This window comes from Halichoerus grypus, chromosome 5, assembly GCF_964656455.1.
Source record: "Halichoerus grypus chromosome 5, mHalGry1.hap1.1, whole genome shotgun sequence".
In the NCBI taxonomy this organism is placed as follows: Eukaryota; Metazoa; Chordata; class Mammalia; order Carnivora; family Phocidae; genus Halichoerus; species Halichoerus grypus.
In genome coordinates, this window is record NC_135716.1 from 887,888 (window position 1) to 1,009,783 (window position 121,896).

Genomic DNA, 121,896 nt, shown 5'->3' on the forward strand with positions numbered 1-121,896 from the left:
ATGAGCAGGGGCGCTGGGGACGGGGCCCCCGAGCTGCCTTCATCACTGGTGCCGCGGTGACGGAGTCCTGGCACGGGCTCAGCGGCGGAGGCTCCCCTGGCCAAGGCTGGCTGGCTGCGGCCACTTTGCAGTGACCCATCGGTGCCCAGCAGGGGCCACGAAGGAGGCCGGCACAGCTCCAGACCCCAGAGCGAGCGGCCCACCCCAGACGCCATCAAGCAGGGGCGGCCCCTCCCGCGGGGGCCTGGGTCCCAGACCCGGCAGCTTGTACGATCGCAGCAGGATTCCTGGGAGCCTGGGATCACCTTCGGGGCTGCGCGCCCCGAGTGCAGGCTCACACCCGCACATCTGCCCAAGCACGCACGCCCCCCGCGCGCAGTCCAGGCTTCTGCTCAAGCTCACTTGGGAGGGACTTGGGTGTGGGGGCTGCCACATCCCCCACAGTGCAAGCGGCTCCCAGCCTCGGGGTGAGTCTGAGGGACGGCCACCGGGATGGAGCCCTCCTCGAGCGGGAGAGCGCGCAGGGGCAGCTCCGCCCGTCAGCAGGAGGGGAGGAGCCTGGGGGACAGCCTGTCCTCCCCGGGGGGCAGCTGTCGTGCTGGGATGGTCCACCCACAGGATCGAGCGACTTCCCGGCCATGCCTCCAGCTAGGGACGGGTAACGTCTGTCCAGTACTGCACAGACTGTCCGGCAGTCTCTGACCCCCGCCCCGGCCATCGCTCAGCCCTCTGAGAGCTCCCCTTCCCCGTCCCCACGGGGGGGGGCTGGGGGACCCGCCACTGGACACACACGCCCTTGTCCTCCAGTGCAGCGGGGGAGGGGTGGCGCCGAGATCCTGCTGCCACCTCCAGCTGGGGCAGGGGGCTCAGGGCAGCGACATGAGCCAGTTGAAGCTGTGACCTCAATTTAGCGGCAGGGGATTTGACCTCTGCCTCTGCACCTGTGTCCTCTATCTTCTACCTTAATCAGCTTCCAGTTCAGGGGACGAGTGCGATTCACCATCACCCGGGGCCCCAGCACTCAGACGACCCAACTAGCCAGCTTGTCCTGGGTCCTGGGAGGCAGGTGATCACCCCCCGGTAGTGAGGGACCCCCACTTGCCCCGAGCCCTGCATCAACCCCAGGACCACTGTGCTCAGGAGGGCCCAGTGTCTGCAGTGCCCCATCTGGAAGCATCGGGGACTCTGTATGGAAGGATAATGGGGTGCCTATTGAATTGTAGGAACTGGAGAGCAAACCTAGGAAGAAGGGACCAGACATGGCCCTGAGAGGTGAGACGCAGGGATCACCAGGGACCCTCCACTGTAGCCCACAGCCACTACCAACCTGGTGCACTTGCTCACCTTGAACCATGTCCTCAAGATCCAGGATCCAAGAGGGTACCTGACAGCCCAAGCCCAAATTATGTGCTGAGGGTGAAGTCCAGGTAGGGAGACGGGAGCTGGTGGGCTCCCTCATCCGCAGGGGGGAAAGCTGTGGGAAGGGGCCTGTTCCTAGACATGCACCTGCCCGGTGGAACCTGGTTCAGGTCATTTTGCCCAGGTGCCTCCATGCCCGATTGAATTCACTGATTAGTTCAGCATTAATTGTGCACCCACTGTGTGCCTGGCACCGTGGCGAGTCCTGGGGATGCAGTGGTTTCTGATGGAGCTTTTGGAGCAAGGGAGACAGACTTTAACCGGGATGCTGCCAAAATGAGGGAGGTTTCCTCCCCAGAACTGCTGGGAGGGTGAGCCTCGGCAGCTGTGGGCACAGCTGGCCCCGAAGCCGTAACAGACCCTCCTCTCCCTCCACCGAAACTCCTGTCCTCTCATCCCTCGCTGGTCTGTCGCCGGGTCGTGGTGGCTGTACTTACCATGTACAGGCCCGGACCCCCAGCAGCGTCCCAGCGGACCCTCTGTGCTCCGAACACACCCCTCAGCCCCGGGCAACCCAGCCTCTTGGTGACGGTCCTGCCAGCCCCTCCTAGCAGACTGGTAACCCCTCTCTGCACCTGCTGGTCTATGGGCGTGTGGAGCCCAAAGGAAGCAGGGGCAGCTGATTTAGGTTCAGTGCAACCCCAACTGTGTCTCCCGGGGGAAGCAAACCCTCTCTGGAACCAGGACCCCTGGACCTGCAGCGCGGGATGGAAGCACAGACTCACTTCCCGCAAAGGCCGCCCGAGTGATGATGAGTGGGGCCACGCCCACTTGCACCCCTCCATGCCCAGACCCACATAGCCCACCTGTACGCAGAGTGCTTATACTCCCGTCCCTGAGAGCAGGTGCGGCTCCAGCCATCCTAAGGTTGGCAGCTGCTGGGTGTGGCCCGATGGAGGACAACCGTGGGGGCCATGTCTCCCGCCCCCGCTCTGTCGGGTCACCTCCTTTGCCGTAAAGTGGCTCCTTGGTTCGAGATTGTCTTATGCAAAATCCTACACAGGCAAATCTGTCTGAGCCCTGGGAATGCATTCCTTTCGGCACCCGTCAAGAAAGAGGACCACAAGCAGTGCGCGTTTTCTTGGGATGGTAACAATGCACATTATATCTTGCCACAGGGCAGGTTACACTCCTGCCCTGTGTCCCAGTATGGCCCACAGGACCCCCTGGTTTGGCGGTGCACAGCGCATCACCTGGGCCCTGCCATGAGGACGTCCTGGTCACGGCACGGGTGATACCGTGGATGCTCCGTTTAGACACCGCCCATCCAGAAGGTGGAGACTGACCGACAAGGGAGAGCAGGGAAGCTCCTGGGCACGAGGAGTAGCATGTGCAAAGGCCCTGAGAGTGCGGGGTGTGGGGCAGAGCTGTGCAGGCCCAGGAAGGCCTGGTGAGACTCTGGTCAGGCTCTCGGATGTGGAGGGCACCAGGCCATCTGCTCACTTGCTGTCAGATTTTCTCAGAAGTGGGTCAGGAACTCAGAGCGCCTTGCTCATGCCGCCCTCTGCTCTCCGAAGCCACACGACGTCTCAAACTTCGTAACCTGGGTCATCCAGCCGGTAGGGCCTCAGACCACAAGTGTGCCAAAGGAGCTGCTGCCCTTGTCGTTCCCATCTGCGCCCTCCCACACCCGGGCTCAGCCGCGGGCCCCCTTTCCCGGGGACGTCGTGTAAGGCCTGCCGGAGCCACGTGCGTCTGAGTCACCACGGTTGCCTACTTTTGACATCAGCGAGGTGTGGTCCCTCCTGCCCAGGGAGGTCCCTGGGACCGTCCCCTCCGCCTGCTGCCGCGCGGAGAAAAGACCCCTTCTGTGGACAGCCGCTCCAAACCGGACTCACTCAGCAGGGGGCTTGGGGGCTGCCGGCCCTCGAGCAGCTTCCAGAATCTCGAGCCAGCCTTGGGGCTCGCTGCCAGTACGATCCCCGCGGAGGGCTGCCCAGGGTCCGTCCACCGCGACCTGTCACTGCAGGGCTGTGGCCCGCCGGAACCTTCTCTGGCCGCCCACCCAGCCCCCCGCCTTGGTCCAGCCTCCATCCACTTGAAGGCAACGCTGGGGCGGGAGGCTCAGCCATCTGCCCTCTCCTCCGCCCTGAAGGCCACTGCCCACCCCCTCCAGCCATCCTAGCCAGCCCGCTGGTCAGCCCTCAGCCCCTTTACCTGGTGCATGTGCCCAGTCACTCTCCGAGCCGCTCCCTCCCCACCTTTGGGCCACATGATGCCATCCCCAGCCTCCACCTTGGGCAGGAAGCCAGGCCACCTGGAGCCATTTACAGGCCTGTGCCTGGGTCCTACAAAAGGGCCACAAACTGGGAGGCTTAAAGTGACTAGAACTCATGCTCTCCCGGTCTGGAGGCCGGAAGTCTGACCCCTGAACCAGGGGTGCTGCGGCGCTCCCCCTGAGCCCCTCTGCTGAATCCACCCCGCACCCCAGCTTTGGGCCCTGGGCTGCTGGACCTCGGTTCCTTGGCCTGTGGCCGCAGCGCTTCAACCCCCCCCATCACCACGCGGGGTCCTCCCCGCCTGTGTCTCCGCCTTCATGTGGCCCGGTCACGTGGCTCTGATGAGGAGACCAGTCCTACTGGATGAGGACCGCCCAATGACCTCATCTTAACTTGATTATATCACCTGCAAAAACCCTATTGCCAAGTAAGGTCAGATTCACAGGTGCTGGGTGAGGGTTTCCACATATCTTTTTTTGGAGACACAGTTCAACCCATACCTGCTGGGGACCCAGTGGCAGCCCACGTGATTGGTTTGGAATTTGTGGGAGCGGCAAATGGGTTGCTTTTCTCCTGTGGCGCTGAGGCACACGGGGGAGCTGCGTCTGCCACACCTAACCTAAGACGGTAACTAAGTAACAGAAACTGTAGTCAAGGAAAGGGGAGAAAATGAGCAGCAGGGCTCCATTGGATCCTCTGGACCAAGCTGTCCTGAAGGCTCACTTGCCAGGCTTCTCACGCATGTGAGCTGGGAGCCCCTTTTCTGCCTAACCTGCCTTCTGTGAAGGTCTCTGTCACTAGCAACCCAAGCAATCTCCACTGGTGAGAAACTGGCATAGGGAATGGGCTTTACACGTCGTGGCCCCCGAGGACGCGAGGACGTGGGGTGAGGGGCCCAGAGGCCACCCCCTGCTCAGGGAAGTTGGTGATAACACTTGGCCCAGCCGAGGCAGATGACTGAGCCTCCCGCCCCAGCGTTGCCTTCAAGTGGCTGGAGGCTGGACCAAGGCGGGGGGCTGGGTGGGCGGCCAGAGAAGGTTCCGGCGGGCCACAGCCCTGCAGTGACAGGTCGCGGTGGACGGACCCTGGGCAGCCCTCCGCGGGGATCGTACCGGCAGCGAGCCCCAAGGCTGGCTCGAGATTCTGGAAGCTGCTCGAGGGCCGGCAGCCCCCAAGCCCCCTGCTGAGGGAGTCCGGTTTGGAGCGGCTGTCCACGGAAGGGGCCTTTTCTCCGCGCGGCAGCAGGCGGAGGGGACGGTCCCAGGGAGGCATGGGGCTCCCGGGCAGACAGGAGTCCAGCTGCTTCGTGCAGCACACAGCAGGATGTAAGGAGGCTTCGGTGCGGCCTCCCGGCCCCGCCCCCACTGCGCCCGGGGACACAGCTTCAGGAACCTTGGGAGCAAGGTTGGTAGCTGCTGGGACGCCGCGTGGCCATGCTCTGGAAGGCCGTGACTTGTGCACTTCCAAGGTGCATGGAGGGCGAAAGGCATGTGGGTGTCAAGCAGCCAGGGAGGGATGGAGAACGTGCACGTTTGCCCGTCGCCAGCCCCTCTGCCTGGCCCGGGAAGGACACACGTCCCCTCAGTGCCAACAAAAGCCAACAAGACCGTCTCCAGATCTTCCAGATCTTCCAGGACAGAAGCCAGAGGTTTTCTTTTTTACCCCTCCGGCGCTGCGACCGTGAGCCTGGAGCTGCGACCGTGAGCCTGGAGCTGGGGCTGCATGGGGTGCCCCGCACCCTGTTGCTCAGCCTCTGTCAGTTCACTCTTGCTCTCTCTTCTCTTACGCCAGTTTGAGTTGAGTGTTCGGTGACTGATGAAGGCCTAGGGTCTGCCTGTCCCTCCGTGGGCCCAGAAGGGCCTCTGCCTGGACCTGCCACGTGGCTGTTGCTTCTCCAGCTCAGGGGGAAGGCCCACGGGGGACAGGGGTGCAGGTCCCTCAGATCCCAGGATCCCCCAGACTCTGCACTTTTCTATCACAAAGACACACGCACTGGTAAGTGCCAAACTGCGGCTCTCGCCATGCCTTCTCCCTAGTGTAGCTTTGCGTCTTGCAAAGAAAACCTCTTCTTATTTCAACACACCCCTCCTGCCAACCAAGGAGGTGGTAAATGAGTCTTTGCCTGAATCAGTTCTCCCAGGAGACACCCCCCACCCCATGCCAACCCCTTCCTCCAGGCACTCGGAGCACCCCCCACCAAGGGGCGGGGGTGGTGGCAAAGCCTCAGGCGTGTGAGCTGCCAGGCCTCCCAGGCCTCAGCCCAGCCCTGGTGGGAGCACAGGTCCCTCTTGACGGCTCCCTCCTGACCCCTCCTGGGCCATCTTAGCTTCCTCACCGCAGCAGACTCGCTCCACCCCGAACCTTGGAGCCCTCAGGCTCTAGGCCACGTCAGGCCCCATCCCTCCAAAGTTGGCTCCCACATTGGCTCCAGCCAGGCCACCCCTGGCTACCGCGGCCCCACTTGGCCTCACGGCCACGAGCCCCAGCATGTCCCTCAGTTAGATTCGCCCGACACAGGCCGAGGGGTCACGGCTATGGGGCTCCCAGCGGCCAGTCTGGGCTGCGTCTGCAGACCTCGTGCTGACTGCATTCCCTCCCGGAGGCCCGAGTCCAGCCAGTCGCGGTGCCTGCCGTGCCCCAGGGCCGCGGATGTCACGGTGCCCGGGCTGGAGCCGGCACAGGCAGGGCTGGACCCGTCCTTAGCCCAGGTGGGGAGGGGGACACTCGGGGAGGTGGGGCCTCAGCAAGGGGTGCCCAGGGAGCATCAGCTTGAAGGTGCAAGGGAAGGACACGCAGAAGGGAGGTCTTGGAGGAGGACGCAGCTGGTGCCAAAATGCAGGAGCAGCCCGGAGTCCTGGGAATTCTGGTGCCCAGAGCCGTGGCTTCAGCACACCAGTTTCTGCTGTGCAGGCAGAGGGGAGCATGGGGCAGCCTGGAGGTCCGGGCCCCTGCTCCTTTCCTCTCCCTCCTGTTGTGGGCCATGCCCGCTGCTGCTGTGACCAGACAGCCTCGCTCAGTGTGGGAGGAGGGCCACATGGCCAGCCCAAGCTGCCACCAGGGGGGCGAGGCCCACTCGGGGTCCCCCTGGGGGGCGGTTACTGTCCCTGCCCTGGGGGAGCCTGGCTCAGCCCAAGACCCTGGCCCCAGATCCCCCTGGGAAAGGCCAGGGCTGCCCCAAGTCCACTCTAAGGCCTTTCCAGGCCCCTGGCCTCCCCGTCCTCAGCCGCAGGCCTTTGGCCAGCTCTGTGGAGGCTCGAACAGAAGTCTGATCCAGCCCTATTTTGGATGGGGAGCCAACCACATGACCAGGTGTCAGGAGGCAGGGTACTCCCTCCTCCCCATGGGAGGCCCAAGGAAGAGCAGGGAAAAGGGGTCAGGGGCCCAGGGGCCAGATGGCACAGTTGGTCCGGAAACTCCTGGGCACGGAGAGGACACCCTGGCAGCTGGGTGGGCGCACGGGGACATCTATGTGCCAGGCTCCCTGTGGGGGCCCACACACTAGGGCCTCTCTGGGCCTGAGGGTGGAGGCTAAGAACAGAGATGGACGGGCAGGGTGGGCCAGGCTGCACTGTGGGACGGGCCATCCACCCATGGTGCGTCTGCAGCCTGCCCTGGCCTGTCTGCCTGCCCACCCCACCCAACATTTTCCGAAGGAAAGTTCCCAGGGCAACAGCAGCACAAACCCCACGATAAGGACGAGCCCGGGCAAGGGCGGGCCCGTGGTTCCAGGCTGCGAGGTGGGGGGGGAGGGGGCAAGCACTCTGCTGTCACGCAGTTGGGGGGGGCCCAGTCTATGCCTCCAGGCTCCCCCAGAGGCTGGGATTTCCCTCCTTTGCAGGCTGGATCTCTGGGCACCCCTCCCCAGGCACAGTGTGCTCCTGGGAGGGTCTGGGGCTCAGCATGGTGACGGACATAGAAGTTTCTAGGCTTGTCTGCTGCACATAGTGTCCACTCCGTGGTAGCAGCCAACAGCGGACGGAGGAATCAGTAGATGAATGCGTGAATGGGCCTACCTGACCGCCGACTGAAAAGCGTGTTAGAAAACCATGAGCTGGCAGGGGCCTGGGAGGGCCCCTCTGGGGGGATCACCCCTTGTGCAAGGGGCCTGGGAGAAGGGGCTTCTAGGCAGGAGGAGGGGCTGGTTCCTCCCAGACGGGACAGGAGAGGGAGTGGGCAGCGTGTGGGGTTCCTGGAAGCAAGAGCCACCAGCCGGGAGTGTCGTGCTGGGAAGCCTTAGGTGGGGGGTGGCCAGGCCCCAAGGTGGGGTGGCTAGAAGAGGGGGGAGAGGCCAGTGGGGGCCATGTGGAGGTGAGAGGAGGATGCAGCCCAGGGGGCTCACATCTGGCTCAGGAGGGGTCTTCGAGGCTGCAGAGGAGGGGACAGGAACACCCAGAGGTGGTTCTGCAGCCCCTGCTTTGTTGGTCCAGCCAGAGGGCTCCCCAATGTGTGTGCCTTGCCCCCACTTCCACTGACCCCCAGGTCACACACAAGGCAGGCTTGGTACCAATCACCGGTGGCCCCTCATCTGCCCCACAGCAGTGCAGGTGGGCTGGATGGGGTCTGGTGGGGGTGAGAGCCCTCTGCCCCTCCATGGCATAGGGAACCGAGGAAGGGGTGAGAAACTCCAGCCCTGCACCCCTTTCCCCACCTGCCCCACACGCTCATGGCTGAGGCCCTGAGACTGTTCTCCAGGAAACAGGGAGACTCGGCGCAGTGGGGAGAGCTGGGGCTGGATCTGGGGGTTGGCAGAGCTGTGCTGAGGGGGAAGGCCAGGGCAGCCCCACGTGGACAAACGTGGCCACAGCTCCAGGGGCTCCTGTGCAGACTGCTAAGGGCAGGAGCTGCATGCCTGAGTCTGCTCGGGCTGGGGCCACCGGCAGTGATCCCGAGACGGCAAGTCCACAGTGTGAGCCCAGAACCGGCCTCATGCACAGAGGTATGGGGGTGCTGGGCAGGCCATGCGGCTCCCCGATCCCGCTGCCAATGCCTCATGCCAGAGGCTGCCCCAGGCCCTGCCCACCTCAGGGAAACCGGCCTGGAAGCTGGGCTGCCTGGGGGAGGGGAAGAGCCACGCCTGGGCCTGCCCGAGGGCCCACGGGGCTGCTCCCACCAGGGATCTCCTGGGCCTGGGGGGACCCCTGTGCCCTGGAGGGGACAGAAGTGACCGAGGAGGGGGTGGGGTCCTGCTGACCAGCCGGGCAGCCAGTCCTGGGGGCCAAGGCAGCGTTGGGTGGGGTGAAGGTTGGGGCTCCACCCAGTGGGCTGGTGGGGTGGGGCAGGTGTGCAGGGAGCCAGGTGGGGGGGCGGGCAGGCTGCTGTACTCAAGGCTGGGCTCTCAGGGTGGTCCTCTCCCTCCCCAACTGTGTTCCAGGTAGAGGTGAAGCCTGGGGGGGGGTGTTGCATGGAGCAGGACTCTGAACTGAAGGTCACATGGGGGCCGGGTGAGCAGACTGGGTGGGACCCAGTGGAGCCGGTGAGGAGGGGCTGTAGCCTGAGGACAGCTGGGCCAAAGCCCTGCAGGTGCGTCAGAAGACTGGGGGTTGGGGAATAGCTCACCCCAGAGTCGTGGGGGAGGAGACAGGTGACCCCAGACAAGCTGGACAACCTGGGGGCTCTGCACTGGGGCCCTGCCTGCCCATGGAAGGGGTCCATCCAGGAGAGACCTGCCCTCTTGAGGAGGAAGGAAAGCCGGGGCAGGCAGGGTGACAAAATCCCAGACTTGGTTCCCATCTCTTGTGCAACCTCAAGTCCCCTCCCCCAGCAGGGTCAGGGCTGGAGGCACGAGCAGGCCCGGCTGCCATCAGCACTGGGCAAACTTGAAGCTGTGTTGGGGTGGGGACAGAGAGGCTCAAGGGGGCACCTTCCTCCTGCTCTAACAAGTAGAGCTCCCAATTAAGAGCTCAGTATCGCTATTTATGACTCCCACCCATGCAGTGCATGAAAACATATATTTGGAGCAGGATGTAAAGAAATTTAATTCTGAAGCCCAGGCTGGGCATCTGTCCTAGTTTAATGCCGCCTGGAGACACAGTCTGGGGGTCAACGGGTGCGTCCCACCTGGGCTGGGCCTCCCCCCTCCCCTTCCTCTCTCCTGCAACACAGGAGGCGCCCCGGCGGCCGCGGGGCGCTGAGGTCCCAGGTCCCCTTCCCACCCGCCCCAGCTCTGGTTCGCACACTCAGGCACTGTCTTGGTTTTGCACCGGCTGAGTGGCTGAAACAACACAAACAGCTTGACTGTGGTTCTGGAGGCTGGAAATCCAAGGTCGAGGTACTGGCAGGGTTGATTCCTTTTGAGGGGTACGAGGGAAAGGGTCTGTTCTCCCCTCGGCAGATGCTGTCTTCCCTCTGGGTGCGTCTGTCCAAATCCCTCCTTTTTATAAGGGTACCAGTCAGGACGTCAGGAGGCCTCGTCCGAACGAATTACATCTGCAACAACCTTCCAAGTAAGGTCACGTTCGGAGGGGCTCGGGGCTTAAGACTTCAACACGTGAACTTGGGGGAGGGACACAATTCAACTCCTAATCGGGAATAACGCCTGTTGGCTCACCCCAACTCTGAGCGTCCAGCGCAATGGCGCCTAATGGGCAGAGGCTGCCTTCCCTCCACGGGCCCTGCCCTGAGGCCCATGGCCGCCCTGGCCGAGCCAGGCCACGGCCCAGCCCTCCTGCTGCACAGCTAGGCCCGCCTGTGTCACGACCCCTTGCTGATGAGGGAGCAGCATCAGGTACAGGGTGGAGGGTTCCGGATATAGGGGTGCTGAGGGGGACAGAGGTAGCAGGGCCTCTGGGAGGCAGGCAGGTTATGAGGCCCCGCTAAGGACAGGGGCTCCCGTGGGGGCGGTGGGGAGAACTGCTCCTGTCTGTATCTTTGCCGTGGAGGGGCCCAGCCCTTCACGGAGGGGTTGCCTTTATGGGTACCAACGCCTGGGCCTGTTGCTAGAGCCACTGGGCAGCCTGGCTCAGCATCCAGTCCTTCAAGAGAGAGGCCAGCCTGCCCCGCTGCTCCCTGCTCACCTCTGCCACACCCCGCTCTAGGCTGTGCGTCCTGGAAGCCACAGTGATGCTCTCCAGAGGCCGCACTGTGGAGGGGCCGCTGTACCCCTAGGCTGAGTCAGGCCAAGCCCTGCAGGACCCACGCAGCTACGTCCTAGACCAGGCCAGGGTCAGCATGGTAGCACTGCTCTGGGGTGCCCTGGACCCCCTGCTTGGACCCTCTGGCCCACAGAGCTGGGCCGGGCACACCAGCCTCAGGAGAAATGACCGCAGGTAGAGCGGAGGGCAGGACTGGGCTTAGGGGGAAGCACCTCACTGGCCTCCTGACACCACTCCCCCTCCCGGAGGCCCCTCCCTGCTGCCCGGGTGGCAGGGGCGGGGGGGTAGGGGAGCTGCTGAAGGAGCTGCCCGTGGCCCTGGGGGCTGCTGGGCAGAAGCACTGGGCTGGAGTTCTGGGGTCAGCTTGGGGGCCTGGGGAGTAGGACAGTCACCCAGTCTTGCCCCCCAGGCTGTCCTGGGGAGAGCTGACCTAAAGGCTGCCACAGGAAACCGAGGACGGGGGGAGAAGCGCCGGTGGCACGAGGACCAGCTTGCCCGTGCCTGAGCCCATGAGAGAGACCCAAGCCTGCCAGCCTCATACCTCCTTCCCCCAGTGAAGGCCTGGCACACAGCTGGATTGCGTGGCCCGGCATGCTACCTGCATGGCTTGGCCGTGGGAACGAGTGGCCCTGAGGCACTTGCTGGGCCACAAGCTATGGCCAATATAGCACGCTTCCCAGTGGGACATCATGGACAGTGTCCTGGTGCCTGCTGAGCAGGGCTGGGCACGGATGCCATTGGCCCCGCACACCTCGCTGGGACCTGGGCCCATGCCAGAGCTCCTACTCTGTTGGGGTCAGGGCTCTCCAGTGGCCAGCAGCAGCCACACAGAATGGCAAGTGTGGGTCCCATGGATGGGGACCAGCGCCCAGGTGGGCAGAGGCCAGCCCCAGGTGCAGGGATCCTTGGTGAGCAGGTGTGAGTACAGAGCCCCCCAGACCCCCACTGTCACAGGTAGCTGGGAAGCCCTGAATGAGCCTGGTCAAGAATGAACCAGGCAAAGGTGAGGGCTCGGGGAGCAGGGAGACTGAGCCCTCCAGGCAGGGACTGGTGGATGGAGAGGCCTTGGGCTCTGCCCTGGGGGGACGAGGGGCACCAGTACTGCCCTGTCCATCTAAAGTCTCTGGGCAGCCTGGAGGGGGGCCAGCCAAAGATCCCTGAGAGGTTCCTGCCCGCAGCCGTGGCCCCCAGCAGGCTGGCTCTCAAGGTTGTGCCCCCAAGGCTCTGGGCCTCTAACCGCTTGCAGCAGCTGCAGCCCCAGAAGGCAGGTGCTCGGATGGGCTTCCAAGACGTGCGCTAGGTCCTCCTGGATGGACAGGGGACCTCCTCTGAGCCCATGTGCAGGCGCTGGACTGCTGGGGTGGGGCCTGGCCGTCCCTTCCAGACAGGACTGGGGGAGCCCCTGAGGACAGCCCCAGGGCAGCAAGCAAGCCCAGCCAACAGCCCAAGGGGTCTGGCTGGGACCAGACGGGAGCAGAGCAGCTCTGGGGGCACCGGGCCCTGCAGGCCTGCTCCCCAGCAATAAAGTCGAGTTTTGGGGAGGGAAACCGCGTGGGTGGGTCCGCATTTCCCTTACAAACTCCATTCAAACGCCCTCAGGGGCTCGGGATGCACCCCCTCCTGGCACCCCGCGCCGTGGCTCTGGGGGAGCCGTCCACAAGGGCCGGGGGTACGGCGGAGAGGACAGCCGCCCTCCACAATTCAGGGGCGTTCCTCAACAGGGGTGCTCGCAGGCGGCCAGCCTGCCAGAGCGGCGCGCCCGGGGCGTCGACAGGGCCCCGCGGGTCTCCGGGTACCTGCCCGCCGCACCCGCGGGCGCGCCCCCCGCCACCGCCCTCCGGTGGGGGCGGGGCCGGGGCGGGGAGGGGCCGGCGGCGCGTTTAAACCCTGGCGGCGGGGCGCACCGGCCAAGCAGCGAGCCAGGGACCAAGCAGCCGAGAGCCGGGCGCGCCGTGCAGGCAGGTGGGACACGCAGGCCAGGCCAGGCCCGGGAGCGAAACCGAAACTCCTCCGAGGGCACCGGGGCCTGGGACCGGGAAGGCTGGGGCGGGGGGCGCGCGTGGGGGCCGACGCACCAGTGGAGCGGCCTGAGCTCTGGGCTCGGGCTGGGCCGTTCTTCCAGCCGGGCCGCTGACCTCCCTACAGCCCTGGTGGGCGAGGGTCCAGGTTACTAGCACGGACGTGGGAGATGCCGCCCGCGGGGATCCTCCCCGACCCAGCGGTTTCCCGGCAGGGCTGGTGTGCCGCTCCGGGCGGGGTCCGGCAGGTCAGGTTCCTGGCCGGGGCGGGGCGTGGGGAGGGGGTGCGGACACTAGGGGCAGGAGTGAGTCGGGCGCCTACGGTGGTGGGCGGTGCGAGGTAATCAGGCTGACAAATTGAGGGCGAGTGCTGCTCCTGGCTGGGGCCCCGGCCAATTGGGGTGCTACCTGCTGTCGGGGATGGGTGGGCACAGGCAAGATCCTCCGGAGGCAGGGTCGGGAGGGGCTCTGCCTTCCCTGTACCCTCCTGTCATGCCGAGCTTCTGTGGCCACTGGTCTCTGCCCCACGGAGGTGGGTGGATCCTGCTGCAGTTGCCCACAGTCGGGCAAAGGCCAAGATTGCTGCCTCCCTCTGTGGCCGGAGGCAGCCTGGCCTCCTCCTTCTGTCCTGATGTGGCTCAGGTGGACCGCCAGCCAGCCCTCGCCCCACTCCCATCCCAGGCTGGAGAGGGGGCTGACCTTCAGGGGTATTGACAAATGGCGGCCCACACCCAAGGAATGCAGACTCACCCTCCTCGGGAATTGTCTTCCCCCCCTTGTTGCCTGGGGGCCACCTGAGATGGGGCCACTCCAGGGAAGCCACAGGAAGAGTCCTCCCCCCTCTCAGATTCCCTTTTCTTTCCCGGAAAATCTGCTCAGCCTCTCTCCCCCAGCCCCAAGGCCACTAGCCTCTTGGGTCACACACCATGCCCACATCTGCTGGTGGCCACCTCTCTGGGATACCCATCTTTTGGCTTCTGTGACATTGGGCTTGCCTGGGCCTCCCACCCTTGAAACCCCTCCCTTTCCCACTCCCCAGGCCCTGGACACCAGTCACATGCCCTGGTCTGTCTCTCCCCAGCTCCACACCCCCCTGTCCAGCCGCCTTCCCAAGGTCCCCAACGCAGACTCAAGTACCCACTCCCGGGATCCTCCTCATGCCCCACCTGGGCAGACTCCAGAGAGACTCAGACCAGGCTCAAGGTCACTGTCAGCCAAACGGGGGCACAAGGACTCCCTGGCCTTGGCCTTCACTTCCTGCTCTCCTGCTCCCTCAGACACCCAGCCCCCTCCCTCCCACCATGAATCCCTTTGTGCAGGAAACTGGAGCCTCCGGTTCGGCCGAGCGCGTACTGGCTCTAGTTTTCCCATCTAGTGCCTGCCTGGCACTGCCCCCCACCCCCCCAGCACAGCCTGTCTGGCTCCGGGCTGGCTGCCCATGTCCAGGCCAAGGGCCACCCATGGCCCTGCTCACTTGGCTGCTCCTGTCCCCGCCGTGGCCCAGAACACACTTCCGTCCCTCTGCTGGGTAGTGAGGTGCCTCTCTTCTCTCCCCACCCTTGTCCCCTGCCAAGGGAAGGCGCACTGTTCTCACTACCCCACAGCCCTGTTACCTGGAGCTCCTGCTGGGACTGGGGCAGGGCTGGGTGCGGGCCGCGCGGGGCTCCCCTGGGCTCATAGGCCCTCTGAAGGCCGTCCTGGAACGAGGCACACTTTACAAACGTGCCAGTCATCGGTGCCGCTGGGCAGCAAAGCTTGCGTCCAGGTCGGGTCCCAGAAGCAGAATCTGACAGCAGGAGTGTTAGGAGTGGGCTCAGGACGGCCCCTGCGGAAGGAAGCCGGGGTGGTGCGGGGGAGGACAGGAGCCAGCTGGCCTGTAATGCAGCCTCACCACCGGGAGGAGGTCAGGGTGGCCTCGCACCCACCACCGGCACTCAGGGCACCAATGGGCTTCTTGTCCTGGGGAAGCCGCAGGACAAGGGCCTCCTTTCTCTGCTCTGCCCCTCATTCCCCGGACCGTCCCCACTGCATGTGTGCTGGGCTCAGTGCCCCCCTCAGGTGACAACACTGTGCGTTGGCCACTAGAACCAGGTGTGGGCCTCTGGGGCCCAGCCGCCGCCCTCACCCCGGCACAGACCCCACGTCCTCCTCGTGGTCAGGTCACTCCTCTTCTGGCCTCTTGGTCCGGGACACAAGGAGCCATGGCCCTCAGTGCAGTGGGACTGTCCCTGACAGAAGCCGTCATCCTCTGGAACTGACCCCGGAGCCGCAGGGACGGGGAGTGGGGTCATTGGAGGGATGGTGGGGGGCCACGTCTGCTTCCATCGCTTGGCTCCTGGACCCATGTGGTCCATCTACGGGGGACAGGTGCGTCACATTTTAGGTAGTACACCCCCTCCCGGGGGATGGGGCCACCTGGGAGCTGGTGCTGCAGCTCGCCCCTCTCACGACGGCGCTGCCCCAGCCTGCCCTGCAGAGAGCAGAGCCTCTTCACTGGCCACTTTGAAGCCCCAGGTGCCCACATGGGCTTTAGATGCCCAGCTGGTCCCTCACAGCCGTTTGTGATCGTCTTCTGAAGCTTGGTTGCTTAGCAACACCCCCCAATTCCACTGTGTGCTCCGTTATGAGCCCCCTTCTCAAATGCCTGATGCTACGCTCGCTTAGGTGGGAAAGCTGGTGGGTCGAGGCCCTTCCTGGAGCCCAGCACCCGTGGCCAGCCAGGTGGCAGCTACCCTCCAAAGCCCCACTCAGTTTCTGCCTGGTCCTGGCACCGCCTGTCTGAGCTTCTGAGCAGCACATAGCTCCTGGGGTCCAGAGGCTCAGGCCCCACATCTGTGTATGGGAAGGGAAGGGGACAGGATTTCACCCACCCCAGGGGTTTGCAGAAGGGTCCCAAGCCAAGTCGAGGGACTGAGCCAGTGCAGCCCTAGGAAGGGCAAGGCAGTTCCTGAGGGGACAGAAGTGGGGGCCATCTGCCCGCAGCCCTCCTTAAGTCCCGGATGGGGTCTGGGCAGCACCTGGAAGCGTCCACCCTACCAGATCTGTGTGTCTGCTGGGCCATGCTGCCCCCCGCACTGCCCTGGCCACTGAGGCTTTCCCGTGGAGGTCTCAGCTGCCCACCCCCTCGATCACTTGCTGCCCCCACCCTGCTCCAGGACTGGAGGCGGTGGAGAGGGCAGGAACAGGGAAGGTGGTCTCAAGCGACACCACAGGTCCTTGCAAGCTGTGAGGCTGAGGGGTGCTTGGAGGCCATAGGCACCAACGTGAGGTGGGCGGGCATGATGAGGACCCCTGGTGGGGCCAGCAGGGGCAAGAGAAGGTGTGAGGGATTCAGGGCTCCGGCTGGACAGAGTGCTTGAAGCAGAACCTGAGCACGAGCAGTTGTGGGGGTGCCGCGGAGTCTGAGGCTCCTCAGGAGGCAGCCGGGCACGTGGTTCCAGGACCCCAGGGCAGGCTGGGCTTCTGATGCAGATTTGGGGGACTGAGGGCAGTGTGAGGGGCTCCCTGGTTTCATGGGTAAGTCACCAGCGAGAAGGCCGCGCAGCCGTGACCCAGAGGCGGGGTAGTCAGATCCAAAGTGCATTTGTTGAGTTTGGCAGCCAGAGTCCAAGGTCACCTTAGCCAGAGCCGTGGAGTGGGGATGCGCGTGCGCCTGAGCCTTGTCCCAAGGCCTGTGTGCGATGCGGGCCGAGAGCTGGTCGGGAGGCCAGGGCAGGCGTGGTCAGGCTCCCGAGCTGAGGGCCAGCACCAGCAGGGAATGAAGTGTGGTTCTGCGGAAACCGGGTGTGGGCCGGCTCACGGGGCGGAGGAGAGAGGGAGGGCATGGCTCCCTGAGCTGTCGCAACATTACCATAACCTGGGCGGCTTAGCACAACAAACTCCTCTCACAGTTCACGGGGCCAGAGTCCAGGGTCTGCTTCTGCGCGGGGAAGTGGTCCTGCACGGGTGCACCCCTCCGCCTCTGTCTTCCCGTAGAGACACCAGTCGTGTCAGGGATTAGGGCCCTCCCTGCTCTGTGACCGCAACTGAGTTACAGATGCAAAGACCCTATTTCCAGGGTCATAGGTCCTGGAGGTTAGGACTCAGACATCTCTTCTGGGGGGACATGATTGAACCCCACCGGAAGGGGATGGGTGTGGGTGAAGGAGGTTAGTGTGCAGGTATGATAGGGGATGGGAGGTGGGATACTTAGGCCCGCAGCTCAGAGGATTGGGGCACACAGCTGTCTGCTGAGAGGGGACAGCTATGGGGCGCTGGGACTCTGAGCCAGCTGACCAGAGCCCAGTGCCTGGCCTTCCCCACGGCTCCTGCAAGACCAGCTCACAAGCACTGAGTCTTTGCTCTCTTCGGCCTCCGAGGCCAGGTGTGGGCACAGAGAGGACATAACCGAGAGAGCAAAGGGGTTGGGGAGTGGGGGCAGGGAGGACACCGAGTCAGACCGAGGCAGGAGACTCTGGGGGGTTCCTGCCTGGAGCCCACTGGGGGTCTGGGAAGGAACAGAGGCCAGAGCAAAGGCTCCAGGGTGGGGTGGGGGGGTTGGAGGAGGTGACTGGAAGGGGGAAGGGCACTGGTGTCCCTGAACCCAAGGGGTGGCAGGACAAGGAAAGAGCTCTGGGGAGCAGAGGGGAGGCCTGTGAGGCTGGAAGGTGTAAATTAGAGGCGGAGGATGAAGGTGGGTGGGGCCACAGGACGGGTGGCGCGGAGCTGCCCCCACCTGGAGCGTGCAGGCCCCTCCAGGCCCGGCCCACACCAGGACCCTGAGGGTGTTGGGCTGGGACGGGGGCCAGAGGATGGCCCACAGGAGAAAACAGAGCCCACACATCCTGGAGGCTACCCTGTTGGCCTGAGGTCCCTCGTGGTCCCTCCTGGGACCCCACGGGGCAAGGCAATGGACCTCACTTGGATGCTGATCCCCGTCCCCCAGGCTGATTCCGGGCTTGGGGCTGACCCCTGACTGTTCCCCTCCTGCCTGCCTGGGCCATCCCAGGGCCCCTAACAGAGCCTTTCTCCCCCCGCAGGGAGCAAACACAGTGGGCCTTGGGGGAGTGAATTCTACACAACCGGCCAAGCATGATGAATGGCCACACCTCTCCTCCTCTTGATGTCCTGGCCACCAACGGCACTGAGCTGACCACCGTCCCCAAGACCGTGAAGGCCATGCTGGGAGCCAGCACCCCCTCCGGGCCCCAGTCCAAGAGTATCGCTGGGGTATATGTGGAAGCCTCCTGCCAGGCTCAGAGTCTCTACACGGCCATGAAGCAGGGCCTCCTGTCTGGTGAGCTTGGGCTGGCTCTGCTGGAGGCCCAGGCCGCCACCGGGGGCCTTGTGGACCCCACGCAGGGCCACTTCCTCTCTGTGTCTGAGGCCGTGCGGCAGGGCCTGGTAGGCCTGGAGCTAAAGGAGAGGCTCCTGGCTGCTGAGCGGGCCGTCACTGGGTACCCTGATCCCTACGGTGGCGGGAAGCTGGCACTCTTCCAGGCCATCAGGAAGGAGGTGCTGGAGAGAGCACTGGGGTACAGCTGGCTAGAGGCCCAGCTGGCCACTGGGGGCCTGGTGGATCCCGTTCAGGGTGTGCGAGTGGCCCCAGAGCTGGCCTGCCAGCAGGGCCTCCTGGACCAGGAGACGTGGCGTGGCCTGGCAGAGGGCGAGCCCAGCTCCGGTGCCCCTGGCTTCCTGGACCCCAACACAGGCGAGTGGCTGTCCTACCGCGGGCTGCTGGGCAGGTGCGTGAGAGCCCCCAGTACAGGGCTGGCTCTGCTGCCCCTCAAGACCACTTTCCAGACCCTGAGTGGGGCAGTGAGCTTGGCAGAGCTGCTGGAGGTGGGGGTCCTGGATGGGGAGACTGCCCAGGGCCTTCAGGAGGGCAAGCTGGTGGCGTCAGATGTGAGCACATGGGCCGCCGTGAAGCGCTACCTGCAGGGCACGGGCGGCGTGGCAGGGGTTGTCCTGCTGCCCGCGGGCCACAAGAAGAGCTTCTTCCAGGCCATCACCGAGCACCTGCTCCCGATGGGCACGGCCCTCCCGCTCCTGGAGGCTCAGGCCGCCACCTGCACGCTGGTGGATCCAGCCACCGGCCGGCGCCTAGGGGTGGATGAGGCCGTCAGGGCAGGCCTGCTCGGCCCGGAGCTGCACAGGCAGCTGCTGGTGGCCGAGCAGGCGGTGACGGGGTACGATGACCCCTTCAGCAGAGGGCGAGTCTCCCTCTTCCAGGCCATGAAGAAGGAGCTGGTGGACAGGCCTCTGGCGCTGCGACTCCTGGATGCCCAGCTGGCCACAGGTGGGCCAGTGTGTCCAGCCCGCAGGCTCCGGCTGCCCCTGGAGGCCGCCCTGCGCCTTGGATGCCTGGACGAAGAGACGTGGCAGTGTGTCTCCCGGGCCACTGGCTTCTCAGACCCCAGCACACAGGGGAGCCTTGGCTATGGGCAGCTGATGGCCCACTGTGTCACCGACCCAGAGACAGGGCTGGCCTTCCTTCCTCTCTCAGACGGGGCCCTCGGAGGGGAGCCACAAGGACCCCCATTCATTGACCACAGCACCCGGCAGGCCTTAAGTGAGGCCACGGCCACCATCTCCGTGGGCAAGTTCCAGGGCCGGCCCGTGTCACTCTGGGAGCTGCTCTTCTCCGAGCACATCTCCGCAGAGCAGAGGGCGGCACTGGCCCAGCGACACCAGGAGGGCGCCATCTCGTTGGAGGAGCTGGCGGCGGTGCTGAGGGCCACCCTGGAGCAGGCTGCAGCCACGGCCAGGACCACCTTTGCTGGGCTCAGGGGGCCCGTGACGCCAGATGAGCTGTTGAAAGCAGAGATCATTGACCAGGACGTGTACGAGCAGCTGAAGCGAGGACAGACCACAGCCCAGGAAGTGGGCAGGCTGGACTCGGTCCAGAGGTACCTGCAGGGCACCGGCTGCATCGCGGGCGTGCTGCTGACCAGCTCCCGGGAGCGGCTCAGTATCTACGAGGCTCGCGCGAAGGGGCTTCTCAGGCCCGGCACGGCACTCATCCTCCTGGAGGCACAGGTGGCCACGGGCTTCATCCTTAACCCAAAGGAAAACAGGACATACTCTGTAGAGGAGGCACTGAGGGCCGGCGTCATCGGGCCCGATGTGTTTGCAAAGCTGCTGTCGGCCGAGCGCGCCGTCACCGGCTACAAGGACCCCTACACCGGGGAGCAGATCTCCCTCTTCCAGGCCATGAAGAAGGACCTCGTCGTCCGCGACCACGGCATCCGCCTGCTGGAGGCCCAGATTGCCACGGGCGGCATCATCGACCCCGTGCACAGCCACCGCGTGCCCGTGGACGTGGCCTACCAGCGCGGCTACTTCGACGAGGAGATGAGCCGCGTCCTGGCGGACCCGAGCGACGACACCAAGGGCTTCTTCGACCCCAACACGCACGAGAACCTCACGTACCTGCAGCTGCTGGAGCGCTGTGTGGAGGACCCCGAGACGGGGCTGCGCCTGCTGGCCCTCGGCCGCTCACAGCCCGAGCTGGTGGATGGCGCCACCCGACGGGCCTTCCAGAGCCTGCTGCTGTCTGTGAGGTATGGGCGGTTCCGGGGACAGAGGGTTTCCGCGTGGGAGCTGGTCAACTCAGAGTGCTTCAGCGAGGAGCAGCGGAGGCAGGTCCTGCGGGACTACCGACAGCACAGGGTGTCGCTGGCACAGGTGGCCCAGCTGCTGGGGAGAGCAGTGGGGAGGTGGGTGGACATCACGCTGCCCATGCTCCGGGGCCGAGTCACAGCCTACCAGCTCTGGGAGGCCCAAATCATTGACCAAGAGCTGCTGGACCGGGTGCTGGAGGGGGCAGTGAGCCCCGAGGCCCTCCTGCGCGTGGACAGCGTCCAGCGGGCCCTGCGTGGCTCGGGTGCTGTGGGCGGCGTGCTGCTGCAGCCCTCCAGCCGGCGGCTCAGCCTCTACCAGGCCATGAAGCAGAAGCTGCTGGGGCCGGGCGCGGCGCTAGCCCTGCTGGAGGCTCAGGCGGCCACTGAGGCCATTGTTGACCCCCACGGTCTGGAGACCCTGTCCGTGGATGAGGCCGTGCGCAGGAGGCTGGTGGGCCCAGAGCTGTACGGCAGGCTGAGGCAGGCGGAGGACGCGGTCAGCGGCTTCAGAGACCCCTTCTCTGGGGAGCGGGTATCCCTGTTCCAGGCCATGAAGAAGGGCCTTGTCCCTGCAGAGCAGGCTGCCCGCCTCCTGGATGCCCAGGTAGCCACAGGAGGGGTCATTGACCCCACAGGCCACCATCGCCTCCCCATGCCCGTGGCCACCCAGCGTGGCTACCTCGACCAGGAGATGGCGATCGCCTTGTCCAGCTCCTCCAAGACCTTCCCCACGCTAGATGGCCGGGGACGCACCAGCTATGCCCAGCTCCTGGACCAGTGTGTGAGGGACGAGGCCTCTGGGCTCTACTTCCTGCCCCTGCCAGAAAATGCTGCCGCTGTCCCCACTGACGAGCAGGTCCAGGAGACCCTGCGGGCTGTGCCGGGGGCTGAGGACGGCACGTCCCTCTGGGAGCTCCTGAGCTCTTGCCGCTTCACTGACGAGCAGCGGAAGAGCCTCTTGGAGGACTTCAGGGCAGGGCAGACTACCACGCAGCAGCTTCAGGAAACGGTGCAGAAGCAGGTGCGTGAGGCAGAGCTCCTGGCACAGGCTCGTGTCACGGTGCCCGGCCCAAGGGGGGAGGTTCCTGCCGTCTGGCTGCTGGATGCTGGCATCATCACCCAGGAGACCCTGGCGGCGCTGGCTCAGGGCACACAGTCACCTGCCGAGGTTGCTGAGCAGCCCGCCGTGAAGGCCTGCCTGTGGGGTACGGGCTGCGTAGCCGGCGTGCTGTTGCAGCCATCGGGGGCCAAGGTCAGCATCAGCCAGGCCATGAGGGACGGCCTCTTGCCTGAGGGCCTGGGGCGAAGGCTGCTGGAGGCCCAAGTGGCGTCTGGCTCCCTCATTGACCCCCTGAGCAACCTGAGGCTATCTGTGGAAGGTGCCATCAAGGCCGGCCTGGTGGCTGGGGCCCTGCATGAGCAGCTCCGGCAAGCCGAGAGGGCCGTAACCTGGCACACTGACCCCTATTCAGGAGGCGCCCTCTCACTGTGGCAGGCCATGGAGAAGGGGCTGGTGCCCCAAAGGGAGGGCCTCCCCCTCCTACAGGTGCAATTGGCCACAGGGGGCGCAGTGGACCCTGTCCACGGGGTGCACCTGCCTGAGGCAGCAGCCTGTAGACTTGGCCTCCTGGACAAGCAGGTCAGCCAGGTGCTAACCTCAATGGCCGAGGACAGTAAGTTCTTCTTCGACCCCAGTGCACAGGACAAGGTGACGTACAACCAGCTCAAGGAGCGCTGTGTCCTGGACACTGACACCGGCCTGTGGCTGCTTCCACTTGCCCAGGACAGGGTGCTTAAGGTGGACGAGCACACGCTGGTGGCCCTGAGGGCCATGAAGGTGCCTGTCGGCACTGGGAGGTTCAAAGGTCTCAACGTGTCACTGTGGGACCTGCTCCACTCAGAGTACGTCGACATCCACAAACGGCGGGAGCTGGTGGCGCTCTGCCAGTCCGGGAGGGCCACCGCCCTGCGGCACGTGGCTGTGGCCATCACCGCCCTGGTTGAGACCTCAGAGAGACAGCCCTCGCAGGCCACCTTTAGAGGACTCCGGAAGCTAGTGTCGGCCAGTGACTTGTTTAGGTCCCGGCTGATTGACAAGGAGACGCTGGATGCGCTGAATCAGGGCAGAAGAACAGTGCAGGAGGTGATGGAGAGGAGCAGCATCAGGTGGCACCTGGAGGGAGGCAACTTCATTGCTGGGGTCCTCATCCAGGGCACAAAGGAGAAGATGAGCATCTACCAGGCCATGTGGAAGGGCGTCCTGCGGCCCGGCACGGCCCTGGTCCTGCTGGAGGCGCAGGCGGCCACCGGCTTCGTCATCGACCCCGTGCGCAACCAGAGGCTGTCCGTGGAGGAGGCGGTGGCCGTGGGCCTGGTGGGCGGCGAGATCCAGGAGAAGCTGCTGTCGGCCGAGCGCGCCGTCACCGGCTACAAGGACCCCTACACCGGGGAGCAGATCTCCCTCTTCCAGGCCATGAAGAAGGACCTCATCGTCCGTGACCACGGCATCCGCCTGCTGGAGGCCCAGATCGCCACGGGCGGCATCATCGACCCCGTGCACAGCCACCGCGTGCCCGTGGACGTGGCCTACCAGCGTGGCTACTTCGACGAGGAGATGAGCCGCGTCCTGGCGGACCCGAGCGACGACACCAAGGGCTTCTTCGACCCCAACACACACGAGAACCTCACGTACCTGCAGCTGCTGGAGCGCTGTGTGGAGGACCCCGAGACGGGGCTCTACCTGCTACAAATTGTGAAGAAAGGAGAAACCTACATTTATATTGATGAAGCCTCAAGGCAGCTTCTGCAGTCCCAAACTACGACCATGCACGTGGGGAGGTTCGCCAGTCAGAAGGTCTCCCTTTGGGACCTACTGTCGTCTCAGTACTTCACAGAAGAAAGGAAACGGGAGCTCATCCATGAGTACAGAGCCCGGAATGCGTCCCTAGAGCAGCTGTTGGGGGTCATCACTGCTATAGTGGAAGAAACAGAGGAGCGATACCAAGGCATGAAGGTGGCAGCCATCCGTGGAGAGGTGACAGCTGCAGAGTTGTTCAACTCTGGAGTCATTGATAAAAGGACCCTGGATGCCCTGTCCCGGGAGAGATCAGGGGGGCAGGATCTCAGCAGGTTGGCGCGCGTGAGACCCTATCTGGAGGGTACTGGCTGCATTGCGGGGGTGACTGTACCTTCCACCCAAGAGGTGATGAGCTTCTACGAGGCCAGCAGGAAAGGACTCATCCCCATGGGGTTTGCGGCTCAGCTGCTGGAGGCCCAGGCAGCCACGGGATTCATGCTGGATCCCTGCAGCCAGAAGAGGCTCTCCGTGCAGCATGCCGTGGCTGAGGGCCTGGTGGGTGAGGAACTGCAGGCAAGGCTTCTGGAAGCCGAGAAGGCCGCCCTAGGCTACACGGACCCAGCCACGGGAGACACGATCTCACTGTTCCAGGCCATGCAGAGGAGGTTCGTCGGAAGAGAGGAAGCGCTGAGACTGCTAGAGGTGCAGGTGGCCACGGGGGGCATCATCGACCCCCTGCACCACCACCGGCTCCCCCTGGACGTGGCCTACACACGGGGCTGTCTGCACCAGGACACATACCCACTCGTTGCAGATCAGAAGCACATGAACAAAAGGTATGTGGATCCAAACACTCAGGAGAGGGTCACATACCAACAGCTACAGGAGAGGAGCCACAAAGAAGCAGGGACAGATTGGGCTCTCTTCCTGGTAGTCAGGGACCACCAAACCTCTGCCTATGTTGACGAGGCAACAAGGAGGGCCTTAGAAGCCGAGCAGGTGCAGGTCCCGGTGGGAAGGTACAAGGACCAGAGGACATCAGTGTGGGAGCTGCTCAACTCTGAGTACGTGACCCAAGAGATAAAAGTCCAGTTGATCAGTGACTATAAAATACACGAGACCCAGGCATTGGAAAAGGTAGTAAACATTATTTTAGAACTAATAGATGAGAAAGAAAAAAGCAAGAAGCAACTATGGTTCCCAGGGATCCGAAAACAAATCACGGCTTCAGAACTCATCGATGCAAAAATCATCAGCAAGGAGGTGATGGGTGACCTGGCCCAGGGCACCAAGACCCTGCAGGAGGTGACGGAGATGGACTCGGTCAAGCGCTACCTGCAGGGCACGGGCTGCATCGCGGGCGTGCTGGTGCCCGCCAAGGACGAGCCCGGGCGGCAGGAGAAGATGAGCATCTACCAGGCCATGTGGAAGGGCGTCCTGCGGCCCGGCACGGCCCTGGTCCTGCTGGAGGCGCAGGCGGCCACCGGCTTCGTCATCGACCCCGTGCGCAACCAGAGGCTGTCCGTGGAGGAGGCGGTGGCCGCGGGCCTGGTGGGCGGCGAGATCCAGGAGAAGCTGCTGTCGGCCGAGCGCGCCGTCACCGGCTACAAGGACCCCTACACCGGGGAGCAGATCTCCCTCTTCCAGGCCATGAAGAAGGACCTCGTCGTCCGCGACCACGGCATCCGCCTGCTGGAGGCCCAGATCGCCACGGGCGGCATCATCGACCCCGTGCACAGCCACCGCGTGCCCGTGGACGTGGCCTACCAGCGCGGCTACTTCGACGAGGAGATGAGCCGCGTCCTGGCGGACCCGAGCGACGACACCAAGGGCTTCTTCGACCCCAACACGCACGAGAACCTCACGTACCTGCAGCTGCTGGAGCGCTGTGTGGAGGACCCCGAGACGGGCCTGCGCCTGCTGCAGGTGGCCGGCCGGGGCTCCGCCGCGCACCAGCTGAGCGAGGAGCTGCGCGGCGCCCTGAGGGACGCCCGCGTGTCGCCGGGCCGCGGCGTCCTCCAGGGCCAGAGCGTCTCCGTCTGGGAGCTCCTGTTCCACCGGGAGGTGCCCGAGGGCCTGCGGCAGGACCTGCTGCGCAGGTACCAGGCGGGCGTGCTGAAAGTGCAGGAGGTGGGCGCCGCCCTCACCCGGCTGCTGGCCCGTGCCGCCGCCGCCGAGAGCGGGGCCCCGCATCCGGCCCTGCCGGACCCCCGCGGGGCCCTGCGTGCCGCCACCATGGAGGTCAAGGTGGGCCGCCTGCGCGGGCCGGCGGTGCCCGTGTGGGACGTGCTGGCCTCCAGCTACGTGAGCGGCGCCACGCGGGAGCAGCTAGTGGCCGACTTTGGCTCGGGGACGCTGGGCTTGCCGGCGCTGACCCGCAGGCTGACCACCATCATCGAGGAGGCGGAGGCGGCCGGAGGGCCCGAGCGCGCTCAGGGGGACGCCGCCCGCGGCCCGCAAGAGGCCGGGCCAGCCGGGCGCGGTGGCGGGGACGGCGACGCGGGGCCGCCCCCGGGCCAGGCCGCCGCCGAGCCCGCCGCCAGTGGCCCCCAGGAGCAGGCCCTGCGTGCCGCCACCATGGACGTGCACGCCGGGCAGTTCCGGGGGCAGCGGCCCTCCGTGTGGGAGGTCCTCTTCTCCTCCTACCTGAGCCAGGCCCGCCGGGATGAGCTTCTGGCCCAGCACGCGGCCGGCGCCCTGGCCGTGCCCGCCCTGGTCACCATCCTCACCCAGGCCATCGAGGAGGCGGAGGAGCGGCTGAGCAAGGTGTCGTTCCGGGGCCTGAGGCGCCAGGTGTCCGCCTCCGAGCTGCACACGTCCGGGATCCTGGGCCCTGAGACCCTGCGGGACCTGGCCCAGGGCACCAAGACCCTGCAGGAGGTGACGGAGATGGACTCGGTCAAGCGCTACCTGCAGGGCACGGGCTGCATCGCGGGCGTGCTGGTGCCCGCCAAGGACGAGCCCGGGCGGCAGGAGAAGATGAGCATCTACCAGGCCATGTGGAAGGGCGTCCTGCGGCCCGGCACGGCCCTGGTCCTGCTGGAGGCGCAGGCGGCCACCGGCTTCGTCATCGACCCCGTGCGCAACCAGAGGCTGTCCGTGGAGGAGGCGGTGGCCGCGGGCCTGGTGGGCGGCGAGATCCAGGAGAAGCTGCTGTCGGCCGAGCGCGCCGTCACCGGCTACAAGGACCCCTACACCGGGGAGCAGATCTCCCTCTTCCAGGCCATGAAGAAGGACCTCGTCGTCCGCGACCACGGCATCCGCCTGCTGGAGGCCCAGATCGCCACGGGCGGCATCATCGACCCCGTGCACAGCCACCGCGTGCCCGTGGACGTGGCCTACCAGCGCGGCTACTTCGACGAGGAGATGAGCCGCGTCCTGGCGGACCCGAGCGACGACACCAAGGGCTTCTTCGACCCCAACACGCACGAGAACCTCACGTACCTGCAGCTGCTGGAGCGCTGTGTGGAGGACCCCGAGACGGGCCTGCGCCTGCTGCAGGTGGCCGGCCGGGGCTCCGCCGCGCACCAGCTGAGCGAGGAGCTGCGCGGCGCCCTGAGGGACGCCCGCGTGTCGCCGGGCCGCGGCGTCCTCCAGGGCCAGAGCGTCTCCGTCTGGGAGCTCCTGTTCCACCGGGAGGTGCCCGAGGGCCTGCGGCAGGACCTGCTGCGCAGGTACCAGGCGGGCGTGCTGAAAGTGCAGGAGGTGGGCGCCGCCCTCACCCGGCTGCTGGCCCGTGCCGCCGCCGCCGAGAGCGGGGCCCCGCATCCGGCCCTGCCGGACCCCCGCGGGGCCCTGCGTGCCGCCACCATGGAGGTCAAGGTGGGCCGCCTGCGCGGGCCGGCGGTGCCCGTGTGGGACGTGCTGGCCTCCAGCTACGTGAGCGGCGCCACGCGGGAGCAGCTAGTGGCCGACTTTGGCTCGGGGACGCTGGGCTTGCCGGCGCTGACCCGCAGGCTGACCACCATCATCGAGGAGGCGGAGGCGGCCGGAGGGCCCGAGCGCGCTCAGGGGGACGCCGCCCGCGGCCCGCAAGAGGCCGGGCCAGCCGGGCGCGGTGGCGGGGACGGCGACGCAGGGCCGCCCCCGGGCCAGGCCGCCGCCGAGCCCGCCGCCAGTGGCCCCCAGGAGCAGGCCCTGCGTGCCGCCACCATGGACGTGCACGCCGGGCAGTTCCGGGGGCAGCGGCCCTCCGTGTGGGAGGTCCTCTTCTCCTCCTACCTGAGCCAGGCCCGCCGGGATGAGCTTCTGGCCCAGCACGCGGCCGGCGCCCTGGCCGTGCCCGCCCTGGTCACCATCCTCACCCAGGCCATCGAGGAGGCGGAGGAGCGGCTGAGCAAGGTGTCGTTCCGGGGCCTGAGGCGCCAGGTGTCCGCCTCCGAGCTGCACACGTCCGGGATCCTGGGCCCCGAGACCCTGCGGGACCTGGCCCAGGGCACCAAGACCCTGCAGGAGGTGACGGAGATGGACTCGGTCAAGCGCTACCTGCAGGGCACGGGCTGCATCGCGGGCGTGCTGGTGCCCGCCAAGGACGAGCCCGGGCGGCAGGAGAAGATGAGCATCTACCAGGCCATGTGGAAGGGCGTCCTGCGGCCCGGCACGGCCCTGGTCCTGCTGGAGGCGCAGGCGGCCACCGGCTTCGTCATCGACCCCGTGCGCAACCAGAGGCTGTCCGTGGAGGAGGCGGTGGCCGCGGGCCTGGTGGGCGGCGAGATCCAGGAGAAGCTGCTGTCGGCCGAGCGCGCCGTCACCGGCTACAAGGACCCCTACACCGGGGAGCAGATCTCCCTCTTCCAGGCCATGAAGAAGGACCTCGTCGTCCGCGACCACGGCATCCGCCTGCTGGAGGCCCAGATCGCCACGGGCGGCATCATCGACCCCGTGCACAGCCACCGCGTGCCCGTGGACGTGGCCTACCAGCGCGGCTACTTCGACGAGGAGATGAGCCGCGTCCTGGCGGACCCGAGCGACGACACCAAGGGCTTCTTCGACCCCAACACGCACGAGAACCTCACGTACCTGCAGCTGCTGGAGCGCTGTGTGGAGGACCCCGAGACGGGCCTGCGCCTGCTGCAGGTGGCCGGCCGGGGCTCCGCCGCGCACCAGCTGAGCGAGGAGCTGCGCGGCGCCCTGAGGGACGCCCGCGTGTCGCCGGGCCGCGGCGTCCTCCAGGGCCAGAGCGTCTCCGTCTGGGAGCTCCTGTTCCACCGGGAGGTGCCCGAGGGCCTGCGGCAGGACCTGCTGCGCAGGTACCAGGCGGGCGTGCTGAAAGTGCAGGAGGTGGGCGCCGCCCTCACCCGGCTGCTGGCCCGTGCCGCCGCCGCCGAGAGCGGGGCCCCGCATCCGGCCCTGCCGGACCCCCGCGGGGCCCTGCGTGCCGCCACCATGGAGGTCAAGGTGGGCCGCCTGCGCGGGCCGGCGGTGCCCGTGTGGGACGTGCTGGCCTCCAGCTACGTGAGCGGCGCCACGCGGGAGCAGCTAGTGGCCGACTTTGGCTCGGGGACGCTGGGCTTGCCGGCGCTGACCCGCAGGCTGACCACCATCATCGAGGAGGCGGAGGCGGCCGGAGGGCCCGAGCGCGCTCAGGGGGACGCCGCCCGCGGCCCGCAAGAGGCCGGGCCAGCCGGGCGCGGTGGCGGGGACGGCGACGCGGGGCCGCCCCCGGGCCAGGCCGCCGCCGAGCCCGCCGCCAGTGGCCCCCAGGAGCAGGCCCTGCGTGCCGCCACCATGGACGTGCACGCCGGGCAGTTCCGGGGGCAGCGGCCCTCCGTGTGGGAGGTCCTCTTCTCCTCCTACCTGAGCCAGGCCCGCCGGGATGAGCTTCTGGCCCAGCACGCGGCCGGCGCCCTGGCCGTGCCCGCCCTGGTCACCATCCTCACCCAGGCCATCGAGGAGGCGGAGGAGCGGCTGAGCAAGGTGTCGTTCCGGGGCCTGAGGCGCCAGGTGTCCGCCTCCGAGCTGCACACGTCCGGGATCCTGGGCCCCGAGACCCTGCGGGACCTGGCCCAGGGCACCAAGACCCTGCAGGAGGTGACGGAGATGGACTCGGTCAAGCGCTACCTGCAGGGCACGGGCTGCATCGCGGGCGTGCTGGTGCCCGCCAAGGACGAGCCCGGGCGGCAGGAGAAGATGAGCATCTACCAGGCCATGTGGAAGGGCGTCCTGCGGCCCGGCACGGCCCTGGTCCTGCTGGAGGCGCAGGCGGCCACCGGCTTCGTCATCGACCCCGTGCGCAACCAGAGGCTGTCCGTGGAGGAGGCGGTGGCCGCGGGCCTGGTGGGCGGCGAGATCCAGGAGAAGCTGCTGTCGGCCGAGCGCGCCGTCACCGGCTACAAGGACCCCTACACCGGGGAGCAGATCTCCCTCTTCCAGGCCATGAAGAAGGACCTCGTCGTCCGCGACCACGGCATCCGCCTGCTGGAGGCCCAGATCGCCACGGGCGGCATCATCGACCCCGTGCACAGCCACCGTGTGCCCGTGGACGTGGCCTACCAGCGCGGCTACTTCGACGAGGAGATGAGCCGCGTCCTGGCGGACCCGAGCGACGACACCAAGGGCTTCTTCGACCCCAACACGCACGAGAACCTCACGTACCTGCAGCTGCTGGAGCGCTGTGTGGAGGACCCCGAGACGGGCCTGCGCCTGCTGCAGGTGGCCGGCCGGGGCTCCGCCGCGCACCAGCTGAGCGAGGAGCTGCGCGGCGCCCTGAGGGACGCCCGCGTGTCGCCGGGCCGCGGCGTCCTCCAGGGCCAGAGCGTCTCCGTCTGGGAGCTCCTGTTCCACCGGGAGGTGCCCGAGGGCCTGCGGCAGGACCTGCTGCGCAGGTACCAGGCGGGCGTGCTGAAAGTGCAGGAGGTGGGCGCCGCCCTCACCCGGCTGCTGGCCCGTGCCGCCGCCGCCGAGAGCGGGGCCCCGCATCCGGCCCTGCCGGACCCCCGCGGGGCCCTGCGTGCCGCCACCATGGAGGTCAAGGTGGGCCGCCTGCGCGGGCCGGCGGTGCCCGTGTGGGACGTGCTGGCCTCCAGCTACGTGAGCGGCGCCACGCGGGAGCAGCTAGTGGCCGACTTTGGCTCGGGGACGCTGGGCTTGCCGGCGCTGACCCGCAGGCTGACCACCATCATCGAGGAGGCGGAGGCGGCCGGAGGGCCCGAGCGCGCTCAGGGGGACGCCGCCCGCGGCCCGCAAGAGGCCGGGCCAGCCGGGCGCGGTGGCGGGGACGGCGACGCGGGGCCGCCCCCGGGCCAGGCCGCCGCCGAGCCCGCCGCCAGTGGCCCCCAGGAGCAGGCCCTGCGTGCCGCCACCATGGACGTGCACGCCGGGCAGTTCCGGGGGCAGCGGCCCTCCGTGTGGGAGGTCCTCTTCTCCTCCTACCTGAGCCAGGCCCGCCGGGATGAGCTTCTGGCCCAGCACGCGGCCGGCGCCCTGGCCGTGCCCGCCCTGGTCACCATCCTCACCCAGGCCATCGAGGAGGCGGAGGAGCGGCTGAGCAAGGTGTCGTTCCGGGGCCTGAGGCGCCAGGTGTCCGCCTCCGAGCTGCACACGTCCGGGATCCTGGGCCCCGAGACCCTGCGGGACCTGGCCCAGGGCACCAAGACCCTGCAGGAGGTGACGGAGATGGACTCGGTCAAGCGCTACCTGCAGGGCACGGGCTGCATCGCGGGCGTGCTGGTGCCCGCCAAGGACGAGCCCGGGCGGCAGGAGAAGATGAGCATCTACCAGGCCATGTGGAAGGGCGTCCTGCGGCCCGGCACGGCCCTGGTCCTGCTGGAGGCGCAGGCGGCCACCGGCTTCGTCATCGACCCCGTGCGCAACCAGAGGCTGTCCGTGGAGGAGGCGGTGGCCGCGGGCCTGGTGGGCGGCGAGATCCAGGAGAAGCTGCTGTCGGCCGAGCGCGCCGTCACCGGCTACAAGGACCCCTACACCGGGGAGCAGATCTCCCTCTTCCAGGCCATGAAGAAGGACCTCGTCGTCCGCGACCACGGCATCCGCCTGCTGGAGGCCCAGATCGCCACGGGCGGCATCATCGACCCCGTGCACAGCCACCGCGTGCCCGTGGACGTGGCCTACCAGCGCGGCTACTTCGACGAGGAGATGAGCCGCGTCCTGGCGGACCCGAGCGACGACACCAAGGGCTTCTTCGACCCCAACACGCACGAGAACCTCACGTACCTGCAGCTGCTGGAGCGCTGTGTGGAGGACCCCGAGACGGGCCTGCGCCTGCTGCAGGTGGCCGGCCGGGGCTCCGCCGCGCACCAGCTGAGCGAGGAGCTGCGCGGCGCCCTGAGGGACGCCCGCGTGTCGCCGGGCCGCGGCGTCCTCCAGGGCCAGAGCGTCTCCGTCTGGGAGCTCCTGTTCCACCGGGAGGTGCCCGAGGGCCTGCGGCAGGACCTGCTGCGCAGGTACCAGGCGGGCGTGCTGAAAGTGCAGGAGGTGGGCGCCGCCCTCACCCGGCTGCTGGCCCGTGCCGCCGCCGCCGAGAGCGGGGCCCCGCATCCGGCCCTGCCGGACCCCCGCGGGGCCCTGCGTGCCGCCACCATGGAGGTCAAGGTGGGCCGCCTGCGCGGGCCGGCGGTGCCCGTGTGGGACGTGCTGGCCTCCAGCTACGTGAGCGGCGCCACGCGGGAGCAGCTAGTGGCCGACTTTGGCTCGGGGACGCTGGGCTTGCCGGCGCTGACCCGCAGGCTGACCACCATCATCGAGGAGGCGGAGGCGGCCGGAGGGCCCGAGCGCGCTCAGGGGGACGCCGCCCGCGGCCCGCAAGAGGCCGGGCCAGCCGGGCGCGGTGGCGGGGACGGCGACGCGGGGCCGCCCCCGGGCCAGGCCGCCGCCGAGCCCGCCGCCAGTGGCCCCCAGGAGCAGGCCCTGCGTGCCGCCACCATGGACGTGCACGCCGGGCAGTTCCGGGGGCAGCGGCCCTCCGTGTGGGAGGTCCTCTTCTCCTCCTACCTGAGCCAGGCCCGCCGGGATGAGCTTCTGGCCCAGCACGCGGCCGGCGCCCTGGCCGTGCCCACCCTGGTCACCATCCTCACCCAGGCCATCGAGGAGGCGGAGGAGCGGCTGAGCAAGGTGTCGTTCCGGGGCCTGAGGCGCCAGGTGTCCGCCTCCGAGCTGCACACGTCCGGGATCCTGGGCCCCGAGACCCTGCGGGACCTGGCCCAGGGCACCAAGACCCTGCAGGAGGTGACGGAGATGGACTCGGTCAAGCGCTACCTGCAGGGCACGGGCTGCATCGCGGGCGTGCTGGTGCCCGCCAAGGACGAGCCCGGGCGGCAGGAGAAGATGAGCATCTACCAGGCCATGTGGAAGGGCGTCCTGCGGCCCGGCACGGCCCTGGTCCTGCTGGAGGCGCAGGCGGCCACCGGCTTCGTCATCGACCCCGTGCGCAACCAGAGGCTGTCCGTGGAGGAGGCGGTGGCCGCGGGCCTGGTGGGCGGCGAGATCCAGGAGAAGCTGCTGTCGGCCGAGCGCGCCGTCACCGGCTACAAGGACCCCTACACCGGGGAGCAGATCTCCCTCTTCCAGGCCATGAAGAAGGACCTCGTCGTCCGCGACCACGGCATCCGCCTGCTGGAGGCCCAGATCGCCACGGGCGGCATCATCGACCCCGTGCACAGCCACCGCGTGCCCGTGGACGTGGCCTACCAGCGCGGCTACTTCGACGAGGAGATGAGCCGCGTCCTGGCGGACCCGAGCGACGACACCAAGGGCTTCTTCGACCCCAACACGCACGAGAACCTCACGTACCTGCAGCTGCTGGAGCGCTGTGTGGAGGACCCCGAGACGGGCCTGCGCCTGCTGCAGGTGGCCGGCCGGGGCTCCGCCGCGCACCAGCTGAGCGAGGAGCTGCGCGGCGCCCTGAGGGACGCCCGCGTGTCGCCGGGCCGCGGCGTCCTCCAGGGCCAGAGCGTCTCCGTCTGGGAGCTCCTGTTCCACCGGGAGGTGCCCGAGGGCCTGCGGCAGGACCTGCTGCGCAGGTACCAGGCGGGCGTGCTGAAAGTGCAGGAGGTGGGCGCCGCCCTCACCCGGCTGCTGGCCCGTGCCGCCGCCGCCGAGAGCGGGGCCCCGCATCCGGCCCTGCCGGACCCCCGCGGGGCCCTGCGTGCCGCCACCATGGAGGTCAAGGTGGGCCGCCTGCGCGGGCCGGCGGTGCCCGTGTGGGACGTGCTGGCCTCCAGCTACGTGAGCGGCGCCACGCGGGAGCAGCTAGTGGCCGACTTTGGCTCGGGGACGCTGGGCTTGCCGGCGCTGACCCGCAGGCTGACCACCATCATCGAGGAGGCGGAGGCGGCCGGAGGGCCCGAGCGCGCTCAGGGGGACGCCGCCCGCGGCCCGCAAGAGGCCGGGCCAGCCGGGCGCGGTGGCGGGGACGGCGACGCGGGGCCGCCCCCGGGCCAGGCCGCCGCCGAGCCCGCCGCCAGTGGCCCCCAGGAGCAGGCCCTGCGTGCCGCCACCATGGACGTGCACGCCGGGCAGTTCCGGGGGCAGCGGCCCTCCGTGTGGGAGGTCCTCTTCTCCTCCTACCTGAGCCAGGCCCGCCGGGATGAGCTTCTGGCCCAGCACGCGGCCGGCGCCCTGGCCGTGCCCACCCTGGTCACCATCCTCACCCAGGCCATCGAGGAGGCGGAGGAGCGGCTGAGCAAGGTGTCGTTCCGGGGCCTGAGGCGCCAGGTGTCCGCCTCCGAGCTGCACACGTCCGGGATCCTGGGCCCCGAGACCCTGCGGGACCTGGCCCAGGGCACCAAGACCCTGCAGGAGGTGACGGAGATGGACTCGGTCAAGCGCTACCTGCAGGGCACGGGCTGCATCGCGGGCGTGCTGGTGCCCGCCAAGGACGAGCCCGGGCGGCAGGAGAAGATGAGCATCTACCAGGCCATGTGGAAGGGCGTCCTGCGGCCCGGCACGGCCCTGGTCCTGCTGGAGGCGCAGGCGGCCACCGGCTTCGTCATCGACCCCGTGCGCAACCAGAGGCTGTCCGTGGAGGAGGCGGTGGCCGCGGGCCTGGTGGGCGGCGAGATCCAGGAGAAGCTGCTGTCGGCCGAGCGCGCCGTCACCGGCTACAAGGACCCCTACACCGGGGAGCAGATCTCCCTCTTCCAGGCCATGAAGAAGGACCTCGTCGTCCGCGACCACGGCATCCGCCTGCTGGAGGCCCAGATCGCCACGGGCGGCATCATCGACCCCGTGCACAGCCACCGCGTGCCCGTGGACGTGGCCTACCAGCGCGGCTACTTCGACGAGGAGATGAGCCGCGTCCTGGCGGACCCGAGCGACGACACCAAGGGCTTCTTCGACCCCAACACGCACGAGAACCTCACGTACGTGGAGCTTCTCCAGAGAGCTACTGTCGACCCAGAGACGGGCCTCTTATTTCTTTCCGTTATTTGAGCAGAATGGCCTTTCTTGGTGTTGTTGCTTCGTTTTCTAAAAACATATTGCTGTATTTCAGCAATCTCAGAAAGTCCGATGATTTTAGTAATCTATACTACTTGTTATAAGTATACATATTTCTGGAGACAAACCAATAATTTCCATTTTCCTTCTAGTGTTTTCACTTTTCCCATGTTGTGCTAAAATGAGTGTATGCTCTCAAGATATTCATATGTACATCTCCAGCAAGTTTTACTTGTCAAATTTTAGTCTTTGTGTATCTCAGTGATGGATATTAGGTGACCTTTTCTGGTAAACTTTGTTGCAGTTAGCGCTAAGAAGCCTTTCCTTTGTTTTTTGTTTTTGTTTTGGCATATTCCACTGAATTGTATACATCTGATTGTTGTTTTCTTTTTTTATTGAATGTACTCTCATACATTTGAAAGATATGCTTCTGCTTGTGGACTAACTCATTTCCTATCAGTCAGTGGTCTGCGGCTCTTTGGGGTCCCTCTTGGTGTCCGTGCTTCCCACTCTGTGGTCAGTGAGGGTCTGAATCTGTCTTAGAGCAGTCTGTTACATATGTCCCCTCACAGGGGTGTGACTGGCATGTTTTGGAGCCATATCCTTCATAATTTACAGAGAAATATTCATGTTTATAAACAAAGGTTTCTTCTTTTCAGATTGAGTGTTCAGATGTTTTAAATGTAGAGATAAGAAAGTAAACAATAAAAAAAACATGTCACACATGTAGGGCAACAGGTCTTGGAGCATGACCCCTGGAAGATCCTAGAACTTCAGTCCTTAATTAAAGGGTGTCTTGTTGGGACATGGGGCCCGTCCTTCCTGGTCTCCCTGTTCACTACAGAGAGAGTTGTGAGCCGCTGAGGGACATTTCGGTGTGCCTCCTGCTGCTAGATGGCAGCCGGGACACAGGGAGCAGGCTGCTGCCAAGGCCCTGGCGAGCAACGTGGGTCATACAGGGATGACAGCAGTGGGGATGGTGAAGGGGTCAGATGCCATCTATGGCAACATCTGGGGAAAAGAGAGGTGTCCCTGTTGACTCTGATACAGTAGTGGGGCTGAAGACCACTGAACTGAGATGGAGTAGGAGTTCAGGGCTGGGCTTCGAGTTTGAGAGAAGGCACGTGTGTGTACCACTTTTCTCCCTAGAAAGAGACGATGAAGGATGGGGGAGGAAATGAGCAAGTGCGAGAGAGTGAGATCATGGGAAGGCAGTGGGGGTTGTGGGGTAAAGGGAGATTTTAAGCAAGAATTCTAGAGCGTGTCTCTCGTTGACATGGCCAGAGGGTGTGATGAGGGGCCTCCTGAAGAGAAAGGGGCTGCATGTGAGTAGGGTAGGGTTCCCTGCTTTGGCCTCCTCTGTGTCACCGGAAAGGGAAGAAATTGCCATTTCGGAGTGTGGGACAGTAAACGCGTGCAAAAGAATAGAAAGAACAGAGCTGCGAGCAGTGGGAGGTTTGTGATCATGAATTAAAGTCACTGGGTCAGCCTGCTATTATCACTTCAGTGACCGTCCCACGTGTTCCTTGGGGGAGGGGATGCTCCACCCCAGGCCTTCCCCCAGACCTTCGGGTCCAAGCCCCTGGAGACTGAACGGGGTCTGGGGCTGGGTTCGGGGTTTGCGTAGCATGAGTGTGGTGGGGAGGCGGTGCAGGAAGAACCTGCAGCTCCAAGAGCTGGGCAGGGACCTTTCCCGGAGCCCCTGACCCGGTCCCACGCAGGTCGCAGAGCGCCCAGGGAGGATCCGACGTACCCGGGTCCAGGCCGGCGCCGAAAGCCCTGAGGTCGGTTCGCTGGAGTCAGGCTGGTGGCGGGGACTGCTCTCCCTGCAGCCGACAGCGGAGGCGTCCCGCGGGAGCGGGGCGCCTGGCTCCCAGCAGGACCTCCGGGGGCGGGCGCTAGACGGGATAGGCGGGGCCCCGACCGGGGCGGACTCCGTGGGGCGGGGCCTCAGTCAGGGACAGGCAGGGCTTCAGGCAGGGAGAGAGACTCATAAGGGATGGGGCTCGCGAGTGGGGGTTCTGCCCGGGCGAGCCCTCGGGTGGGGCGTGGCCGTAGGCGGGGTGGGCGGGGCCCTCGTCGTCGGGCGGGACAGGGCGTGGCTTTGCCAGGGAGTGGGCGGGGCCCGGGCTGGGCGCGGCACGGGGTCTGCCCTCCGCCGGGATTCTCCATTAGGGCTTTGGCCCGAAGCGGCGGCTTCGGAGGGGCGGGCGGCTTCTACCCCCCGGCCGGCCGCGCGCCCTCGCCTCCCAATTCCAGGAGCAGGGTGGGGGCTCGAGGCGGCGGCCGGCGGCTCCGCTCCCGCCTGGACGTCTGGGCGCTGGGCCAGGGCAGGCGGCGGCGGCGGCGGCGTGGGGCCGCGGATACCACGGAGGGCGGCGGCCTGGGCCGGCTGAGCCATGGCGGCCCCGGAGCCGGCTCCGAGGCGGGGCCGGGAGCGGGAGCGGGAGGATGAGAGCGAGGACGAGAGCGACATCCTGGAGGAGAGCCCGTGCGGCCGCTGGCAGAAGCGGCGAGAGCAGGTGGGCACGGCCGGGCGGGGGGGGGGGAGGGGGGACGGAGAGGGTGGTCGCCGCCCACCTCTGGCGGAGGGGCGGAGGAGGCCACGCGGGGCCATGGGCAAGCCAGGAGGCCAAAAATCTCTCCGCGGCCTCGCGCAGGCAGCCCCCCTAATTGGCCGGCCCTTGGACCCCTTTGGCCTGGTCCCCACGCCCTGCTGAGGGACCCCCAGTTCCCTAGGGTCCAGTCTCCTCCCAGGATCACCTCCCCATGCCTCTGCGACCAGACCAGCTGCTAGCCCCATGAAGACCATCCTGAATCCCTTGAAACCTGCTCCAAAGCCCCTCAGCCCAGCCCTTGGATACCACTACTTGGCTAGTAGAGGCCCACCCTCCTCCAGGCCCCCAGAGGGGGTCAGGGCCAGCATCCCATGCTTGCTCTCCCCTCCAAGGATGTGGGTAGAGACCAAGCCCCCACTCTGTCTCCTGACACGTACCAGCACACTCATATCCCCCACCCCCACTGCCAGGTGAACCAGGGGAACATGCCAGGGGTCCAGAGCACCTTCCTGGCCATGGACACAGAGGAGGGGGTGGAGGTGGTGTGGAATGAGTTGCACTTCGGGGATAGGAAGGCCTTCGCGGCCCATGAGGTGAGGCCTCCCACCCCTTGAGCGACCGCGCCCCACCCCCCCCACCACCCCGTGACCGCACCCCCCTTCCCAGGAGAAGATCCAGACCATGTTTGAGCAGCTGGTGCTGGTAGACCACCCCAACATTGTCAAGCTGCACAAATACTGGCTGGATGCCTCAGAAGCCCGGGCGCGGGTGAGCCATGGGCACAGGTCCACCACAGGGTGGGACGTGGCCACAGCGGGGGTGGGGGTGGGGGTGGTGGCAGGGACCCACCTGCAGTTGGCGGAGCCCGTCCGCCCCGCAGGTCATCTTCATCACAGAGTACGTGTCATCGGGCAGCCTCAAGCAATTCCTCAAAAAGACCAAGAAAAACCACAAGGCCATGAACGCGCGGGTATGGGGAGTGGGCTGGGGCTGCATTGGGGATGTGGGTGAGGGGCAGCTCTGGGAACAGGACTGGGCTGGGGCCGGGTCAGGGATGCGAGGTGGGGGTGTAGGGTGGGCACCACAGGCCCAGCCGCCTCTCCACACCGGTCCGATGGAGTCTGTCCACCACCAGGCCTGGAAGCGCTGGTGCACGCAGATCCTGTCTGCACTCAGGTGAGGGCCTGGGCTTGCCCTTGCCACGCCCCTATGCCCTCAGTGCCCCCTGACCTGACTACACCTACTCTCCTTCCCTCCTTCAGCTTTCTACACGCCTGCAGTCCCCCCATCATCCACGGGAACCTGACCAGTGATACCATCTTCATACAGCACAACGGCCTCATCAAGATTGGCTCTGGTGCTGGCAGGCTTGGAGGGGGGTTGGCGGGGCGGGGGGGGGGGGCTGCCGGAAACCGTGGGCAGAGGACACCCAACGCCCCATCACATTGACGCCTACTCTTTCTCCCTGTGGTGGCCGGTGCAGTGTGGCACCGCATCTTCTCCAATGGTGCGTGGGGACTCAAGGGGGGTGGAGGGCGCGGACAGGTCCAGTCTGCTCATCCTCTGCACTCTCCACAGCGCTCCCAGACGATCTGCGAAGCCCGATCCGTGCCGAGCGTGAGGAGCTACGGAACCTGCACTTTTTCCCGCCAGAGTATGGTGGTGAGTCCTGAGTCCGGGAGCCTCTGCTGTTGCTGCCTCTTCCCTATCCAGCCTGACTTGCTGTCCCCCTTTTAGAGGTTGCTGATGGCACTGCTGTGGACATCTTCTCCTTTGGGATGTGTGCACTGGAGGTACTAGCCCAATGGCCTCATGGCCTTCCAGCTAGCTCACCCTGCATCTCTTCTCCATGCCTGACCTGGCCCTGCCTCCTAGATGGCTGTGCTGGAGATCCAAGCCAATGGGGACACCCGGGTCACAGAAGAGGCCATAACTCGTGCCAGGCACTCACTGAGCGACCCCAACATGCGGGTAAGCAGCTGGCCTTGCCCCTCCCAGCTGGCTCTCAGGAGTCCCAGGTAGGGCCAGTGTGGTGCAGGGACGGGCCCGGAGGTGCAGCGGCTCAGTGCCGTGGAGGGGTGTGCCAGCCGCACTGCCCCGAGGCCTACCCACAAGGAGGGCCTTACCCATGGTGCATGTTGGGTTTCAGGCCTGCAGGCCCTAAGTGACTTTCTAAGGAAGGAGAGGCCAGAGAGATACTCCATCTGTGAGCACTAGTGTTATGCTTGTTTTGGAGACGAGAAAGAGGTTTGGAGAGGCAGTGTTCCACTCCACGTCCCTGCCTTTAAGCTCCAGGAAGCCAGCTAGAGGCGGCGTGGCCCCAGCTTATGTCGGGGGCGTGGTGGGGAGGAGGCAAAGGGAGTGTGGGATGGAGGCTGTGTCCACAGTCTCTCTAGGCTATCTGGCTTGATCACGTGGCCTCTGGGGATCAGGGTCAGAAGTGATGGGGACTGGATGGGGCTGGTGAGAAGTGAAACCAGAATAGACGTGAGGGGCAGCAGAGGACATGTATGTGGGGTGGGGTATGGACCCATCAGGTCATCTCCGGAGCTGGGCCTGAGCTGAGGCAACCAAAAGAGGAGCAGTCTGTGGGTAGGCGGGTTTATGCTGGGCTACACGGACCTCCAGGAGCCTGGGCTGATCTGCTGGCCCTCTGCCCAGCACCCCTCCTCCCCCTGCCGGGACCGCAGGGCAGGGCTTCAGTCCTCCCTCCACAGTGCAGGCTTCATCTGTGAACTGCGGATGACGACAGTGATCCCCTACGATTTCTGTGAGGGTTGCAGGAAGTAGAGAATGGCAGGTTCTGGGCCCAGGGCCTGATTGTCCTACTTGTAGAATCAGGTCCCAGCTTGGCTGCTAACAGTATACCTCTCCCTACGCCCGTTCCTGCAAGAAGACTCTCGTAAGGACTGGACCCTAGGGGTCTGGGGACTTCAGGGGCCTCCTCTCCTCACACTGCACCCACTTCGGCCTCTCCTCTCCACGCCCCCAGGAGTTCATCCTCTCCTGCCTGGCCCGGGACCCCAGCCATCGGCCCTCTGCCCACAACCTCCTCTTCCACCGCGTGCTCTTCGAAGTGCACTCGCTGAAGCTCCTGGCAGCTCACTGCTTCATCCAGCACCAATGTGAGGGGCCCGTGGTCTGGGGGCGGGCCAAGGGCCTGGGGGCGGGGTGTGAAAGGGCCCCCTTCAGGACCCTGAGTGCTCCTGCGGCCTGCAGACCTCATGCCTGAGAATGTGGTGGAGGAAAAAACCAAGGCAGTGGACCTGCACGCAGTCCTGGCAGAGATCCCCCGGCCGCCCCGGCCCCCGCTGCAGTGGCGGTGAGCGAGGGCTGCCCAGAGGCCTCTCCTCTCCACATGGCCAGCCCCCACCCAGTCCTGCCCCACTGGTGGGGCGGGCCGGCTGGCCCCCCTCATGTGCTTCTCACACCTGTGCCAGGTACTCGGAGGTCTCTTGCTTGGAGCTTGACAAATTCCTGGAGGATGTCAGGTGAGAGCTGCCGTGAGTTTGGGGAACCGGTGGCTACCAGGCCTGAGCCCCTAGCCACCCCAGTGTATCCTCAGGAATGGGATCTACCCGCTGATGAACTTTGCGGCGGCTCGGCCCCTGGGGCTGCCCCGTGTGCTGGCCCCACCCCCTGAGGAGGCCCAGAAGGCCAAGACCCCGACGCCAGAACCTTTTGACTCGGAGACCAGAAAGGTGAGTCCCTGCTCCTGCTGCACCGTGCCCATCTGCAGGCCTGTCCGTAGCCCACAGGGGTCTCTTGCCAGGGGCTGTGAGTGCCCCCCAGCCCAGCACTCCTCCAGGCTGCCAGAAACAGGTCCTGGCTGACTCTGATGGGGCCATAGGAGATGGTAGGACAAGCTAAGATACCCCCCTTCTCAGAGGCTCCTTGCCCCCTGCAGACCCCTCCCCCATCCCTTGCTGCCCGACCCCCAGCCCTGCCCTCATCGTGCTGTGCTCCAAGCAGCCTTCATCGGAGAATCTCATCTGCCCCAGGCCTCTCTCATCTCCCACCCTTGGCTGATTCCCTGACGTTCGTGTCCTGGTGTCTCCTCCAGGGCCTCCCAGACATTGTGTTTCCCCCAATCTCTCCTCCTGTAAGGCTCCCTCCTGGCCAGGGGCCTGCCCTGATCAGCCTCAGCCCCTCTGTCCCTTTCCACGTCCATGCCTACTGGGTTCCAGAGGCTCTGGCTTTGGCCTTGGGTATGTCTCTGTGGTCTCCACCCCGATCTAGGCCACCCCCCTTTCCTACCTGGATGGTGAACCAGCCCCCAACCTAGCCTCCTTCCTCCTGGCTTCCCTCCACGGTGCAGCCAGGATTCATGTCCTAACAGCCAAAGCTGCCCACAGGGATGGTGGAGGTCCTCAGCTGCCCCCCAGGTGTTCTGAGGCCTGGCGCTGTTGGCGTCCCATGCCTCTGCCCCTTTTCCCGCTGACCCCTCCCTTCCACCACTTCTCACAGCTCTCTCCTTGTTCAGGTCTTCTGCCCACCTGTGAAAACTCTGTTTATCCTTCAGTGCCCAGACTCAGTGTCTACTCTTCTGGAAGTTTTCCTTAACTTGCCAGGCTGCTGGTAGTGAATGTGCTTCTTAGGCTCTCCTTAGAGACTTACCCCCATTTCTGGTCCTTACCGTTCCTTCTGCCCCCTGAGGCGGCCTCTGCTCTTACTGCTCAGCTGCTGAGGTCCAGCCTGTGTGGGTGACCTTGGTCAGTCCCTGTCCCCAGGTGATCCAGATGCAGTGCAGCCTGGAGAGGAGCGAGGACGAGGCCCGCTGGCATGTGAGCAGGGCAGGGGCTGGGGCCCACAGAGCAGCAAGGGAGGGGAAGCAGTGGGGGGGCTGGGGGACTCTGGGAGCCAACCACGCCCCCCTACCTCCGCAGCTTACTCTGCTTCTGGTGCTGGAGGACCGGCTGCACCGGCAGCTCACTTATGACCTGCTCCCAAGTAGGCCAGGCGGGGACCCAGGCAGGGACGGGTGCAGGTGTGGGCCCAGGCGGTGGCCTCACATGTCTGTCCTGCCCCTGCCCGTGCCCCTGCTGCAGCCGACAGTGCCCAGGACCTTGCCACCGAGCTGGTACACTATGGCTTCGTTCACGAGGTGTGTGGGCTGACCCAGCCGAGCTGCGAGGGGGACACAGCAGAGTCTGCGCCCCTGTCACCCCATGCCTCCCTCCCACCTGCAGGATGACCGGACCAAGCTGGCTGCCTTCCTGGAAAGCACCTTCCTCAAGTACCTCGGAGCTCAGCCGTGACCTTGCACCCCAGCCCCCAGGGACCAGCCCTGGCCACCCACATGGGAAAGCTCAGCATTGGCCCAGGGCTCAGGGGACCAGGGGCTGACCTCTGCTTACATGCTTGGGGCTGATGACCAAATGCCTGCTAGTGAGGAACTTCTGCCTTCCACAGCTTTCAAGGAGGCCCTGGAGTGGGGTGGGGGGTGGGTGGGTTTGGGGTCCATCAGGGGGTGAAGGAGCCTGGGTTGGGGGTCAGGGGAGTAGTTAGGCCCCACATGTCCTTAGGATCAGGATTCCCCCACCTAGCCAGCTTCCACAACTCGCAGTCCCTTCCCATATCGTCCATTTCCTGGCCAAGAGTTCTCCCCCACCCCAAGATACCTGGTCAGTGATTGAGCCTTCAGCATGGGGGAGGCTGCCCTGCAGGGAGCCAGAGTGTGGGGGTGGGGGATCAGTCCTGGACAGGTGTGTGCCCAGGGCAATGCTCCAGACCCTGTTGGAACCGCAGCCGCACACCGGGAACCCCCACGTTAAGCCAGTGGTAGCATACCTGCAGGCGGCAGGCACGATGCTGGGCACTAGGCAGGGCCACGGCCGGGCAGGGGAAGCACATGGCAGAGGTGCTTCAAGAGTCCCCAGCCTGACACGGCTCCTGCGCAGCCCTCCAGCCCCTGCCCAGTGCACGCCCATCTTGGAGCCCTCTGCTGACTTTCCACTGCTCTGGGACAGGGACCTGCCACCCCCTCTGCAGACTGTTCTGGCCCCTGCAGCCCTCTCCATAGGGCTGTTTTCTCTCCCACATTCCTGGGCCTGGAGGGGTTGGGTTTAGGCATCCTCCTTGCTCCTCGATGTGCCTCCTCTCAAATTCACCACCCCCCATGTAACTGCCCCTTCTGTGGCAGTTGCCTCCCAAGTCCTGAGGATATCAGCCCCTGACTCCCTGTCTCTCCCACTCAACTCCCTCCCACCCCTCACTGCCCTAGCCTCTTTTCTCCTGGACCACCTCCCCTCCATCTTCAAATTGAGTTAAACGTTCTTCAGCATTTTAAATTGCATGTATAAACTTAGTGCATTCAGGTTTCTTTTGAAGTATTTCTATTGTCAAACCAGGAAAGCTCACCACTGTGTTACTTCTCTTGTTGCTATAAGAATTTACCACAAACTTAGTGGCTTAAAACACCACAAATTTATTGTAGTTCTGCAGGTCAAAAATCTGGTACATGTCTCACCAGACTAAACTCAAGGTGTTAGCAAGGCTGCATTTCTTTCTGGAGGTTCTAGGTGAGCCTAGAACTATTTCCTAGGTTTCCATATTCTGCTCCTTCAGGTTGTTGGCCTGCAGGTGTCAGGCATGGCATGGGCACAGGGCACTGGCCAAGAATTAATTTCCTTGCAACAGTAGGGCCAAGATCCCCATCTTCTTGCCTGCTATAAACTGAAGGTCATTTTTGGCTTCTACAGGCACCGCCATTCTTTGGCTCATGTACTCATCCTCTATCTTCAAAGCCAACAACAGCCGGTAGAGTCTTTCTCATGAACCATCTGTGGTTTTCTGCAGCCAGGAAAGCTTCATGTAATTAGGTTGGGTCCACCTGAATAATCCGTCGCAAGTTCCTTAATCATATCTACAAAATCCCTTTTGCCATATAAAGTAACATTCACAGGTTCTGGGGGTTAGGGCATGGACATCCTGGAGAGAGGGTATCATTTTTCCACCTACTACATTACGCTAACCAAAAACCAAAACAAAATTACCAAGGTGTATCAAATAAATTAAATGTACAAACATAATGAATCTCAAGTTGTCTTAAATATCCCAATACTCTACAAAGTTACTCTTTCAACTTAAAATAACAAATCTGCAATAACATACAAGTCTAGCTGGAAATCCTGATGCTATTTTAAACAATTTGAGTGTCAAATGCATAACAGATTGTACCCATGATTAAACTGAACTCAAAAGTATCAATACAATCATTGCTTCGTTTAATCATGCTTATGTTGAGGTTTTCATTTTAACTTTTATCTTTTCAAAGTTATATACATATCATTTTAAAAGTAGAATGGGTTTTTTTAAAGCCAACAATAAATGATCAATGCAGTCTCCAGCTCTTGATCCTTCCCAGATTTAACCCTTAGCTATTTCTTCAGGCATGTAAAATCCATTTTTCACAAACCACACATGCTTTTACTGCTTTTTGTTGGTTTTTCTGCATCAGGTGTCCCCTGGGTGTCCTTGGAGAAGGGGGGGGGGGTCACTGGCCTCAGTTTCCTGACCCAGCATCATCCCAGTGTGGTGTGTATTATTACAGCTTCATTACTGCAGGTCTTAGCAGAGAACAAGGTGTCCTAGGGTTTTATTTGCTTTCTTGCACAACTTTTTGTTTTGCCTGGAGTTAATAATTGCCTTTCTTTTTTGTTTGCTTAGTTTTCTATACATGTATTAATTCATTCTTAGATTCTCCTGCAGAAGTGTGAACCTCTCAATACTTGAGATTCATTGCACAATTGACTGCTCAGTTTCATCTTTCCCAGAGACCCCACTATAACAGCTCTCTGCCCCAAGCTGCTTATTTTTGGGCCTCTGGCCCAGCTGTCAGCACGAGTTCCTCCTTCACCAGCATCCTGGAGCACCTCCTTTCTCCTTTTACTCGATCCCTCGCTTTCCTCTTCCTTCATTCACCCTTTGTTTGAGGAAGAACATCCTCCAAGTTTCCTGAGAGAGGGTGCATGGGAAGTTATGGAGTCTGCCTATTTGTCCTTAGTCTACTCTTATATCTGCTTGTTAGTGTAGCTAGGCACAAAAGTTTGCTTAAGTTGAAAACTATTTCTTCCCAGGATTTTGAAGGTATCATGTGATTTTCTTCTAGTCCCAAGACTTCCCATGCCTTTCTGAATTCTAACCTTTTGTGATTTCCCTCCCTCTCTCTTCCTCTTCCTCTCCCTCTCTCCCTCCCTCCCTTTGGAAATGATGTTTCTGGATTAAAAAACTTCTCTTTCATCTATTGTCCAGAGATCCCAACCCTTCAGTTCTAGGAAATTTTCTTTGTTTGGGGCATTTTTTGTTGGTTTTGTTTTTTGTTTCTGTGGGGTTTTTTTTGTTTGTTTTTGCTTATTTTCCCCTCTCCTTATTTCGTGGAACTTTTATTATTTAGATGTTGGAATTATCTTTTGAGAGGCACAATATGCAGTAGTTAAGGGCATAGGCTCTGGGCCATTCTGCTGCTTCCTGCTGTGTGATATTGTGCCCCTACTTCCTCGTCTGTAAAAATGGGATAATAACAGTACCCACTCCATGGAATTGTTGTAAAGATCACGCAGGTAACGTTTGTAAGGTAATGAGAACAGTGCCCAGCACACAAGCACTCTGAATCCCTTATATATCACTGTCAAATTTCATAGGGGAAGCTGCTACCAGAAAGTGGTGCTTGTGCCCCTACCCCCTGCAGTGGTGATGGCAAGTCCCAGCCCATTCACCACTTCATCCGTCCCCCTCTGTTATGGAGACTGGTGAGGTACCAGGCCAGTTCTAAGCACTAGAGAATACTGCTCAGTGTGATTGATTATATTTTCTCTTCTCTACCTATCAGGTTTTGTTTTATACATTCTGGAAGATTTCAATTGTATCTTTCAACCCTCCATTAATTGTTCATTTTCCTCTATTTTTAATTCATAAGCACTCTTTCTCATTTGCTGAATGTTCTTTCTTTATGGCCTCTTGTTCTTGATTTTGGTCTTCTTTTAAGTTTTTATCTTACTTCCAGATAGTTGAAATATAGTGTTTTATTAGTTTCAGGTGTGCAACATATTGTTTTGACTTTGGATGCAACATCCTCTCTAATATCTCTGAGGATATGGTTTTAGCTTTTCTTCTTGCTTTATTGTCTTCTGAGTCCCTTTCCCTTTTCCATTTTTGTCTTCCTCCTCCTTAGGTGTCTGGTGATCCTGGGCTGCCCAGTTGCTCTTAAGAGTGGTATCTTACTGGTGGGGCTTATTGCCTGGTGAGTTTTGAGGCCAGGGATCTAGCCAGGCCATTCTCCTGAGCACCCTCCAGCTGCCAGTCTTCTTTTGAGCCAGGAGCTGCTGCAGAGAGGAGCTCTGAGGTTCATGGGTGGCACATGGGTGGCTGGGGCCTAGACTTGGAGCTGGGTGGAGGTGGGAAAAGGGCAAGAATCTCATTAACTCCCTGACTTTTGGAATAGGACCCTGGTCTGAGAGCCCAGCCACTGCCAGTAGGGATAGAGGTGTGGGGTCTCCTTTTTCCAACTACATTTTCACACACAACCCCTCGGACACTAACCTCCAGTCAGCTAAAGCAGATCCCATTGTCCACCTTTCTCCATTTGCACAATATTTCACTTCTGTGTTCATGGGGTTTTGCCTTTACAAAACTCTTTTCCTATCATTTTAGAGGGGAGGGATGTGAAGAAAATATTCTGCCATGTTTAACTAGAGGTGTCTGCATTTTATTTTAAACCCTCCCAGGGTTGAGAAGGGACCTGCCTAACTGGGAAAGGCACTTTGTTGCCTCAGGCAGGCTGAGGTTGCTGGACTGACAATCTCACTGCCTGAGCTTGCAGATGTGGTTTCATTGAGTTAGGGTCTTGGGGCTGGGTGTGACATGTGGCAGACGTCCAGGGCAGCTCAACGCCATGATGGGTGCCTGGAGCCTTTAAAAAATAGTTGGGAGGACTTAGGGGACCCTGGGTGCAGGCCCTTTCCACTGAATTGGTTCACAAGCCTGTCTTGAATTCCGGGTCTACCGACTGTAGATCATTGAATCTAGGACGCCATCATTTTTAAGATGCACTACTGTTTTATGAGTCACTAGGAAAGAGAACGCTAATTACACGAGCGCCCACCATCCACTGGTAGGCACACCCCGACTTCAGAGGGCACGACGCGAAGAAGCAACTTGGAATCTGACTCCGAAATGCGGCCACTCTTTATCACTCTCTCAACATGATCTTTGGGGCAGATGGGAGTTCTTCAGCGCCGGAGGGGATCCGAACTTCCCCTGCCCTGCCCCTTACGTGCGAGCGCGGAGGCAGGGAAGTGGAGCAGCGGCCAGAGCGGGGCAGGAGGGTGGAGCGAGGGGCTAACTGAGACAAACTGAGGTGGGCCGGTCCTCCGCCGACTAAGGGGAAGCCCGGCGAGGAGACAAGACACACACAGCACCGAGGAAAGCGGGCACGCGGCGTACACCGCCCGCCCCCGCCTCTTCCGTCCCCTCCGCTTCGGAGCCTTAACTGTCCCTCCCCACACCGGAAGCTCATTCCTCCCTCTCCCCCGCCCCCCAGTCGAAGGCGAAAGGGACTTTTATCGCGAGACTTCCGTCCTCCTTCGGGCGCTTCCGCCGGCGCCCAGATCGCGCGAGACCGCGGAGGGAGCAGGAGCGTGTGGCGCGCGCGGCGGCCGCGACGGACGCAAGATGGCGACGGCGACCATAGCTCTCGTAAGTGAGCCGCCCGTGACCGTGGGCCGCCGCTCAGCTGGCGGGAGTGGGTCGTCGGCCCGGCTAGGGCGCCGAAGGCCCCTCGGAGACGCGGCGGTCGTTCCCGGGCCCCCGCGGCTCTTAGTCGCGAGAGGCGGGGGCGGGGCGGGCGCGAGGCGGGGGCCGGACTGCGGCCTCAGCTTCCGGCTCGCGGGCTACAGCTTCCGGCGGTCGGCGTCGCGGGGCCGTGCAGCGCGCGGAGCGCGGCCGTATCGGGGTGCGGCCGGCCCGCCCGAGGCGAGCGGCCCCGCATGGCGCCGCTGAGCTGCAGCCTCAGAGCGGAGCCAGGCGGCCGTCGTACTGTTCTGCCAACGGGTGCGCCTGCAGCCCGGACTTGACGGCGGGGCTCCGGGGAGCGAAGGCGTCTCTGCTCGGCCGAGTGAAGGGGCCGCCGGGCGTGCAGGGCCCGTAGGAAGGAATCTCGGCCCGCTGGGAAGGGTGGCGGCCTCGGCGGCTTGCATCCCCAGCTGTGACTCTGCTGCCAGCTGGTGCTCTGCGGAGAAGGGGTTACCAGCCAACAGGGACTCCGTCCTGTCTCAGGAAAGAGAACGTGCTGTCTGAGCACGCGTTTCTCGAGCACAGTGTGTCGGGGCACAACGGGGAACCAGAGGCCGTCCCTGCCCTGTTCGGGGGTCTGGTGGACACGGAGCCCGTGGACTGCGAGCCCGAGGGACCTGTGCTCAGGGTGTTGTGGGCACCCAGAGGAAGGAACCCCTCCCTCTGCCCAGTGCTTACCTACTTTTTAGTGGCATCGAGTGAGTGGCATAGACGGAGAACGCTTGTACACACCACGCTTCCATGGTGAAGTCTCCCTTGACCCTTTTGCCTCCCTACTCCGTTTAAATGAGTGTCTGTGCTCCTGGACCCTTCATGGCATCACTTCATCCCTTTACTTACCTGCCACCCTGCCACCAACGCATAGCCAGAGTGACACCGTGAAGCCTGTCTGAGAAGGCAACGTTTGCAGGTGGCTGGAGGCTGGACGGATAGGGAAGACATTTGGGGGTCAGGGAGTATACTTAGGCTGGAGCTAGGCCTTGGCCAGGCCCTGGGCTGGGGGCTGACACCCAGTGAGGGAGGCTGGACCCATGTCACTGGGGCAGGAACTGCCTCCCAGGGGGGCAGAGGCCCCTGCTTGTGCGGGGAGCCCAGTGTGTGATTTTCAGATCTGGCTAACCTTTTTCTACCACATCTTGTTTCCTGTTGAAGCCACAGGAGCAAGTGACCTTTGTGAGAGAGAAGTTAGAAAAGAGAGGCGGGTGGAGGACTTGGGTTACTGTCCCAGAGAGCGGTTAGGACTGGACAGTGACGGAGAGGGAAGCTTGGAGACAGGGACCCAGACTCCTGGGAACATATGGAATGTGGAGGAGGAAGAGAAGCCAATGAGAGTGGATGATTGGTCTCCCCTGAGCGTCCTAGGGCCACATGAACACCAAGCCTCAGCCTTGGCTGCTCGAAGCTGTGACTAGCAGCACCCTGTACCTCTGGAGACTGAGGGATGAGCTGGCCAGACAGGTGCATCACGGTAGAGGTGGGCGTGGGCAGAAAGTCTGAAGCCTGTACGCTGAGGTTTTCAATGGGGCTGTTTGTTGCCCGTTGAATTCTCTCAAGAGGTTAACACGTGGGAACTGTAAAGATCCAGGCTTATATCAAATTCTGGGAGTGAGTTCCAGGCTGTGGCTTGATATGTTCCTCTTCTAACCTGTCAGTGGACAGATTTCTAGGCAGCCTGTTTTCTTGTCGTCTTAGTTGGGCGTAGTGAGAGCTTGTTCTGTCGTGTGGTCCATGCATGCTGAACAGTGCTGGTTGCTGTCCTAAGATGTGGCTTCAGCTCTTCTGGGAGGATAGAGTGGCACTGAACTTGGCTGATAGTGAGCTGGTAAGGAAGGACACAGACAGATGCAGAAGTGCCTTCCACCTGGTGGCTGCGGAAACAGGCCTCAGCCCCTTCCTATCAGGGACATAGTCTTCTGGTGGCATAGTGTGTGTCTGACTTACCAGACCATTCTTCCCTACCTTTGACAGCTGGGCTCACTCCTGCTTGGGGCCGTTACCCTTGGGTTCCATCTAGCAGGGGCACCAGACCCTCTGCCTTCCCTGGGGGCACCGTCCCTCTCTTCCTCCTGAAGACCCTGGCGTGCATGCTACCTCCTAGGCCTCCCTGGCTGCCTAGGCCCAGTGTGCCTCAGTCCCTTTCTTTGCATCTTGTGCTTGATTTTCTTCTTAGTGCTCATGAACCACAGAAGTCCTCTTACGTAGGTGCCAGTTGGCATGTGTCTCATCTGGTTTTTGCTGCATCCAAAGTGCCCAGCACAGAGCCTAGCCATCTGGTAGAGAGCAGGGCACCACGTGAAGAGGACTGGAACAGATGGAAAGCATACTGCCAACGGTTCTGCTTTGGGGATTGGACTCTGGGTGTTACACCGATGCTAATAATCACTAAGATTTGCGGCATGCTGGTCTTGTGCATGGATAATCTGAAGTACTTTACCTGGAGTGACTCACTGAATCTTCATGCCAGCCCCAGGATACAGGCCTGAAGAGCCAGAAACCTGGAAATGTTAAGTAATTACTTAAGTTTTCTGGTTTTCTAATGGAAATGATCCTCTTTGTCCTGGGCTGTTGAGCAGTGCTGGAGTTTGGGTCCCAGACTCATGGGCTGCGTTGCCTCCCAGAGGGGACTGCTCCCCCCTTGAGGCACTGCTGCCTGGTGCTGGGGAGCTTTGTGACCACAAAGCCTCCTATTTTCATTGCCACAGGGTGACAGCATATGACCAACTGTGGTAAGAAATAGCAGTTTTCTCCAAGTTTTTTAGTATCTGCTTAGAACAGAAGCTGAGGCTCTGTGGGACGAGGAGCTTGGTTTCTTTGGAGGCGATGGCGATGTCCTGTGTAGCATTCTCGCCTGGACGGATTTTTCCGGAGAAGTCTCTTTTGAGTTGTGTTCTGCTCTCAGCAATGTCCTGTTTCCTGTGTTGGCTGTTACGTTAATTTGGGAGAGCAGGAAGTTGTTTACAAATGTGCCCTCAAGTTGGCTCTGTTCATGGGTCAGGGGACTGGATTGCTTCCCCAGACCTGAAGTGATCTCTTGCTGTGAGCCTTGAGAGGGCAGCCTCTGCTCCGGATGTGCTCCTGGGGTGCCAGGGGACTTGAGGCAGGCCAGACACTGACCCTGTCCCCAGCTGCCATACACCCACTCGGGGGGCACCCGTGTCCTTTGGTTCTCTCTTCCCTAAGAAGCAGTGGCGCTGAGTTCGGAGCAGCTTCAGCCAGGTCTCTGCGTGGGCGTTAGCCGCAGGTTCTGTGCCCACTGGCCACGTCTCTAGCACAGACAGGCTTGTGTTGCTGTCTCCTTTGGGGCTAGAGAGCCCGAGACACGCTCTGACCAAGTCAGCCTAGCCTCTGGCTTTGTGCACAGGGCTACAAGGGTGGGTGTGGCTGTCCCCTGTGTTCCTGTACATCGGTAGGTCTTGCAAGGTGGGAGTGGGGAAAGTGTATTCTGCTCTCAGTTCCTGCTGTGTAGCCCCTGAGAAGGTGGAGTGGGTCTCAGGGCCCTTTTACCAAGTCCCCCACGACGTTGCCCACGACATTGCCCACCTCCTGCCCTTGGCCTGTCTTTGCTCCTGCCATCCTGCTAAGCTGAGCTGGGAGCTGTTCCTTCCAGTAGGCTCTGCATAGCCCTGGCCCCACGGCCCCTCTGGGTGTGGGGTAGGGCCAGGCTCTCAGCTGCCAGCCCTGGACAGTTTGACTGCTGGGGGAGGGAGGCCTGTGCGTACAGACCACTGCCTGGCCCTGTCATTCAGAGGGCAGCCCTCCTCAGAGGTGTCTTCAGGAGGGGCTTGGGGTGTGGGCTTGACCAGAGCCTGTGTAAGGCATTGGGACTGATGCTGAGCTGTGGGGGGGGGGGGGGGGGGGGAGGGGGTTGCTAGAGAGGTTTCCCTGTCTGCCTCAGGAGGGGATGAGGGGAGATGGCCAGCTGTGCCCCTTGTCATCCTGTCTGGCCTGGCCCAGCCTGCTGGCAGGAAAGGAACTGATCTTTTAGGACCTCAGCTCTGTGGCCAGGGGCCAGGTTTAGGCCCAGGGGAGGATGCCTTTCCTTGGCATGGGGCAGGAGCTCTCTTACCCTCTGTCCTGTCCTTTCCTGATGACTCCTTGCCAACTCCAGGCTACCTTAGATTCTGCCAGGGCAGCCCCTTGTGCCAGAGCCCTGGTCAGCTGCAGGTGTCCTGGAAGAATGGGTGGGGCGGGTGGATACTGTGGGATGTTCAGGGGCCAAGCCAGAGCTGGGCTCTTCCGGTGCCCCTGCTGGCCTCTCTTTCTCGTCCACGGGCACTTAGCCCTTAGCTAGGGAAGGGGAGAGAGGGCCGGGGCGGGTGGATCTTATGACTGTCCATTACAACATCTCCTTCCTGCCTGCAGCAGGTCAATGGCCAGCAAGGAGGGGGGTCCGAGCCGGCGGCGGCGGCAGTGGTGGCAGCGGGAGACAAATGGAAACCTCCACAGGTACTGACCTTAAGCATCCTTTCCCTCAGGCCCGCCCGCCCGCCCACCTGTCTGCCTGCCTGCCTGCCCGCCCGCCTGCGTGTCCCTGGGCCCAGAGAGATGGGGGTGGGTGGGAGGAGCCCTAGGGACTCTTCTCTGCCTTCTGGGTGGAGTGCCCGTCTTGCTCCCTTACCGCCCAGCCTCCGGCCCGGCTCCCGCCTCTCCCTGTAGCGCCCACCTGCTTCTGTGGTGGCTCGCAGCCTCATGTGTCTTCAGACTTTGGGCAGATAGTGACGATGGTCAGGTGGGGCTGAACCTGAGCCATGTAAGTTGTTAGTCGTCCGTGTCCTGCAAGATGGCAGCCATGCTGTTTCAGAATGTGATGGGTATTAAGAGCCAGAAACACAGATTTTCATTTGAAATCTCGAATTTAAATAAAACAACAAAGCAGAATAACGTGCAAGTCAGAGCACGGGGTCTGTGTGGGACGCGGGCCAGGCTTCAGAGGGGGTGTGGGCAGATCTTGTCCTGCTCTGGTTGTTTCACCCTTGGGAGCTTGTCCTATAGGAGGTGGAGCCAGGCCTTGTTGCTGGGTAATAAGGTTCTTTGTGCTTTTCCATGGCAGCGTCTGCCTCCATTCGGTTCCAGTGGGGGCTCAACAAGGTGGCCTGGGGGCCTGTTGGAGCTGGGCCCTCCTGTGGGCCCCCCAGCACACTCAGGGGAGGGCTGGCCATGGTATGCAGCCTGGATCCTGGGAAGTTATGGGGGCTGAAGCAGATGGGCAAAGGGGCCAGGGCGTCCCTCTAGCCAGCCCTCCCCTGCCCTGGTTGATGGGAGAAGGGCCTTTTGTTTACCAAGACAAAGAAGAGATTGAAAAGTTTCTAAGGGGCTGGAAGGGGGTTGGCATTGATTACCATGGTGACAGCCTGCTCTAGAGTCACAGCCCCTGGCTCTCAGGGCCTCTGTCCCACTAAAGAGAACCGGGCTTGGGGCCAGCTGGGAGGGCGGAGAGGACAAGCTTCAGGGGCCAGACTGGGTCACCAGAGTAGGGGCCTCCAGGCCCCTTCTGCCCTTTGACCCTGTGCTGGAAACCCAGTACTTGGGCTCGTCAGGATGGTGGTTCTTGGGGTTTGGGTCAGCTGGCCCCTTCCTGCCTCCTTCGTACCTCTGTCCTTGCTCGTCACATCTGCACTGGGATCTGCCTCCTCCGCTGTCCCTCCTAAGGCTGTGTGCTGGGAGTTGCAGAACATCCCCTCTGGAGGGGGCTGGCGGTGGTCTGTCCTTGCAGTTGCTGGGTAGCCCCAGGCCCTCGGAACTCGTGGGCAGGCAGGTGTGATCTGATCCCTGATACACACACTCTTTGGTCCCGTGGCTGTGTTTTTCTTTTTGCTCGCATGGCTATATTCTTTCCCCTGCAAACAGCTTACAAATGAATTTTGACAGAAGGAATGTAAACTTAATCCTAGTTCCATTGGATTTGTCTGCGGCGGGCTGTGCCTGCTTTATCCCCATCCCCCAGAATATCTTCTATCTACCCATGCTCGCCTGGGTAGGGTGCTGGCAGGTCCACTTTTCCTCTGTGGCTTGTCTGCTCCTGGCTTCTCTTCCCAGGGGGCTAAGCATAGCCCAGGGAGGAGTTTGGTGGAGGTTGGGTGGAGCCCTCCTCTGGGCTGTTGTGACCTGGGAGAGCAGCTCCAGGTTCTCAACAGTGTGCAGAGATGGGGGATGGGGCGCTGCATGGAGGTGTGCTGGGAGGGAGGTCCTTTCCCTTACTTGCTCCTTGAGTGATCCCTGGAACTCCGCCCAAGCAGGGACGCTGAGTCTGTGACCCTGGCTGGGGCTGCAGGAAGGTGTGGGGGCAGGGGTGGACGCCAGGTAGTCCGGGAATGAGGAGTCCCTGCACATCCAGAGAACGAACCACGGCCCCTTTTCCTTATAAAGGATGGCCAGGGCCAGCTCTCTTGCATGGTAGGGGACTGAGGTTCTGGGGTCAGCTTTGCTACAAGAGCTGGGCCCCTTCTACTACTTGATGCCTGTCTTCATAGCTCCTGAGGAGGCCATTGTGGCCTGGGCCCTGCAGCTGCTCTGGGTTGTCCCAAGGCCCCCAAGGTACCTGCCTTCCTCAGTGGCATGGGTCTTGAGAGAGACAGGCCTAGGGACAGGCACAGGGATGGCAGAAGGGCAGACCTGCCTGTCCCTAGGAATGGGCTGGGCTGGAGGCCTTGTGCAGTTGTAGGGGGAGATGGGTGGGGTGGGGTTCCTGGGGCCATATGAGGGAGGTCTTGAGCTTGTTCTTAATGACTCCCCTGCTCACCACCACCAGGGGACAGACTCCATCAAGATGGAGAACGGGCAGAGCACAGCCGCGAAGCTGGGACTGCCTCCTCTGACGCCCGAGCAGCAAGAGGCCCTCCAGAAGGTGAGAGTGTACCTCCTGGGGACTGGTGGGCATGGAGGGGAGCAGTCGGCGGAGGAAGGCACATCTCCCCACAGACCGGGCCCCCCAGTGCTCCTCACCACCTTCTCCCGCAGGCCAAGAAGTACGCCATGGAGCAGAGCATCAAGAGCGTGCTGGTGAAGCAGACCATCGCGCACCAGCAGCAGCAGCTCACCAACCTGCAGGTGAGCCGCCAGGGCCCCACCCTCTGGCCTGGCGCTGGCTCCGCTGGAGGCCGCCCCCCCCCCCGCCTGGGCCGGGGAGCCTCCGCTGCCCCCCCCCCCGCCACCTCCACCTCCTCTTCCTTCTCTTCCTCCTCCTGTGCCTTTGGCCATTCCCACAAGGTGTTGTGGTTCTGTTTCTCAAGGACTCATTCTTGGGACGCCCAGGTTCCTCCGTGAGGCACGAGTGGCCCAGCCTTACCCAGCTGCTGAGTGCCCATGGCCCCCTCCCCGCCCTTTCGCTGTAGCCGTGCCCGCACCCTGAGTTGGCTCCTCCTCTTGGACTTGAAATTGTCGCCTCAGGTCGCCTCTGCACCCATGTGGTGGTGCAGCATGTAGGGGCGTTCCTCCCCATCCCCATGGCCTCGGATAAGAGCCGTCAGGCCCCGGCCCCTGCAGTGAGTCCACACCAGCTGAGCTGGGGTCCAGGACAGAGAGGACAGGCCGGGGGCACCTCCGGCAGCACCCTGCTCCAGCCCCGTGGCCAGAAGCAGCCGTGGCTGTGGGGGGGAGGCCAGGGCGAGGCTGACAGGCGCCTGGGCCTCGAGCCCCCTGCCCCCTGCCCAGCCCTCAGGAGATGCCCTGGCTCTTCACTGTGCTCCATCTGCACCCTCCTCCTCCTCCTCCTTCTCCTTCTCCTCCTTCTCCTCCTCCCCTTCCTTCCCTCCTCCCCCTCCCTTCCTTCTGCCCCGCCGGCCAGGCTGTGGGGCGGGGCACCTGGGGCTCTGAGGCCCCCCTGGGCAGGTGCCGGCGGCTGGCCAGTTGGCTGGCAGTTTGGGAAGGCAGGCGGACCTCCCTGGCAGGGCGGGGACTCCGGGCCTTGCCGCTGTCTGAGTGAGGTGTGACAAGAGCGGGAGACTGCTCGGCTCCAACAGACTGAACTCTGTCTTTACTGTCTTTCAGATGGCAGCAGTGACAATGGGCTTTGGAGATCCTCTCTCACCTTTGCAATCGGTCAATAGAAATGCTCACTTCTTCCGGGGCTCATGTCCTTAGTCAGGGCTAGAGGGGGGCAGTGCAGCCCGCGTGCTGGGGACCTTGCTCCCCTAGCCGGCCCTGCCCGCCAGCTCGGGACGAGCGCAGCAGAGCGCCAGGCGTGGCGGGGCCAGTGGTGTGGGCGGGCACCCACCCGGGACCGCCCCTGGGGAGGCCTCCATCTGCTCTGAGGTCCCGCCTTAAAACTAACCGGCCAGGTAACTGCAGAGGGCAGGAGGCCAGGAGGGTAGCTGCCCACGCCAGGCCCACCTGCACCCATGTCGCCCTCACGCACAAGGCACAGCGCCTGGGCCTCCAGCTCTGCCAGTCTCCAGGCTGCCCGGGCTCCTGGGTCGGGGTCAGGCCCCCGAGGAGAGAAGAGTCCTAACTCACGGCCCCATCAGACCCTGGAGGGAGGATGGATGGATGGGGTGGGGGGCTGGGGGGTCCCAAGCAAGCAGCAGAGGGAAGGGCAAGGACTTGGTCCTCTGGGCCTGGCTGTCAGCAAGGTGTAGGGGCCATGCAGCCAGGGAGCAGGCAGGGGCTGGGCTGAGCCCAGAGTGGGCCAGGGAGGAGGCAGAGGCGGTAGCTGAGACCTTGGCTGCCGTGGGCGGAGGAGTCTGGGAAGGAGATGCTCCTCCATCCCCCAGAGGCAAGCTGAGGAGGAGGCCAGGCCCCGCTCCAGGAAGTCTGAGGGGGAAACGTGGCTCTTTCCTGGGGGTCATCCCTGAGTGTGCTGCTCTAACAGGGGAGATGTGGCCCCGTTTCTGAGGGCCAGACAGACCCAGTGTCCTCTCTGGAAAGCAGCTGTCTGTGGGGAGATGTCAGGGAGAGGGCTCTTGGCCCACCTGTTGGGAAGCCCACACTGAAGAGGAGACGTACTCCTATCTTGGGGAATTTTGACCCGAGGGGTAGATGGTTTCATGTTGGGGTGCCTGGTGCAAGAGGGGACATAGTTCCACCTTTGGTGGTCCTTGGTCTCAGCAGGGGCCTGAGGCCTACTTGTCGGGAGCCCAGTTTGAGGAGGGCAGTCCCATTTGGGGGGCGGGATTCCTAGTTTGGGGGATATGTGGACCTTATTTTTAGGTTCCTCTCTGAGGGAGGGGAAGGCCTGGTCTATATACTAGGCCAGCTGGTGTCTAAAGAGGGAAACTGGTCTCCGGTTATGGGGGCCCTTTGAGGGTGAGGGGAGCCCCGGTTCATGGAGAAGCTAGAGCCAGGGCCCTGTCTTTGCCTGTCCTGGGCCTATGGTGTCTTCCCCGGGGCTCAGCTCCTCCTGGTGGCCCACTGCGTGTGGCTGTGGGAATCCCCCTGCGTACCACATCGTGTAGAGGTGGCAGGGGTGGGAAGCCCATCCCTGAGGGCGTGGAGAGGTCCCTTGGCCCAAGCTGGCCCCAGTGCAGGGGCAGTGTTTGCCCAAGCAGAGCTCTGGGCCCGCTGGGCCTGTTACCTCCCTGCTCCAGGGAGCCCCGGGGCTCCTCTTTTTGGCTGCTCTGCCACCTTCTGATGTTCCTGGGGGCCGGGTCTTGTGGCTGCAGATGTGAGCTCCAGCCAGCCCTTTTTTGTCAGGAGTTCAACACACTGGGGGGCTTGCAAAATGCTAAGCCCCTACCTGAGTTGGCCCTGCATGAGCAGCTGCTCTTTGTTCTCTCTCCAGGGAGCCCCCATCTGGGCTCCTGACCTCCTCCCCTGGGCTCTCTTCTGGGCAGTAGCTGCCCTGTCTTCTGCCCCCTCTCTTGCCTCCACACTAGTGGGTCCCTCCAGCTTGGATGGCTTCCCCTTCCCTCTTCCGTCGGAGCACTTGACCAGGACCCTAGGAGGATCTTCCAGCCCAGCTTGGGGTACCTGGCCCCCAGACTGGAAGGTGGGCAGGGTGGGAGGGCGCGCAGCCCTGCCTCCCGACCGCCTGTCAGCTTTGCTGCCAGTCTGCCCAGGACCTGGATGGGCCGGGGTGCGTCCGTGTCCTGCCTTTGGGCCTGGCCTTCCTTCCTGGGGGTAGGGTCCTGCTGACCCCTGCTACCCTGACTACAGGAGCGGAGCCAGCACCGTGCTGCCGCGTGGGGAGCCCTCCCCACAGCGGAGCTGGGTAGGTGGGCCAGGAGGGGAGTGGGCTGCTCAGCCTCTTGCCACCCCCTCACAAGCCAGTGGCTCTCTCTCCCCTTGTGTCCTGCTCCAGATGGCAGCTCAGCGGCAGCGGGCACTGGCCATCATGTGCCGGGTCTACGTGGGTTCCATCTACTATGAGCTTGGGGAGGACACCATTCGCCAGGCTTTTGCTCCCTTTGGACCCATCAAGAGCATTGACATGTCCTGGGACTCTGTCACCATGAAGCACAAGGTGGGCTTTAGTCTGCCCCTCCCCACCCCCCACCCTCCCCACCTTGGGCTCTGTTGGCCTCACGGCACGTTCCTGCACCCAGGGCTTTGCCTTTGTGGAGTATGAGGTCCCAGAAGCCGCACAGCTCGCCTTGGAGCAGATGAACTCGGTGATGCTAGGAGGCAGGAACATTAAGGTGAGGGCCGAGGAGGTGGGCCTCAGGGCTGGCACATCAGTGTGCTCTGTTCAGTCAGCCAGGTGATGCAGAGCAGCCTGTCCAGAAGCCTGAAGGCTGACGTGGCCAGGCCTGTGCTGACGGGGGGCTTTGTGCCCTGCCTCTCTCCCAGGTGGGCAGACCCAGCAACATAGGGCAGGCCCAGCCTATCATAGACCAGCTGGCTGAGGAGGCACGGGCTTTCAACCGCATCTATGTGGCTTCCGTGCACCAGGACCTTTCAGATGACGACATCAAGAGTGTATTTGAGGCCTTTGGCAAGATCAAATCTTGCACGCTCGCCCGGGACCCTACAACTGGCAAGCACAAAGGTTATGGTTTCATTGGTGAGTTTGGAGAGACTGTGGTGAGGGCGGGGCCCACCTGGCACGGCGGCTGACCCTCAGTGCTGTTCCTGCCCTGCAGAGTATGAGAAGGCCCAGTCGTCCCAGGATGCCGTGTCTTCCATGAACCTCTTTGATCTGGGTGGCCAGTACTTGCGAGTGGGCAAGGCTGTCACCCCCCCGATGCCCCTGCTTACACCTGCCACACCTGGGGGCCTCCCACCTGCTGCTGCTGTGGCTGCCGCTGCAGCCACGGCCAAGATCACAGCTCAGGTGAGGGCGGGTCCGGTCGCATAGTTCACTTGGTGGGGACAGCTCCCTCCCTCGTTCTCTGGGGCTTGGCGCTCTGTGTGGTCTTGAGCGGAGGCAGCCAGATTGGGGACTGAGTGTGGTGGCCTTCTGGGTTGCAGGAAGCAGTGGCTGGAGCAGCGGTGCTGGGTACCCTGGCCACGCCTGGACTGGTGTCCCCTGCACTGACTCTGGCCCAGCCTCTGGGGGCTTTGCCCCAGGCTGTCATGGCTGCCCAGGCCCCAGGAGTCATCACAGGTGAGCCTGGGTGGGTCAGGCCTTCCCTCCTTCCCCTGCCAGTCCTCTGGGCATAGCCCTCTGCGCCCCAGGTAAGACATTGCTCAGTCACGGCTGAGTGGTGCTGGGGTGCCTTCCTGGGAAGGGCAGAGGTGGGGGGTGTGACTGCTGGACCTGGTGGGTTTGCTGCAGGTGTGACCCCAGCCCGGCCTCCCATTCCGGTCACCATCCCCTCTGTGGGAGTGGTGAACCCCATCCTGGCCAGCCCTCCAACGCTGGGTCTCCTGGAGCCCAAGAAGGAGAAGGAAGAGGAGGAGCTGTTTCCCGAGTCAGAGCGGCCAGAGATGCTGAGTGAGCAGGAGCACATGAGCATCTCGGGCAGCAGCGCCCGCCACATGGTGATGCAGAAGCTGCTCCGCAAGCAGGAGGTGCGCAGCCGGGCCAGGGGCGCCGCAGGGGGTGAGGGGAGTGGTCCAGCCAGCCGTAACTCAGTGTCCCCTCCCGCACACAGTCCACAGTGATGGTTCTGCGCAACATGGTGGACCCCAAGGACATCGACGACGACCTGGAGGGGGAGGTGACCGAGGAGTGTGGCAAGTTTGGTGCTGTCAACCGCGTCATCATCTACCAGGAGAAGCAGGGCGAGGAGGAGGATGCGGAGATCATCGTCAAGATTTTTGTGGAGTTTTCCATAGCCTCCGAGACTCACAAGGCTATCCAGGCCCTCAATGGGCGCTGGTTTGCTGGCCGCAAGGTGGTGGCTGAAGTGTATGACCAGGAGCGTTTTGATAACAGTGACCTTTCTGCGTGACCTTGGCCCGGTTGCCTGGACTTGCACTTGCTCCTTGTTCCCTCTGGGTTTTCTAGTGATGTGTTGGTGTCGCAGGCCCAGCCGCCCGCGGGGGGATAAAGGTGCAGATGCCGTTGGCCCTCGACATCCCTGTGTGGCAGTGGTCCTGTGCTTCTGGGCTCCCGGGGGCCTGGGCAAGGGGGGAGGGCCGGCCGCAGAGTGCGCAGGGGCTGCCCTGCCGCGGGGGGAGGGCGGGGGGCAACCCACCCCACCCCACCCCTCCCCGGTATCACCTGTTCCCGCCGAGTGCTGGGAGAAGCCTGTAGATGGAGCGGGTTGTGGGGACGGCTGGCCGGCCGCGGTGGGGGTCGCGGGGCCGACCCTAGGGAGGGGGCCGGGGCGGAGGGGCCCCAGGAAGCCTCTGGACAGCCCGCGGGAGCCCGGTTCTTACGCAGACTTCATGTCCCATCGTACTTTGCGCCCGCGGACGGAGCGGAGCTTCCCGGCAGGCTGTGCGCGGGGCCGCTACGGGTTCTCGGAGGCGCCGGCGCCGCGGGGCCTTGTGGGGGTTGCAGTTCCCGGCCGCGATGGGCGGCGAGGGCGGGCCTCGGCTTCCCGGCGGGCTGCGCGGCGGCCGGCGGTTGTCGGCGGGGCAGTCCGGCGGGCAGCGGCGGCTGTTCCGGCTGCGGCACAGCGGCGGACGAGCGGGCTGGCCGGGATGCGGCGCCGCCGCCTCCCCAGAGCCTGAGCGCCGGCCGGGCCGCGCGCCCACCCCTGCCCCCGGCCCCCACCTCTCCCCCCCCAACACACACCCTCACCCCGCCTCCGGCCGCCGCGGGCCGAGCGTTCCGAGCGCGGCCCGGGCCCTGCGCCGCCGCCGCCGCCCCGCCCCTCCCCCGCCCGGCCGGCCCCGGCGCTCATGCGGACCGAGCCCCGCCCCCCGGCCGAGCCCGCCGCCCGAGCCCGCGCCTGAGCCCGCGCCGCGCGCCCGCCCGCCCGCACCATGCTCAAGTGCATCCCGCTGTGGCGCTGCAACCGGCACGTGGAGTCGGTGGACAAGCGGCACTGCTCGCTGCAGGCCGTGCCCGAGGAGATCTACCGCTACAGCCGCAGCCTGGAGGAGCTGCTCCTCGACGCCAACCAGCTGCGCGAGCTGCCCAAGGTGAGCGGCCGTCCGCACCTGGGCACCGGGCGGCGGGGTCGGGCCGGCTCCGGGCGCCGGCTGGCCGGCCCCACCCTCCTCACCGATCTCGGGTGCTGGCACCAGGTGGCAGTGGTCATCAGGTGCGCGCCTGGGAGTGGCGAGGCCGGGCACAGCCTAGGAGAGCTGCGGTGGGGCGAGCGCCGCGGCCGTGGTAGGTGGGACGGGGTGGACGCAGGGGACGGTGAGCCTGGTCTGGCAGGTGGACACCAACCTGCTGGGCTGCTCCGGAGGCGGGGAGCCCAGCCCTCGCCTCGGCCTGCTCTCCTTCGGGGGCTGAGGTGGGGTGGGCGGGCGCTCGGAGAGATCCTTGGCCCTGGTAGGTCTGAGGTCTGCAGGCTCTCCGGCTCTCCTTGCTGTCGCGCCTCCTGCCCAGCTTGCTTTCCTTCTAAGGCCGCTCTGGAGAAGACGCTGAAGGAAGCAGCTCATAAAAGGACTTCCTTTCTGGAGACAGGGTGCTAAGTGGCCCAGGGCCTGGGGGCTGAGTGCCGCCCCCCGTCCTGGGCTTGGATGGGAGGGCTCTGTCCCCCGCTGTTTCCAGGAGCCTTCAGAGCTACCTGTGCTTGTGGCGCTTCACTGCTTTTGTCGAGTTTGGTTTTTTTTTTTTGTAGCTAGCTGTCAAGTTCTTGCCACAGACTCGGGCCGGGGTGGTTGGGCGCCGTGGCAGAAGGCACTGTGGGCCCTGGCAGGCTCCCCTCCTGGGTGGGTAGAAGAGGCTGCAGGTGGCGAGTGGAGGCTTGCGGGAGCACCCAGGGAAAGGACCGGAGAACCACCCAGCCCGGAGCAGATGACTTTTGGGCACGTGAGGTCCGTCCTATGGGAAGATGGCGGCAGGGAAGGTGTCTGAGGTGATGTCAGGGCACCAGATGGCAGAAGCTAGGAAGTTAGAAGTGCAGGCAGGTGTGGGTACACGATTGTCTCTCCTTTTTTTTTTTTTTTTTTTTGCTGCCGACGGGGGTGATGAGGCAGGACCCTGGGTTCCTGTGTGGCCTGGAGCAGGCAGAGGCCCACGGGGTCTGTGACTTGTGAATTCGTGTCTGCTCTGGAGCGGCCCTCTCCTACAGGGTCTGTCCTCCCCTGAGCCCACTTCCTGCCCACAGCCCTTCTTTCGGCTGCTGAACCTGCGCAAGCTGGGCCTGAGTGACAACGAGATCCAGCGGTTGCCCCCCGAGGTGGCCAATTTTATGCAGCTGGTGGAGCTGGACGTGTCCCGGAACGGTGCGGAGCCCAGCGCAGGGCTGGGGTGGAGCTTACGGGTGGCAGGAAGGGCTTTGGGCTCTTGGGGACTCTGGGTGTGTCTCCACGGTGAGCCCTCTCCTGTCACAGATATCCCTGAGATCCCGGAGAGCATCAAGTTCTGCAAGGCTCTGGAGATCGCAGACTTCAGCGGGAACCCCTTGTCTAGGTGGGTGGTGGCCGCGGTGGGGGGCGGTGGCGGGCGCGGGGCTCCCACAGCCTGTTCTGGACACCTGAGTCCCTCTTCCTCCGGCGCAGGCTCCCCGACGGCTTCACGCAGCTGCGCAGCCTGGCCCACCTGGCGCTGAATGACGTGTCCCTGCAGGCGCTGCCCGGGGATGTGGGCAAGTGCGTGCCCTTCAGGGCAGGGGTGCTCGGCTCAGCCCCACTCCTCCCTTTCTCCCCACTGTCCTTGCTTCCCTCACTCCCCACCCTGATCTCTTTTTCAGCCTCGCCAACCTGGTGACCCTAGAGCTCCGGGAGAACCTGCTCAAGTCCTTGCCTGCGTGAGTGGGCGCGGGTCTTTCTCCAGCACTTGCTTGAGCCGCGGGCCTGGGGGGCTTGGGCCACGCGACCACAGCAGAACCTGCTGTTTGTTCTGTAGGTCTCTGTCCTTCCTGGTCAAGCTGGAACAGCTGGATCTGGGAGGCAACGAGCTCGAAGTACTGGTATGGAGAAGGCGGGGCCGTCGTGGGCCGGGGGGCAGGTGAATCTCAGGCTGTCCCCTGACCCTGCTCCTCTGTCCCCATCTGTTGCTGCAGCCTGACACCCTCGGGGCGCTGCCCAACCTCCGTGAGCTGTGGTTGGACCGGAACCAGTTGTCAGCACTGCCCCCGGTGAGTGAGGGTGTGGCAGCCCTTGGCTGGCACCTGGCCGTCCCCTGACCCTCTGTGCCCACCCTCAGGAGCTGGGGAACCTGCGACGTCTGGTATGCCTGGACGTGTCGGAAAACCGGCTGGAGGAGCTGCCCGCAGAGCTCGGCGGGCTCCTGCTGCTCACCGACCTGCTGCTGTCCCAGAACTCGCTGCAGCGGCTTCCTGATGGCATCGGTCAGCCCCAGCCTGGGCGCTGGAGGGGCGTGGCTGGTGGTGAACCCTGGCCTAGAGGGGGCCCTGGGGGGAGGGCCCTGAGAGATGCCCCCGAGAAGGGGAAAGGACGCTGGGGTGAGGGGTGACTGGGTGCTGCACCTGAGGGGCCGAGGCGTCTCGTGGGGGCAGGGTGTGGACGGCGAACGGGGCAGGGCACGCGGGTGTGCAGAGCTGTCCCCTCTGGGGCTGGGGAGGACGGGGCAGGCGGCGGGGAGGAGTGCTGCCCTGGGCTTGGGTGGGGCTTTTCCGAGCTGGGTGCTGCATGGGCAGCCGGGCCCTCCACCCCACTCGGCCCTGTCGTCACGTCTCCCCGACCCCAGGTCAGCTGAAGCAGCTGTCCATCCTGAAGGTGGACCAGAACCGGCTCTGTGAGGTGACCGAGGCCATCGGCGACTGTGAGAACCTCTCTGAGCTAATCCTCACGGAGAACCTGCTGACGGTACGGCCCGGCCTGGCGGGACCGGGGGAGCGAGGTTGGGGGGCCGCCGTGTGGTGGGTCCTGGTTGTCTGCTTGGATGGGGGGACATTGGCAGGAAGCAGTTGGCGGGGGGTGATGCCGCATGGGCGCTGGAGACTGCCCTGAGGGGTGCCCCTCTCCTTCCAAACCCTAGCGGATTTCTGCCAACCGCTGGCCCTCCCTCTTCCTGGCCAGGCTCTGCCCCGCTCTCTGGGGAAGCTGACCAAGCTGACCAACCTCAACGCGGACCGGAACCGTCTGGAGGTGCTGCCAGCAGAGATTGGAGGCTGCGTGGCGCTCAGCGTTCTCTCCTTGCGGGACAACCGCCTGGCCGCCCTGCCGCCGGAGCTCGCCCACACGGCTGAGTTACACGTGCTGGACGTGGCCGGGAACCGGTGAGTGCCCAGCCGCCCGGCCCGGCCCCCGCTGAGCGGACCGTGCCCACCGGCCGCCGCTGAGCTGACCGTGCCCACCGGCCGCCAGGCTGCAGAGTCTGCCGTTTGCGCTCACCCACCTCAACCTCAAGGCCCTATGGCTGGCTGAGAACCAGGCACAGCCGATGCTCCGGTTCCAGACCGAGGACGACGCTCAGACCGGCGAGAAGGTGCTCACCTGCTACCTGTTGCCGCAGCAACCTCCGCCCAGCCTTGGTAGGTCCGGCGACCGTGGCTGCGGCCGGGGTGGGTGCGGCCTCAGACAGGCCCGCCGACGTTCGGTTTCCTTAGAGGCCCCGGGGCAGCAGGGCAGCCCTTCGGAGAGCTGGAGCGAGGCCCTGCCCAGCCGCGTGAGCGTCATCCAGTTTCTGGAGGTCCCCGCGTGCGGCGACGATGCTGACGGAGCTGCTGCTGAGAAGCGGGTATGGCGGGGGGCTGCCTGGGTGGGCTGCGTCCTCCCTGCCCTCCCCTGACCCCTGCCCTGCCCTGCCCCACCCCGCACCCTCGTGCACGTTGCAGGGCCTGCAGCGTCGGGCCACGCCTCACCCCAGCGAGCTGAAGGTGATGAAGAGGGGTGTCGAGGAGCGCCGAGGCGAAGCCCACGCCCGCCGGCCGGAGTCCAGGCCGCCCTCACCCCTGGAGGAGGTGCCTGTGGGAACCCGCACGGCAGGCTTGCACCTCTCGGGAGCCCTGGGCGTCTTGTCATCCTGGCTGTGGGGCTCTGGGGGCCCGGGCTGGCCGGGGGGGGGGGGGAGGGGTCCGGGGCCAAGCGTGCTGTGCTCTCCACGGGGCAGGGCCATGTCACGAAGGGCTGTGGGGTGGCCGCGGGAGAGCGTGTGGCGTGGGCGTGCGGGGCAGGGGCGCGGGGGAGCCGGCTGCGGCCGCGTTCCCGGTGGCATAGGCGATGGAGATCGAGACCCGTGGGTCCGCATGCGGGTGGCGGGGGCAGGATCGGCTTCGGCGTAGGGAGCTGGGACCAGAGCGTGCAAACCCAATCTTGCTCCTTTAGAGGCCTGCAGCCACAAGGGCTAGGGGAAGCTTTGGGATCCTGAGGGTGACACAGGGGGACGTAGGGCAGGCCCCCCCACCCTGTGAAGCTGCATTTGCAGAGCCGTGCTCCCGTCGGGGCCGTGGGGCTTTCTCAGGCTGCCGTTCTCCTGGGAGCTCGTCTGGTTCTTGCTCTTCAGTTGTGTGGGGAAGATCTTTGAGGGGCCGCGCCATGGAGCTGTGGTTGTGCACGGCCTGTGTCGAGGCTGGGACACACCGCCCCCACCTGTGCAGGGGTGAGCCCGCCCGGGGCGCTGCACACTGACCCCCTGCCCACCCGGCCGCAGGACAAGAGGCTGAGCACCGGGTCTGGTCTGAGTGAGGGCTCGCAGACGTCCGTGGGTACAGCCTCCCAGGGTGAACCCGAGGGGCCGCTGGCCGAAACCCAGGGGCTGAGCCAGCAGGAAGCCGCCGCCAACACCCAGGAGGAGGCTGCGGAGGAGACCTACGAGGAGGTGAGGCTCGCGCCAGAGGCTGAGCAGACGTGTGGGCAGGACCGGTCAGCGTGCGGCTGGGCCTCCCGGGCGGGCTCTCCCCTCCGGAGCTCAGCTGGGCCTCTGCCAGCCGTGTGCGTCCCCACACGTTCCCTTGCGGGCTCTTCCCCGGCCCCGAGCACGGTGTCTGGCGCCTCTGGGACGCCGGGGCCCTCGGGGCGGGGGCAGGCCCTGCCGCGGTGCTCATGCCCGGCTTCCCGCAGCCCACGGTGCGCTTCGCGGAGGACACGCTGCTGCTGCCCCCCGGGGAGGACGGCGAGAGCGAGGAGGGGCAGCTCGCGGCACCCTGGCCCCTGCCCGGCGGGCGACAGCGTCTCATCCGCAAGGACACCCCTCACTATAAGAAGCACTTCAAGATCTCCAAGCTGCCGCAGCCCGAGGCGGTCGTGGCTCTGCTGCAGGGGACGCCGCCGGACGGGGAGGGCCCCGTGGGGCCCGCGGCCTGGCACAACGGCCCCCACGCGCCCTGGGCTCCTCGGGCCGAGGAGGAGGCCGAGGAGGACGAGGAGGAGGAGGAGGAGGACGAGGAGGAGGCGGCAGTGGCCGAGGAGGAGAAGGAGGAAGCGCTGGTGTCGGCGCCGTCCATCAAGGTGGGTTCCCGTTCACACACCCGCTCGAGCCGGGCTGCCCTGGCCCCTCCTCGTCAGGCCGCGGTCCGTGCCGGGTCTCCGGCGGCTCGCCCAGCGGCTCTGGGCCCACGTCCCGGGTCTGGCTGCCAGGGGCCGGGGGATTGGGGGGTGGAGGGCACCCCCAAGGGCTGCTGACTCCAGGGTGCTCCTGGGTTGGGTTCAGACGGGCCCCGGGGTCTGGCGGCTGCATCACCGCCTGGACTCTTCCTTCCTCGGGTCCTCCTCAGAGCTGGCCTTCGGGCCCACTGTGGACCCTCACGCGACTCCTGTCCCTGGCCGTCAGGTGGCCGTCAGGGGCGCACGAGAGGTCCCGCCTGCTCCCTGGGGACATCTCGCTCCACGTGTATCTGATGTCGAGGTTTTGTCCTGAGCACGGGCGTGATGCTGTGGCAGCTGAGGGGCCCAGGACAGCCAGGCTCGGCCTCAGCCCGCTGTGGGGTGCCCCCCGACCAGCTGAGGCTGCCCCACGTGGCCACACTTCCAGACTGGACGGGAGGGGCTGGTGCTCAGGCTGCGGGAGCTTGGTGTGGTGGTTCCTGTCCTTTCTGCTCTTGGCGGGGCCGGGTGAGGCGGTGGCGGGCGGCAGCTCACCTGCATGCCCTCGCTGGTCCCGTCCTAACAGGGGGTGTCGTTTGACCAGGCCAATAACCTGCTGATAGAGCCCGCACGCATTGAGGAGGAAGAGGTCTGTACTCGCTCTCTGCTTCGTGCTCTGGGTCCCGGGCTGCTGGCCTTGCTTCCTGGGCTGCGGGCTCTCGCGCCTCCTGCCCCCGCCCTGCTCGCCTGTGCGGACCCCGCCCCATAAGAGCTTCTGTCCACCTTCTCAGGGTTGGGGCCTCCCGGGCCTCTGACACAGACGGACAGACGTGGAGTTGGGGCCTGGGGGAGGCAGCCAGTCTGGACGGGGGTGCCGAGGCGGCATGTGCAGGTGGGGCAGGGCCTCGGGCCCCCATGCAGCTGTGCCCTGCCCTGTGCAGCCCCTCTGTGCTGCGTGGGGCCGCCCAGGCTGCCGGACGGGACCAGGCCCTCCCCGTGCCCTGCCAGGCCCACAGGCGGCCCCCAGACAGCGAGGGTCTGTTCTGTTTCCAGCTGACGCTCACCATCGTGCGGCAGACGGGGGGCCTGGGTATCAGCATCGCTGGCGGCAAGGGCTCTACGCCCTATAAGGGGGACGACGAGGTGAGGAGCTGTGGCCGCCTCGGGGACCCTCTCCCCGCATCCCCGCCTTTTCTCCAAGAGGCTTTTGTGGTTTTGAGGGTGTTGTGCCACCCTGTGGACCTCACAGCCCACTTTGTTCTGGGCACTTGCTCAAGCTCAGGGCTCCCTGCCCCCCCCGGTGCCTGGCCGTGACTGCTGGCCCAGGACCGACCCAGGCGGCTTAGTTAGAGCCGGTGGGGGTGCCAGAGTTCTCCGTGGCAGTCTGTCTTCTCTCCCGTATTTGCCTCTATTGGGTTTGGGGTTGCAGATCGTCCCAGGAGGTTGACCTGTGGCCTTGGGCTCCGCGGCACGTGGGACTTGCAGCGGTGAGCCAGCCCAGGTGGCCGCAGGCCCGGTTCTCTTCTTCCCATGCCCTGGGGTCTCTGCAGGCTTTGTAGGGGGTGTCCAGGCCTTGCTACCCCAGCAGGACAGGGGTCCCCTCCACGGCCTCTGTCCCTTCTCTCTGTTCAGCTCCCACTCGTTCTCCAGGGCATATTCATCTCTCGGGTGTCCGAGGAGGGCCCTGCAGCCCGGGCGGGCGTCCGAGTGGGTGACAAGCTCCTCGAGGTGAGTCAGTGACGCGTCTGGGGCTCCACACGGCCCCGGCTGTGTCGGGGGCAGAGGGTCACCTGGGGAGGTGGTCAGCCCTCCAGCGAGCTGGGCGGGGGGGCATTAGTCGTGCCCTGGAGCCTCGGCAGCTGTGTCGGGGGGCTCCTGGGAGACTGTGTGCTGTGCTAATCACTGACGCCCCAGGATGGAGTCTGAGGGCCACCGGCCCTTTCTGCGGGGCCTGGAGGGGGCCGTGGACAGAGGCTGTCGGGCCAGGCGGGTGCTGGCCCAGGCAGGGCTGAGGTTGCCCCGCAGCTTCTGGGGGGGGCCGCCGCGGCCCAGACGGCAGGGAGAGCTGAGGGGAGGGAGCGTCACGGAGCCGCGTCGGTGGAGTCACAGGGTCAGATGCCCAGTGACCCTGGGCGGCGTCAGTCGTGGACTACTTGGATGAGGGACAGGTGGCGGGGGATTGCAGGGCTGGGGACCCAGGTGAGGACCAGCAGGAAGGGCATCCCCGTGTTCCCGTCAGCCTGGCTCGCGTCCTGCCCCGCCCCCACCCCCGGGGTCGCGCAGTCTGGGGGCTGGTTAGCCTGCCCGGAGTCCTGCGGCTCGTTCTCCTCCTGTCTCCCGTCGGGGCAGGGCGGGCGGCATGCGCAGAGCCCTCGCGTGGCCGTGGCCCCGTTCGGACAGGTGTCCCGCTCCGCAGGTGAACGGCGTGGCCCTGCACAGCGCCGAGCACCACCAGGCTGTGGAAGCGCTGCGGGGGGCCGGCACCACCGTGCAGATGCGCCTGTGGCGGGAGCGCATGGTGGAGCCCGAGAACGCGGTCACCGTCACGCCTCTGCGGCCCGAGGACGACTACAGCCCTCGGGAGCGGCGGGGAGCTGGCCTGCGCCTGCCCCTGCCCCCGCCGGAGCCCACCGGGCCCCCCCGCCAGCGCCACGTGGCCTGCCTTGTGCGCAGCGAGAAGGGGCTGGGCTTCAGCATCGCCGGCGGGAAAGGCTCCACGCCTTACCGGGCTGGCGATGGGGTGAGGCGGGTGCGGCAGGGGGCCGGGGCGTGCTTCGGGGGGGGCCTGAAGGGACTAGACTCACTGCCCCTGGCTCTCCCCCCCCCCCCCCGCAGGGCATCTTCATCTCCCGCATCGCGGAGGGGGGCGCCGCCCAGCGGGCGGGCACTCTACAGGTTGGCGACCGTGTCCTCTCGGTGAGTGGGGGTAGCGGGGCCTGCTCACTGCCCCATCCACTCCGCTCACCCCACAGGGCACCCTGACTGGCCACACTCTTGCAGATCAACGGGGTGGACATGACTGAGGCCAGGCACGACCACGCCGTCTCCCTGCTGACCGCCGCTTCCCCCACCATCGCCCTACTGCTGGAGCGGGAGGCCGGGGGGCCCCTTCCCCCCAGCCCTCTGCCACACTCCCCCCCACCCCCCATTGCAGCCACCACCGCCGTGGTCACTGCCACCCCTGGGGACTCTGGGCCGCTGAGGCTGGCCTCTAGCCTGCTGGCTGCTGCCTTGGAGGGGCCGTACCCAGTGGAGGTAAGACCCCAGGCCTCTCCGTGCCTGTGCCCTGCTGCCCCCCCGCCCCCCGTCAAGTTTCAGGTCTGGGGCGTCAGTTCCTCCAGGTAGGAAAGCAGGTGCTCACGCGCTCTCCGTTCTGGCGCCAGGCCCCTATGGGTCTGTTCCATAGGTCGCCCCGTCTGCGTGTGGCCTTTCATGTGCTTGTGTGTTCTGATGTGTCAGGGACCCCCCCCCCCCGCCATCCCTAATAACCTGACTGCCCCCACCTGGGGCTCGTACACCCTCTGGGCTGGAGAGGCGCCCCTTTGCTGCTCCAAGAGGTTCATTCCAGCCAGCCCCTCGGTATCCCCAGGAGATCTGCCTGCCGAGAGCCGGGGGCCCTCTGGGGCTCAGCATCGTTGGGGGCTCCGATCACTCCAGCCACCCGTTTGGTATCCAGGAGCCTGGCGTGTTCATCTCCAAGGTAGAGCAGGCCCCGCGGGCGTCCCCGTGCTAGGAGGGTCCAGCCTGGGCACGGGGCAGCAAGGCTTCCGGCCCGCGGAACATCGTCCTCTCCTGACAGGTGCTCCCACGGGGCCTGGCTGCACGCAGCGGCCTTCGGGTTGGGGACCGCATCCTGGCAGTGAACGGGCAGGACATTCGGGAGGCTACGCACCAGGAGGCGGTCAGTGCCCTGCTTCGGCCCTGCCTGGAGCTGGTCTTGCTCGTGCGGAGGGACCCCCCGCCCCCGGGCATGCGGGAGCTCTGTATCCAGAAGGCCCCCGGGGAGAGGCTGGGCATCAGCATTCGAGGCGGCGCCAAGGGCCACGCAGGGAACCCCTGTGATCCCACAGATGAGGGCATCTTCATTTCCAAGGTGCGGCCCCCCCTCGGCCAGACCCGCCCCACTGGGTTCTTCGGGGGGCGGGGGGCCGAGGGCCCAGGTGCCGGGCCGGTCCGGAAGCTCCAGGCCCCGGTCTCCGCAGGTGAGCCCCACGGGCGCGGCCGGGCGCGATGGCCGCCTGCGGGTGGGGCTGCGGCTGCTGGAGGTGAACCAGCAGAGCCTGCTCGGCCTGACTCACGGCGAGGCCGTGCGGATGCTCCGCGGCGTCGGCGACACGCTCACCGTGCTCGTGTGCGACGGCTTTGACACCGCCACCGCTGTCCCCGCCGAGGTCAGTGCCTGTCCCGCCAGCGGCCCGAGGCGGCGCGTGAGGGCGGGGGCGCGATGGAGCCGTGCAGGTGGGCGGCGTCTGCAGGGTGGGGCGGGGCAGCCTCCGGGCCAGGCTCACGGCGACGCTGCGGCCCCTGGGGACCGCTCCTGCAGACACGCGCGGGGACCCCCGGCCCGTGCAGGCGCTCCTCTCCGCTGGCAGCCCCTCAGCAGACAGCTTGCTCCCGGGACCTTCCACCTCAGAGCAGAAGCCCCGGTGGGGCATGTGGGGGGCCCAGCTGTCCTGCCCGGCCCCCCAAAGCAAGGGCCGGCGGCCAGGACCAGGACTGGGCTCCAGAGGCCCGGCCCTCAGCCCGGCCCGCGTAGTGAGCGACTCTGGCTTCTGAGCCTCGGCGTCCCCTCTGCTCAGGAGGGTCCCACTGTCCCCACGCTGTCCCGCCTTCTCCACTGCTGTCCCTGGGGCCCCTGGGCGTAACTGACACTCCTCACCTGCAGAGGGACAGGCCGGTCAGCGCAGGTCGGCCCGTGCGAGGTGGGTCTCTGGGTTGGTGACTTACTACCAGTGAGGGCTCGTCCTTCGTTGGGTGTCGTCTGCCGACGGGAACGGAGCCTGCGCTCGCGCCCCTCACTCCGGCCCGGACGCCCACGACCACATCTCCCTCCATCTTCAAGGGAACCCTGGTGGTTTCCGGGGAGGAATTTCTCGTAGGACTTACGGCTAGACCGGGTGGTCCAGAGAAGCCTTTACCTTTTGGCTATTTCATCCGTGCGTTTAGAGGTGTTTCAATCAGTACGTTTACTGATTTTAAAGCTTTTTATTCGAAGAGAAAGAAAAAAACAGCCGCGCAGTGAAGGGCGCGAACATCCACTGAGTTCCGGGGGGGGTGCGCACACTTGGATGTCTTGGCGGTCCCTCCCCGAGTCACGTGTGCCTTCCTCCCGCGGGTGGCTATCCGGGGGTTCCCAGCACATCAGCCAGCAAGCCTGGGAGCCCGTCTTTGGCTTTTAGGGAGTTTGTGCAGGAAGGCGCCCTGGGGTGACCTGACCCTGCGTGCCCCCCACCCCGGCCGCCAGCCTGGGCGCTCGGACTCGTCTCTCTGTCCTTCCATAACTGACGTGCGCTCTTTCACCTTCTGAGTATCAGCCTCTTGTTTCATAGGATACAAATGTTTTTGTCACTTTTACTTTTTAAGAAGGGCTTCTCTGAGGCTTTAGAAATCTAAGCCTTCTGGCTTCCGGCTCACACTTGCCCAAGCACATCTTCCACTGGCTTCCCCAGGGAGCCGGTGCTTGGGCCGTGTCCTCACTCACCTTCCCCTTCAGCCCTCCCTCACCGCCCGCACTGGGGGGGTGTTCCGGTCTGTCCTCTGTGCATCGCTCTCCCACCTTCTGCAGAGCTGCCTGCAGGGAGGAGCCCCTCCCCCCAGCCACGCCGTCCAGGCTCCCTTCCCTTCATCTTGTCCGCATTTTCAGGAACAAGCTGGGGTCTTGGAGATCTCCGGAGATGGCAGCTGGAGTGTTTTTCTCTTGCTGAATTCACGGGTCCGTATGTTGTTGATGTTTGTGGCCACACTGTGCCCTTGTCGGGTGTGCGGCTGTCTGCCCAGTGGGACACCTGTCACTCGACAGCTTCCTTGCTCTCTGGAGTGAGCGGGTATCCAGCTGTTTCCTGCCCTGGCCCTGGAGCCGGCCGTTTCCAGGGAACCCTGGCCCTGAGAGCCCAGTCGGGCCGGGCAGCACTTGGAGCCTGGGCTGTGGATGTTTCTAGAGAGAAGCTGTGAGCTTGTACTGTTACTTTGTAAGTAGCCTCCACGGCCAACGTGGGGCTTGAACTCATGACCCCGAGATCAAGAATCGCAGGTTCTTCCAACTGAGCCACCCACGTGTCCCTATTATTTCTTTGTGCAAAATACAAGCAAATACGTAAAATAATTTTAAACTTGGAAAAAAGTGGCAAGAACAGGCCATAGAATGTCTTGCTCAGAGGCCCTGTGTACGCCTCTCTAACTCTCCAGCTGACCCACAGTGTCCTTCATAGCAGAGGGCTCGGTCCAGGGTTGCACAGGCGTCTGGTCGCCCCATCTCCCTAGTGTCCCCGACCCTGACCTCATGCAGATTGTCCCAGGGCTGCTGACCGCCACACGGATGGCGGCGCAGCCCGTCGCCGACGGCCTCCATAGGGCTGTCCCCGGGTTGCCCCACCCCAAAGTGGCTCTTTCCCCTTTGGAATTAGTATGTGTTTTGTGGGGGTACTTCGAGAGTGTTCATCCCGTTCCTGGGCACGTCCCCACCCGCCAGCGCTAGCACCGTGCTGTTTGCTGCATCAGTCTGGCGCGTGGGCCACAGCCATGTTCTATTCGTGGCTCCTTCCGCGTTCATCCGTTGGCTCTGCGCTGCTAGGGCGAGGCTTCCTTCCCCGTGGTGGGACTCCCCCGTTTGCTGTTACTGCCCCTCTCCGGCCTCTGCGTTCTTTCACGGGTGGCGGTTTGTCGCTGTGGCTGCTGGTTTTGTGCCCCGGACCCGGCTTCCGGCCGGCCCTTCTAACGTGGCTCAGCGTCCCGTGAGCAGCCTCCTTCCTGGCACCTGACACCCTGCGCTCGGCCCGTTCTCTCCCGCCCAGCCCTGCGTCCCGCTTCTCCAAGGAGCACTGGTTCCTTTTAGCGGAAGGTGGTATTTAGAAGCCAAGATCTGGGCCCTGGGTGTGCTCGCGGCCTCGGGACGTCTCACGGCCAGCGCGTGAGTGTCTCCAACTGCGCAAAAGCATGCGTTCACGTCCTGCCCCACGGGCCAGCCCTTCCCTGTGCGCGTGGCCTTCTCTGGCGAGAGGAACCAGGTGGTGGCCTTGCCTCGCATGCTGCCCGCTCGGCCCCGCCGTGGTCTGCCGTCCTCCCTGGTCTGAGGGCCCCACCTCTCTGGGGCATTCCAGAAGTCGGGAAGGTGGGCTCCTTAGTGTCTCTCGCTACATCTTCTACTTTTGTCAGAATCCCAGCGCTGGTTGGGCCTCCCGCGTGTCCCTGCCGAGCCCGCATCTCTAGGGTCTTTGTCCACAGCTCACGGTCGTCGTACCCACCTTGTGAGCAGCACCGTTTGTCGTGACAGCGTCCCCGTGTCTGCTGCGTGCTTCCGGCCTTGAGCTCCCTCTTCCCTGCAGGGGACCCCTCCTGTCCTTGCTTTCTGGGGGGCTGCTACCCCGCTCCCTCCCCTCATTCATTCTCTCACTTGGCCTTTCTGAACGGCAGCTGCACTGGGTTTGTGTTTCGGCCACACCAACAGCCGCCCCCCATCAGTGGGGGCCGTTCATGTGGGGGGGGTCTCCCGTGCCGCCCCCACTCTGGTTCCTGCTGTCGGTCAAGGCCAAGCTATCCCCCTCGTCTCTCGTGAGGTTGGAGAGAGCCATTCTGTTTCTGTCTGTGTTCACCTTCCGAGTCTGTGGTCAAGGCACAGTTCATGGCCACACGCTCTTGCCCTCCGTCCCCCGCCCTGCCTGCCGGGTCCCGGCCACCAGGCAGCGGGCTCTCCCTTGCTCGGAGCCGCTGGGTCTCTCCTGCATTGTGGCCTTTGTTTCAGAGTCCTTTCTGGGTGCTCGCGCTGCAGATTCCAGAAACAGCCACCAAGCACCCCGCGGCTCAGTGTCCACGGTCGGCCTCCCCTGCCTCCCGCCATGCGTCAGAATGGCCCCGGCGCCCATGATGTGCATCCATGACCTTGGCTAGCTTGCGTGGCCAGCGGCGCCGTCACAGGCCTCCCCACCCCAGAGGCCGCCTTGGCTGTGTGGGTCGCTGGCAGGTCCTCAGCTGGGGCTCCAGCCTACCTGTGGAGGGGACGTTGGAGACCGGGGGGCCCTGCCCTCAGCCTGCTCCTGTCCTCAGGTGTCCCCGGGCGTCATTGCCAACCCCTTTGCGGCAGGCCTCGGCCGCCGGAACAGCCTGGAGAGCATCTCCTCCATCGACCGGGAGCTGAGCCCCGAGGGCCCCAGCAAGGTGAGAACCACGTGCAGCCGGCGGCCGCGGGGCTGGGGAGCCCAAGGCTGCTGGTCCCTGACTGTGTGCTCTCTGCCCGCAGAAGGAGCTGCCGGGACAGACCCCGCAGTGGGGACTAGAGGCCGTGGTGAGTGACTGGGCGCCCCTGCCCTGCACACGGGGCTTCTCTTCACGCTCGGGCCCCGGGGTGCTGGGCTCCGGCTGCCCCCTCCCCGCTGGGGCGCTGCAGGGCGCAGGGTGGACCCAGTGCAGGGGGCAGGGGGCTGCAGCCCGCTCTCGGCAGCCTCTGCCGGCCCCCCGCTTGGGTGCAGCCACAGCCTCCCCCGTGTGGACTCTGCTCCCCAGGGCCGGAGCTTGGAGAGCCTCAAGCTGGACTACCGCACTCTGGCCGCCGTGCCCAGCGCTGGGGGCACGCAGAGGGTCAGTGTCCGAGTCACTGGCCTGCTCTCCGTCTGCGCATCTTAGCTCCGTCCTGCCCCTGTCTGAGCCCCCGCTCATCACTGAGACCCCAGGGCACGGAGGTTGCAGGCAGGGTCTGCGGGGGCCATGGGCCCCCACGCTGGAGCTCTGCGTCCTGACCTGACACGGGTCCCTCTTCGTCCTCGGGGCTCCTGGGAAGCCCCCCTCCCCTTCAGAGTCACCAAGCAGGCTGGGGAGTGGGGAGCACAGGCAGCTCGAGGCCACCGGAACCTTTGGGGGTCCTGATGGGATCGGGCAGGAACAGCCTGGAGCAGCTTCGAGAAGCCATGGAGACTGGGGGGGGTGGGGGGGGTGGGCAGTGGCCCAGTGCTGACAGCTGGGGGGGCACTGGGCAGGACGGAGAGGTGGGCCTCATCCCTCCCCCGAGAGCCATAAACAGCCCTGCCCGAGGCTGTGCCCAGCCGGCCGCGGCTCAGAAGTCCTGCAGGAGGGCGAGTGGTCACTGCCCGGGCTCCGCGGGGTGGGGGGTTGTGCCGGGGCTTTAGTGTAGACCTTGGCCCCTTAGCCACAAGCAGCTGAGTGGGAAGCCCCCAGGAGGGGGGGGCCTAGCTGTGGGGTGGCAGGTGAGAGTTGGGGCCTCCCTGGCTCACACCCCTCCAGAGTACATGGGGAGGGTAGCCGGGGTGGGGGTGCTGCTCACGGACAGGGGAACGGAGAAGCAGAACTCCTCCTCCTGGGGCCGCAGCCCTGCCTGACCCTCCCCCGGCACTGCCTGACCCCTGCAGGTACTGTCTGGGGCGACAGGAGGGAAGATGGCTGAGGGCCCCTGCTCCCCCAGCTGCCAGCAGGTGAGTGCCCAGCAGGGGAGGGTGGAGGGCAGCGCCCCCTCCTCCAAGGGAGGTGGGGCCACGGGACAGCCGCTCCCCTCCAGCTGCCACTCCTGACTGAGGGCACGGCCCGGGAGCGCCTCCCTGGTGGGGGGTGGTCGGCGATGGGGCTGGGGGCTCCCTGTGGCCCCTGGGCAGACAGAGCTGGGTGGTCAGGGATGCGTCACCGCCACCTGCCTGCTTGTGTATGAGTCCCTGGGGGCCAGCTTGGTCCTGCTGAGGCTCCCTGGGTCTGCTGCACGGGAGGGCCAGGCCATGGGCACCCCCCTCGCTGCGCTGCAGCAGGGGGTAAGCACGGGCCAGCTCCCAGCCTTTGCCCCTTCCCAGCAGACGACAGACAGGTGAGTGTTGGCCCCGTGCCCCTGGATACCCACCCCGTCCACCCCCCCCCCCCCCCCCCCCCCCGGCTCCAGGTCTCTTTCCGCCACCATCCCCCCATCCCCTTACTTGAACCCCAATCCCTCTTTCTGGTCTCTGCCCCTGCCTTTTGCTGAGAAAACTGGTTTGGGCCTGGCCGGGGGGCTCCGTGGCCCCCAGGGATAGAGGGGATCCCCGCCTTGTGAGTGCTCAGACCCACAGGACACGGGAGTCAGAGCAGCTGGTGGGGACAGCTGGGGGGGTGGCGGCTGCAGCCAGGATGGCTGTCCTCCCCCGGCTCACACGCGCCCCCCTCCCTAGCCCCCATCCCCACCCTCCCCCGATGCACTGCCCGCCAACGTGAAGCAGGCCTACAGGACCTTCGCTGCCGTACCTGGCCCGCACCCACCGCAGGACACCCCTGCCCAGGTACGCGGTGGGCAGCCCGCCCTTCTCCCGCGCGTGCGCCTGGGGCATGTGCCCAGAGGGGCCGGGTCTCAGGACCCGCTTCCCACAGCCCCCCGCACCCGGGCCCACGGCCTCCCCGGAGCAGCTGTCTTTCCGTGAGCGGCAGAAGTACTTTGAACTGGAGGTGCGGGTGCCCCAGGCCGAGGGTCCCCCCAAGCGCGTGTCACTGGTGGGTGCCGACGACCTGCGGAAGATGCAGGAGGAGGAAGGTAGGTGGCCAGAGGAGCAGGTGGGGAGGGCCTGGGCCGGGGTCTCACCTGACCCCCCACCCCCACCCCAGCCCGAAAGCTGCAGCAGAAGAGGACGCAGCTGATGCGGGAGGCGGAGGACAGCGGGCTCACCCTGGACCTGGACGGGGAGGCCCCCGAGGAGGAGGAGGAGGAGCAACCCGAGCCCCCAGCCTGGGCCGGCCCTGCCCCAGGGTGAGCGGCAGTCCCGAACGTCTCCCGGGCGTCCCCGTGCCCGCGGCACCCCACCCACCTGGTCCTCCTGCCCTGTCTCCCGCCCCAGGCTCAGCCCCTCATCCCCGCAGCCCCTTGGGGGCGGCGCCCCGGTGCGCACAGCCAAAGCCGAACGGCGCCATCAGGAGCGACTCCGCGTTCAGAGCCCGGAGTTGTCCGTTCCTGATCGGGCTCTGTCCCCTGCCGAGCGGCGCGCCCTGGAGGCCGAGAAGCGCGCACTGTGGAGGGCAGCCAGGTGAGGCCCTGGTGGCCCCGGGGGGCCTATCCCACCCCCGCTGCCGCGCCCGCCCGCCCAGCGCCACCTCCCGGTCGCCCGCAGGATGAAGTCCCTGGAGCAGGACGCCCTCCGTGCGCAGATGGTCCTCAGCAAGTCCCAGGAGGGCCGGAGCAGGCGCGGGCCCCTGGAGCGGCTGGCCGAGGCCCCCTCGCCCGCGCCCACCCCGTCGCCCACTCCCGTGGAAGGTCTGTAGCCGGGCAGAGGTGGGGGGCCCGCCCCGCGGCCCAGACCTCTCCCAACGCCCCCTTCTTGTCCCCCCAGACCTCGGGCCCCAGACCAGCACCTCCCCCGGACGCCTGGTGAGGAGGCAGCAGCTGTCGCCTGCCCTGAACCCCCTCCCCAGACTCCCCCTCCCTCCCCCTCTTCACGCTCTCTTTCTCCCTCACGCTGTCCTTGCAAGGCCTTGTCTGGGAGCAAGTTTGACTACAGGGTCTTTGCAGCCCTCCCTTCTTCCAGACCTGTCTATGACATGCAGGTACCGGGCCGCCCACACGCCAGCCGCGCTCAGCTTTGCACCTGTGCCCGCCCCCCGGGCCTGTCCCTCTCTCTCTCTGCCTGTCTCGAGTCCTGTTCGTGGGCGCGGGGCCTCCCCAGCCAGCTCCCGTCCTCGGCCAGGGCGCCACGGGGACCCCCACCCGGGCTCTTGGGGGCGGCTCCAGGCAGGCCTGGGGTGCAGTCCTGACCTAACCCTTCTCCCCCTCACAGTCCCCAGATTTTGCTGAGGAGCTGAGGTCCCTGGAACCATCTCCCAGCCCTGGTGAGTTGGCAGGCTCGGCCCTCAGGGTGCACCCAGGGTGCCCGCCCCGCCCCCCGAATCGCTCACTGCGCGCCCTGCCTCGCCCACCAGGCCCGCAGGAGGAGGACGGAGAGGTGGCCATGGTGCTCCTGGGCCGGCCCTCGCCCGGCGCCGTGGGCGCTGAGGACATGGCTCTGTGCAGCAGTCGCCGCCCCGTGCGGCCCGGGCGCCGCGGCCTGGGCCCTGTGCCCTCCTAGGGGCTCCGGTGCCGCCCCCCGACCTGGGCGGGGCCCTGCCGGCTGCACCAGCACCCTTGCCCCGAGTCTTTTAACCTGGGTGATAGCATTTTAAAGAGACCCCTCAGGAGTTCCGGCCGCTGACTAACTGCCCCCTCCCCAGCTGGGACCCGCTGGCAAGACTGTAACTAGTGACGTTTGTACAACCAAAGACTCTATTTTGTGGTTTAAGAAGAATAAAATTGACTACGTTTTACCCCCTGTCTGTCCGTTTGTCTTACCCACCGCCCCCTGCAAGGCTGGGCCCCCGCGCCCCGCTCCCCCCTTGGTGCGTGCACACAGGACGCAGGCAGTCCCAGGCCCCGAGGCCGGCGGCCCAAGCTTTATTGGGGCTCAGCCCTAGGGGCCCCCGGGGGTCGCAGCACCCACACAGGGAGCTGCAGCTGCTCGGCCGGCGGCCACTAGGCCCCAGTGACGAAGATGACGCGGAAGTGCCCCAGGTGTGCCGCCTGGAAGCGCGAGGGGCTGTACTCGGGCTCGTCGGCAGGCCGCGGCAGCGACAGGCAGCCCTCCCGCTCCAGGAGCCCCCGGCCGCAGCACGGGGAGCAGGGCCGCCTCGCGCAGCTCGAACACCAGCGGCTTCCCGTCCCTGCGGGGCAGGCCGGGGGGTGAGGCGCCCGGTCGAGGGGCCCCGCCTTCCGCCGGCTCACCTGAGCGCCCCCAGCAGTGCCAGCCGGATCCTGTCCGGCCGCAGGTGCGCAGGGTTCACCGCGTCCATGTAGTTGGTGTCCTGGTAGCGCAGGAAGGTGGCTGCCTGGCCCGAAGGGTCGATGACAAGAGGCCACCTGGGAGCGGCCACCAGGTCACCGCTGCCCACCCAAACCCTCCGCCCGCTGTCCCACTCAAGCCTGACCACTGACCGGCCATCGGCGTGGATCCGGTCGCCCACATCCTTCATTAGGACGTCGTGCAGCTCGGTGACCTGGCGTTTCAGCCCGGGCCCCACCTCCTCCCCTGCGGAGTCATAAGCGGGCCGGGGCGCCAACGGGAGGACCCGATCCCTGATCCCCCTCCCTGGGCCCGGCCCCCCAGCGCCGCCCACCCTCCTGGGTCTGCTCCCGCAGCTCTAGCCTGGCCATGGCCAGCGTCTCCTCGGCCTTCCGGGCCTCCAGCCGAAGCCGGTCCACTTGGGTCTCTGTGTCCCTGATGGCCTGCGGGAGACGAGGGGCCCCAGGCTCCACTCAGAGCGAGGCTTTACCCCTCCATGTGGGGCGGCCCAGACACCTGAGGAGGGGAGAGTGGCCCCCATTCCAGCCCGGGGGGCTGCTGCTGGAAGGTGGCGCCCACGCTCGGGGGGAGGGGACGCGGGCCCCCGGAAGCCCAGGCCCGAGAGGGAGAAAGCCCACCTGCAGGGCGAGCTCAGCCCGGCCTGGGCAGCTCGGCTCACACTCCTCGCGCTCGGCGATCCTCCGGGCGAGCTCACAGTAGGCCTGCTGCAGCTGGGCGCGGGGACCGGGCCGGGCTGGCCTGCTGCCCTCCAGACCCGCTCCGTCCCTCTGCGGCCAGGGCCGGCCTGCCTGGCCCCACCCCCCGTCCCCGCACCAGGGGGCCGCTCACCTGTGTGTGCCGCTGCTGCTGTGCCCTTGCCAACTGCGGGACGTTGAGGTTCATGCTGGGGGGGGTGGCCCGGTCATCAGAGGCCCTCCCTGCCCCCCCCAGTCCCCCGCCGCACCGCTTGGCCTCTGCCGCCTCCTGGGCCTCCATGTTCTGGAGCATGGCCTCCGTGAGGCTCAGGTCCCACGACCGCAGCACACCAGCCACGGTGTCCAGGGGGGCCACCTAGGCACAGACGACACTGGCCGGGAGCTCAGAGCGTGTGTGCCACGCTCTGCCTCGCTCTCCCATTTTATGGAAAAAGGGCGCCAACTGGCAGAAACATGGCCCCAAAGCCTTATCATGGTGCAGCTGCCCCCCAAAATGAGACACCCACGGGTCCCCTGGCCTCTCCACCCCTTTGCCGGATCCCCTCCTCGCTCCACACACCGCGCTGGCCAGTCCCCCAGGCCCCCGGCAGGCGTTCCACTGCCCGTCGGCACACCCGGGGCCCACCCTGCAGTTCCCTTCCGCAGCCGTCGGGGCCCGCACGACACCCCCCAGGAGCGGTAAGGGGCTCGCCGCTGCAGGGGAGGGGGTGCTCCTGGCCGCGCTCACGCACACCTCCTCCGGCGCGCTACCGTCATCCGCGTACAGCCGGGGGTCGGCTCCGAGCTTCAGCAGCACCTCCACGGCTTCCAGGTGCCCCCCGAAAGCTGCTCGGTACAGCGGCGTCCGGCCGAAGGCGCCCTGCGCGAGGGGCTCCTGAGCCGGGCTCCGCGGGGGCGGCCGTGGCCCCCAGCCCCGGCCCCGGCGCCCACCTTGCTGTTGGGGCTGGCGCCCCGCTCGGCCAGCAGCTGGATGGCCAGGGGCTGCCCGCCGGCCGCCGCCTCCGACAGCGGCGTGTGCGCGCTGCGGTCCTCGCTCCCCACCAGGGCCACGCGCTGCCGCCCCCGCCGCGCACCCCCGCCCCGTCGCGGCCCACGCCCTCGCGGGTCAGCAGCTCGTCCGCCTGCGCGCAGGCTCGCGGTGACCACGTGACACGCGCGGGGACCCCCCCCCCCCCCCGGCCGCCCCGCCCACCGCCACTGCTCGCCGCCGGCGCCCACCCCCCGCAGGACCGCCTGGATCTCGCCCACGTCGCCGTCGAAGGCCGCCTCCCGCAGCCGGGCCCGCGCTGCTTCTCCTCCCGCCGCCGCCGCCGCCGCGCCGCCTCCTGCTCCCTGCGCACCAGGGCCACGAAGGCCTGCGGGCAGACCCGGACCGAGGGAGCCCCGCCCCAGTCCCGGGGCCCCGGCCGCCCCCACTGCCGCGCAGGCCGGCCTCACCTCGCTCTGCCGCTGGGGGCTCCTTTCTGGCCAGGAGCCGCCGGAAGGCGCGCTGGATGACGGTGGCCGCTCGGTCCTCCGCAGCCGGTCCTGGGGGGCCGAGGGGGCGCAGGGGTCCCTCCAAGCTGCCGTCCAGAGCCACTGGGGCCTCCCACACCAGGTGCGCCACATCTCCAGGTCCACATCCCTTCCCACCCAACCAAGGGCCAGAAATGTTCTAAAAGCCACAAAGGCAGGGGCGCCTGGGTGGCTCCGTGGGTTAAGCGTCTGCCTTCGGCTCAGGTCGCGATCCCAGGGTCCTGGGATCGAGCCCCGCATCGGGCTCCCTGCTCAGCGGGAAGCCTGCTTCTCCCTCTCCCACTCCCCCTGCTTGTGTTCCTTCTCTCGCTGTGTCTCTGTCTGTCAAATAAATAAATAAAATCTTAAAAAAAAAAAACAAACCCTCAGGGTTTTAAGTTTGAGCCCCACGTTGGGTGCAAAGATTGCTTAAAAATAAAATCTTTAAAATCTGCAAAGGAGGCCACACTGGATTAATCCACCAGCAGAGAGCAGAGGAGGAGGTATGAGAACTGAGCTGAGAGCAGACGACGGGCCCGGGGCCTCCTGACCCTCCTTCCCCAGCCGGGACATAGCTGGGGCCCCCGGAGAGCCAGCTGCGGAGGACCAGCTGGAGGAGCTAGTAGGGAACCTGAGGGGTGGTGAGGAAGATGGCCTCCAGCACAGAAGTCCCGTGCACCCCCTAGGACCCCTCCCCAAAAGCCGGAGGCACCCCTAGCATTCGGGCAGCCACGTGTGGAGGCCGGGCTGGCCAGGCTGAAGCGGGGGTCTCCACCCACCAGCCCACTGGGACTCAGAAGAGGGAGCCCAGGCTGTCATGCCCCGCACACCAGCCACGGTGGGACATCTGAGCGGAGGCCGAGCTCTGGACGCCGCCTGCACCCCACCCCGTGGGCTCTCTGCCCGCCTGAGCTCGGGCGGTTGCCTCTCGGGCCTCCGCGTCACTCCCCACAGGGCTTTTCAACAGCCTAATGCTCGAGCACTCGCGGGCTCGCGAACGTTCGGAACTGCTTGGCGTGCTTCTGGAGTTCTCCAGGCCTCACAGCGCTGCCCACGCTCGGCGGGACAGGCGGGACGGACTGCAGCGGACAGCACGGCGACGGCGTGGTGGCCCCACGGAAACAGGCCATGAAGCCCACTCTCCGACAGCTCCGTGAGTCACGGAGGAGCCTCGGAGGGGTTCAGTGAGCCAGGGTCAGAGACGCGGGAAGAGTCAGGATGGAGAGTCAGGATGGAGAGTGGGTGCAGACGAGGAGACCGAGGGAGGGCGCGCTACCGCGGGGAGTGGGGATGACGATCGTGGATGAAACGAGCGGAAACTCTGGGAAGCAGGGACCAGCAATGCGGAAAATATTTAGAGATAAAATACAGAAAAATTCCCTGAAGTAAATCTTAAGAGTGACAAAAAATATACCGGTAATCAAAACTACTGGCACCGGGCACATCCTAACCAGGTTGTTGAACCTTAAAAAAACAAAAGCTCCTCAAGCAGCCAGCTAGAAACAGAACGCAAGTCGGGCTCTGCTGAAATGCTTCACATTTCACAGCCACAGCGCATGTTACAAGTCGGTGATCAGTGTCCACAGAATTCTGAAGGGTTAGCGTTAGCTCAGGAAAATTCAGGACGCACTTCTCCCAGCCTTCCCACCGACTGCGATAGAAAGATGGACAGAATGACTCTATCATAACGTCTGGGTGGAAAAGCCGTAGGGGAGTGCAGGAGGGTGGCCCCAGCCCCGGAAGGGGGCTTCACTTGGCAACACCCACGGGAGGGAGGCCAACAGCCGGGGCAAGGCTTGGGCGGACCACAGCACCAAGGGGACAAAACTCTGTGTGCAACCCAGAGCACTCAGTAAGGCTTTGGGTTTGGGCTTGCCAGATTGAGCTAATAAAAATACAAAATGCTATTTTGGAGATGGACACACAAAAAAAGGATTCGTTGTTTATCTGAAATTCAAATCTAAATGAGTGCCCTGTATCTTATCTGGCAGCCCTATTGGGTAGAAATCCTGAAGAACTCCATTATTTGGGAAATGAAAACCCTCATGGGAATGGAAGGCCCAGCAGCAAATCACTCAGTGCTTGATGGGATCAGGGCGCTCTGGAGTTGCCCCTCGCCCTGATGCTGGCCGGAGACTAAGTCTTCACTGAAGAAGAACATCGTCCAGAACTTTGGCATATCTCCAAAAAAAAAATTTTTTTTTGAGAGAGAGTGTGTGTCCACGAGTCGGGGGGTGTGCAGAGGGAGACGAAGAGAGAGAATCCCAAGCAGACTCCACACTCAGCACAGAGCCCAGGGCAGGGCTGGGTCTCAGGACCTGATATCACAAGCTGAGCCGAAATCAAGAGTCGGACGCTTAACCGGCTGTGCGACCCAGCAGCCCCCTCCAAAATGTTTAATATGCAACGTATGCCCCCAGAAGGTAATCAGGCAGATGAAGAAACACAGTACGAGGGAAAGATGAAGAAAATGGTAAACAACAGAAGTAGACCCAGACAGAGCTGATGAGCAGCTCTTAGACGCAGACTTCAAGTGACATGTTCAGGGAATTAAAAGACAGATTAAAAAAGTCTGGGCAGAGAACTGGAAACAATAATAAAGAACCAAATGGAAGTTCAAGAATGTAAAAATACAAAACCTGAAATTAAGAGTCCAATGGGTAGACCTAACGGCATTACAGACACGGCTCCCACAGAACCGGTAAGCTGGGGCGCGATGCAAATGAACGCGGTCGGCGTCGAGGCGCAGAGACGAGAGGAAAGGTCTAACACAGGTGACTCGAGTTGCAAACGGAAAGGACAGGGAGGAGGTAGCAACGTTTAAAGAAAAATTTTCAAAACTAACAGACATCAAGTCACAGCATTGACATGTGTTATAAATTCCAAACGGGATAAGTATGAAAACAAGCAGGGAAACTCACACACACACCAAAGCACACCACGGTAAAATTGCTAAAAACTAAACACAGCGGGAAAAATCTTTAAATTAGTTAAAGGAATGGGTGCCTGGGTGGCTCAGTCAGTTGAGCGTCCGAGTCTTGGTTTCTGCTCAGGTCATGATCTCAGGGTCGCGAGATGGAGCCCCGTGTTGGGCTCCCCGCTCAGCGGGGCTTCTGCTGGAGGTTCTCTCTCCTTCTGCCCCTCCCCGGCTTGTGTGCTCTCTCTCTCTCTCTCTCTGAAGTGAATAAATAAATCTTTAAAAAAATAAATTACTGGCAAAGCCACACTGAGTTACAGGTGCCAGCCTTTCTGACTCCTAAGGAATTTGCCTTACATGCTGGCCTTTCCAGTGCTGAGGTTCAAATCTGTGCCTCGGAAATCACTTGTCACGTTTTCTTTTTTAGCATCGATTGGGAACAGTTGAAAACTTAAATCCTCAACTGCCAGGGTCTTCTACAGTACCAGTATGTGTTTAGCAGAAAACTAACTCCGTAATGAATGGAATTCAATTCCACACATGGTTTGTTCAAGCACACTTAATAAGTAGCCTATTTTTTAAATGTCTTTTTTAAATGTAAATATTTGGATGAAGTTTTTAAAGTTTGTTTTGATATATTCATTTGCTACACCAACCATGGTTTCAGAATTCACCTTTTGAGCTAATTGGTTTCAGAATCTGTAAAATGAACCAAGAATCTTGTGTATCAAACCTGTCACACAGACATGTGAGAATAATGTGTTTATAAAGCATGGATCTTAGGGGGAAAAAAATAAAATTAATTAATTAATTAATTAAAGGAAAAAAGATATATTACCTTCAAAGGGAAAAAAAATTAAAATCAAGGGGTGCCTGGGTGGCTCAGCTGGTGAAGCGTCTGCCTTCGGCTCAGGTCATGATCCCGGGGTCCTGGGATCGAGTCCCACATCGGGCTCCCTGCTCAGCGGGGGGTCTGCTCCTCCCTCTCCTCCACCCTCTGCCTTTTCCCTGGCTTCCGTGTGTGCGCTCTCATGCTCTCGCTCTCTCTCTCAAATAAATAAACAAAATCTTTAAAAAAAATGAAGGTGAAATAAACACACCTTTGGACAAACAGAACTTGGAGGGGCCTGGGCAGCGGGTCTCGCTGGGCAGACGGACACAGGGTGTGCTGCTGGTGGGAGAGAGCAGCCAAGCCCGGTGTGCAGGTGCGGGCAGGGATGCGGTTCAACAGAGAGAACATCACACATACCTGAGCGTTCACACACCCACAAAATAAGAGCATATGAGGATCATAGGGGTGGTTAAGGGTGCGGAGGCTCATGCGATGTCAGGACAGCAGGCAGTCACACTAGGCTTGAAAACTCCAGGGCAGGTGGCCACGAAAAGATTAGTCTAGAAACACCGTGGCAGACACAGCATGAGGCAGAGCCCAGCGCAGCATGCCCTGTGCGAGCCCTCTCCCTGAGCACGGGCGACACCTGTGACTTGCTTCTGGCCAATACAGCACGGCAAAGGCGATGGCGCTTCCCGTGCTGACGCTATACCCTATAGGATTCCCTCCGGCAGACTGGCCTTACAGCAGCCGGGGGCCACGCTGAGGAACCGCGGGCCGTCCGTGAGACCGAAGAGCACCTACGGCCGGTGGCCAACGAGGAGCCGGGACCCAGGCCCGCGACCATGGGAGACGAACCCGCCAACAACCCGAGAGAACCTGCAGTGCGTGCGTCCCACACGAGCCTCCAGATGAGACTGCAGCCCGGCCAGCATCCAGATGGCCGCTGCAGGACCCCGAGATGGGGAGCATGCTGTCTTTGGTTGCTCCGTGCAGACCCACTTGTTAGGCAGCAGCAGGAAATGCAAAGTTATGCCCGACTGCTAGTGGCAAGTGAACTCTGAAGCAATAAGCATCGGGGGCTAAGGGAAAAGGCCCCAGAATAAAGGGAGCCATCCGCCGAGACAGCATGGCTCTTGCAAGGCCGTCGGCATCCGGTAACCAGACTCCAAAATACGTCAGCACTATGAAGAGAAACTGACGAATCTAAACCCGTAGTAGGAGAAGTAGCACACGTCTCTCAGTACTGGTCTGGACAAACAGCCCCATAAGCCAGCAAGGACACAGCAGACGTCCACGACGTGCTGGCAGACTCGCCCGGCTGACGGGTTGAGAGCGCTGAACCCGGTCACCGTGAGGCTCGTTCTCCCCACGCGCACACGGAAGACTTACCAAAACTGACTGTAACCTGAGCCATAAAGCACATTTAACAGACATCACAGAGTTCAAATCATAAAAAAATACACTTTCTGAATATAGCTGAATTAAGCTTAAAATCAAATAAAATAACTAGATACCCATATATTTAGAAATTCTGAAATACATTTTATAATAACCCACGCGTCAGCGGGGAAAACACAAAGAAAATGATGAAGCATGTTGGAGTGAACGTTCATGGCCACGCCCCGTGGGAAAGCTGTGTGGGGCCTGGAGAAGGGGCCGGCTCGTCTGTGGATCCGGGCCCCGCAGCAGAGCCCGAGTGGGAAATAAGCTTTTCTTATTTTTTTTTTTTAAGATTTATTTATTTATTTTGGAGGGGGCAGAGGGAGAGGGAGAGAGAACCTCCAGCAGACTCTGCACTGAGCACGGAGCCCAACTCGGAGCTCGATCTCACAACCCCAAGATCATGACCTGAGCGGACACTTACCCGGCTGCACCACCCAGGCAACCCTAAGCTATTGTTATTTTAAAGCAAGAAACTTGCTCCTGGAGACCTGGCCTGTCCTGACCGATTCGGACACTGGTAGCAGAAGGCGGGTGCCACCACCACAAGCCCCGGGCGGAAACAGGGGGCCTGGGCTTGAGGCGGAGGCCGGGGGAGGGCAGCCCCGTCCCACACTAGCAGGAGGCAGGCTGAGCGGTCGGAGGCCAGCCTCTGGGACAGACTGCACGGCAGACGAGGTATCTCGTGAACTTGTAGCTCTAGGAGATGAGGCAAGAAAACACGTGTGCGGCAGGTTTAGGCAGCGCTGGCCGCTTCCGACAAGGTTCTTCACAAAGAGGAGCTCAGAGTACAACTGTATGTTTTGCCAGGAAAATGCAAAAGCAATCAAGTCCGGAAATTCAAGGACCACCTGGGTGGAAGCCGTGACCCCTTCAAATCGCGAAGAGTAAAGGATACAGTTGACAAGATCTTCGAGGGCCACGTGCAGTGAAAGCTCAGCCTCGTGTGGAGGACAAAGTAAACGGGTTGGTGCCACGTCCCCCCGTGAAATGCAGGAGTGGTCAGCCCCCTGAGCCCGGGGGAAGACGCCAGGGCGGACTCTCCCGTCAAGCTCCGTAAGCCCCCGGCGCCCACAGTCAGTGCCTGTGGGGGAAGAGAGAACCAGGGAGGCAAGGCCAGGAGCAACGCCGGCCTCAGCTCCAGCGTGCGAAGCCCCTGCAGCCACCCGGAGGAAGCAGGCGGCAGAAGCAGGAGGCCGGCGCGTCTCCACACTGCCCCGCTCTGAGTGGTGACAGAGTGGGCGACTTTCTGGCATGGCTTCACATTGTTATGAGGAAATGGATTTTTGGGGGTGCCATCTAGTAGTGGTGCACCTTTCCCAGGCTGGTGGAACCCCACCCCTGCAGGTGTTCCTCTCTCTGTGCTCTCTCTGTGAGAGGGTCAGAGTAGAAGAACGTGCAAATTTCAAGAACTGCGGGGTCCTCGGAAGACAGCGGCAAGTGAAACACCCCTAAATTCCCAGATCAGAGGCTGACGGGGCTTTTTGTGACCTTGTGAAAACAATCTTATATGTTACAGACGTGAGACTGAGGCACATGAACACAAAATCCAGGCATGATCGTGCCTGTCAGGAAATCACCACGTGAGCCCCGAGAACAGGGATAGCCACTCCACCTGCTTCCTAGGGTGCGGACTTGGGTTTCAGTTTTATGGTTAATCGATCCCAGGACCCTGAGATTAGGACCTGAGCTGAAATCAAGAATTGGATGCTCAACCAACTGAGCCACCCAGGTGCCTCTACTTCAATATATAAACCTTAAAAAAAATTCCAGCTGTCTAGAACTCAGTCATCAAACTTGCATATCTCATTTAAGAATGCAAAACTATGGGGGCACCTGGGTGGCTCAGTCGCTTAAGTGTCTGCCTTCGGCTCAGGTCATGATCCCAGGGTCCTGGGATCGAGCCCCGCATGGGGCTCCCTGCTCAGCAGGGAGTCTGCTTCTCCCTCTCCCTCTCCCCCTTCTCGTGCTCTCTCTCAAATAAATAAAATCGTTTTTAAAAAAAAGAATGTAAAACTATGTACCTCCCTGCCCATTTTAAAGTTGATGTTTAAAATTTTTCCTAACAAGTTTAAATAGTTGCAAAGGATCCAATTTCTGGTATAGTGGTGAAATTTTAAAATAAAACACTTACTTTACCAATGGAATACAAACACCATAGCTGAGCTCCTTGCCGACAGGAAGTGAGCGGCAGCAATCCACGGCAAGAAACAGCATCACAATGAACCAAAGCAGCACCGTGGATCCCTTCGGGAGGAACCCGGCGACCTGTCCCAGCCTCCCAAACAACCCTTGTCCGTTGACGTGGGTGACCGTCCCTGGGGGAGCGACAGTATAGCCAGACCTCAGACACCGCGATGGACCCCCAGGGGGCATGGGGGCGTCCCTGGGCAGGAGACAGTGGGATCTGGGCCCCAGCTCGCAGACCCACCATATGGCTATTCCCCCCAGTTCCTGGACGTGTCCCTTAGATGCTGTAAGACGCCCTCTGGAGCAGTCCATGTGGCAGGACCGACAGCCAGGAGGAAGCAAGGTTCTCACCCAACGGCCCACAAAGAAGCAAACCCTTCCCCGGTCAAGCCCTGGGATAAGACTGCAGCCCGAGAGAGCCTCCTGTGGGCTGTGCCTGGACGCCCGACCCACAGGACTGAGAGATGACACCGGAGCCACCAGATGTGGGAGGTGTGAAGCAGCAACTGATAACTAACACGGGGCTGCTCCCGCCACAGCGAGCACACACCCATCCCGTAACCAGGAGGCAGAAGCAGGAGTGGCTTCTGTCGCCAGCGTCCCCGTGATCTACCCACAGTAGTTGTGCTTCTTGTCTGCAGGGCTCTGAGGTCTGCCGGGGGAGGTCTCAGCTCCCAGTGAATGCTTCCACCAGGCGACGGAAGAATGGCTCGAACCGCAGAGGGAGGCCTCTGCCCGCGCACGAACCTGACACTCAAAGAAGGGCATTTCCATATGAGCTGGGGCGACATGTCCTGACCTCCAATAGGGGTCAGCTCCCTGGTCCTCACGGGGACCAGGAGGACTATGTCTGGAACCCAGGTGTCCCCTGGGGGGCAAGAGCCCATGAGGATTCACACCCTTCAGGGAGAGAACCCAGGCCCACTGATGCCCTAGCTGAGGGCAAAGGGCACATGGAAAGGGCAGTGAGAGAAGTTCTAAGAACCACGATCGGCCTCAGGAACAGGGTGCGTATCTTCCTCCTCATTTGTTACATACATTTGTATATATTAACTAATATCTTTTTCTACTCTATTCTCTAACTTTTTTATTTTTTTATTTTATTTTATTTTATTTTTAAAGATTTTATTTATTTGACAGAGAGAGACACAGTGAGAGAGGGAACACAAGCAGGGGGAGTGGGAGAGGGAGAAGCAGGCTTCCCGCAGAGCAGGGAGCCCCATGCGGGGCTCGATCCCAGGACCCTGGGATCATGACCTGAGCCAAAGGCAGACGCTTAACGACTGAGCCACCCAGGCGCCCCTATTCTCTAATTTTTTTTAAAGATTTTATTTATTTTAGAGAGAGAGAGGGGGCACAGGAGGGAGGGGCAGAGGGAGAGAGAATCCCAAGCAGACTCCCTGCTGAGCACAGAGCTGAACGTGGGGCTCAATCCCCGACCCCGAGATCATGACCTGAGCCGAAATAAAGAGTCGGACGCTTAACTGACTGAGCCACCCAGGCACCCCTTATTCTCTCATTTTTTGTGTCAGACTTGTTGATACTGGGAAACTTTATACCATTTAGTATTTAAGTGTCAGAAGATCCGGGTTCCAGGTGGAACATGAAGGAATCTGGGGTGTAATGAACATCAGTCAGAGGTGTGCTGATGGGAGGACAGTGAGAACATCTTCATCCCTACAGAGGATGCATTTCGTTGGGCAGAGGCATTGCAAGGGGAAGTTCACGAGCGCGTGAAGGCGCGAGCGGAGGCCGCAGCCGAAGGGCTGGAGCAGGTCCTCCTCCGTTCAGCTCCGGAATGCTGGGGCTGCGCCACGCTGCTCCCCAGCCAGCTTCCTGTTGTGTTCTGCCAACAGGGGGTACGGGGCGGGGGGTTAGAAGGGATTTCCTCTTTCCTGTCCGCTTGTTCTCACGCCACCCCAGCAAGGACCATGCAGCGGGCTCTGTGCCAGGATGAGAGTAGTTTTTCTGAACCATGTCATGACCTCAGCCCAAGTACAGGCCCCCATCACCCCTCACTGCACCCAAGGCTGGTAACCAGTCAGGGGTCAGAACAGATTGAGCAGGGAAGTGCAAGTCGGCTCCAGGAAGAAGTAGCCTGCTTCCAAAAAACTTTTTTTTTTTTTTTGCAGGAAATGGTTAATGTTACTCTGTAAACCCTTCACCTGACTAGGATCCTTGCAAAGGCTCAGAGAAGACGCCCTTCACTAGAACAAGAAGAAAGACACTTGTGAGTGAACGCAGAGCTCATTCTTGGGGGAGTGGGGGCGAATGGCCAGATTCTAGAAGAGAAGAGGTTAAGTGGTGCAAGACAGTGTCGATGGTCGTGAGGGGCAGCAAGTCCGAGTGGTGGTCACGACGTTCTGACCTGGAATGGGGCGGATGGGCAGTGTGCAGGGTGCTGCTCAATTTGTAAAACCAGAAAAACACCAGGCTCTGCCGATCAGAAATCCGACATCAGCCACCACAGGCCCTCACTGCTCCCAGACAAGCACCAAGGTCAAAGACTCACGGCTCTCAGACTGGAGGGGAAGCCAGCTGGCCTTGAAGGAGGATCCAGCAATGTCACAAGTTCTCTCCTGACACTGAATATTCTCCCAGTCCTTCCTCCGAGGAGTCGGTGGCCCTTTACCAGGATTAACTGTACATGGGGGGCAAGGGGAATACACACACTTTTTGAGGACTCTTAGATACAGTATCTAAACTGATCCTGAGACTGCAGATTTGCAGTAGCATCCGGGTCCTCTGTCTATAGAATGGAGATCAATCAAAGATGGCGCCGTGGCTTGAGTCCACTGCCACTAGACACAGGTCCGTGGGTCTGTCCAGTAAGCTGGGATAGATATAATTAGCCACCGGCAGAATGCTTACATTGGGTCCTTGACCAATGGGGTCATTATAGCAGGAAGAGCCAAGTGGGAGCCCATGGAACTTACCCATACCCACCAAGATAGTGAACAAGATAGAAATAGTACTTTCCTAGAGGAATTGTAGAGATTAACAGCAACATCAAAGACTTGAGGGACCCACATAAATATAGTCAACTGATCTCTACAAAGGAGCAAAGACAGTCTTTTCAACAAATGGTGGTGGAACACTGGTCATCCCTATAAAAAAAGTCTAGGCACACACCGTACACCCTTCACAAAAATTAACTCAAAATGGATCATAGACCAGGGGCACCTGGCGGGCTCAGAATGGAGTGTCCAATTCTTGATCCAATTGTCCAATTCTTGGGTTGTAGGTTTGAGCCCCATGTTGGCTGTAGCTATTACTTTAAAAAACAAAATCTTTTTAAAAATATGGATCACAGGGGTGCCAGGGCGTCTCACTCAGTTAAGCATCCGACTCTTGGTTTCGGTTCAGGCCATCATGTCAGGGTCGTGGGATTGAGCCCTGTGTTGGGCTCTGTGTTCAGCGGGGAGTCTGCTTGAAGATTCTCTTCTTCTGTCCCTCTCCCCACTTGTGTGCGCACACTCTCTCTCAAATAAATAAATAAATAAATAAATAAATATTTATAAAAAATGGATCACAGACCTGAATGTAAAATGCAAAACTATAAAGCTCTAGAAAGGACATAGGAGAAAACCTAGATGACCCTGGGTATGGTGATGACTGTTAGATACATCAAAGGCTCATCCGTGAAAGAAATAATCGATATGCTGGGCTTTTGCTCTGTGAAAGAACTGTCAGAGTGAGAAGACAAGCCACAGATGGGAGAAAATGTTTGCAAAAGATGTATCTGGTAAAGACATGTTACCCAGTATGTTCCAAGAACTCGACAGTGAGGAAACAACACAGTTAGAGAATGGGCCAGAGACCTTAACAGACACCTCATCAAAGAAGATACACAGATGGCGAATAAGCATATAAAAGATGCTCCACATCATATGTCATCAGGGAAATGCAAGTTAAAGCGAAATCCCACGACACACCTGCTGGAATGGCCAAAATCCAGAGCACCGACAACACCAGATGCTGGTGAGGATGCGGAGCAACAGGAACGCTCACTCGTGGCTGGTGGGAGAGCAGAACGGTGCAGCCACTTTGCGGGACGGTTTGGAGATTTCTTACAAAATTAAACACGCTCTTACCATGTGATCCAGCAACCATGGCCCTTGGTATTTACCCCAAAGAGTTGAAAACTTATAGCCACATCAAGACCTGTGCATGGATGTATGTAACAGCTTTATTCAGAGTCACCAAAACCTGGAAGCAACCGAGACATCCTTCGGTAGGTGAACAGATACGTGACCCGCAGTCCATCCGGACGATGGGATGTTATTCAGCGCTACATAGAAATGAGCTCTCGAGCCATGGAAAGACATGGAGGGACCTTAAATGCATATTGCCAAGTGAGAGAAGCCAGTCGGAAAAGGCTCCATACTGTGTGATTCCAGGTCTCTGACACTCTGGAAAAGGCAGAACCATGGAGACAGATGAGTGGTTGCCAGGGGTTGGGAGGGAGGGAGGGACAGTCAGAGCACAGAGGATTTAGGGCAGGGAGACTACTCTGTATGACACTCTACTGGTGGACGCACGTCATGACATGTTTGTCCAAACCCACGGAAGGTCCAGCACCTGGAGTGAGACCTGAGGTCAACTAGACGCTGGGTGATGATGATGCTTCATGATCATGTCCCCGCGTAGGTTCATCGACCGTAACAAATGCACCACTAGTGGGGATGATGATAATTGGGGAGATTGTACATGAGCAGGGGTAGGGGGTGTATGGGAAATCTCTGTACCTTCCCCTCAATTGAAGGGAACCTAAAACTGCTCTAAAAAAAATAAAGCCTTAACTAAAAAAAAAAAAAAAAAAAGAAAGAAAAGACCCAAGACAGACAGGTTTGAGGAGAGCAGGAGTAGTGGTCCCCATCATATCTCCGTTGAATTCACCTGTCTGGCCTTTGCAGAAAACAGATGAATAATGGTGGAAGAAGACGGACGACAATGAACTTGAACAGGTGGCAGAACCGGTCAGATGGGCTGTGCACAACTGATTTGGCAAACGCTTTCCTCTCAACATCCATCACTGGGAGGATCCAGAGCACCTCCCCGCCCCAATCTGGCCAAGACAGCAATGCACCATCACTGTCCTCTCTCAGGACCAAGCCACACTCTGGCTTCCTGTGGTAATACAGCTTACAGGGAGTGTAGGAGGCAGAAGAAGGGCCCCCCACCCCAAATGTCCGTGTCCTGTTCCCTGGAGCCTGGAAATGTGCTGTGTTACATGCAGGAGGGAATTAAGGCTGCTAATCAGGTGACCTTAAAATAGGGTGATCATCCTGCATTATGCGGGTAGATCCAATGTAATCACAAGGGGAGAGAGAGGCAGAAGAGACTCGGAGGAAGGTCAGAGAGATGCAACAGTGCTGACCTGGAAGGCAGCGGGAGGCCACGAGCCAAGGAACATGGGCACCTCCAGAAAGTGGAGGACAAGGACCCAGATTTCCCTCTAGAGCCTCCAAAAAGGGTTGCCGTTCCCAAGGCCTTTATGGTAACCCACTGAGGCCCGTGTCAGACTTCTAACCTACAGAAGAGCAAGAGAATAAGTTTGCCCTGTGTTAGACTGATAGATGTGTGCTGGCTGCAGCCATAGGAAGCTAACACGGGAACCTAGATCGTCCTGGTGCCGCCCCGATCCTCAGACTTCCAGACGTGGGGAGACAAAACCACCAGTCTGGGGAAGCTTTCGGGGTTCGTGGATCTGGAGCTTGCTAGGACATCGTAAGGTAAAAAATAAATGGTTGTGCCTTGTACCTCCTTCCTCAAGAAAGAAGCCCAGTGGTGGGCAAGCCTGTTAGGACATCTGAGCAGCATCATGTCTCTGGGAATACCGCACACCCCATTTGCTGGGAGACCCAGAAGGCTAATGGTCCCAGCAGGGCCCAGAGGTTGTGGCTGAGGCATGAGCTGCCAGGCTGGGGCCACCTCATCAGCAGGTCCGACATGCTGTAGGTATTTGTGGGCAGAAGGGTGCCCTGTGGAACCGCTGGTGAGCCCCCACGGGAGAGGTGCGGCAGGGCTCCAAGGTTCTAGAGTAAGGCTGTGCCTTCCACGGCAGAACACTCTTCTTGGTTTGGAGAACAGCTCCTGACCTCCTGGCCCTGGTGGAGGATGGGAGTCCAACCAGGGCAGGAGAGAACATGCCGCCCGAGGAACCCATCACAACCTGCGGTCCTCACTCCAGGGACTCCTGGCATCGGGCGGATACAGCGGGAATCCATCGCATGGTAGAAATGAAACGCCGGGAAGGCCTGAGTCCCTTCCATGAGCCAGACAGCCGTGCCACGCTCTCCTCCCTTCTGTAGTATTGACGCCTCCCCTCAGCCCACAGCACAGCGGAGGAAGCCTCGGCCGGAACACACACAGCCGAGTCCACCCGGCGGCGCTAACTCAGACTGCCCGCCGTCGTCCTCCTCCGTCAGGAGACCCTGCGGGGCAGCGGGGCCGCGGGGCCGACAGTCTCCGGGGGGCACCTGGTCATCTACTCCCCATGGATGGGAAGAGTGGCCTGGGGGGCGCAGAAAACCACCCCCAGGACAACGGGGAAAGGCTTGGCTGGTTCATCAGGAGCCGGAAATGGACAGAGACAAGCAGGGCTGGGAAAGGCACGGGGGGGGGGGGGGGGGGGCAGGCGGCAGGAGCAGGCTTGGGGGAGCCAGCACGGGGGGCTGGCTCTGCCTCTCACTGTGACGGCCCCGGAGAGAGTCCACTGCAGAGGAGATGGACAGCCTATGGATGTCGGCCAGCCTCTCTCCTCGGCCACCCGGTGCTGCTGCGAAGGCCAGTGCATGGAGTGGCCGAGGGAGCAGGGATGCTGGGGACACTTGGGCCCAACAGCACGAGCCCCCCACACCAAGGCCGAGCAGACACTGTCCTGCCCAATCACGTTCTTGGTGCCAACTCCTATGCTCTGGCTGATGATTTGGGCAGGTCATCAGAAACGTGGGTGATGGCGACGAGACTGGGGGAGACGCCCCCTGAACGGACTTCTCAGAATAAACCCAGGCTCTGAGAACGGTTTGTCCGTGCGATGCTGACCAGGTGTCCTCACTGCAAAGGAGGCTCTGGGCTAGCAAACGGACACAGACTTGTTCCCGGCTCACAAGCCACGTGGCCACGGCAGCAGAGTGGGGCCCATGGACGTCCTCATCCTCTGGGTGCCCAGGCCTGAGTGCGGCAGTCCTACGGGACACCTTCCGTGCGAAGGGGACACCCTTTATTTTGGCTGACATGGGTTCCCGCAGGGAGGCTCCTACGGGCTCAGCTGTTCACACCACCATTGGCACAGACCTGCGGGCCCCTGAATGCCCAGTCCGAGCCCCCACCTCACAGCAGAAAGAGGCAGGGCAGTGGGGCCTGTCTAGCCTCACTCGCGCCCAGAACAGCTGGCCTTAGAGAAGAGGGGGCGGGCCTGCTGGAGACTCAGGACTCCCACCCTGTCAGCTCGGGTGCTGTTCTGAGGAATTTGGTGGGAGGCCCCTGCCCACCATAGAAACGGAAAAAGGGGCCCTCCTTCCCCGTGACAATGAGAGTGTGGCGGAAGTGTGGGCGGCCTCTCCCCAGGAGTAACAGCAGGCCACGGGGCACAGGTAGAGCGGGTTCTCGGTGGACCCGCAGAGTCGAGGATACAGCTAGTGCGGGCTTTTAATGACAGATGGGGCGTCCTGCTCAGACTCCTCTGGGGCCTGGCCTGTGTCCTCCACTCCCTCTCACTTCTGCCTCTTTCCCAGCCCAAATCTCCAGCTACTGAGTATCCTTCCAGCACATTCCATCTCTGCTTAAATTGCAGAGAATCAGTCCTACTATGCATACTCTGGAACCACGAGTAACAAACACGTCGCGCATATACAAGGCAGGACTTTACGAACCTTCAGTGGTCCACCGCTGTCCTCGGGACAAGGTCAGGCTCCTTGTCCTGGCCCTCGGTGTGTGGGTGGCGTGCTGGGAGTTCATCCTGGGGCAAGGCCAGCACCACCCACACAAGACCAAGCTTGTGTGAGGGTTGAGACCAGCCACTCTGTCCGGGACAGGCCAGAAGTGAAACGGGAGTCAGGAGGCGGAGAGACCAAGGCCAGGGTGGGAAGGAGAGAAACAGAGACCACAAAGACCTATCTGGGCACGAGGGCTTGGGCACGGGGTCACCAGGGTGCAGTCTCAGGAGACTGGACAGTGGAGAGGAAGGGGATGACGGGTCTGCACCTGGATGTGCTGGGGAGTTTGAAGACACCCAGGACAGGGCTGGGGGGTTGCGGTGGAATGTGGATGCGGGGCACAGGACGATGATTTGGTAAAGACTCAGCTCTGGAGGTCGGTGTCAAGAGACTACAGTGGACGATGCCTGCCCTGAGAAGACAGCCTGGGGGCGCCTGGGGTGCCTCGGGGGCTCAGTCGGTTGAGCGGTGGACTTCTGATTTCGGCTCAGGTCATGATCTCAGGGTGGTGAGAACCAGCCCCACCTGGAGCTCCCAGCTCTCTCTCTCTCTCTCCCTCCCCTCTGCCCCTCCTCCCCCATAAATAAATCTTAAAAAAGAGGACTACCGCCGCCGGCGACAGAGGCCCCGGGCACAGGCGCCCGAGACTGAGCAGGAGAAGCACGGTGGGACACGAAGGTGGTGGCCCCTGTCCAGTCCCCAGCGGACCACCGCGCGTTATAGGCGTGAGGGAGAGGGACTCCCGGACAGGCCGCGCCCCTGGGAGGCGGCACCGGGCCGACCCCGCCCAGCCCTCGCCGGGAAAGCACGGAGCTGCTGCGGTCACAGAGAAGGCCGGGCTTCAGCTCCACCTGCCCCGGGGAGGGCCACGCGGCTCCGCGAGCACCCGCGCGCGCGCACACGCACACGCACGCACACCACGCGTGTCCCGGCCCGGGGCAGCCCCCTTCCCGCCAGCCCGCCCGCAGTCCTGCCCATCCCCTCCGGCCCGAGAGCAGAGCGGACGCGGGGCGCGGGCTCTCACCTGCGGGGGCCTCTGGGCACTCAGGGGCCGCGGGCCGCTTGGCCGGCTGGCCGGTCTTCCTCGGCGGCTGGCGGGTCTCTCTCGGCTTCCCTGGGGGAGGGGGAGGTCAGTGCAGTGGAGGCGTGGGCCCACCCCTTCCCATCACCCTCCGGAGGCGTTTATGCGCTGCGTGGAGGACAGGTGCTTCTTGGCGGTTAAGGGGCGCCCACCCGGGCATGTCCTCCCCAGCAGTCCGGCGGCGCCCCCTGGGGTGCCGCGGGGGGTGGGGCGCCCCGGGTCCTGAAGCCCTCGCTCTAACGAAGCCACGTGGGGCGAAGTCCCTGCCCCAGCCCTAACGCAGCCCGGCATCTGGTGCCCTGTCCTGTGTGTCCTCCTGTGCCCCCCAGGTGGTGGCCTGCTGTCTCCCTCCCCCTGAAGCTTCAGGGACAAGGGCTGAGTGGGAGGAGGAGGAGGGTGCTCCCAGCAGGGCTGTGCTAGGCAAACCAGTCAGGCCAGTGTGGCCGAGCTGGCTGGGATGGGGCCCTGGGCGTGGGTGTGAGTCAGCGGCCCCAGGCTGGGGAAACGCTGGGAAGGAGGCTGTCTGGGGCCTCCTCCCAACAGGAAGCCCAGGGGACGCCAGCACTCGGGCTGGCCCTGTGCACCCCCACCCCCACCAAGGTCCCCCGGGGATACAAAGGCCTTTGTTTCTGGGGCAGGGCAGCTGGACCCCCAACCAGGAGGCACCAAGAGCCCCTGCCCCACCCTAGGGCAGGCTGGACTGTGCCTTGCTGCCCCATCTCAGTCCACAGAATGCCATCGGGCCTTAGGCCCCGGCTCTTCCCCCAGCCCCCAGCAGGAGGCCACCAGGCTGGGCGAATAGTGTGTCACCTCCACAGAGCACCCCAGGCCAGCTTGGGCCCCCGGGGGGCTCCTCTGAGCCTGCCGGCCTGGGGGCTCCCAGGCTAGTTGGGTTGAGCTTGTCTGTGGCCAGGGAGGGTCTCCTCTGGATGGTCAGTGTGACTGGGATGCAGCTCCTGGGCCCGTGGGCCGGTGGGTTGCCCTGGACCAGGGGCAGGGGAGGCGGCGCTGGGGCCCGCCCAAGGCAGGACCAGACTCGTTGCTACACCCAGCCGGGATCTGGTTGCCGAGAGCCACCTCCTCCAGTTTCTCAGTCTCCCTCCCAGTCTGGCCAACGAGGCCTGTGGCCTGTAAAGTCCTGCGCCCTGTGTCAGCACGTTAGTCAGCCCTCGAGCCCGGGTGAGCCACCACGCCGCCGAGTCCCTATAAACTCCCCAGCGTGGCCCAGCCCAGCGAGTGGGGCCCGTGAGGCCCACAGGCAGCGCCGGGGCCTGGAGCTGCTGCACCAAGGGGCAGGGCAGGAGCAGAGGGCCCACCGTGGCCTCCCGGGGATGCCCGCTGCGCCCGCCTGATCACGGCTGGCCGGCGATGAGCCAGGGCCCCCAGGGAGCAGACTCCTGGTGAAAGGCGCCGGATCGGGGCCATGTCGGGGAAACGAAGTCGGGCTCGAAAACCCCGAGGCAGGAGGGCGGGCAGGGCACAGCAGGCCTGTGGGCAGCAGGGCCCCGAGGCCAAGCCCCCGCCTCCCGCCGCAGGGGGCCCTCAGGACAAGGTGGGGGTGGCCCCTGCGGAGCACGTGACCAGCAGCAAGCCAGCTGCCCAGGGACACCCCAGGGTGGCCACGCCAGAGCGGCCACAAGCAGCCGAGGGGCCAGTGCAGGCCACTGCTCTGGGGTCCGAGCTGGTGTTAGTCCCCGCTGCGGACATGGAAGGCTGTGGGGCAGGGGGCCTCACACCGGGCCTGGGTCCCGAGCTGCTGAGGTTCCACGAGGTCCAGCTGTGCCTGGCCCAGGAGCAGCGGCTGCTGGAGGACCGGCGGCGGCAGGTCCAGCTGCGGATGCAGCTGTGGCAGGAGGAGCAGCTGTGGCAGGAGGAGCAGCTGTGGCTGCAGCAGCTACGGGAGGAGCAGGCCTGGGTGCGCGTGGAAGGGCTGGAGCTGGCCCTGGCGCTGGAGCAACTCCGCAGCGAGGGCCTTGAGGTGCTGCAGACCCAAGGCCAGGTAAGGGGGTGGGGAGGCTCCGGACAGTCTGTGGGGGTGTGGTGGCCATGCAAGCAGCCTACAGATTCCTGCAGAGGGCCAGGGCGCCGGAGGCCGGGATGGCTGTGGGATAACGGTGGGCCCTTTTCACACGCGCGAGGTGAGGTGTGCCCACCACACAGGGTGCTACAAAGGCCATGTGAGAGCACGCCCTCCCAGGCTGGCCCCGTGTTTGGCAGGTAGAGGGTGCCCAGAAAGGACACTTGTTCAGGGAAACTGAGGCAGAGGTATTCCTGCAGGGGACCCAGGCATCCTGGCCAGGTGGGCCAGGGCAGGGAACTGCTGGAGCTGTCCAGGGCAGTGTTTGGGGTGCACAAGGGGAGGGCTGCAGCAAGGCCCTAGGTGGGCAGTCAGCAGGTAGCAGAAGTGAGGAACATGCCCACCCTCCCCCCACCTCCAACAGGGCTTCCTGGCAGGCTTCCTGGCTGCCTGCCCTGCCTCCACTGTTTATTGCAGTCTGTGTTCCCAGGGCTTGAGATCACAGAAGAAGCATGCGGCCCTGAGCCCATCATCCTCATTCCAGAAAGGCTGCTTCCTCAGACGCCGCTGGGGCTATTTTTGGAAGCTAGGGTCTAACCCCGGCTTGGCATGGGAGAGTAGTCACCGTCACCCCAGCAGGGCGCGTGATCCGCGAGCTCTCTGTGGTCCAGGGACTTGGGTCAGCCCCCCTCCGAGCAGAGGGGCTGCAGCTGGGGGACAGGGTGGGTGCTCCATTAGCCAACACGGACCCCAGTGCAGGCCTGGATGCTGGAGGGACCCAGAACTGCAGGCTGGAAGGTCTGACAGCTTCACAGAGAACTCATGGGTGCCATGACAGAGAAGAAATGGGACTGAGAAGGGAAGGACAATGGGTGGGGGTAGGAAGGAGAGAAGGGGCCCTTCCTGACCCACAACAGGACGGAACCAAGGGCAAGCTGTCACTATTCACTCTAGGAGTGGCTATGGAGAAGGTGGCCTGAGAGAGCAGCTGTAGGCAGGGAAAAGCAAGGGGATGGCCCAGGTGGAACGGAGGGTCAGAGTGGACCACACACTTAGCCTGAGAATCCCCAACATGCATTCTAAGTGAGCTGTCTCAGAACCTGTCTCCAGTCCACGTGGGCCTGCATTCCATCTCCGTGTTCTAACGCTGTGCGGCTCCCAATACTGCTCCCTGATCCCCCCAGGGGTACAAGTCTCAGAGTCAGGGTCTGGAATGGACTTCTGAGCCCTGAATCCTCGGTCTACCATACCAAGCCCGACTCAGAGATCCCTTGAAAGCCACGCTCAGAGGGAAGGGTCTTCTCAGAGCATCTCTGGCAGCTGCAGCGAGGGGCTCACAAGTCAGTGTTGGAGTGGAGGTGCTCTGGAGGTCAGACTCACTTACCAGCAACAGCTCTCGGCTGGGCTCCAGGGAGGGATGGCTGCCACTTCCCTGATGCAGCTTTGGGCACCCCCTTCTTGTTGCTCATTTTCCTGGGGGGAGGTGGGAAAAGTCAAGGAGTGTGTGCTTAGAGTGGCCTGTGTGGACAGATAGCCTCATGTCCCCCCCCCTCCCCAGCTTCCTGCCGGCTTCCAGGCCCACCTGCCTGCCCTGCTTTTCGGCCCGAGTGTGCCCAGCAGCTTCTGGCGGAATGCTTGCAAGGACCTCTGGCCACAGCTCATCCCCCTTGCCCTTGCTCACCTGCCTCCTCCACTCCCTGGTTCATCCATCCTTTGGTCCCAGGCCCTGACCGTAACCTCCAGGGCTGGGTGTCTCGTACCTATGTCCCTGCTCTGAACCGCTGGGCTGCAGCTGAACAAGCTTCATTCTAATGCATAGCGCCACCCTGCTCTGCTGAAGTCGACATGCTTCCCCACTGCCCACAACCCACCCAAAACACCAACACTTCTGTGCCCCCAACCCTCTCGTGTTGTTGTCAGGGCCTGGAAGCAATGCCTTTCTCCCTAGTCCAGGCAGCTGACCCCAGAGTTTCTTTCCCCTGGGAGGCCTCCCTTGGCCCAGGTTGGGTTGGGTCCCCTCACCGCCCCCCCGCGCAGGTATGGCACGGCAGTCTTGCCTGGGCACTGGTGTGAGACACCCTGTGTCTGCGTGCCCACCACCTTCTGCTGGTGGGGTGTCTCACAGTGTTTGGGGAGGGAATTAATGAAACTGAGAGCAACCCTGGAAACCCAGAAGATGGGATCATGCGTCAAGAGGGACGAGGAGGAAGGTGACCAGAAAGTGGCAGGAAGAGGATTATTCTGGCATGGATTGGGGAGGGAGAAGCTTTGGCAGGGGACTTGGCTTGGACACATGGTTGACCGCAGGGCAGGCCCTAAATGGGATCCAATGGGGAACTGGGGTTCTGAGCAAGGATCTGAAGTGTTTAGGGGGACTGAGGACTTCTTGAGGGGGGTCAGTATGTGCTTACGGGGTCCCCTGTCCACGTGGAGCAATGCTAGCAGGGTACCTGCTGAGTGAAGGACTCTCAGTGTTCGTATGGGGTCCCATACATGGGCATGGTTCTGTGGGGGAGGATCCTGGTGCTTGTGGAATCTTGTGCCAGGGGATCAGTGAATGTGGGCTTCCCTGTGTGTGAGGGCTTCCCATGTGCATGCGGGGTCTCCCATGTGCGTGGACGTCGGTGTGCGCCTGGATGATAGGCGTGTGGAGTTGGTGTGCACGTAGGGTCCCGTAAGTATGCAGGGATCCCTGTGGTGCCTGTGGGGTCCTACGTGCACGGGGGTCAGCATGGGTGTGTGCAGGGTCCTCTATAAGTGGAGGCGTTGGTGTGTAGGGAGGTAAGTGCATGTGGCATCCCTTGTGTGTGCGGGTCCTGATGTGCCTGTAGAGTCCTCGTGGGAGTGCCTGTAGGGTTCAATCTACCGGGGGGCATTGGCCTGGGAGGGGACTGGTGTGTGGGAAGGTCCCTTGTGCGTAGGTGCGGGGAGGGGTCCGCGAGCGCAGGGTCTCTGTGTGCCAGTGGGGTCCCAGGTACTTGTGAGCATTGCGTGCGGAGAGTGGGGGGTCCTCTGTGAGGGCGTCGGGTTAGGGGGTGCCCCGGTGCTCGCGGGGTCCTCAAGCCCGGGCCCGCTACTAGCTCGGCGCCGCCCCTGCGGCCTCACCTGCCTCACCTGCCTCCCCCAACTCGCAGGCAGGGCGAGAAGTCCCGCCCCCTACGGCGGGCTGACCGGTTTCCTAGCGACGGAGCCGGAACTTCCGAGTCACCTCGACTTCCGGGGCGAGGGTCAGGGGTCAGGCATAGGGGCCTAGAGCTTCGGCGAACGGATGGGCGCCGGGGGCGGCGGGCCCCGGGAGGCGGGGCCTCGGCGGCGGCGGCGGCGGCGGCGCCGGGGCGCCCGGGGCCGGGGGGCGCGGCGGGGACCGGGGGCCGCGGGGGCGCGGGCGGCGGCGGGCGGCGGAATGCGGGCGCGCCGCGGGTGGGGCCGCCCCGCCCCCAGGTGCTGCCCGGGCAGGCCGGCGGCGGGAGCGGCGGGCGGGGCGGGGGCGGGCGCGTGAATCAGGCCGCGCGGCGGGCGGGCCGCGACAGGGAGTGGCTGCCGGACCGACCGGACCGCGAGGCCGCTGGGCGGCGGTCGGCTCCTGCTGCCCTTGTCCCGAGACCCCGCGCACCTGGCCAGGTAGGGCCCCCTCCCCCGGCTCGAGCGGGGCGGGGCGCGCCGGAGGGGAGGCCGCGGCCGGGCCCCCGGGGGGGGCAGGGGCGGCGCGCGCGGCGCCCCTCCGCGCGGCCTCACCTGGGCGGCGCCCCCACCCGCACCTGGGCCCGGGCCGCGCGGCGGAGCGCCGGGCGGTGGGAGCGCGGGGCCGCGCCGGGCCGGGCCGGTGGGGGGAGGTCTCCTGGGCCGCGTGTGCCGGCGTGGCCGCGAGCGCCCTCGCACGACGCCGGTCCGGCAAGAGCGGAGTGGGAAGGGGCCCCGGGCTCCGGGGCGAGCCTGCCCGGGCCGTCCTTACTCGCTCCCGCCCTCGCGGCCTAGCTGGAGCCTGGGGAGGGTGCTGGGCCTGGCCTGGACCCGTCCCTGAGGGGGCCCCGCCCTGGGCTCCTTGGACCGGGGGTGGCTGGGGAGGCCGAGGCGCAGTCTGGTGTCCTGCGTGAAGTGCCGGGAGAGCGGAAGGCCCCGGTACCCTCGCGCCCAAGTCACCGAACTGGGGCGGGTGGATGGGACACCAGGCCCAGGCAGCCGCGAGCTCCTTGGGCGCACTAAGCCCTTCTGGCCCTGCGGGGCACCCCCCGAAGACTACAGCTCATCAGCTTCAGTCTGTGCGTCCCAGCTGGCCGAATCCCACCCCCAGCCTCGTCCCCTGGCCAAGGCTGGCACAGGCTTCTGCGGGGAACCCGTGCTCCCACCTGTACGGCGCGCACGGCACGTCGCCTTGTGCTCCTTCCGGTCACTTAGAAAACCCACCTCCTACCCAGGTGGGAAGTCCCTCGGTAGGGGCCCACTAGAGCCCTGAGGGCCCTGGATGATGTGTCCGCCTTGTGTCAGGGGTCAGAGGTCAGCAGCAAAGGAGCAGATTCCTGCTGAGTCATTGGCCTGGGTGGGATAAGTGCCTCTGCCTCCCTCCGGACAGGCGTTCAGTAGGCAGATGCGTGAGGAGCCACGCTGTTGGGGCCCTGTCGGGGGCTGGAGAGTGGCCGCTGCCCAGTTCACAGTTCAGGGGTGTGCAAGGTGAAAGGAAGGAAGTCAGTGGGGTCACGGGTATTACTGTGTGAGGCCATGCAGGGCTCCCTGGTGTGGGCACTCAGGATAGGCACCCCGTTCCTGATGAGTCCTGGCTGCTGCGGGGGCCCTGGGCACCGTGGCACCGCCCCCCCCCCCCAGCTGCCGCCAGCCTGGACAGTTTCTGTTGATTCCCCTTGTCAGTGAAGTGCAGGGGACTGCAGGGTTCCCCAGCTTGGGAAGTGCCCCCAAGCCCTGCCTGGTCTGACACTGGCCCCACCCAGCCACATTCCAGGGTCTCCCCCCCCCCCCCCCGTCGCATACTGTGGGCGAGCCCACTACAGACAGACCCGCACCTTGTGCCCCAGCGGGGTCTGCCTCTGAGGACAGTATGGATGTCTTGTGTGTAACCACGGAGGGTGGTGCCCCGAGGAAGGAACGGCAGAACAGCTTTCCTGCAGACCCTCTCCCAGGTATCATCTCCCACCCCCACGGCACGTCCAGTCTGCCTGTCACCCCCCAGGAGAGCAGACAGGAGAGGTCCCTCGGGTCGTCATACACAACAGTCTCAGCCCTGACATTCTCCAGTGCCCAGCTGCCTCCGACCACCCAGTGACCCCGGCCAGTCAGCAGCAACCAGCTGCCCCTGTGGACTAGGGCACGCTGTGCGGTCTGGCAAGACCAGCATCCAGGAACCTGAGGGCTGGGTGGGATCCGAATCCAGCTCTGTCCCAGCCCCAAGCGGCGGCTGGGGTGGGGTGGGCAGCGCCTGGGGCTCTCCTTCCAGGGTAGGAGGAGGACAGGTATCTAGGCAGTTCAGGGATTGGATTGATGCCCCCTGGGGATCCAAAAGAGGCCCCCATGTGGCCTTCCAGAGCTAAAGGCAGCTTCTCCCAGCCTAGGCTCCCTCACAGGCCCTTGGGAGGCAGGTGGACTGGAGTGGACCGGGCGGGGCTTAGGTGTCAGCGTGAAGTTGGGACAAGGGGAGAGGCACATCTGGAGCCCAGGATGAGCCTGATGGCCACAGCCAAGGGCTCAGGCTTCATCCAGAGCACAGCGGGGAGCAGGGCATGGCCAGAGACAGAAGACCGCCACTGGCATGCAGGGCTGGGCTTAGCCATGCAGGACTCTAAGCTTGTGGAGAGCCAGGAGGCTGCTGCCCGGATCTGCCAGGGGGTGTGGCTCGGGTTTTTATCTAAGGTGGGACAGTGGCTAGAAAGGTGGATGGGTGAAAGGGAAGGGAGTGGTCCTGGTGGACAGGGACAAAGGGCAGGGGTCAGAGTTTGGAGGGCTGTGAAGTCTGCGAATAGGTTGGGGCTCAGAGTGTGTGACCCCATAGGACAGGTGCTGAGGCCTGGGGCAAAAGTGACAAGTTTTGTGGGCTGAGCTCACATTGGGCCAGGCACGGGAGCAGGTCAGCCCAGGCAGCTGCATTTTACAGTGGAGGTAATGAGCCAGAGAGGCCCAGCGAGTGGCCCTGGGCCCCCCCTCGCCCCCCTGTACTGCGGACAGAGACACACAGGTGGGGGGCCACCTGACTTGTTCAGTACACGATTTCGTTCAGGGCCCACGAAAATGCACTAATGCCCAAATCAGAAGAAAAAAGCCAATATAATAAAGAATCCAGCCTGGATTATATTTTCTTCATGCCAACAATCATAAAATAATGGTTTTCTTTTTATGGAGGAAGGGGCCCACAAAGAAGTACCTGGGTCCCAGGGGCCATAAAGGAGCCCTGAGTGGGGGCTTCGTGCAGCCAGAGCCCCTGCCTGGAAACCAGGGTGCAGGCGCTCCCGAGGGCCCGGGAGGAGGAAGGGCCCCACCAGCACGGAGCAACATGAGACAGGGCCGGGCACCCTCCCGGCACCCCGCCAGCCAGGGGGCATCCTGGGACCCGCTCAGGGTCACAGACAGCCCCTGTACAGTGTGTCTACACATGGTGGGGGGCGGGGAGCGGGCCCCGTGCCGCTGCCCCAGGAATGTGTCTCCCTGCCCCTCCCCAGGCCCCTGGCCCCGACATGGCCCGTCGCTCCCAGAGCTCCTCGCAGGGGGACAACCCGCTGGCACCTGGGTACCTGCCACCTCACTACAAAGAGTACTACCGCCTGGCAGTGGATGCCCTGGCTGAGGGAGGGCCAGAGGCCTACAGCCGCTTCCTGGCATCTGAGGGGGCACCTGCCTTCCTGTGCCCTGAGGAGCTGGAGCACGTGAGCCGCCACCTGCGGCCCCCACAGCATGTTGCTCGCGAGCCCCCCGAAGGCAGCCCTCCCAATGTGGACATGGATGGCTCCTCGGGCACCTACTGGCCCATGAACTCCGACCAGGCAGTGCCTGAGCTTGACCTGGGCTGGCCCCTGACCTTCGGCTTCCAGGGCACTGAAGTCACGACGCTGGTCCAGCCACCACCGCCCGACAGCCCCAGCATTAAGGACGAGGCCCGAAGGATGATCCGCTCTGCCCAGCAGGTGTGCTGTCGCGGGCTGGGTGGCCAGTGGGGCAGGGCCCGAGCCGGACCTCGCAGCATGAGCGGAGTGTGCGGTGAAAGGAAAATACCAGCGTTTCCAGCTTAGGGGGCAAGGGCGAGGCCAGGGCCAACTGGCCACGCCTCTCCAGCCTTCGCGCTACGGCACAGGCTCCCTGGCAGCCAGCTTTGGGGGGCGCGAAGCGTTTGGTTATTGCAGGCTGCGGGGGGCACGCTGCACAGTTTTGCTTGCCCTTGGTCATGGCCAGTGCCCAGAAACTCAAGGGCCCTGGGACGCTAGGCCCCCTTCCTGGTCTGGATTTATGGTTCAGAGAATTCTCTAGTCGAACCTTTGACCCAGGCTTGACCCCACCAAACAGGTGGCAAACAGCAAAGGGAGCCAGACATGGAAGCGGAGGCAGCAGATCCAGAAGCTAGAGACCCCCAACTGCCCTGTGCACCCTCTACAGCGGTCTCCTCCCAGGGGCAGAGCTAGGGCCTGGGCTCGGCCATCTAGGGCAGGGCAGTGTGAGGTGCCTCTCAGGGGCCTCATTTGCCTTGCCCCTTCCCCAACAGGAGGTAGGCCCTGTGCCTGCCTAGGGCTCCATCATGGGCCACCCACCCACCAGCAGCCCCACACCCCCTCTGGTAGGCCTTTTCCTCCTGACTCCCCTTCCCTGGCAGAGCCCCATTCTCCCATGGGATGGGCTAGAGGGCGATTTGCTGTGTTCATGGGTGATCCTGAGGCCTTGCCCGGGCCAGGCAGGAATGGCTAGAGAATAGTAGGACAGCAGAGGGGTCTGTCCTCTGTCCCTAACCTGCCCCCCGCAGGTGGTGGCCGTGGTGATGGACATGTTCACCGACGTGGACCTGCTTGGTGAAGTGCTGGAGGCAGCGGCTCGCCGGGTCCCGGTCTACATCCTCTTGGATGAGATGAATGCGCAGCACTTCCTAGACATGGCCGACAAGTGCCGCGTCAACCTGCACCACGTGGATGTGAGTGACCCAGGGGGTGTGTAGGGAGGTGGAAGACTCCCCTGCAGAGACCTAATGCCTCTCCCTCCCCAGTTCCTGCGCGTGCGCACTGTGGCAGGCCCCACCTACTACTGCCGCACTGGGAAGTCCTTCAAGGGCCACGTGAAGGAGAAGTTCCTGCTAGTGGACTGTGCCGTGGTTATGAGTGGCAGCTACAGGTGCGCGCAGCCCGCAATCCCGACACCTCCCCACCTAAGGGCCCCCGCCTAAGGACCTCGCCTGCCCAAGCCCTAGTCCAGTAGCCCCTGACACAGCACCCCCCCTCCGGTCCTTGCAGACTTGACGCTTCAGAACCACAGGTGGCCTTGCGCGTCCCCGCTGCTGCTCAGCCCCGCCCCCTCCTCCGGCGCTGGCCCCGCCCCTCTCCTTGACTCTGATCTTGACCCCCGCCCCACCCGCAGCTTCATGTGGTCCTTCGAGAAGATCCACCGAAGCCTGGCGCACGTGTTCCAGGGCGAGCTGGTCTCCAGCTTCGATGAGGAGTTCCGCATCCTGTTCGCGCAGTCCGAGCCTCTGGTGCCCTCAGCCGGGGCACTGGCCCGCATGGATGCTTACGCCCTGGCTCCATACGCGGGAGCCGGGCCCCTTATGGGCGGCCAGGTGACCGGGGCGCCGACCCCTTTCTCCTTCCCCAAACGAGCGCACCTCCTGTTCCCACCGCCTCGGGAAGAGGGCCTGGGTTTCCCCTCCTTCCTCGACCCCGACCGCCACTTCTTGTCTGCCTTCCGCCGGGAGGAGCCAGCGCGGATGCCCGCGGGAGCCCTGGAGCCGCACGCGGGACTGCGGCCGCTGTCGCGGCGGCTGGACGCGGAGGCAGGACTAGGGGGAGAGCTCGCGGGCCCGCGGGGCTTCTTTCAGGCCCGGCATCTGGAGATGGACACCTTGAAGCGGCACAGCTACGCGGCCGCCGACGGCACCGGCGCGGTGGAGAACTTCGCGGCTGCGCGGCAGGTGTCACGGCAGACGTTCCTCAGCCACGGTGACGACTTCCGCTTCCAGACCAGTCACTTCCACCGTGACCAGCTCTACCAGCAGCATTACCAGTGGGACCCGCAGCTCGCGCCGGCGCGGCCGCAGGGCCTGTTTGAGAAGCTGCGCGCTGGCCGCCCCGGCTTCGCCGAGCACGACGACTTCGCGCTGGGGCCCGGGCCACGCTTCCCCGAGCTCGGCCCCGACGGACACCAGCGGCTGGACTATGTGCCGTCCAGCGCGTCGCGCGAGGTGCGCCACGGCTCAGACCCCGCCTCGGGGCCCGGGCCCCGCGGCCTGGAACCCAGCGGAGCCCCCCGCCCCAACCTGGGCCAGCGCTTCCCGTGCCAGGCAGCGGCAAGGCAGGGCGCAGACGCCGCGGCCGACGCGGAGCAGGAGCGCAGGGGCGGGCCCGAGGGGCGGGCGGGGCTGCGGCACTGGCGCCTGGCGTCCTACCTGAGCGGTTGCCATGGCGAGGACGCGGGCGAGGAGGGCCTGCCGGCACCCATGGAGGCTGAGGCCTATGAAGACGACGTTCTGGTGTCCGGCGGCCGAATGGCCCCCGGGGACCTGCTCCCCTTAGCCTCCCGTGCGCCCTACCCGGCCAAGGGCCTGGGGCCCTGCTCCGGCGGCGGTGGTGGCGACAGCCCAGAGCGCGAGGGCCTGGAGGAGGCGGGGCTGGCCAAGCAGGACTCTTTCCGCTCGCGCTTGAACCCGCTGATCCAGCGCAGCTCGCGCCTGCGCTCCTCCCTGATCTTCAGCGCTTCGCAGGCCGAGGGCGCCGGCGGGGCCATGGCGGCCACTACCGAGAAGGCGCAGCTGCTGCACAAGGAGCAGGCGGTCAGCGAGATGCTGGGCCCCGGTGGCGAGGCCATGCGCTCCGCCACTTCCACCAAGGTGGCCGAGCTCCTGGAGAAATACAAGGGCCCGGCGCGTGATGCCGGAGGGCCGGGGGCCCCAGTCACAGTCGCCAGCCATAGCAAGGCTGTTGTGTCCCAGGCGTGGCGGGAGGAGGCGGTGGCGCTGGCTGGGGCGGGGAGCGAGCGCCGCAGCCTCGAGAGTTGCCTGCTGGACCTGCGCGACTCCTTCGCACAGCGGCTGCACCAGGAGGCTGAGAGGCAGCCGGGAGCCGCCACGCTTACTGCCACCCAGCTGCTAGACACGCTGGGCCGGAGCGGCACCGACCGGCTGCCCTCTCGCTTTCTCTCTGCCCAGGGCCGCTCCGCCTCCCCACAAGGGCGGGTCAGCCCCCCGCTGGAGGGGCCAGGGCCGCGCCAGGCACCTCACCCTGAGCCGAAAGGGAGCCCCACCTCGGCCTATCCCGAGCGCAGGGGCAGCCCCGTCCCCGCTGTGCCGGAGCGCAGGGGCAGCCCGGTCCCCGCTGTGCCGGAGCGCAGGGGCAGCCCGGTCCCCGCTGTGCCGGAGCGCAGGGGCAGCCCGGTCCCCCCTGTGCCGGAGCGCAGGGGCAGCCTCAGCCTTCCCTTCTCCGAGGAGTCTCCCAAGACTGGGGCCGCGGAGGAGACGGCCGGCGGCCCCATGGAAGTCTTGCGCAAGGGCTCCCTGCGCCTCCGCCAGCTGCTGAGCCCCAAGGCTGAGCGGCGCACGGAGGAAGAGGGCGGCTTCCCAGCGCCGCAGGAGAACGGGCAGCCCGAGAGCCCCCGGCGGCCGTCGCTGGGCAGGGCTGAGAGCACGGAGGCTGCCACTGGAGACGAGCGGGGCCCGCGGGCGCGCATGGGCTCCACCACGGCCAACGCCTTGTACAGCAGCAACCTGCGGGACGACACGAAAGCCATTCTGGAGCAGATCAGCGCCCACGGCCAGAAACACCGCGGGGTCCCCGCCCCGGCCCCGGGCCTGGCTCACAGCAGTCCTGAGCTAGGCCGCTCACCAGCTGCTGGCGGCCTGGCCCCTGACATGTCCGACAAGGACAAATGCTCGGCCATCTTCCGCTCGGACAGCTTGGGGACCCAGGGAAGGCTGAGCCGCACCCTGCCTGCCAGCGCCGAGGACCGCGACCGGCTGCTGCTCCGCATGGAGAGCATGCGCAAGGAGAAGCGCGTCTACAGCCGGTTTGAGGTCTTCTGCAAAAAGGAAGAGGCCGGAGGCCCGGGGGCAGGGGAGGGCACAGCAGAGGACGACACCAGGGACAGCAAGGTGGGCAAGTTCATGCCCAGGATCCTGGGTACTTTCAAAAGGAAGTGAGCCTCCTGGCGCCCCAGCCCTGGACCAGGTGCCCCCTCGCTACCACCCACCAGGCAGAGCACCTGGCTCTCCTCCCCTCAAGGCGGCGTGGAAGCGGCTGAGCACCGCCAGAGCTTGGCTGCGCCCGGAGCTCACCCAGTAGCTCGCCTGCCTTTTGCCCTGGCCGCTCCCCGCTGGGGCGCCAGCCCCTCACTGCCCCACGCCTCACTCCTCCAGCTCCACCTCTGCCCCTGGGCCCTGAGCCTCCCATTCCTGCGCATCTGCCTCCACCATCTCTCTGGGCTTCAGGTCCCCTTTAGACCTTCATTCACCTCAGGGCCCCATCTTTTTGTGCCTTACGCCCCCACCTTTTGGGGGGCCCATCTCTTTGTGCCTCTGTCCCCCATCTTTGGGGGCTCCATGTCTCAGGGCTTCCGTGTCTCAGGGTTCGCCTCTGCTCACTGCCTCCTGGCTCTACGGCTTCCTCACAGCTGCCTCTTGCCCACCTCCTGGCAGCCCCAGCCTCTCCCCTGGCCGGCCGGGGTCTCCCCCTCCACCCCCGGTGGCTCAGGGTTCACTTCCTGCCCTGCTTGCGTTCCTCCTCACTGCCTCCCTCTCTGCGTCCTGGCAGCCTTTTCAGTGGCCCACCCTGGGGAGGCAGAGCTGGCTGACTGTCCTGCCAGGAGAACGGAGACTGACCCAGCCTCTCTTCCTGCAGGGCTGCAGCCGGCACCCCAGACCCCCACTAGGGGTGAGAGCACCGGGGGCGCAGCACCATAAAGCCAGGTCTCCACGCATGCTGGGCCTCGGCCCTGCCCTGGAACGCTTGTCCTCGAACAGCTGAGGGCAGGGCTCCGGTGTGGTGGTGCCTGAGCCCAGCCCATTGCTCCAAGGGTCCTGGTCCTTCGGGTGCGCAGCAGACCCCAACTGCACCCTGGTCTGGATCCTTCCCTCTTTGTCACCAACCTGCAAAGTCAAAGCTTCCCCACCTACCTTTCCTGTATCTTTTTCACCTCTGGAGAGTGACTTTGATTTGGAATAACACATTTTAACACCAAATGCTTAGGAAGTCCCCCACTGTAAGTGCTAGCATTGTGAAGTTAGTGTTTCTGCAACCCTTTTTTTTTTTTTTTTTTTTTTTAAGAATAAGAAATCGAAATCACGCAGACTGGGAAAGGATTTAAGGAACAAGGCCACTGAGCAAAGGCAGCAGTTCTGACTCCAGACAGCTGGAGAAGGGAGGGCGGGGAGGCTGGGGGATACTTTGGTTCAGGTGGAAAAGGTCACTGAGGAGCCAGATGCGCTGGAGTGTTTTTTGGCCTTGATGTGCTTGCTCACCTGTTCGCTCTCGCGTGCTTGGCGCGGCCCGTTGCTAAGGGGGAGCCCATGCAGCCTCCTGTCTGCATCCTCCACGTCGTGCTGAATAACACGTCTCAAATGTGATTCTGCACATTTTGGTGTTAACAATAAAACACAACAAAATATTCCAACACATTCCTAAATACATATATTAATCACCCAGTTAGTATATTGCAAATGTTAAGTCTTGGGAACTCACATTTCCCTCCGGACGGCACCACCCATCCCTGTGGGGCCCACTAAAGACCCCCCCCCATCTGTACTGCAGCCACATGGAACCCTGGAGACTCCACCTCACCTTCCCATGACCCGCTCCCCTAAACAGGCAAATGCTTTCATCCACTACTCCCACTCCTCAATTCCGCCAGCCCTCTGCCTAGGCACACCCCACTGGCACTCCCCTGGGGGCTCCTGATCACCAAGCCCAGCAGACACTTCCCAGCCCCCTCGCCCCCAGACACCAGTGCCCAGGTGTCCGGATCCCTCAGCCCCTCCAGCCCCCCCGTGTTTGCAGGGCTGGGCTTCCTGGGGCCCCACCTGCTCCTCTCTGGGCTGTGGCATTCCTTCCCACTGCCTCATCCGTCCCCCTCGTCCATCACCTGGGGGCTATGCCTCAGGCTCTAAGAACTCAACCGACTACCCACTGGGCAGCCTGGTCTCCTGACTGGCTCACCTCCAGGCCAGAACTGGGGCATTTACTCTTGCCTCCTTTCTGGGCCTCCTCCCAAGTCCTCTTGAGCTTTCTCCATCTCTTGCAACCACCTGGTCTGGGCCCACCCTCTGCCCAGCTCTCCCTGCCCTTCCCACCTGTGGCTCTCCTAGCAGCCAGCAGCTTTTACAGGTGAGCAGAGGTCCTGCTCCTGGCAGCCCAGCCCCCAACACAGCACAGGCCGCATCCTTTAGACTGTGAGCTCCAGCCGGGCAGTTGGGAAGTGGCCTGTGTGTTCCAGCCCCTGCCCGGGGTCAGGTGTGGTGCAAGGCACACCCGGAACCATGAGACAGGTGCCCACGGGGCCCCTTGGAACTCTTCAGCTCCCACCCCCCTGGACCCACCCCCCGCCAGGACAGACTGGCTGCCAGTCACTATTGGTGGCCCAGAGCACAACGGTCACAGTCAGGGGCTGTACCCTGGGGCACTGTCCTGTCCTCCCGTCCACGGCCACTCTCGCTCAGGGTCACAAATGCCCTCAGGTGATGGCTTGCACTGAGGCAACAGGTGCAAGTCTCTGCCCCCCGCCCCGGGGCACCCTGGCGTAGCCTTGTCCCTCTGATAGTGTTCTGGCACCAGGCAGGCCCCAGAGCATTTGTGGAGAGAGGAGGGGAAGCTGGCCCCGAGGAGCCCTCCAGGCCAGTCACTGGCGCTGTGAGCCTCCAGGGAAAGCAGGGGCACAGGGCAGACAGGGGCCACCCAGGGACAGCAGGTGTCCTCGCAGCTTCTCCTGGGCTCTGTACTAGACATGGGGGTCCTCCGAAGGGGGTGGACTCCAGGCAAGGGGTGGTGTGGCCTCAGAGGGAGTCCCTCACTGAGAATAGAAGATAGGCAGGAAGGCTGAGTGGGGATGGACAAGACTTTATTGGAGGAAGTGATTGGGGATGGGTGGGAACCTCATCTACTCCCCCAGAGAGGCCTGGACAGGCTCCCTGGATCTCAAGAATATGGCCAGGCAAAAGGGCGAGCGGGTAAGAGGGGGTGGAGAGCATGGGGTACTTGGGGGCAAATCCCGGGCTGGGAGAGGGGCGGGGGACTGCGCGAAGGGCCGCGGCTGAGCAGAAGAGCTGGACTGAAGGCTGGTAGGGCACCTTAGGCGCGTGGCCCAGGAAGCAGGGGCAGGCGGCCCAGCGCCGAGTGGCAGACGGTACCATAGGCCTGTGAGTAGCCCCCGAGTGCAGCCCTTGCAGCGCCCTGGGCTCCCTGCGAGGCCGAGGCGCTGAACATCCTCCGGCCCGGCCGAGGCTCGGGCCGGGCATCCGCGGGAAGGCCGCGAGGGACCTGCACGGTCGAGGGGTCGCATAAGGGGCGGGACCAGAGGGAGCAGAGAGCACTGACCCGGGCGAACCCGGCGAACCCAGAGGCCAAGGGGGCGGGAAGGACGGCAAGGGAGCGGAGGGCCGGGGATCCGGGCGAGCTCACCCGTCGCGCGCCGGTCGCCCTCACCCCACGGCCCGGATTCCAGTCGCTCCGGATTAGGGCCTGGATGGCCACCTGGGCGGCGGCCTGCGAGGCCAGGGAGGACGCCGCCCCCTTCCCGCTGGGCTTCACCTGGGAAGAGGCGTGTCACGGGGTCACTGCAGGGGCCCTCGGAAAGGAGCGAGAGAGACCCTCCCGGGCCGACCTACCCACGAGGGTGCCGAGGGGGCCTCCACCGTGGCCCCAGGGGGCCTCTCCCCTCTCCCGAGACCTCCTGGGGGCAGAGGCTGGAGCAGGGGGGCCGAGTTCCGCCGCGGAAGGTTCTTGGCTCCGCAGGCCATGTCTGTGGGGTGCGAAGATCAAGCCTCAGGGTCAGTCCGGCTCGGCGGGCGCTTGGTGGCTCCACCCAGAAGGGGCAGGGGCCGTGCTCTGTGCGGGGCGGCCGTCCGAGATCACACACCGTGCGCGGACTGGTGACCCGGGCTGCTCTGAGGTCTGCGTCCGGGGTTCTGCGTGGGCGAGCCCGGGGGCAGCTGAGGGACGGCTCTGGGGTTGAGCAGGTGCGCCTGGGGCTGGGGGGCACTGGGCTCTGCCCCCGCGGGTGTGCCCCCCAGGCCCTTCTCTCTGGGGATGCGGCTGTTGCCCCTGCGCTCCAGGATCATCTGCGGGAAGGGAGGGGCGCTCAGAGGTGCACGGCGCGGGTGTAGAGGGCTCTGGGGGTCGCTGAGGCAGGGGAAGGCCTCGAGGGTGAGCGTGGATCGGGGACGGTGGCGGTCGCGGCCAGAGCACCTGATAGACGCGGCTGCGATACTCGGGGGCTGAGAGCTGAACTCCTTCGAGCACCGGGAGCCGCACAGCCGAATCCAGTGTCCACTCACGAGCCGGGCAGTGGAACCTGCGGGGAGCCAGCGAGGCGGGTGTGGGAGAAGCGAGACTCGCGCTGCCGTCAGGCGGGCCTCTCGGGCCTCTCCGACCGAGCCCAGATCCGCGACCCAACACCCAGCCCCAGCCAGGGAGGAGCTGGTCGGGATGCCGCCCTCTCCCCCGCCCTACCTCTGCACGTAGGGGTGCTGCAGCGCCTGGGCTGCGCTAAGCCGCTTCTCCGGGGCAAATACCAGGAGTCCCCTGAGGAGATCCAAGGCCTCCGGGGGTGTGTCTGGCGGCAGGAGGGTGTCCAGCGTCTGCCGTGGCCTGCGGGCGCCCGCGTGTTGTCCCCTCTCCAGGTCGGCGCCCCTCCCCACATCCGTATCCGTGGCAGCTCTGCTTCCGACCCTGACCCTCCACCCAGCACCACTTAACTGTCCCGGTGTATCTCCCCTCCCCATGCAACACCCTCAGGCAGCCTGGGAGGGCGGCGAGACCCCTCCCTGCCTTGCCCTCCGGTCCCTTCCTCTGCGTGCCCTGCTCCGTTCCTGTGGGCCTCCCCACGCCTCAGGCCATGCTGGGTGACGCTGGAGATTCCTCATTTTTAGCGTAACCAAACTGCTGGGTTGGGGACCGCCATGGGAAGACCAGGGCCCAGGTCTGGGCTGACAGACTGGCCAGCAGGTTGACCAGAAGCGTGCCAGAGCCAAGCTCCTAAGCAGCCCCACTCACCGGGACCCCAGGCAGGGCAGGATAGAGGCACTGTAGCTTGAGCCAAGAGCCAGGAGGTCTGCAGGTGGGTGGACAGGAGGTGTGTGATGGGGAGGGCCTGGTCCAGCTGGGCAGCCCAGGGAGGTCTGGGGCCAGCTGTCTCCTCCTGCGCTGTGGAGTGCCTGTCTCTCTGCAGGGCTTGGGCTGCCTGGCGGGACCGAGCTTGAATACCTGGATTCATGCTGTGTGCGCACCTACTGCTTCTGCATGCGTGCTGCCCTCGCACACTCCTGCTCCCACTCCTGCACACGCACTCCAGTCTGGGCATTCCCACCTCCATGGAAGAGCCCCCCCACTTCCACCTGGGGAAGACAATAGGGCTCCCCCCACCGGATCCTCCCCCCCCACTCCCTCCCCCAAGGAAGAGGAAGGACTCCCTAGACTACCTACCCCCACGCCTCTTCCCCCGACCTCTGCCGCGCCACTCCCAGCACAGCTGCCGGACCTGCTCCCACCAGCCTCCGCTCTTGTCCTGACCCAGCTGGACCCTTCATGGGCACTGCTTGGCCCTCGAGGACCCCTAGCTTCTCCCTGGGCCTAGCATGCATAGGGCCTGCCCTTTCTTGTCTTCTGAGGCTCTGGACCCTTCCCGTCCCCCTCGTCCCCAGCCTCCTCCCCACCAGTCCTGGCCGGTACCGTGCTGTCCCCCCACAGCTGTGTGTGCTGACCCTCAGACTCCCTGATGCCCAGCAGGCCCCTGCACACACTCACCCTCCTTGGATGGTGGTGGGATGGTCTCCAGGATCAGCTCCAGCTGGTGCAGTGTGGATGTGCCAGGGAACAGGGGCCTCCCCCGAAGCATCTCCCCCAGGATGCAGCCCAGACTCCACATGTCCACCCCAGGGGTGTACCTGGGGCAGGAAGGGGTGGAGGCATGGGGGGACCCTGGAGGCAGAGGTGGAGGGAGGAGGAGAGACATTCAAGGGGGCGGGGTCTGGAGTGCTGGGAGGGAGCCATTGAGGATGCATGTCGGGGCACAAGAAGGCTGGGCAAGAGGATATGGGGGGTGCTGCAGGGGAAGGTGAAGGTAGGATTGCAGAGGTGGGTGGGGGGAATGATGCTCTTACCAGCTTGAGGACAGCAGCACCTCGGGAGCCCGGTACCAGCGTGTGGCCACGTAATCTGTCAGGGCCTGGCCCTCAGACCCCTCAGGGAGGCCGCTGAGGGAGCGGGCAAGACCAAAGTCGCAGAGCTTCACCAAGCAGCTGGAGTCCAGGAGAATGTTGGAAGGCTGCAGGAGAGGAGGTGGACTGAGGGCTGTCAGGGGTGGGTGCACACAGTGGGGGGACAGGGCCCACGAATGGAGAACTGGTGGCACCTTCTGGTCCCGGTGGATGACGCGTCCTGAGTGGATGAACTTGGTGGCCCGTAGGAGCTGGTAGAAGATGTAGCGCTTGTGGATGTCCTTCAGCAGCCTGCCCTTACAGATGACAGCATTCAGGTCGGTGTCTAGGGGAGCATGTGGGTCAGCCTGGGGGCCCGGGCAGAGTGCACAGGTCTGTCCCACTTTGGACCCTCCTGTGGCCACAGTCCCCAGGTCCCACTGGCCACCCTCGAAGCCCTGTCCCTGACCCTGTCCTGGGCACACACACTTCCAGTGGTTCTGGCAAGCTTCTCAGGCCCGCTTGCTGCCTTTTTTGGTACAGCAATAAAAGTCTGTGGGATTACTTTTAATACTTTATTTCCTGTTGCCTTGTTTTATAAAACGGGTAGAAAAAGGAAAATACAGCTGCCAACAGCGGAGAAAGCAGGAGCCTTGTGGAGGGGGGCTCAACGTGGTCACTGACAGGCCCAGTGCTGACGTACACCAGCTGTTTGTCCTTGCCCGCCGAGGAACTGCCCAGCTGAGGGCTGGCCGCTATGGTGACCCGAGCAGCAAGGGGGGCGTACAAAGGGAGGCAGGCCACTGGAGGGTCCTGTACCAGGACTGAGCAAGGCCTCACTCACCCATAGACTCAAACACCAGGTAAATGTCCCTGTCATTCTCCGCCCGGATCACATCCAGGAGGCGGATGATGTTGGGATGGTCCCCAAGTTCCTAAGGAGAGAGCCAGGGGCTGTGTGCTTTGAGGGGCGAGGGTCTGGGCTTCTCCCCTTGTTTGGAGAAACTGCACCTGGGGAGGTGGTCAGATGGCCCTGGCCACTCACCTGGAGCAGCATGATTTCCCGGAACGTTCTCTGGAATGAGACAGAAACGTGAGTGTGGGTATGGAGGAAGAAGGAAGCCCACTTCTTGAAAGTATCTATAGGGATTGATGCTCGTCACCCACACCCACTCACCAGTTGCACCAGTTGCTCTGAGCAATGACAGAAACCTGCTGTGAACAGGCTTCAAAATAACACCGGAGCTAGCTACTAGGCAGCAGGGAGTCACCCCACACCCCTGCCCTTGTCCTTCTCACACCTCTTCTCCACTCACTTACCTGGGCATCTGTCTTATCTCTAAAGGCATCAAAGATTTTCTTGATGGCCACGACCTCGCCAGTCCTCCTATCCACTGCCTTCCACACGATGCCATAGGCCTGTGAGAAGGCTGGTTAGCTTGTGGGGCACAGGGCCAGACTCCTGCCCAGCCCTCCCCTGCCCACCAGACTGCTCCTCCTCCCCGCTCTGGCTCCTGGGAGGGAATGAGGGTGTGGTGAGGGGCTGTGGCTCTGGGTGAGGTCCCTGCAGCTGCAGGATGCTCAGCTTGCTGCCCAGGAGGGTGATGGCAAGCAAGGCCCAGGAGGAGATAAGCTCACAGATGGGAGATTCTGGGTGGGAGATGAAGCCTGTTCTGGGCACCTCTCCCCTCTTTCCCATCCTCCCTCCAGCCTATTAGCAAATCCTATTGGCTCCACATTCAGAGTTCATCAGAATCCCACCACTTGCTACCATCTCTGCTGCCGTGCCTGGTCTGAGCCTCGTGCCTCTCCCACATCTCCTGTCTGGATCACTACACTAACCTTTTAGCTGGTCTCCCTAGCCCACACCACTATCCATCCTCTACAGAACAGGCAGGGTGAGTCTTGTGGCACCAAAGTCTGCTATCAGCCTCTGTGTCATGCCCAGTAGAAGCTCTTGCAGCTTCCCAAAGCCGCAGGTGATCAGAGCCCTCCCCCTAGCCACTCCTATCCAGTTCACACCAACTCTGCTGCTTCCCCACAGCCAGCAGGTCCTTGCCTCAGGGCCTTTGCACTTGCTGTCTGCACTGTTTGGAACATTCTTTCTCTCCTCCCCCGGTACACACCCACACAGTCACACACCTTCACATACACTCATACACAATCCCACGTGCTCTCGCACACAAATACAAATGCACATTTGCTCACACAAGACTCTGGCTCTCAATCCGTGACCATTTACCCACTCAGGCCCTTCCTGGGCCAGGCTTGGGATCCACCCATCGCCCTCAGCGACTGGAGTGGGCCGGCCCGGCCTCCTGAGTGTCCTATGGGCACCAGAAGAGGCAGCTGGGAGCAGGGGACGCTGGGCAGCGGGGCACTGGGGAGGGGGTTTGTCCAGGGTCCCACCGGCCTGAGACCCCTGGGCTCCCTTGGAGTAGGGCACTGTTAGAGCCCTGTTACAGGAAACTGAGGCCCGACGGGCTCGGTGTCTTGCCCAAGGCCACCCTCCAGTCCGTGGAGGAAACGGGTCGCGAGCCCAGGACCCCGGGCAGCGTCGGAGAGAACAGCCCCCCCACTGGACCTGCCCCCGCCCTGCAGGGGGCCGGGCTCACCCCCTTCCCCAGCCGCCGCTTGAGCAGGTATCGCTGGGCTACGTGGTGGTCCACCTCCGCGGCGCACATGCCGGCGGGTGGGCGCCGGCGGGCCTGTAGACGCCGGCAGGGCTGGAACTGTTGAGCCCGGTTGCCTTGGAGACTGGGCCCCCTCCCTTGCGCCTGCGCGGCGCAGGTGTGGGGCGGGGCGTGCGGCCCAAGCCCCCCCCCCGCCTCGCCCCCGGGAGCGCCCCGCCCCCCACCTCCGGCTCCTGGCCCCGCCCCGCCCACCCGGCCCCCGGCAGCGCCTACGCAGCGCCCGGGTCGCCGAAGCCAGGCTGCAGGCGCGCGTGCGTCCGCGCGGTGCCCCTTCCACCGCCTCCCAGCTCCGCCGATGTGGTGCGGGCGGTTAGGGCGGGGCTCGCAGACCCCCCCCCCCGCAACTACCGAGCGGTCTGGGGCGGGAGCGCCGGGACTGGAGGGCGCTGAGGGTTCGGGTCAGGGCCAGGGAGCGCGGGGGGCGGCTCTCGGGGCGGGGGCGTCCCGCCGGCAGCGCAGCCCAGGCCGGAGAAGCGAGCGCGCACACCCGGTGGGAGCGGAGAACGCCGCACCCTCTTCGGAAACAGCTTTGGCAGTTGCTCCAACATGAATTTACCACGACCCAGGCACTCTTCTGCTGGGTCACGGGAACTTCAGAGGGTTACTCAAGAGACGAAAACAGGTCCACACACACGGTCACACATGAGTGTTCACAGCAGCTTTGTTTCTGGGAGCCCCACACTGGAAACCACTCAAATGTTGCCGCGACGTTTGACGCAGAGGAATGGATAAACGAAACGTGGCCCAGGCGTCCAACGGCACGTTGCTCAGCAAAAAAGGAAAGAAACTACAGGAACACACCACATGGGTGGATCTCAAAATCTTTATGCTGGCTAAATAAGCCAGACCCCCCTCAAGAGAGTTCACTGTATGAACCCATTTATATAAAACTGCAGAAAATGCTATCTACAGTTCAGGGATGGCCCCCCGGGGGGACCAGAGGGAGAGAGCCACTGGAACTTTCAGAGGTCATAGAAATGTTCAGTTGTGGTGAAGCTTTCAAGGGTGTGTCCTTATGTCTAGGTTGTTTAAATCGTGCACCGTAAATACATGGTTGCATCTCCACATAAAGCTGGAGGCCGTGGAGAATAAGCAAAGGAGAGAAGCAAGGTGGGAGAGACTGGCCTTCTGGTCCCCAGAGAGTATCCAGGGCTGGACAATATGCTCTCCCCCAGTAAACAGCTGGAAAACTGGACAAAATATGCAAAACAACTTTCTATAAATTGGACAACAAGCAGTGCAGAACTGCGTTCTTGGGAAACCAGGAACAAACCACCTCCTGACTTCAGTACCAGCCCTGTGTCAGGG

The 121,896-nt window shown here is 63.6% G+C and overlaps 8 protein-coding genes across 33 annotated transcripts; 5 read left to right on the plus strand and 3 right to left on the minus strand.

Moving 5' to 3' along the window:
* Window positions 1-12,648: 12,648 nt before the first annotated feature.
* EPPK1 (epiplakin 1) lies at window positions 12,649-34,545 on the plus strand. Its single transcript, XM_078071892.1, has 3 exons — window positions 12,649-12,691; window positions 17,766-30,364; window positions 31,919-34,545. Exons 2-3 carry the CDS (start codon window positions 17,818-17,820, stop codon window positions 34,528-34,530), a joined length of 15,159 nt encoding a protein of 5,052 aa, XP_077928018.1. The 5' UTR covers window positions 12,649-12,691; window positions 17,766-17,817; the 3' UTR covers window positions 34,531-34,545.
* Window positions 34,546-36,659: 2,114 nt separating this feature from the next.
* NRBP2 (nuclear receptor binding protein 2) lies at window positions 36,660-44,125 on the plus strand. 4 transcript variants are annotated; one of them, XM_036105678.2, is made up of 18 exons: window positions 36,663-37,058; window positions 37,565-37,687; window positions 37,761-37,862; window positions 37,975-38,064; window positions 38,230-38,270; window positions 38,357-38,451; window positions 38,578-38,601; window positions 38,673-38,756; window positions 38,832-38,887; window positions 38,970-39,065; window positions 40,087-40,219; window positions 40,314-40,416; window positions 40,535-40,585; window positions 40,660-40,795; window positions 41,825-41,878; window positions 41,981-42,044; window positions 42,143-42,198; window positions 42,284-44,125. In XM_036105678.2, the coding sequence occupies exons 1-18, from the start codon at window positions 36,936-36,938 to the stop codon at window positions 42,350-42,352; spliced, it is 1,500 nt and encodes a 499-aa protein (XP_035961571.1). In that variant the 5' UTR covers window positions 36,663-36,935; the 3' UTR covers window positions 42,353-44,125. The 4 variants fall into 4 exon arrangements, with proteins under 4 accessions (XP_077928017.1, XP_077928016.1, XP_035961573.1 ...); XM_078071890.1 differs by lacking the exon at window positions 41,825-41,878 and having other exon boundaries at window positions 36,661-37,058; XM_036105680.2 differs by lacking the exon at window positions 37,565-37,687 and having other exon boundaries at window positions 36,662-37,058.
* A 3,515-nt stretch (window positions 44,126-47,640) lies between these two features.
* Window positions 47,641-60,278, plus strand: PUF60 (poly(U) binding splicing factor 60). 9 transcript variants are annotated; one of them, XM_036105676.2, is made up of 12 exons: window positions 47,641-47,789; window positions 52,248-52,331; window positions 54,634-54,729; window positions 54,843-54,932; window positions 55,872-55,922; window positions 58,120-58,281; window positions 58,364-58,456; window positions 58,608-58,821; window positions 58,901-59,091; window positions 59,229-59,364; window positions 59,536-59,771; window positions 59,855-60,278. In XM_036105676.2, exons 1-12 carry the CDS (start codon window positions 47,766-47,768, stop codon window positions 60,152-60,154), a joined length of 1,677 nt encoding a protein of 558 aa, XP_035961569.1. In that variant the 5' UTR covers window positions 47,641-47,765; the 3' UTR covers window positions 60,155-60,278. The 9 variants fall into 9 exon arrangements, with proteins under 9 accessions (XP_035961569.1, XP_035961570.1, XP_035961563.1 ...); XM_036105670.2 differs by having other exon boundaries at window positions 47,689-47,789; window positions 52,251-52,331; XM_078071889.1 differs by lacking the exon at window positions 47,641-47,789 and adding an exon at window positions 48,009-48,629.
* A 488-nt stretch (window positions 60,279-60,766) lies between these two features.
* On the plus strand, window positions 60,767-79,223 carry SCRIB (scribble planar cell polarity protein). Of its 6 annotated transcripts, none has more exons than XM_036105682.2 (37): window positions 60,767-61,295; window positions 62,435-62,552; window positions 62,661-62,739; window positions 62,829-62,918; window positions 63,020-63,076; window positions 63,175-63,238; window positions 63,332-63,406; window positions 63,475-63,619; window positions 63,979-64,097; window positions 64,311-64,510; window positions 64,599-64,765; window positions 64,841-64,971; window positions 65,069-65,194; window positions 65,884-66,051; window positions 66,294-66,680; window positions 67,342-67,404; window positions 67,809-67,898; window positions 68,406-68,483; window positions 69,172-69,495; window positions 69,591-69,671; window positions 69,756-70,010; window positions 70,345-70,455; window positions 70,555-70,848; window positions 70,958-71,146; window positions 75,015-75,125; window positions 75,208-75,252; window positions 75,471-75,545; window positions 76,331-76,393; window positions 77,111-77,218; window positions 77,307-77,466; window positions 77,538-77,679; window positions 77,768-77,953; window positions 78,038-78,180; window positions 78,257-78,294; window positions 78,396-78,470; window positions 78,701-78,752; window positions 78,843-79,223. In XM_036105682.2, the coding sequence occupies exons 1-37, from the start codon at window positions 61,137-61,139 to the stop codon at window positions 78,986-78,988; spliced, it is 4,914 nt and encodes a 1,637-aa protein (XP_035961575.2). In that variant the 5' UTR covers window positions 60,767-61,136; the 3' UTR covers window positions 78,989-79,223. The 6 variants fall into 6 exon arrangements, with proteins under 6 accessions (XP_035961575.2, XP_035961577.2, XP_077928014.1 ...); XM_036105684.2 differs by having other exon boundaries at window positions 67,360-67,404; XM_078071888.1 differs by having other exon boundaries at window positions 66,294-66,659.
* Window positions 79,224-79,350: 127 nt separating this feature from the next.
* On the minus strand, window positions 79,351-83,075 carry IQANK1 (IQ motif and ankyrin repeat containing 1). Its single transcript, XM_078071650.1, is given in 14 exon segments — window positions 79,351-79,543; window positions 79,545-79,616; window positions 79,678-79,812; window positions 79,888-79,981; window positions 80,070-80,178; window positions 80,374-80,560; window positions 80,562-80,806; window positions 81,185-81,310; window positions 81,382-81,524; window positions 81,527-81,572; window positions 81,670-81,737; window positions 81,740-81,806; window positions 81,839-82,075; window positions 82,929-83,075. Coding segments are annotated over 14 exon segments (1,869 nt in total).
* Window positions 83,076-93,494: 10,419 nt separating this feature from the next.
* LOC118544112 (uncharacterized) lies at window positions 93,495-106,145 on the minus strand. The gene is made up of 8 exons (XM_078071651.1): window positions 106,019-106,145; window positions 104,489-104,580; window positions 104,101-104,237; window positions 103,480-103,809; window positions 101,750-101,838; window positions 98,292-98,381; window positions 97,205-97,353; window positions 93,495-96,529 (listed from the first exon to the last, which is right to left on the minus strand). The coding sequence occupies exons 1-7, from the start codon at window positions 106,143-106,145 to the stop codon at window positions 97,286-97,288; spliced, it is 933 nt and encodes a 310-aa protein (XP_077927777.1). The 3' UTR covers window positions 93,495-96,529; window positions 97,205-97,285.
* FAM83H (family with sequence similarity 83 member H) lies at window positions 100,232-113,160 on the plus strand. 4 transcript variants are annotated; one of them, XM_036105691.2, is made up of 5 exons: window positions 100,232-100,347; window positions 107,028-107,489; window positions 108,317-108,481; window positions 108,554-108,678; window positions 108,922-113,160. In XM_036105691.2, exons 2-5 carry the CDS (start codon window positions 107,043-107,045, stop codon window positions 111,689-111,691), a joined length of 3,507 nt encoding a protein of 1,168 aa, XP_035961584.1. In that variant the 5' UTR covers window positions 100,232-100,347; window positions 107,028-107,042; the 3' UTR covers window positions 111,692-113,160. The 4 variants fall into 4 exon arrangements, with proteins under 4 accessions (XP_035961584.1, XP_035961582.1, XP_035961583.1 ...); XM_036105689.2 differs by lacking the exon at window positions 100,232-100,347 and adding an exon at window positions 103,801-103,986; XM_036105690.2 differs by lacking the exon at window positions 100,232-100,347 and adding an exon at window positions 104,021-105,497.
* Window positions 113,161-114,589: 1,429 nt separating this feature from the next.
* On the minus strand, window positions 114,590-121,353 carry MAPK15 (mitogen-activated protein kinase 15). 7 transcript variants are annotated; one of them, XM_078071899.1, is made up of 14 exons: window positions 121,076-121,353; window positions 119,216-119,314; window positions 118,941-118,970; window positions 118,740-118,830; window positions 118,111-118,263; window positions 117,860-118,023; window positions 117,504-117,643; window positions 116,754-116,811; window positions 116,211-116,348; window positions 115,947-116,052; window positions 115,618-115,819; window positions 115,367-115,500; window positions 115,161-115,289; window positions 114,590-115,019 (listed from the first exon to the last, which is right to left on the minus strand). In XM_078071899.1, exons 4-14 carry the CDS (start codon window positions 118,773-118,775, stop codon window positions 114,831-114,833), a joined length of 1,449 nt encoding a protein of 482 aa, XP_077928025.1. In that variant the 5' UTR covers window positions 118,776-118,830; window positions 118,941-118,970; window positions 119,216-119,314; window positions 121,076-121,353; the 3' UTR covers window positions 114,590-114,830. The 7 variants fall into 7 exon arrangements, with proteins under 7 accessions (XP_077928025.1, XP_077928022.1, XP_077928021.1 ...); XM_078071896.1 differs by having other exon boundaries at window positions 118,111-118,241; window positions 121,145-121,352; XM_078071895.1 differs by having other exon boundaries at window positions 118,111-118,241; window positions 121,076-121,352.
* Window positions 121,354-121,896: the final 543 nt, after the last annotated feature.

Coding starts and splice junctions, on each gene's coding strand:
- EPPK1 (XM_078071892.1), top strand. CDS start 17,818: ATGATGAATGGCCACACCTCTCCTCCTCTTGATGTCCTGGCCACCAAC. Junction 30,365..31,918: donor CGGGCGCGGTGGCGGGGACG/GCGACGCGGGGC, acceptor AGGCCGGGCCAG/CCGGGCGCGGTGGCGGGGAC.
- NRBP2 (XM_036105678.2), top strand. CDS start 36,936: ATGGCGGCCCCGGAGCCGGCTCCGAGGCGGGGCCGGGAGCGGGAGCGG. Junction 37,688..37,760: donor AGGCCTTCGCGGCCCATGAG/GTGAGGCCTCCC, acceptor CCCCCTTCCCAG/GAGAAGATCCAGACCATGTT. Junction 38,452..38,577: donor CCTCATCAAGATTGGCTCTG/GTGCTGGCAGGC, acceptor TGGCCGGTGCAG/TGTGGCACCGCATCTTCTCC.
- PUF60 (XM_036105676.2), top strand. CDS start 47,766: ATGGCGACGGCGACCATAGCTCTC. Junction 54,730..54,842: donor AGCAAGAGGCCCTCCAGAAG/GTGAGAGTGTAC, acceptor CTTCTCCCGCAG/GCCAAGAAGTACGCCATGGA. Junction 58,457..58,607: donor TAGGAGGCAGGAACATTAAG/GTGAGGGCCGAG, acceptor CCTCTCTCCCAG/GTGGGCAGACCCAGCAACAT.
- SCRIB (XM_036105682.2), top strand. CDS start 61,137: ATGCTCAAGTGCATCCCGCTGTGGCGCTGCAACCGGCACGTGGAGTCG. Junction 67,899..68,405: donor CCTATAAGGGGGACGACGAG/GTGAGGAGCTGT, acceptor CTCGTTCTCCAG/GGCATATTCATCTCTCGGGT. Junction 77,467..77,537: donor GAAGATGCAGGAGGAGGAAG/GTAGGTGGCCAG, acceptor CCCCCACCCCAG/CCCGAAAGCTGCAGCAGAAG.
- LOC118544112 (XM_078071651.1), bottom strand. CDS start 106,145: ATGGCTAAGCCCAGCCCTGCATGCCAGTGGCGGTCTTCTGTCTCTGGC. Junction 101,839..103,479: donor CTGCGAGTTGGGGGAGGCAG/GTGAGGCAGGTG, acceptor ACCTCCCCCCAG/GAAAATGAGCAACAAGAAGG. Junction 97,354..98,291: donor GTGCCCAGAGGCCCCCGCAG/GTGAGAGCCCGC, acceptor TGTCCCGGACAG/AGTGGCTGGTCTCAACCCTC.
- FAM83H (XM_078071893.1), top strand. CDS start 107,004: ATGTGTCTCCCTGCCCCTCCCCAGGCCCCTGGCCCCGACATGGCCCGT. Junction 108,482..108,553: donor TCAACCTGCACCACGTGGAT/GTGAGTGACCCA, acceptor CTCCCTCCCCAG/TTCCTGCGCGTGCGCACTGT. Junction 108,679..108,921: donor GTTATGAGTGGCAGCTACAG/GTGCGCGCAGCC, acceptor CCCCACCCGCAG/CTTCATGTGGTCCTTCGAGA.
- MAPK15 (XM_036105693.2), bottom strand. CDS start 120,579: ATGTGCGCCGCGGAGGTGGACCACCACGTAGCCCAGCGATACCTGCTC. Junction 115,820..115,946: donor ATCGCAGCCGCGTCTATCAG/GTGCTCTGGCCG, acceptor CCCTTCCCGCAG/ATGATCCTGGAGCGCAGGGG. Junction 115,501..115,617: donor GGGTCACCAGTCCGCGCACG/GTGTGTGATCTC, acceptor CGCACCCCACAG/ACATGGCCTGCGGAGCCAAG.